At 39.1% G+C, this 128,346-nt stretch overlaps 5 protein-coding genes and 1 pseudogene across 6 annotated transcripts; 3 read left to right on the forward strand and 3 right to left on the reverse strand.

The window, feature by feature from the left end:
* Positions 1-365: 365 nt before the first annotated feature.
* On the forward strand, positions 366-9,617 carry LOC117381651 (putative gustatory receptor clone PTE01). Its single transcript, XM_033978644.2, has 2 exons — positions 366-1,290; positions 9,616-9,617. Coding segments are annotated over exons 1-2 (927 nt in total).
* Positions 6,111-7,188, reverse strand: LOC117381448 (cytochrome c oxidase assembly factor 4 homolog, mitochondrial). Its single transcript, XM_033978420.2, has 2 exons — positions 7,081-7,188; positions 6,111-6,659 (listed from the first exon to the last, which is right to left on the reverse strand). The coding sequence occupies exon 2, from the start codon at positions 6,639-6,641 to the stop codon at positions 6,387-6,389; it is 255 nt and encodes an 84-aa protein (XP_033834311.1). The 5' UTR covers positions 6,642-6,659; positions 7,081-7,188; the 3' UTR covers positions 6,111-6,386.
* Positions 9,618-26,726: 17,109 nt separating the features above from the next.
* waif2 (Wnt-activated inhibitory factor 2) lies at positions 26,727-27,957 on the reverse strand. The gene has a single exon (XM_033978930.2). It carries the CDS (start codon positions 27,801-27,803, stop codon positions 26,727-26,729), a length of 1,077 nt encoding a protein of 358 aa, XP_033834821.1. The 5' UTR covers positions 27,804-27,957.
* A 28,584-nt stretch (positions 27,958-56,541) lies between these two features.
* smyd4 (SET and MYND domain containing 4) lies at positions 56,542-66,354 on the reverse strand. The gene is made up of 10 exons (XM_033978782.2): positions 66,110-66,354; positions 65,868-66,009; positions 64,129-64,218; positions 60,771-61,767; positions 60,174-60,419; positions 59,381-59,565; positions 58,412-58,553; positions 58,225-58,341; positions 56,845-56,968; positions 56,542-56,718 (listed from the first exon to the last, which is right to left on the reverse strand). Exons 1-10 carry the CDS (start codon positions 66,241-66,243, stop codon positions 56,595-56,597), a joined length of 2,301 nt encoding a protein of 766 aa, XP_033834673.1. The 5' UTR covers positions 66,244-66,354; the 3' UTR covers positions 56,542-56,594.
* A 263-nt stretch (positions 66,355-66,617) lies between these two features.
* On the forward strand, positions 66,618-121,669 carry LOC117381811 (replication protein A 70 kDa DNA-binding subunit-like). 2 transcript variants are annotated; one of them, XM_033978839.2, is made up of 19 exons: positions 66,618-66,736; positions 67,079-67,126; positions 67,409-67,484; positions 67,563-67,671; positions 67,754-67,842; positions 67,933-68,022; positions 68,130-68,210; positions 68,321-68,395; positions 73,912-74,038; positions 78,134-78,236; positions 78,333-78,401; positions 83,001-83,193; positions 88,654-88,790; positions 89,800-89,948; positions 95,978-96,107; positions 110,129-110,305; positions 111,148-111,255; positions 112,710-112,796; positions 120,977-121,669. In XM_033978839.2, the coding sequence occupies exons 1-19, from the start codon at positions 66,704-66,706 to the stop codon at positions 121,082-121,084; spliced, it is 1,989 nt and encodes a 662-aa protein (XP_033834730.1). In that variant the 5' UTR covers positions 66,618-66,703; the 3' UTR covers positions 121,085-121,669. The 2 variants fall into 2 exon arrangements, with proteins under 2 accessions (XP_033834730.1, XP_055082739.1); XM_055226764.1 differs by lacking the exon at positions 68,130-68,210.
* On the forward strand, positions 101,265-101,383 carry LOC117382041 (5S ribosomal RNA; annotated as a pseudogene).
* Positions 121,670-128,346: the final 6,677 nt, after the last annotated feature.

Raw genomic sequence — 128,346 nt, forward strand, 5'->3', positions numbered from 1 at the left:
TATATTCAGGTGTCATCTGACCTCATTCTTTTAGCACAGACTGTTGCTGAACCTAGACCGGACCAACTGGAGGAGGCTCGTACCTATTTGCTTAGTTAAATCCAGGTGGTGACTTTTTTTTTGGCCAGGCAGAGTACCTTGTTAATTGCACTGAAGCCTAATTGGGTGTCACAAGAGACACCTATGAGTTAGCTCTGAACCTGCATGGGCCTTTTGTACACCCCTCACTGCATGAACGATCATGTGATCACATGATCAAATGCTCACATGTGTGTCGTCATTCTGAAGTGCAGAGTAGGCCTATATTAACATCCTCTGACTGTTCATGTCTTTTATAAACTGTGCTATCTGATTACTGACTGATTATGAACATAGAGGAGACTAACTCATCTTTTGTTCGCCCTGCACTATTTTACATCAGCGGCTTTTATAACTTTGCACATGGTAGATATTATTACATTTTCCTGTGTTTTGTTTATATAATGACTGTCTTTGGAAATGTGGTTCTTCTCCTGATTATTTTGCTGGTCAGATCTCTTCATACGCCCAAATACATGATTGTGTTCAACCTGGCTCTGACAGACCTGTGCGGCAGCACTGCTCTCATTCCCAAACTCTTGGACACTTTTCTGTTTGAAAACAGATACATCTCCTATGAGGCGTGTCTTAGTTACATGTTTTTTGTGTTGTTTTTTGGCAGCATGCAGTCCTGGACACTTGCTGTAATGGCTTTTGACAGGTTTATAGCTATATGCTTCCCCTTACACTACCACAATGTAGTGACTAAACCAGCGGTCTCAGGGATGCTGCTGTTTGTCTGGCTGCTGCCTTTCATTGTCATGGGAACTGTAGTGGGCCTCGTCAGCCAGCTCTCTTTTTGTAACTCTTTAGTGGTTCAGAGTTTTTATTGTGACCATGCTCCGGTGTACCGTCTCGCATGCAGTAGCACAGTCGTTAATCAGGGGCTTGCCCTCTTTGGTGGGGCCATTATTTTCTTGGTTCCTATGGCTCTGATCGGGTGCAGTTATTTGAGTATTGCTTTTGCACTAAAAAGAAATGCCAATGGAGGAGAGCGTTTTAAAGCTCTAAAAACCTGCACATCCCACTTAATGCTTGTGGCCATATTTTTTATACCTCTTACTACCACAAACATAGTTATCTATTTCCCAAACTTTCACCCAAACACTCGAATGATCAACTCTACTTTGACCCACACAGTGCCATCTCTACTGAACCCTTTTATCTACTCTCTTAAGACTGAGGAGGTGCTGACGGTCATTCAAAAGATCTGTAAGAAATTTAAACCTTGGAGAAAAAAGTAGTATCATTATAATGGTATTTACATTGTAACTGTAAAACTATAATAAATGTCCCCTAGTGCTTTATTGGATAGCCTATTTTGTTGTTTGGCAACCATACAAGTTAGCAATGTCATACATAAGCTACATTTATCATATTTGCTTATCTTATTTAAAAAAAAAAATTAACAATCACGTAGCTTAGTGTTCACATAAATTTCCATTTTATATAAGAGAAACCGTTTCTATATATTGTCATATAGTTGTAATGCTGGCCCATCTGCGTTTGAAACATGATACTTGCCAGTAATCACTAAAAATGAATAAAGAACATGTACATTTTTTGTTCCTCAAATCTTCTGTGGCTGTGTTTTTTCTTATCCCAAATTTTCGTTGCATAATTACACATCCTTACCTGCACTGTGCAGGCCGGGAGGGCTTCAGCGGGATCAAGTTATATTTGCAGCTCTCTGGTCCCCTCTAGTGGTCATTATCTGAAGTGTCCAAAACACGCATCTGCAAAACATCTTGTTATCTATTGTAATCCTGAGAGATTTCCATTGTAAAATGTCCTGTCTAATTTTATCGTTACAGTAATATTCTTTTAATATTTTTGTAAGCAACTTAGGCCAATTTCAAAACTACTTTCTGTTATTAGGCCTAGTTTATGAGTCGGCACCATATGCCCACTAGAGGGAGCTATGTCCACACTTTACATTATTGTTAAATGCAACTACAGAGATTGGACACTACTTATTTATTTGTAACACTTCTTAATTAAACCATTACTTTCCTAGTCACAGCTTTACTTAAAAAGGTAGAGTATGTAACTTTCTGGAGGCGGCACATGGAAATACAAAGTTAAAAACATAATTCAGATCATTCCCAACAACGATAGATATATTTTAATGACATACTGTGGAAGACTGTAGTCAAAGGAGCAACATTTGCATGGAAAGAAGTGCAAGGAGACCCTATCCAGTCCAAATAAGAATCAGTTTTGGGGAGGTGCAAGCACACTCATAGTAAGAACACGTTTTTCAGCGCAATGAATAGTAACATAATGAAAAACCAACCAAACAAAAAAACAACATGATTTAATTTTAGTCTATTGTGGCTAAAAATTTACATGTTGTGCTTTAGCATATGAAAGTCAAACATGAATGTTTGGTATAATCATGTAATTATGGTAATAATCAATTTAACATTAGTACATCTCAAAGCACTTTGGGTCTGTCAATCTTTTCTCCACACAATTATACATTATACTATTTATTCCGGGTGACCCCAGAGCTGTAAAGAGACTTTCACTGGAGCAAAGATGTAAGCACAGCAAAGACTTTTCATGAGCAAGAGGGACATGGGACTATGCTAAACAAATGTTATGATCTACAAAGTTTTTAATCACTATTTCATGATTAGATATTTACACCAAGAACCTAGACCTTTAAGGACTCATTTAGAAATATCAGTCCGAGACAATGCACACTGTACTGTGCCATGCACGAAGTAAAAATGTTAAAGGCAGGATGTAGAAGTTTTACTTCACATTTCATATATTACAACATTATTCATCTGTGTCCCCACACATTTTTAATTGAAATATTGCTGAACATATTGTATGTATAATATTGACATACTGACACAATATGGCATATTGTATTGTATGATACAATATCGATTTATTCATGATTGCATAAACACTCGATGCACACACACACATGATGTCCAAGGTTGATGAGATTTTAATTTGAAAACATAAAAGGACTCTCTTTGATCTAAATCCTCACTACCTAAACCCCAGCACCAATCATTAGTCAGTGCTAGTGCAGCCTCTGTAGCTCAGTGAGTGATTTCTGGAGGCATGGCCTGTCTATATACCGAAAATGACAAAAACTTTGTGTCCTCTCTCTCTCTCTCCCTATTTTTTTCATTCATCTTTATGTATACAGGGGGAGGCAAATGAGAGTAGCAGACTCTCTTTTTCAGCACCATTTAGACAATACAAATAAAACACACAAACTACACAGACATGTTAAAAACAGGTACAAGTGTAAATGTTTATCACCAGATTATTAAACCGCATTAGTGGCGCCAATGTGTCCAGTTTTGCATGTCCTTGAAATGTGTTCCATTTGTGGGAAGCAAATAATAAAGTGCAGCCAATTTTTATACATAAACAGAAGAGGCAGACTATAAAGTAAAAGCTCTAAAGATAATAGATTCAAATGCATTTCCCACCATAATAAGGCCCTGGTTTGGTTATGGGTCCAGATAGGGCTCATGTCTGTCATGTATATATGTGTGTGTGTGTGTGTGTATATATATATATATATATATATATATATATATATATATATATATATATATATATATATATATATATATATATATATATATATATATATATATATATATATATATATATATATATATATATATATATATATATATATATATACACACACACACACACATACATACAGACATAGTCCACCACCATTCTTTCACCCATAACATTGTACATTTACACTAAACTGATGCTCCTGTTGCCCATATCTTCTGTTTCCTCACAATTGCCTTAAACCTTACTTTGATCTCTTTAGTTTTCAGTGAGTAAACAATTGGATTCAAACAAGGTGGGACACAAGAAGCCATTGACAAACACAAAACCCGTTGGTCTGGGTCAATCCCTCCAAAATATAAACCATAGATATAAATAATGAAAACGGGAAGGTAAAATATAGCCACTAATATGACATGCTCCACACATGTACTTAAAGCTTTGATTCTTCTATCAACAGACTTCATATTTAACACTGTTATTAATATGGACATGTAAGTCATAAGGATGAAAAGAAATGGTATCACGAGCACAAGAACTGTAAAAATAGATGCTGTGTAAAAATGTACAGAATAATCGTTACAGGATAGCCTATACACAGGGCTATAATCACAAAAGTAGCTAAAAATGCTGAGCGATCTACAAAAAGACAGCCAAGTCATTATACCTACTGCAAAGGTGTTAACTCCTATAGTTATAGACCACGTTATTGCCAAAATACAGGACATAGACTTCAGTGAGTTCACAGAGTTTTGTTGCATAGGAAAGCATATGGCAACCAACCTGTCATAGGCGAGAATAGCAAGAGCACAGGACTCCAAAGACCCAAATGTGAAATAAGTGTGCATTTGGACCAAGCAAAGGTTAAATGGAATAAAATTGTCCTTTGCTAGGAATATTTTGATCATACTGGGGATAATGCATGTATTTAGGATTAAGTCAATGATGGCAAGGTTAACAACTGCTAAGAATTTTGGAGTGTGCAAAGCGTTGTTGAAGACTATGATATAAATCACCAGACAATTAAAAATTACAGTTACAGCATAAACAAAAGCTAAAAAGATAAAGTAGATGCTGATAAACGGTAAAGTCTGGAATCCAATTATGTAAAATCCTGGGGGGTGGAGAAGGACGGAGTTGTTCCAAATGGTTCGAAGATAAGGCATAGCTGGAGTCCACTGATCCCATGTGAGGCCTGAGGAACAGCAAATGTAGATTACTTAAATGTCACAACAAAATATTACATGTTACAAGAGGGTTGTAACCAATTATATCTATAGCACATCTAAAAACCCACGCAACAAGTACACACCCTAAACTAGTTTAAAATACTGAGATAGCGTCAATTGATAAAAAGGAAGTAGTAAAACTGCTTCTGTTGTTCTGCACAATGTACAGACTTTGAGTTAAACATCATAACTTGAAGTACAGCTACAAAAGTCTGCTAGAATACTTTAGTAGACACTTACGCCTGTTACAAATAAACAGTAAGTTTCACTTTTAAATTCAACAACTGAAATAATTTCACTATTCAACAAAATATTTTAGATGGATCCACTATACAGCACAACATACAAGCAGATATAAACACAATCTGTGTAATTCAAAGGGGCATAGTGGGTGTACTATACCTGATCAAGCGTAGAGCAGCGTCTGAACTGCTGCATGTCGAATGTGAATGCTGCAGTTATAATTTCTCTCCAGGGACAAAGATCTGAGCCCATTATATCCAAGTCTTTGTGAAACTCCTAATTACGGATTACAAGTCAAATAAACAACTGCCTTTAAATGATCAGTGAGTCTTATAATTACAGTTATAGGGATCTGGCAAACCTCACAGTAGACGGTGTGTGATTAATTAAATTATCATAAAATATTAAATTTCACATAATCTGTGCATTTCCATTTACAAAAGAAAGTGATGGATTCAAAATATATATTCAAGTTATATTATGTTATCTCACTGTTCATTTTAAAGGTAATGTTCACTCTTTATTATAATCATTATTTTCAACTATGTAAACTATGTAATCTGCACTAATGTTTGTTCTTGAGTCTTGCAGAAAATGTCTTTTGAAAGTGCAGGATCCCACGGGAAGAAGGTCACTGTGAAACCCTAAAACAGAAACATCATGGGAGGATGTTTGTGCGAAGGGGAAGAGTGACCTTCTGGAAATGCAAAAACAGAATATATTTCTCTGTGAATTTCGTCATATGTTTTTACACTGCTTGCAGAGTATATGTCCCCCCATCCCTTTAGAAGTAAGCAGTGTATGTGTTTGTAACTAGGGTTTCCTAACTTTAATAAAAGGAGGAGAAAAATGGTCGGGGCCTTGAGAAGGGGTGATTTGTAACTGAAGGTTTTTTGCCTCTCCGCTCTTTCTCCTCAATATTGAGACAAAATAATCTCTCTTGTCTTCTCTTCTCTTTTGAACTGTAATATAGGTTGTGAACCTATCAGAAAGAAGTCATGATACCTGTATCATTACATTAACAATTAGAACTATTTATTCGGAAAGACATTGTACTGCAGTGCAAAGTTCATAAATGTGGCCACAAACATTTGATGCCTTCCGTGTGGCACATCACAATATATTCCACAGCAATAGCTCAATAAGGCCACAATGAAGAATATCTAAGGCCATATATCCTCCAATTGTTGCAATTTAGGGTCAAAGTAGAAAGAAACACTTCCAGTGTATATGTTAGGTTGTTCATGTACATCCAAGTAGCATTTCTCTCTTTTAGCTGGCGGCAGTCTGTGTGTCTTTTGAAAGCTGTTTTCTCAGTTGTTCTTTCCGAGCCTGCTGGAAACTGGACATACAGTCTTTAAAGGTTTGGACCTGTTTCTGACACAGTCTCCAGTCCTGGTGCTCAGCCATACACTCTTGCACCGCGTAGTGCTGCTCTCCACAGCCGGTGCGAGTGATCATCCGGTCCACCGGGTCGTCCTCGTCCTCGTCCGGTCTGCGGCGGCTGTGAGCAGGAGGCGACGCCATCAGGAGCCACTCAGGAGTCTGAAAATCACAATGATGTTACGAATGTTATGAACGCTTTGCTGTAATGTTGTAAATATTTTATTAGATTAAAATTTTGGCACAGTTGTCACTGCATTGTGAAGGTTACTTGTTATTGACTCATTTGTGTAGTTAAACTGTTTATAGGACACTACTTATGTCGAAAGAAATGAATTACAGTAAAAACTATTGAGGCCCTTCCAACTTCCACCTATGTCTTCTATCCAGACTTATATTTTTATTGTATTTTTATTTATTTTTTTAAGAAAACAATAAATAAGGAACGGTATTTTTAAATTATTTAATTTTTATGGGACTAGTGAACGCTGCCAAGAAAACCTGGAACTAGTGTTAAAGAAGAGCACAGCGAGTCACTGTAAAATGAGACCGACAGTGGGTTTTCTGGAGACGTATCGATTACCTTTTACTTGTTTTAAGCGACAATGAAGCCAATGAAGCCAAAATAATATCCAAAATGTCTTCCAAACTTCACGTAACAAGGAGCAAAAACAGGACTACGGGGGACACATTTCGAAGCAGGACTGGAGTGCAACTGAGAAATAGTTCCGCCGACACAAAAGTCCGCCGCATGGTCCGCTCATATGAAAACTTGCTTCTTATGCACATCAAATTATATTGCACTTGCACACGGTGTTGCTGGGAAATGCACACGACTGGAATGAGGATACTAATAAGAGCTGGCTAATCTATTCTGGATATAAGGAGGTAGGCTGCTTAATATTAGGCTATATTGTAAGGTTTTGGCAACAATCACTTAGAAATGTAATAGGCAAAATCTTAAACCCAAGAAAATATTATTATTGCGGTGCAAAATTGAGCCAATAGATTCTTACAGGCCCATTCATTAATATAAAACAATTTTTGTAATGCATTTTTTCCTTCTTGACAGTAATGCAATTAAATACATCAATGACCCAGATCAAAATATACCCAGTCCATCCCTTCTGAAATACTTACTGGATACACTGGTAAATGACTTTGAACACAACAGACAACATTAACCTAATTGGGCTCCTTCAGTAAACAGCTGATTCAATTCATTCCACTTAGGTAAATACAGCTGGTTCTGACACATTTAGTATGTTTGACATGGCCCCTTAAAATAGGTGCGTCTGTATGTAGGATATTATTATTAAACTCTTTATTTCTTTTAAATTGGACTGTTGGGTTGCAGGTATAAGACAGAAATACATTTTTTAAACTGTCGTAAACATCACAGTACTCGATTTTATACATTTTTCTATAGCAGCTGTAGCCTCTCAGGGCATCACAAAAACTAACACAGAATAACTCCTTTCATTACATGTTTAAAGACACGCTTCTGCAAAATCAACAATCTCAACATTTTGATTGGATGAATATCAGCAAATTTATAACATTTTAATTCAACAGTAAAAAAAAATAAAAAATCTTTGGTGCATATGTTTTATTGCCCGTTCATTACTTTGGTTTACACAACTGAGTGGCCTCATGGAGCTCTTTACAAAGTGCAAGCTGTAGTACACCTTTTTAGGCTCATAACTAGTTTAACCTGAATTATAATCAATTCTGAAATTTGTATTTGTTATAGATCACCCACTAACTTTAAGTTTTCTAACCACTGCCAGCCATCTTGTCTTTATCTCTTTGGTTTTCAGAGAGTACACTATGGGATTGATGAAGGGTGGGAAGCAGGAAGCCATGGAGAGGGTCAAAACTCGTTTATCAACGTCAATCAACCTGATGTAGAGGCCAAATAAAAAAACTGTGACTATAGGAACAAAAAACACTGCAACTATCACTATGTGCTCGATACACGTTGCCAAGGCTTTTAATCGGCTTCCAATTGTTTTCATCTTAAACACTGTCACCAATATGACAACGTAGGTCAAAATAATTAAACAGAATGGGACTATCAAATTCACCATGCTGGACACTGATGCGATGGACCATTGTAGTGAGTTGTCATTACATGCAAGTCTAAACACCGGTGCGTAGTCACAAAAATAGCTAGAAACTTTAACAGAATCGCAAAAAGACAAACGTGTCATTATCGTAACACTATATATGAGTCTCCCTAAGTTCAAACCCCAAGTGCAAGCAGTTATACAAAACATGGATTTCACTGTATTGATGGATGCTTGACGTAAAGGAAAGCAAATTGCAATGAACCGGTCATAAGAAAGTATAACCAGTACATGGGATTCCATTGAAATGAATGCATAATAGACATACATTTGGACCATACAAAGGTTATATGAGATAAAGTTGTCCTTTAGTAAAAAGACTTTGATCATGCTTGGTATAAGGCTAGTGCTAAGGATCGTGTCAACTATAGCAAGGTTTACCACGACTAAAAACTTAGGAGTGTGTAAACATGGGTCAATGATTACTATAAAAATGAGAAAAGCATTAAATATTACTGTAAACAGGTACATAAAAGCTAAAACTATAAAGTAGATTTTAATATATGGAAACGTTTGGAAAGAGACAATATAAAAGCCAGGAGGATGAATGATGCTGGATGAGTTTAAAGGGGACATAGTGACAGCTGTCTTCACAAGATCTGAAAGGCAAATAAGGAACAGCATCACCAAACAATATTATATAATATCAACAAGCATATAAATAGTAGTGATAGTGTTGTTAATATTTTGTGTAACAGATTGTATAGTTGAAACATTGAGTCAAATGGAAATCTAGACACAAACAATACTAAGTGTTCACAATCAATATATCAGCCTGCTCAATCAAAGAAGCTAAGTTAAATTTAACATATAATTATAACATTAATAAGTAACATTTTTACACACTGATACAAATTAGGATTAAAATCAATGACTTCTTCATCTTTCATGCTTACCTGAATGCGTCCTGTGTTAGTGTTTGTGTCCATTTGCAGCCATAGTCTCATGGCCCCTGCTCTCAGAGATATACTCTCCACAATAATCCCAAGAGCAAAACACTCTAATTAATAACAATGAACTCAAAGTTTGTTTAATTTGAGAAACAAACTTTTAATTAAAGCTGCAAGCAGCAATGATGGCCTACACCACCGTACTCTCGTTCCTCCGATGCCTCTGATCCTCTCATTGTGACCGTCTCTGCATCGGGATTTTCAATAACTTTGCATAAAGTAATTTCTGTCTCTGTATGTAGATTATGTTCCCACAGTCCAAACGATAAAGAATATGATCTTGGTCCCATTGACTTTTTTGTAAGTTTTGGTGAATACAGTTAATCCCCCAGTCCAGATAATTCTGGACTTTTTATGTTTATTATAGGGAGCTCTATAACCAGCATGCATCAGCCTGAGGGGCTCATCAGGCTGATGCATGTGACGGTGAGCAGGTATCAAAGAAATAGAAAAAAAAAAAAATTTTTTGATAGTGTGTTACGCAAAAAACTTTAAAAATATCCCCAAAAAAGGATAACTATTGATTATCATCATCACTATTTGTGGCATGTGGAGTGTGAGCTCATTTGGATCAAAAATCTAGGACTAATTAGGTTTCATATAAACGCATGCCAAAGTGGTGGTAGAAATGCCATGCAATATGGGTGACTTCCTGTGTGATATAGTGTATTACTCCAGTTATGTTTTGGGGTTGTTTTCATGTGTCCTATCACTAAGACACTAAGACAAAGTACATGTGTCTCCCATCCCATAGGGGTCATTTAAACGGTGGTGCTGTAGAACTATTTTGTGTGGACCATGTAAAATGTTGTGAGAATACATCTGCAACATTGCCTCTGCCAATTATTGTGCTTTGGTTCATGTTTAATAGGTCTTTCCTTCTCCATTGCCTGATTTAACTCATAGCATCATTCACTTTGAATAGACGGTTTGGATGACCCTAGAGCCAAAACTGTAAAAATTAGAACATGGGTCTAATTCTGTTTTATGATCAAAGGAGCATAAAGGAATTTTCTGCAAAATTTCAACCATTCTTGTCCATGTAATTTTTTTTCTCCCCAGTCCTATTGGTGTGAATAAGTGTGAATTATGCATTTAATCAGTTTCAGCCAGTGTATAAGTGATGCAAATTTAAACCCCGACAGACTAAGCATGTGTGTAAAAGAATTTTTCAAAATGTCTTTTTTAGGCATCTTTGCGTCCCTGCTGTCCAACTGTGAAAAATGCCCAATGTTCATAATAGATCTTTTTTCTTCATCTCATGCACAGAATTTAATCTCCAAGTTTCCTACAAATCAGATAATGTTAATGCTTCATGTGTAGGGAAGGGGGCGCTATAGTGTATAGTATCATATGATTATTAGTCCATTATATTCAGGCTGAGGTCACAAAATGGTGTTTTAAATTTGAGCTCTCTAAGCCAATGACTGTGACCATGAGATGTCATCAAAGAAACAGGAAATTAAGGTGTTTTTCTTCAATGTGTCAACTATAAGGTGTGTAACCATAACCTTTGAAAATCTATGTCTCTAGATGTGGTATGTCAAATCTGAGCTCATTTGGACCAAAAACCAAGGACTAGGTACATTTTATAAACGCGCTGTCAAAGCGGTGAAGAATTTTTGATGCAATATGGCCGACTTCCTGTTCGGCATAGAGCAGTGCTTCAATTCATTTTAAGATTGTCTCATGGAGTTTTATCACTGTTCTGAATTTTGTGAGTTTATGCCAAAATTTGCTTGTCTCCTCTTTCATAGAGTCCACTTTTAGGTGGCGCTGTTGAGCCAGTGGGCTTTGGATATTGTTGCAATGCCCATTTTATACATTTTTTGTTGGACCGATTGTTTTTATACCCCCATGTGAGACTTTTTGTCGATGCTCAAGGAGTCAAAAATGGGGGAAAATTGGGAAAAAATAAATAAATCACAAAACGAAGAAGAATACCCCTCACAAAGTGCAACTGCCCAATGATGAAGATCATCTTTGGGCTTGTTTAAAGTACTTTTATAATGTGATAACACATGGCCGTAAGCATTTAAAACATGACTACCACACCATGCAATTCAGTCAACATTTCTTTGCAGAAGAACATTTTTATGTGCAACTGTCATTAGCTTTAGCCCTTGATCTGCTAATGCACAGTCATTTTGGCCCACCAAGAAAAACCTGGTTTAGGATTTAAGTTGGGCCTGGGTTAATAATTCACTGTATTCACTGCATTTTATAGGTTGGGCTGGAGCTGCAAGAAGTTATTTGATTAATCAAACTAATTGATTATTGAAATAGTTTCCACTATTACAGTAATTTAATAATTGTTAATTGATTAATACATAGTCTCCAAAACATGTCATGAGCTGGGAGAAGAGGTTGTACATTACATTACATACATTTGATTACATACAAATGACACAGAAGATGAATAGATCTAGTGTTTTTGAAGACTTAACTGTCAATATGTTCCACCATGATGTTCTCAAGTGGGTTCGCTTTAGCCTTATCTGAGTAAAATTTTGGAAAACTGTCATATTCATAATCACTAGACTAATCAGTTGGCAAAATATCATTAGTTGCGTACTGTCTGAATATGGTGACTGAATTGAAAAAGGTGTTGGATGGATTGCAGGCTGATTTGGTCCTGGGTTTGAATCTTGGGGCAGGTGAGGCCTTTATGAGGAGTTTGTCCTGTGCATCGATTAGTCTGGATTTCACATGGTATTCACTTCATGCTGTGGTCCATATAAATCCTTATCTTCCTCATAAAATAATTTGTCAACTCATCCACACTTTGGTCAACTGAAAACTACTGCCCACATCTGTCTACATACTATGAAGGTCAAGTTTTCCCTGACTTCCCTAACTAGTTTTGCCATCACTTTTTATTTAGATTTCCACTCATTCAATAATAAATACAGAAGAATATTACATTACATCAGTAGCTTGTTTTGTTGACTTGCTGCTCCTTCATTACGCTCAACTGCAGGCAGATTAGTCTCCCGGGCCTATCTCAAACCTTCATATGTGGAGCATGGGGGCAATTGAAGATTCAAAAACAATGACATTAGGAGTAAATAGTGTTACAGAGAGCAAGGTGACCCCCAGACAAAAGACCGGACTCCCGTGGGCCCCGCTAATGAGGCCTATTTGTGATGTCATTAGGTTCTGGGTAATGACCTTGGTCTTGGAATAAACAAAGAGTTGAGACTTGAGCTTAATTAATCTCATCTGCCTCCATCATCAGGACTTCGGCTGGGGCTAATGGGACGAGGGAGCGATGCTAACGAGCCATCAGTGTTTGTGCAGTAATACCATTTCACTTCATGTACCTCATAATGGCCGCCTGGTGATCTGCTCCCACAAGATATATTCTCTTAAGCAGGACAGGGTTGGGAAAAAGAAGTTAACTTTGATCCTTGAAAAGTTGACTATGTTTATAATATAAACACAAAATATGGCCACGTAGACATTTTTTATTTCATTATTAAGTTTTTGGTCAATTTGAAAATGCACATGAAAATGCTTTTCTTATGTTCATATCTATGAAAATTTCAAATGGATATCTGTAAAACACACTGTTGACAATGTTGACAATTGCTGATTAAGTAATTCAGTATCCTCTGTCCTGTATTTATATTATCAATTTGTATAAATATTGTTTTACTCTTTTGTATTGGTTGACTGAAACACTTACATTTAATTGAGCTATAAGGGTGCTTTTATTTAAAGGGCCCATATTAGGCTATTTTCCGATCTCTGTTGTGAAGTCTTTTTTCCATTCACATGTTTAACACACAAACCCTGCATATTTAGGCTGTGTTTTTCTCTCAAGCAGAAAACAACCTGTTCCACCTTGGATGGTTTCAACCCTGAAATTTCCAGTTCTGTGTTAAACTAAAGGTGGCTGATTTTGAAAAAGCTATACATGCTTTTGTCTCATCGCACCTGGATTATTGTAATGCTTTGTATGTAGGTCTGGACCAGGGCTCTATCCAACGTCTGCAGACGGTTCAGAATGCTGCAGCTTGGCTTCTGACCAAAACTAAGAGACAGGAGCACATTACGCCTCTTCTGTGCACTTTACATTGGCTCCCTATTGCTTTTCGGGTGAAACTCAAAGTGTTATTGATTGTTTTTAAATGTCTTAACTTTATGGGCCCAGCCTATCTTAGGGAGCTGCTGCAGACTTATACTCCTCCCAGAGCTCTGAGGTCAGCTGACCAGCTTCTGCTCGCTGTGCCTAAAGCTCGGCTCAAAACTAGGGGTGACAGGGCCTTTTCTGTGGCAGCGCCCAAACTGTGGAACAGTCTCCTTTTGTCTGTCCGATCATCTGAGTCTCTTACTCAATTTAAGTCTTGGCTCAAAACTTATTTTTTCTCCCTTGCTTTTAATACTGTCTAGATAGAATGTCTTGTATTTTATGCTCTTTTGTATAATGTTATTATACCTCATTGTGTTTTATGTGTTTAGTTATTTTATGTGAAGCACTTTGGTCAGCTGAGGTTGTTTTTAAATGTGCTATATAAATAAACTTGAATTGAATTGAAGGTAAAATGTAGCTGTCGGAACTAGTAAACTCCTGACATCACAAGGTGGAACAGCAGGAGTTCATTTTACATAATATAGGACCTTTAATTACTGTTATAAATCATTGCTGTAACTGCTTTATCTTGTATATGTACATTTGAATCTTTGTGAATGTTAATATTATGAGGTTTGTGTGACCTTCTAATACATGTACAGGAAGCGTATTAGAAGTGTATTTGACATGCATAACACGAGGGTGGGAATAGATAAGTATTACTTCATTTCACTCCATTTCAAACAAACAAATCAGTCTAAAGATATTTTGTGTAGGTTTATGATACATTCAAAGTGTATTCATGCATTTTTTTTCTTTTTCTGGAAAAGTATGAAAAATTTTCTTGGATCAATGCTCGAAATAAATCACATTTTTGTACAGTATTTTGTAATCCTAGTCTCCATCTGTACACTGTCTTTAGACAATGCCAATTTATCAGCTCCAAGGCATTAATTTGTTGTTTTAGGATGCATTAAACTTAGTCCACTTTTTGTCCTTCAATGAGTATTTTTTACTGACTTATTTCTAACCTATATCTGCATACTGGTTCAGGGCTATATTTGTGAGGACATTTATTTTATCTCAAAGCAAATTTATGAACTGATGTTGTAAATGTTGTCCGTTGCTGAAGGGGCAGAAAACATAAGTGTTTGCTGATTATATTGATCACAAGAAGAATCATATAACTTATTTTTCGATTACGTTACATTCGTGATTGGCATTTAACCAACGACACTGAGGTGTATTCTCTTAAACTTGTTTTCATAAACGACACCACAGATTAATTAGAGGAGTATTTCTGTGTCAAGTTTGTTTGTTTCCATATAAAGTCATTAAGTCTGCGTCTCCAGTGACTCTTCACACCATTATATGAACCACAGGGAGCCAGAACTGTCCGGGGAGGAACTGTCTTTTTCAATCAAGGAAATGAAGGTGAAACACTCAAAGAGATTTAGATCAACTTATATCATCTTGAAGTATATTAAACTGCACTTAAAACTATAAATATTCATTATAACATTGACGCCATCAAAGTTTATAGTAAAGTCTTCAAAAACAAAGTGCCCTTGTGCAGGACATTGGGAGGAAGTTATGGCTCTGGCCTAGACTCAGAATTTATAGTTTTAAAGGTTATTGCAAGACCCCCAGCCCCCAGCCTGAAACTGCATGCACATTATTTTCAGCAGCTAGAGGTTTATGGTGACAGCGTTTTAATTTCAGCCATAAGATTAGGCCCAATGTCAGTGTGGATTATCTTTCATAATTTATATTCACAGAGATGCGGTTGTAGGGAACAAGCGATTGTTGTTTTACTAAGGGAAGGTATTTAGCCTCCACTCTTACTGGCTTAAAAAATAACTAAAAATAATCACTAACACTGATTAAAAACTGGCTACAGGTGCTGGGGATTAGGTAGTGACAGGAATCCTAATGGGAGACTCATGTGAGGCTCATTCTGCTTTTTCTTTGGATAAAACGTCTTGAAAACCAAAACATCAACAACTTCCTGTATTATCGCATGACATCACAAGGTGGAATAAAGTGTTTTCTGTGTGAATGAAATGAAACATAACTCCAGATATGTTTGTGATGAGGAAACTTCAGCTCTTGTGGGTGAAGACCTGTGTCAGTTTGTAGCATTAAATGTGTTTGTAATGTTTTGTTTGGTGTAAAGTTTTAAGGCCCCTCATCTCTTTTCTGGTGAGCGGTCAGGATAAACTAACTGCTTCTCTCTGTGGAGATGTTATTGCTATGTCTACAGTGTTCCACATCCATCCATCCATCCATTTTCTTCCGCTTATCCGGGGCCGGGTCGCGGGGGCAGCAGTCTAAGCAGGGACTCCCAGACTTCCCTCACCCCGGACACGTCCTCCAGCTCCTCCGGTGGGACCCCAAGGCGTTCCCAGGCCAGCCGAGAGACATAGTCCCTCCAGCGTGTCCTGGGTCTTCCCCGGGGCCTCCTCCCGGTGGGACATGCCCAGAGAGGCGCCCTAGGGAGGCGTCCAGGAGGCATCCTGAGCAGATGCCCGAGCCACCTCAACTGGTTCCTCTCGACGTGTAGGAGCAGCGGCTCTACTCCGAGCTCCTCCCGTGTGACCGAGCTCCTCACCCTATTCCTAAGGGTGCGCCTGGCCACCCTACGGAGGAAGCCCATTTCGGCCGCTTGTATCTGCGACCTTGTTCTTTCGGTCATTACCCAGAGCTCATGACCATAGGTGAGGGTAGGAACGTAGATTGACTGGTAAATCGAGAGCTTTGCCTTTGGACTCAGCTCCTTCTTTACCACAATGGACCGATACAGCGACCGCATCACTACAGACGCTGCACCGATCCGCCTGTCAATCTCACGCTCCATCCTTCCCTCACTCGTGAACAAGACCCCAAGATACATGAACTCCTCCACTTGAGGCAGAGACTCACCACCCACCCGGAGAGAGCAAACCACCTTTTTCCGGTCGAGAACCATGGCCTCGGATTTGGAGGAGCTGATTCTCATCCCAGCTGCTTCACACTCGGCTGCAAACCGCCCCAGTGCTGCAGGTCCTGGCTCGATGAAGCCATCAGGACAACATCATCTGCAAACAGCAGAGATGAGATCCTGTGGTTCCCAAACCAGACTCTCTCCGGCCCCTGGCTGCGCCTAGAAATTCTGTCCATAAATATAATGAACAGAACCGGAGACAAAGGGCAGCCCTGGTGGAGTCCAACATGCACCGGTATACAATGTTCCACAACATGGCATTAAATCTTGCTTTTATTCAATCATAGATGTTTTTATTGCTACAAAAAATACCTTGAGAAACATGCAGACATGTGGGGAGAAACAGACATTCTTACTATGAGCGTTTCTCTCCATAGATGTGACCTGCTGTAACTTGACCTGGAGATGCCACCTCTCAATAACATCCATGGAGACGCAAAAGTGACATAGTGCACCTTTAAATCTATTACTGACTTCAAAACAATAAGCATACTTTTACAACAGTGATGTTTTTATTCCACACAACTAACGTGATCTACAATGCTAATTAACATGATGTGATTTATGACGCTGCTCTTTCAATTTTTCTCCCAGCTCTGCCTTTGATGAATTACTCCTTTCACTCTTAAGCAATGGGCAGATTACATCTGAAGCCCCCCACTGTAACGAAAATGGATTATCAATCACATACAATTAGATTTACTTTGTTACTTTCACTTGAGCTGGTGAAATTGACTGATTCAGCTATACATATTCTTTTTAAACATAAAACTTTTAAACCCCAGCTTTATATAGAATTGCTCTGTTCAACTCACCTGGGATCTATAATACACACTCCTTAAATACTTTACGAAGATGTGAGTTTGGTCACCGGTGAATCTGTCTGTTTTCAAATGGGTGTGATTGACAGGTGGATTAGCAGGTCTGTATTGAAAAAAAAATAAAGAAAAAAATGTCACAGAGGGCTGAAAAACGTAGCAGAGTCAATGAGCGAAGACTAAACTAAACTATTGATCTGAGGTTAGATGAATTTGATTTTTTTTGTAAATCGTAGGTGACCAATGAGCTCCTTCGTCACTAAAAAATCTGATCTGACTGCACGATCACGTTTGACCAGGTTTGAGACGCAACAGAGGACATGGGGACCAGACTGATATCTATCTGTATGGAAAAAAAACAACAACAAAAAAACAGAGAGGTATCATTCTTGATTTGCCAGGCAACTGTTCAACATTTAGTCATTTGATTTACTGTATTTGAGATCAACAACCACGTGGGGGCAGTATTTAGCAATTAAGAACATAATGATCTAAACATGCCTGCAAGTAAGACAAATATGAGGATTCTTCTGGCATTATAAAGGCTTGTTCAAATCATAGCTCCTAGGTCCTAGCTCCTAGGTCCTAGCTCCTAGCCCCTAACTCCTTTCTCTCTGGATCTATGTCCTGAGATCAACCATAAGAGTCCTATAGAAGGGAGAAGGAGCTAGAGCTGCTTTTGGAGAATCCAGCTGTCCCAACCAGCGACAGGAACAACAGAGCAGTCACATGACACTACAGCTGTTTAATCAAAACACTACAACATCTGTTACAATAAGCGCTTCTCGTTCCCCAATCTGATTTAAATGAAAATATCAGCATGACAGTGAACATAAGTGACCCCAGTGTTTGCACATGAGAGATGCTGCTCTCACCATCAGCTGCACAGCCTCTGCTCTGTCCTCTGTCCCAACAAATATTACACCAAATCCTGTCCTTTAGTCTGTCTGTAGGAGCATAGAGCGGTGCACAGGCTCCATCAGCAAGTTTATGCAAATTACCCATGTGGCTTTAAGTTTGGGTTCTATAAACATAAACAGTATGTGCAGGTCTTCCCTTATGTCATTATGTAGTCTACAGAGAAAGCGTGTGAAGCTGAGACGACCCTAAAAGCTTTTATTTTCAGTCATATATAAAGTTGAGATAGATGTATTGTACAATGTCTGAGGCAATAAAAGCTCCTGAGGTTCCTGTGCTAAAGGAGCTATGAAAAAAAGCATACAGGCTCCTTTTCCTAACTCCTTCCTAACTCAGCAGACTATTCGGTTTTGGTTTAAGGAGCTTGGAGCTATGTGGCCAATTTGACGAATTTCAAATGAGCCAAAAACTACGTAGTTGGATTCTACTACTGTTAAAATATCAGTTTTGTGTGAGACTTTGGATTGAGTAAATACCTGTGTTAGAGGCCAGAAAGAAGTAAGCCAAAACTGTATAATTTGACTTTTAATTGTCAAAACTGTCTTGTCCTTGTTTTTCGCTAATATCTCTGTAATTATTGGGTCTAAAACACAAAGTTAAACGTCTCTGTCAGCGCAAACAAACAATGAAAAATGGATATTATCACAACTGTTGATCTGGTGATATGTAAATGTAGAATAAGTATATTTCTCTATAATTACTGAGGACTACTACTGTATGAGGACTTTGAGCTTTAAGTTTATATGGTGGTTTGTAGACTCAATCTCTCACAAATAATAATCTAGTTCAACATTTGTGGACTTTCAAAAACACTGAATCCCCCATCAAATTCAAACTTCGAGGAGGATCTCTTGGGTAATCCACTATGTATCAATGAAAATATATTTGTCTTAATTACGTTTCATAGACTGAGCGAGTTGTTGAGAGGTGTTGCCGTGGTTACTGCAGTCTGTGATGGACAGGCTGTCAGGTCGGATGTGCTCTGTGCCTGGTGCTAGTGCAGGTGCTCTCTGCTCTTTGAAGGACACTATGAAATATTCAGAGTGCTGAGGCTGCACTTTTCACCCAGCCGTTCCAATGGGAGGCTGTCCATCACATCCTCACTCTACTGTGTTTCCTCATTAACACCAGCACAAGACAGAGAGAGACTGATGACAGGACGTACTGAAGGCTCGACTCCGCCGTGTACGACTTTACAGAGAGTTTAGTGCTAAGTGATAAGCAGACAGAAGAGGAGGGTGCTGGATACGCCTGCACAGTATGGCTGTGTTTCAGAGTGATAGATAATGAGAGGCAGCTAAAGTTAATACTGTTATAATTCACATGTTTGTTGTAATACGGTGAGTTCTTTGGTCCAGCCTTTTGGATATGTCATGGAAAAGTACAAGACAATCAATAGGAAATACTGTGTCTTGCCTCCCATTTGAGATTATGGGGCTCTCTGCTCCTGTATGTGTGTGTGTGTGTGTGTGTGCGTGTGGCTGTGTGTGCGTATGTGCCTTGTGTGTGTAAAAAATATTTGATTGCTTGTTTATTACATCGTCATGTTTTAGAATCTGAAAACCCCAAATATTCCATGTGAATCAAAATTGCCGTTTTAGTTGGCATTATCATCAAATTGGAAATAGTGCATAGAATGTCCTCTGAAAAGAACAAAATATCTTTTTTTTATAGACAAAATCTTAATAAGCTTTATTTTAGACCTCCACAAACATGTTCTGGAATGTATGTGATTAATTTGCAAATTGAACTTTACTTTTGCAAAACCTCTATTTGATGTTTCCCCTAATGGTGAATATTGTTGTTGTTGTTGTTGTTGTTTGTATTTGTTGGTCAGAACCTTAAAACAGGTTAAGGTTTAGATAAGCAAGTGAAGTAGTTAAAGTGCGATTTGGTCTCCAGGAAATGACTGTAGGTCTAATGTCCCCAGATAACATGAAAACCCAACATTGGCAACGACGTATCTACACGATTTGACTTCTACTCTTCTATATTTTATCCTCTATCCATCTGCCCTTGCTGCTCATTGGTTGTAATGCGGGGAATTAATTTGTCCTGTAGATCAAAGTATAAGGTCATGTTTTGTTTTGTTCTCACCCACATTCTCCTCCTCTGTCTCCTCTCACATCCACACAGCAGACAGATCTTAATTAGACTATAGATCCTGGAGACCTTAGGGCTGAAGACCAGGTCTGTGCTCGGGTCAGGGGTCCATCGACTTCACCAGAGTCGACCAGGGACTGCACTGTTCTCATTAACATACTGTATCCCTGATCCAAGAGCCGGGCACAACGGGATTGTGGGTAGTATTAACGCACTAGTTCTAATGGCCAGAACTATTAACTGTTAAGGAAGGAGGAGTTTAATATCCATGCATAATTAAAAATAAAAAACTCTGTGTGGCATTGGTGTACTGGGTGTGCAGATGGTGAGCTTCTGCAGGGCTGCACCAAAGTGGACCCATGGGATAGTTCCAATTTCAAAATGCCTCATGCACCCTAATGTTTACGTGTACAATACAACATTTGTACTTTTTTGTTCAGTCAAATATAGAAATGAATTAAATCAAATACATCTGTTGGCTTCACTTTTGTCTAAAGGGAAAGGAGATGTCTGACTTTGCTGTGAATGGATTTGACAAACCAGGCAAAGCTTTAAACAAAACAGTACAATAAACTCAAGTGTACCAGGTACCAGATATGTACCAGATTTCCACTTTGTTTCTCTGTTGGACAGCAGCAGTACAGTGACCTCAGGCAGATGACTTTCCTGCTCTGACGCCTGGGAGACTGGGGAGTCCCATTATTGACCTCTACTGTTATACAATAAACCAACTAATATAATATTTGGCTTTCCGCAGTATGACCATATAACCTGGACTATGTTAAGCCTAAATTAGGGACAAACATGATGTAAAATGAGACCGAACCATGGGTAAGGCAGTTCTATATAATGATGAACCCAAAAGAGGACACAAAAAATAATAGATTTGTCTTGAAATAACATAAACATTCAAAATAAAGAGAGCCCTGTGTATCAGAGGAAGTGTCACAGTTTGAGAAACACTGCGCTAAACCTTTACATCATCTCCCAGGCAGTCTCTCAGAGCTGTATGCGTTTTCCTGCTGATGATGAAACATTTTCTGTGATGCCTCCCTTAACTTGATTCTCCCTAAAGGACTTTCTGCGCTCCAGATTGGAAATACACCCAATACCATATTAGCACCTGCAAGAGGACTGCATCTCTCCTGAGGTCAGTATTTGTTGTGTTTCTGGCTGAGACCATTTCATTTGTACAGTCCAATATCTCAACAGTAGTCAGTTCACACGGCTTGAATCCCCTATTGGCCGCAGGAACCTTACCTGGCCTAAATATTACAAAATAACATTCGATTTACCTTGTTACAATGTGTGCATTCTGTGTAGTTTCTATTTTTGAGAGAGTTGTAAAGATAGAGGAGTGCAGGAGTGTCATTTTATTGCTGCTGACAAATCCTAATGAATGGACAATAAACTGTGAGTGACAGTGAGGCGCAGGGACAAGACTCTGCACAAACACCTGTCAATCAACGTCACATCGGACAGAACTGTGCAGATGCCTGTGCGGTTATAGTCTAACTAGAATGACCTCTTTGTAAGGTGAACAATGTCTTTATCACACGTGGTACATGGCTCATATAAATAGTAATACAGTTATAGATTTGCAAATGTACTGGCAGGTTTTGTTCAGGAGCAACATTCGGGCTAACACTCACAGCACTTCACAGCAAGAGCGTTCCGGGCCTTTCTGCGTGGGGTTTGCGTGTTCTCCCTGTGTCTGACTGGGTTCCTCCAACTCCAGTTTCCCCTATCAACCTAAAACATCCGCAAAAGGTAAAATCCTCCAGTGAAATTAGTCCTGAACAAGCCTAACAACACGATCACAGATGATAACGGGCATGGTAGGATGGGTCGAGTACAGAGGACAAATTTCCCTACGGGGGCAATAAAGTGTACCTCAACCTAGTAACAGATGTTTAAATTGTGCAGTCTCGCTTAAGGACACAACTGCAGCGTTTTAAAAGTTATAATAATAATAATAATATCCTAGACAAAGTGGGTGAAGTGTTTTTCATAAGGAGACAACAGCAGGACCTGGTTTGAGCAAGAATCAAACCTCCGACCTTCATGTTGATGGAAGTCGTTTAAGCAAAAAAACTACATAAACTGTATTTTGCTACGTTTTTTTAGACACCCTCACAATGGCAAAAGTTGTTATTTTTTGCTCTTGTGGTGATTGGTCTATGGCCCCAGACACGTACATACATTTGCAGAAAGATGAGTCATCCTTCTGCATAAAGCCAAGGACGTTTGGACCAAAGCACATTAACGACTCTTTGGTTTGTTCCTTTTTCTTTATCTTTCTTCTGCTGGGCTCAGCTCAAACCCTCACAGAGCCACTGGACTGGATCAAGTCATTTACCTGCGGAGGAGACAGACGGGGAAGGACAAGTCTGAGCGAGGAGACTTTGGCAAATAGTGTGTTTGGACAGATTGAGAAGTGGAGCGAGAAAATAGGCCAAGATTTGCAGCTCTTACAAAATGATGATTACTGGAAATATCCATCTCGGCATCGATAGACATTTAACTATTCAATATAAAACCTCATATTCTCCATTCTACTGTTTGAATCTGTCTGTAATATGCATAGTTTTCCTTTCACCTGTTCATTTTCTGGAGTCAGGCTTATTCAACCCCAAAGCGCAGAGGATTTCGTGTTGTCATCCACCAGTATAAGTTTGGATATTTCTTTTAAAAGCAATGAATCTCCTAAATAAACCTCACCTAACTATAGAAATGATGACATGTAGACTGTGAATGCAGCTTCTTCCTCTAGCCCAGTGGTTATGTGGCAGCACACATACAATAATAAGTAATGGGATTTCTCTCCACACTATGCAGCGAGTATAGAAGCCAGTGTAGCCTAAGGTTTAATGTAAAAATGCCCATGCAACATAACTACAGCGCTGTTGGTGTTGTCTCAAAGCAGCAGAGGGTCTGTACAAACAGGCAAAAAAATGCCAAGCACAGCAGGAGGCCCAGTGCTGCCCATCACGCCTGCTCAACCCAACCATTGTTTTGTGCACAGCATGTCTTTAAATACACCACGCCACAGTGCATTAGCAGCACATGTTTTCCTCCTTGCACCCTGCTGTCCTCATGATTAAATGTATATTCTCCCCGTCTACATATTCAACATGACAGCAAAAGGCACACTTAGGTCACCTGCCTCTGAGCCTGCCAGTGCCACGTAAACTCGTCATAGTTTATCGGATTGTAATACACCAACCATAGAGTCAATTGTGCTAAAAAAAGCCCATGTTACGCTGTTTTCTGACCGATGTTATAATGTTGTTTCCTCATCACAAACAGATCTGGAGCTGTGTTTTTTTTTTCAAGCACATGTTTAACACACAAACACCGCAAATTTAGGCTGAGTTCTTCTCTCAAACAGAAAACGCTCCACCTTGTGATGTCATGTGGTAATACAGGAAGTGCTCCATTGTGTTTTTAAACTCTACACACCTTCATTAGAATCATTTGGATGATTTCAGCTGTGGAATTGTTAATCTCTACTGAACTAAAGGCAAAAGGGAACTGTTAACATGGAAACTACCGCTTTGAGCTTTGGAGATGTAGATAGACTAATAATAAAAGGTTACTCAAACATGTGTGGATGAAAAAAACACAACTACAGGTTTGTTTTTGAGGAGGAAACAACATTGTAACATGACTTAAAACTCGTAGATGTTAAGTTTGAGTAATATACGACCTTTAAATCCTGTTTATAGTCCGTAGTGAGTCATTTTTGTCAGTTATTTGTAGACTTTCCTGGTCACAAGACTGAATCAAATGCATTGTAGATGAAATAATTGAATATCTTTAGTTACCTTGAGAAACTGTAAATACTGTTAGCTTATGTAATATATATTTAAAAAAAAAACAAAAACTTTAACATGTTGGAGACCCTAGATTTAAACCTAAAGATTATAGTTATGTTTATTGTTATTGATAGGTAAAGATTAAACATTTTTTTATACAGACATTGAGCTCTACCCTCACCCTTACGTCGATTTGATTTTTCACTTTTCTATTTCCAGTATAACTTTATCATGGTAATAGTGTGTTTGGACAGATTGAGAAGTTATTGAAAACAGACCAAGATTTGCAGCTCTTAGAAAATGATGCTTAGTGGAACGATCCTTGTTTAACTATTCATTGTAAAACTCCATATGCTCCGTTCATTCTTTTTTTTGAATCTGTCTGTAATATGCACAGTCTTTCTTTACCCTGTTCATTTTCTGGAATCGGTTTTATTCAACCCCAAAGACATAAACGTCGTGAGCTGACAGGATACTATAAGCAACCTGTAAATGAGAAATAACCTTGGTCACTGATTTCACAAAATGGATTGCAATCAGCTGCTAAATAAGAGAATCCTCCAGTCACAAGTGTTATATCCTTAAGTGGACACAACAATAGGATCATCGCCATTGGCCTCTGAATGAGCCATTAGTGGTGACTGTGGAGTTTAATGGAGCACTAGGCTGATGCTGTGTCTCATGTTATTACTGTAGCTCAGAAATACACTGACAAAGTGTTTCTCCCACACACAGCGCTGTGTGAAGGCGACGTCCACTGACGCTGATGCTAAAGTGTCCTGACGTCAAGAACACTGCCAACACTGCACCATTTTACCCTGACCTCCATTTACGTTTTTCTCTAAGCTTTTCAGTCACATGCATTTGTCTTCAGAATATTTCAATTTGAGCTGAGCGATGTCCCTGGTATGAGAACGTGATGATTTAACTGAAAATGTGCTATAGAAAATTGGACACTCCATTTCCCTGGCTGCACTTTGAGCCATGGAAGCCAAAGATGAATGTGCCAACACATCATGGTGATGTATGATCTATTTAAATAGTAGTTTTAATTACTTGTCTCTTTAGTGTTGGGTTAATATTGATGTATAATTTGAGGGCCCATATTACACTATTTTCTGATCTATGTTATAATGTTGTTTCCTCATCACAAACAGACCTGGAGCTGTGTTTTGTTTCATTCACACATGTTTAACACACAAACCCTGTTCTTCTCTTAAACAGAAAACACTCTTAAATGATCATTTGGATCATTTCAGCCCTGGATTAACCAATTTCTCCTGACTTAAAAGTAAAAGGTATCTGTTGAAAACTACCGCTTCATGACATCACACGGTGGAACAGAGCATTTTGAGCTCTGGAGATGTAGACACACTAATGATAAACGGTTAGTCAAACATGTGTGAATTAAACAAAACACAACTTCAGGTCTGTTTTTGAGGAAGTAACAACATTATAACATAGTTTAAACCTCGCAAGAGTCCATTTTCATAATACAGGACCTTTAATATAAATCTGTTTTAATATTAGACCTATGTCGCTTACATTCACAGAAATGCAATGGTTGTGACAATAGATGTTGATTTGAGAAAAAGTTCTTCAAAGTCTGAGATGTTTCTCAGGTTTAAATGGCAGAACAAACATATTATCTTTGTGGATAAAGCCACAGTCTGGTCTGAACGTTCTTATTTGTCACATCATGAATCTTACATAATACTTAGTCATACACTGCCAACAATTCAACATCAATGTAAAAAATACAGTAAAGAGTACTGTGTGTCATGAGTTTGGCTCATTTTGTGTTTCAGTTTATCTCCACAAACTCAAGGTCCATTTTAGGAGGAGTTGTTAAAGGGACAGTCCCATAGAGTAATAATATCATGCACAGGTTAGAGAAGCATGTGATTTTACATTTAACATTGCTTTTATTTGTTATGGATGATGAAAAAAAACAACATATTTTACAGCTGGGTATAACAAAAATACACTTCCTCCCTGACTTTCTAATGTAATAGATGTATCATCTCCAGGGCTTTCCCGAATGTACCACCACAATGGCTTTCAGAAGGCACCTGCTCCCGGTTTAATGTGTCCCCCAAGTCTTTTCCATGTTTAAACTGGCACCGTGTGTGGCAGAAGGAGCATTGGATATGATTTAGCTGTGCCATATTCGAAAGCTGTACTCAAGCAATTCCTCAGACGGACTGAAAACCAAACTTGATGCAATGTACCTCAATCCATGTCTGGTTTATAGATTGCTATATTTACAACATTAGAACTCTCCAAACTGGCCCAAACACTGACTATCATCTGCTCTTGTAACAGATAGCTCATAATTTGCTTTTGAAATATTCTTCTGGAGGTTTAGGCCGCAGTCAGAGTCTTGTTTGTTCTTCTGTTCTGTATTGCTCTGTGTGTTGGCCTCAGCGCTGCTCTCACACCGCCACATTGGCCAGTCTCGGGTCCGAGTCCTGCTCGTAGCGATAGTGGTAGATTTCCATCTGATCTCGACACGCCTCTCGGATGTTGTTGAGCCACCGCTTGATGCCTCCTCTGTTCAAGTACAACACCATCAGAAAAACGACTCCAATCAGCGCCAGCACGATGCCCAGAAACACATAGGACACTGCCTCCAGGTTTTCCAGGTTACAATCCACGTCCTCTGCGCGCAGCCGCTCCACCAGCGCCCCTCGCTTGTTCTCGGGCTCACTGCACACCAGCCGTCCCACATCGGGACACTGGGACGAGTTTTTGAGCCAGTAGTAAAAGGCCTCGAGGTCACAGTTACAGCGGAACGGGTTGAGCGCGAGGTAGACGCGCAGGTGTCGCTGCTGATACAAACCCGACACGTTCTCCCTCGCAATGTTTTCAAAAGAATTATTAACCAGGACTAACATGTGCAGGTTAAAACTGTCAAAGCTCGCGAGGGGAATAGATTTGAGTCTGTTTCCTGCTAGATCGAGTCTGTGCAGGTTTTCTAAAGTTTGTAAACTTAGCGCACTGTAAAGTTGCATCACTGCCTCCGGTAAAACGGAATAGTTTAGATAAAGCGACCGTAATTGAGGCAATCCGAAGAAAGCAAGGGCCGAAATAGACTCCAGTCTGTTATGACTCAAGTCCAGAAGGTGCAGACGGGACAGTCCGAGAAAGGCGTATGGTTCAATAGTTTGTATCCCGTTGTAGGACAGACATAAAGTAGTTATTTCCAACTCTGTGGCGTTGTCCATGAAAGCACCGCGGCGTAGAGCTGACATGTTTTTCCCCTGGACTATCAAACTGGACGTCCACTTCGGGAGGTCCACGGGCAGTTCCCCGGAGTCCTCTCCGTTCCTGCAGGTCACGGAACCAGACTCTCTCGCGCACACGCACGACACAGGACAGTCATCTTCCGCCAGCGCCAAAGCCAAAACTAAACACAGAAACGCTGCGTAACACACGCTCCAGCGGGTCACAACGGGGAACACATACTTTGGGAGACAAACTGCATGAAATATTCGCATCTTTTTCCTCATTGTAGTCCCAAAGGAGGAGAGAGCACGCGCAGGACGCGAGCTTTACGCACATGTGAGTTCAATTGGTCCTCTTACTCAGACGGTCCGGTTCAGATGATCCATGGGCAGACAAGAGTGTCCCTTCTCTGTGTCCCTTCTCTATGTCCCTTCTCTGTGTCCCACGGCCCGCAGCAGTGGAGCTTTTATTTGACTAAACTGTACACTGGCATGTACTGTAAGCGGTGAGACCACAAAACACTGAGTGCATGCGAGCCAGCCGGATCCGCGTGCACTTAGAGGGAGAAAGAGGGAGAGACAGAGAGAGGGAGAGAGAGAGAGAGAGAATGAAGGAGGGAGATGAGAGAGAAGTGAAACACTAGCCCAACACCGTTCATACGGTTTCACGGGTTACTTCAAGGCAGAGTGAAGAGCATATGCACTGGCGACACAGGGTTATACAATTGAAACCATAAGTTTACATACAGCATATAAAAGACACGTATTTTACTCACTGTCTGACATGAAATCAGACTAAACTTTCCCTGTTTTAGGTCAGTTAGGATAACCAAAATTATTTCCATTTGCAAAATGTCAGAATAATGTGAGAAGGTCCATTTTTCATGTTTTTTTTTTTTTTTTAACTTACATACATTTCATTAGTATTTGGTACCATTCCATTTAAACGGTATGACTTGGGTCAAACGTTTGGATATCCTTCCACAAGCTTCTCACAATAGTTGGTAGGAATTTTGGCCCATTCCTCCTGACAGAACTGGTGTAACTCAGCCCAGTTTGTAGACCTTCTAGCTCGCACATGCCTTTTCAGGTCTCCCCATAGATTTTCAATATGACTGAGATCAGGGCTTTGTAATGGCCACTCCAAAACACTGACTTTGTTATCCTTAAGCCACTTTGTAACCAGTTGGGCAGTATGCTTCGGGCCATTGTCTATTAGGAAAACACATTTGCGCCCAAGATTTTACTTCCTGGCTGATGTCTGGTGATGTTGCTTCAGTATTTTCTCATAATATTCTTTTGTCATGATGCCTATTTTGCGAAGTGCACCAGTCCCTCCTGCAGCAAAACAACCCCACAACATGATGCTGCCACCCCTGTATTTCATGGTTTGGATGGTGTTCTCAGGATTGCCCTTTTTCCTCCAAATGGCCAAACAGTTAAACTTTAGTTTCATCAGACCACAGGACATGTCTCCAAAACGAAGGTCTTTATCCCTGTGTGCATTTGCAAACTGTAATCCTGTTTTTTGATGTTTCTTTTGGAGTAATGTCTTCTTCCTGCAGAGTGGCCTTTCAGCAGTATCAGTCAGTACAGTATTTGTTTCACTGTGGATAATGACACACTCTTACCATCTTCAGCAGCATCTTCACAAGGTCTTTTGCTTTTGTTCTTGGGTTGATATGCACATTTAATACCAGGCTTAAAATGTTCCTCTTTGAATTAGCTTATGTCCAGGACAGTTGGGGGCAGAAATAAAACCTGCAGTTTGAGTTAAGCTGTCTAGGTGTAGCTATGTTGAGGGAAGTATGGTAACCTGAGCACTATCCTCTGTTTCCTCCTATTTTCCCTGTCAACATCATTCACTAGTCAGTTCACCTGGAGTTCGTTCATTGCTATTCACATGTTGTTCCCTGTCCCACTCCTCTCTGGGGAGTGTAGCTGTTTCAGATGCCTGGCCACTGACCGCCCAATGTTGACTGGACCCTCGATGCCCCTCCTGTGCCCTGATCCTGTTCTGTGGACCCAGAGCCTCCCTTCCCTCGCCTGGCTGGATGGCCGGGTGCCTGGCTGGGGTGGCACCTGTCCTGCTGTGGATGGCTTCCATCCTCCCTCTGTCCCTAAGTGGAGTGGGCTCTGGCCTTACAGTCTTGAATTCTATCTACAAATGGATGCACATTAGTCCAGGACACATCTGCAGCCTGTCTGTCCTGCAAGTGGATCTCACCCTCACTGTGGTTCTCCTCAAGGTTTCTCTTTTTCACAGTTTTTTTTTTTTTTTTTAGTTTTTCCTTGCAAGAATGAGGGTCTAAGGACAAGGCATGTTCAGGGACAGTTCTCCATTTGCCCCTTTTCTGATGATTCATTTGCTTGTCTGTTTCTCTTTCATTGTTGATTTTCTAACTTTCTGCTGATTTAATCAATTCTCATGTTCAGCCCCAAGAGCAACTGCTGTTGTGATTTTGGTCTTTACAAAAATAAATTGAATTAACATTTCAGACCAAAGCACATTCATCTCTGGGACACAGATGAACAGTGTGATGGCTGGACATTCCCATGTTGTTTATACTTACACAAGTCTGGTTCACTCTTGGGTGCAATTTTCAAATGCGCTGAAGGTGCCACATTCATCTGTTATCATCTGGGTTTTCCAAAACAGTTTAAAAGCACAGTAATTTTATTATATGTAAATCAGTAATCTTAGCAGTTAATAATTAACAAATTTCCATTTTTTTCTATTTGGAGAACTCATAAAGAATCTTCCAAGCAGATTTGCAGTAACAAGGTCCTCGCGTTCTTTAATATTGACAGACATTCAAAATATTTTTAGTTAGTGTCAAACAGTTATCAAGAAAAATGTCATCCTCCATATTCTTTCAGAGCCTAAAGGCAGTTACAGCATTTTTAGATTGTATTCAGTGTTGTGCAGAGAAACTAGTATTTATTTGACAATGAGAGTCATGTGTAGAAGCATTAATCCTGCTCATTTGTATTTATATTGCACAACATCACATCAACAACCGCGACTTGAGATGCATAGTTGTTTTTCTTGCAGCATTCATATTTCCAGTTGTGTTTGCTGTAAATTAGTGCTCATAATTAGGCGTGGGCACCGGAGCTCTTTAATGAGGCTCCTGTCAGTATTTCTTATTGATCCCTGCAGCTGAAAGAAAAGTGGTTTTGGAGGAATTGTTCACGCTTCTCATGTTTGCTTTATAGGACCACTAAACAAATCAATAAGCTCTGGTAAACAGGGCGCTCTCTACTGCTTCAGCCTATTCTATTTGCACTAGTTTAACTCTGTTTGATTTGGAACTTTTTCATCACTGAACTAAATGCTTCGTGCCACCGTAGAATTCAATATGTTACTTGTAGGTGGTGTGCTTTTTTCTATACGAGTGCAAAATATATGTTGAAATATTAAATCTATCTTCATTTACAAATTCAAAAAAATAAATTAAAATTGTAACATATTTTTGCATATTTTTTCTGCATTTTTTGGGCTGTTTCAATAGTCCATCCATGTTTTGTACGTTACATTTATTTTCCTGCTGTTCTTGAACTTTGCGTTAAAACTTTGCATTAATTCCTCCATTATGGGACAAATAAAGGTTTATCTTATCTTTCCTCAACCAAGATGTCTAGGATATTTAATGAAATGCCACGTTATCATCTAAATATCACAGAGATAATCCCCCCAAAATATAGATTTATACATTTTGACAATATAGCTATTTCCTATATTGATATATTAACACCAAGTAGTACCATATGTGCCTTGTTACTGGTTTCAAAAGTCCCTACGATGCACTGAAATCAGAAAAATGCAGTTTCAAGTTAGTTCATCTCAGTGTCCTTCCCTGCAACACTCCATAAACTGCACTTTTGCAACACTCCATAAACTGAAAGACTTTTGTAAATGCATAAATCCTGGCGTATTTGCACTCCCCTTGAGCACAAAATGTTATACTGTTACATGAAATATTATGAAGAGATGATTTGTGTCTCGTGTCTGCCAGTGACAAACTCTTCTCAAATTGGTTTATTCTTGATTGCTGAGTTGTGACAAAGGACCCTCTGTAATGTAATAATAACTACAGTCTTATCTGTCGTAAAGCACGGGCTTCATCTGTTCAGCACCACGGAGAGCTCTCACTTTGCATGGCAGCTGGAAAGAGGAGTGATAGCAACACAGAAACGAAGGAACTGCCTTTGAAGATAGCACAGACAGAGCACAGATTTTATCACTGGCAAACAGCAAGAGACAAGTGATACAATGCAAGCGAAATGACTTGTTTGAACAGATTTAAGCGAAGGGAAAGCTCCGCCGTAACAGCTAGGCGTACATCAATGGACAAGATAGAGTTTGATGTTCTCCTATTTGCATTTTTTTGTTGGAAATATTACTGTGAGTCCAAATAAGAACTTTGTTTTGTGAAACGTTGTCATACGGTAGACTTCCTCCTGAGTTTACTTGTTTACATTGGACTATTTTTAGTGTAAATTGCCATATCATGTCAAATAAAACTAAAATAGGGTGAGAACTGAACACAGAAACTTTTTGTTGTGAGGCCTTTCTTTATGAAGTTTGCATGTTTTCCCCAGGTCTGTCGCAATAAATACTAAATCAACTTATCGTTCAGTGTATGAAAGCTGGAACAATATATTTTGGGGCTCTTAGCAACAGTAGGAGGATTTTTTTTAGTTTTTTTGTAATACAAGTATATCTGAACTGTAAAAGGTTGAATAACTGACTTCTCTGGCTAATTATTGGTTCATTCTTTTATTTATTTGTTGCAGCTCAAGCCTCTTAATGATGCTGTCTATTTAAAATCATTCAATGGGATATTCTTGCATTATAGAACTTTATTTTTAGCAGTATGTCGTGCTTCAAAATGTGTTATCATGACAGGCTGAGTTCTCCCCGTGTCTGCGTAGCTTTCCTCTGGGTGCTCTATCACTAAAAACATGTACTTTAGACTTCCCTCTGGGGCTTCCCCTGAAAAAAACGTCCCAAATCCCAGCGGGACTATCCTGGTTAAATAAAGGTTAACCAATAAATACATAAATGTACTGTGGAACATTTCAGGCAAAGCAAAATGGCACATGACAAAACCTTACATATAGTGCGCCTTTAGATTTTTGTCCATTTTTTTTATTTTTTATTCCAGTATTGTTCTCAACTGCAGTTATACAGATTATAATCCAATTACATTTTTCCCGCTTTTCAACCCTCCCCTCGACAGACATATACACAGAATAGAAAAATTAGCTAATAACATGAATAATAATAGTAGTAATAATAATAAATACACAAATTCCCGTTCATTTTTTTCATTTAATGCATGTATGGTACTGCTTTGGCCTCTTCTGCATCTGCATGAGAACAGAGGTGTGTCATGAGTGGGTAAAGCTCTTAGTGACACACACACACACACACCACACACACACACACACGCACACACAATGAGGGCCATTCCTCAGTGTTTAGTGAGTGCAGACTGCTGCCATAGACAAAGACCATTAGAGCATGCTGTGTGTCTGATAACATGAGACACCAGCCACTCACCACTGCACTCTTTGTTTAGGGAGTTTAGTGCCAGTGGGAGTGTAGTCATCTATCACATGCATTGTATTGATCACACCTCGAATCAGGACTGGGCGATGTGACAAACAAAAAAAAACAGTATCCCCATATTTTTCCACATATTGATCCGTCACACTTTTATGCTGTGTTTTCAAATAGTAGTAACATGTATTTCATTATTTCCAGTGACCAAATCTCAGTTAACTTTCACAGACAAGTTGTGCAATGCATTTATTAAAACTCAATGTGCATTTGACGTAAATTGTTTAAGCCAGAAGCTCTTCCTAACCTTTTGTATTTTATTCAAACTTGAGTTCACACGAGGTCAATAGTAATGAACAGAACTGTCAGCACTGAAGAACTTACTTAGTGAAACAGTTCAATTTAAAAATGAGCTTTTCCAGTTGCCAGATTTCAATTTTCTTGCGTTAAAGTCTTGCCCTTTTAAGTATGGAAGTAATAGTATTTTTAAACTATCCATAAACATGCACCAGGAGTGTGTATGCATGTGTACGGTGATGGTAGGAGGACAGCGGACAGGACGAGGCTCACTGCAGGGACAGATAACACCTGATGGAGATTGGCTGGCTGCTGGCTCTCCTGATAAGCTCAGCGGATCAAATTATAAGTCAGCCCCTTCACACTGTTAAGACATATGGAGCTGCTTTTATTATCAGTAAACAAACCGGGGCATGTGCTGTGTCCTTGTTGTCCTTAGGGGAGTATTGCCTCTCCACAGGTCTCTGCTCCGTCAGTCTCTTCAGCCTCTGCACCTTAAGATGGCGCCCTCTGTGGCCTTAACATGACACTGGAGCTTGTAATTGATTTTACCACAGGCTACTTCACCATAGTGTCTGGCTGGTTAAGTCTGTTCACACTTGAAGAGTCCCAACTACACTTAAATTAGCCGTAATAAAGCAAAGACCTAATTCATAATGAAAAAACTAGCTTATTAAGTATGTTTCTTATTAAATACCCCTTACTGAAGTAGTTAGCCTATTTGTTAATTATGTTTTAAGTCTGTGTGCATGCTTCATCAAGGCTAACGCTAAAGATTTATTGTTTTTTTATTACTATCTTCTAATATAGTTGAGAGGAATAAAGCAAGGAAAAAGATTTGGCTTTTAAAAACACTGTTATACTGTACTACGGATGTTTCGCTGCTCATCCAAGTTACCATTCTGACAGTTTTTATGCATCGTGTGCCCAAACAAGAAAAAAAAAAAGCATATTGAAGTGAAAACCCATGAAACAAAAGTAGCAGATGGTCAATTATATAAATAACTACATAAAAGTAACAAGGAAAGAAAGGACTTCCAGAACAAAGTTAATCAGGAATAGAAGAGAAGCTAATTTGTCATACTATTTAGAACAATAGACGCCATATGTGCAAACCTATGAAGTGTCTTTCCTATCTTCTCACGTTTAAGAAAATATAAAACGTCCCTAAGCCACTTTGTAAATAATAGAGACTGTGAGGACTTCCATTTCAGTAAAACTACCCTCCCTGCAAGAAGATAATTTCAGACCTTTCTTTCAAAACTGTAAATCTTTCGAACGTGAATGCAGCCTAAAAATATAACCCTACCCAGCGTCTCTCCCTCCTCCTCCTTCTGCTGCAGTGGAGTCTAATACAGGACGTTAACGGTCAACGCCGACCATAAAGACCTAAACCAGACTCTAGTGGTGTCAGATACACAGCAGTTTGTCAAATAGCCTCGTCTTCCCAACATGAGCCCGCGCTGTACCTCAGACACTCTATCTGCAGCGCAATCATCTCCTCCACTCAGAGATAAGAGCAGGCAGCAGCTGAGAGAGGTTCACAATGTCAATAACGTAAAGGATAGTTATTTTCACGTATATTTGGAGGTATGTGAGGTCAACGGTTGCAGTTTAGGCTATTCAAATGTGTTGTTATTGGATTTAAGTAAGCTAGATATAAGGCATTGTCCAACTGTAATGACCAGAACTGAAGAGGATTACATATTTAAGTAAAACAAAACAAAAAACCCACATGATTCTGTATGTTTTCTAGTAAATGTGCGTTTTTTGACTATAAAAATGAACACAATACAATTATTCTATATAGTGAAAATGCTTTGAATAACAACGCATCAAAAAGTGTTCACTGGACCGTAAATATCGTATATATAACTCCACATTACAAGTTATTTAAACATGCATTTTCTTTAACAGCTCAAGCCACTGGCAGCGAACTCACTTTACTCTAATTCTTGTGTGTCATGTGTAGCTGTGTCTGTTATCAACACCGTTTACTGAAGGAAACACAACCCCACTGGACAAGTACCTCATGTACCACACCTAGACTAATCCCATGATTGGGGGGTATAAATGAACACACAACATTACATAATACATCTTATCGTACTCACATCTCTAAAAGTACTAAATATTTATTAAAAAACAACTTCTCATTGTGAAAGTGGACTAGTAGTAAAGCTGCATTGTAATTAATATGACAAGAACTTCCAACAGTTTTAATTATGAAGTTATTAAAGGCGTGCTATGTGACTTTTCTAGAGGGGATTTGCCTACATGTCTCCGTGGTGATGTTCTTGCTTTGCTTGCTTTTCATTAAACCTATTCGATTGCATTTTTTTTGCACAAAATATCCTCAAAAACATGAATTCTTCCTGTGAGCAGGGTCACCTTGCCACAGATCTGACCTGTAACTTGGCCTGACGTCATCAAAATGTTAATGCCACACTGTGAAACAAAGCACAAGAAATAACCAGCTTTAACACCTCCACTGAGACAAGCATGTGGTGGACTCTGTAGTTAAGCTATTTTAAAGAAGACAATGTGAAAATGGTATACAGTACATTCTTTAAAATACTTTAGTACACAAAATACTGCTGGGGCTGAAGTGCACAGTCAGTTAGTGCCAGTTTGAAGTTGAGCCTGGGACTCGTCTGAGTAATGTCTCTGTCTCTGAGTCTCCTTCATCTTCCCCTTGTGTTTGTGTTACTGTCCATCACTGCAGAAGAGAGAGGAGTGAAGGACAGTGTGAAGAATGTTGACAAATACACACTAAATATTCTACACACTCAGATGTTTGGGGCTGACTGCAGGTGGCGCTCTCAAAGAGATTGTGAACTACTGGGGCATTTTAATTATTCCTACGAGAATACAGCATTGATATTTCACTTTTCACACAATTATGGAAAACAATAAAAATGTAAAAGTCATTGAGTCCTGACTGCGTTAGTTAAGGCCATGAGAGCAGTGAAATGATTTGGCTGAGACAGGTGAAGGAGTAAGAGTTTGAAAACACTGAAACTGGATTACCACTTAATGATGTCATAAGGTGACATCATTAAGTGATGATGATCAGTTTCAGGATTTGCAGATTGTTTTTAGTGTGGATTTAGAAATTAATCAGGATGAAATATAAAATATGATTGAGTGAGTTATATTTGTCAATAAACATGACAGAGTTTCTTTTATGAAAGTGTAAACTTTTCAGTTTTATATATTTTTAGTTTCCCAAACCCCAAAGGGACATGTCCACCAGCTGCTCAACTCCTCACACTCATGTAACACAAAATAGACCTTATGTGGTGTCAAAGCTACTGTATCTGCACCGTCTATTATCCTGGAACTTTTATATACCTGTACTTTATATTTTTGGACTATAAATGTGTTATTTGACTTTTTATGCTATTTTTTACTTAAATTTGATTTATGCTAACACATAATATATTTAAATGACTTTGTTATTGTGTATTGTTTGAAAATGCTGTAGACTCTGAGCAGCCCACGTCACAGTGACGTTGCAGCTTTTTCTGGAGGCAAAAACAAAGAAAGTCACAAGCTCTAAAAGAATGAAGCTTTACAGCCTTGAAATGTTTTCTTGCTGTGTTTTTGGTGCCAGAACTGCTCTTATGACGTAAAACTAAAAGTTCCACTACATAATTACAGCACATTCCTTCACAGAAAAAAAAGAGTATTCAGATTGAATCATGTCCGACAGACAAAGGGCAAAGACCAGAGACTGTTTTTGGCAAAGACAAAACAATGCTCATGTTTGCAGAGCACACTTCATCAGGTCAAAGACATGATTTATACACACTGATGGGATGGTTTTATTCTCTTCAAATCAACAAGATTCTGCACATTAAGTAAAATGTTGTTAACCTTTGGTGCCCTAGCAAGAGTTACGTTAACTTGGTAAACAACACGATATCATGTGTTCCATAATTGTGCAGTTGTAAATCCCATTACATCGTTAGTTCTCAGTTCTTTCATACCATTAACCATATTTCTACTGGACTAAAAGAGAAACATAACCAGAGAGTAATCATGTGACCATTTCAAACAGTTATGGCTATTAGGCATCCAATGATTTATTCATGGTTATCACTTTACTCGGCTAAACACACAGTCGACAGCCCTGCCAGGTCTTCATGCCGCTCCTGTGTGACGCATGGGTCAACCTGCTTCCATCAACTGGACAGTTCATTTATCAAAGCAGCTGTAATGGCCCCACAAAGTCAGTGAAATTACAGACATTTCCAAGACCAACTCCAACCAAATCTGTCAGTCCCTCTTAAAACATTAGTTTATGCTTACGGATAATGCACGCAGTGTCTGTGTATTAACATGTTTTATAAGTTTCAGTTTCGTTTTTGACGCTCTCAGTCTCCCTTCCCTTTCCTCCCTGTGCTAAGCCACTCCTTCTTCAGAGCGCAACATAATCAATGTGCATCCTGTTAATGAAACTACTGCACATCCCACTGAGTTTCTGAAGTATAGTTTTGTATCATGTTTTTATGTATTTATGGAGAATTGCTGTGGGCTGAACTCTGCACAGAATCTTACCGCTAACAGTAAAGAGGGTTTGAATATGGCCCAGGAGAGATCGCTAAAATACTCAAACATGCATGCACTCAAACTTGTTTTTGATGAGGGAATGTCAATATAACATAGTAGAAAATGAATAAAGATTTTGCGTAATACCCTCTCTTTAAGAACTATCCTCATGTAGTAATTGTAAGCTATGTGGTTCTCTCGTGGATCACTAAAGCCTAGTAACAGCATGGCACTTCTCCAACTCCTCTTTAATTTCACCTGTCACATCTGAGTCAGTCTGCGGGGCACCTGTCTCTTTCTCCCTCTCCGCCCCTGTCTGCAGCCCTGCCCCTTAAACCTACTCCTCTGCCCCATCAATAACACATGAGGAGGTGTGAGGAGAAGAGAGAGGGGAGAGAGAGCAGGAGAAGAGCAGGAGAAGTGCTCCACTGGATGTAATGGGATCTGCAGCCTCTGGTGTCAGCTGTCCCAGGACCATTAATTAGTCATTTAGAGTTGTAATGGAGTGAACCGTAGCCAGACGGACACAGGCAGCCAAACAAGCTAAAGCAACGAGACTGACAAGTTCTCCTGCAACTGGTAGTGCCCTGGGTTTATCATGGAGATCTAATAACAGATTACTGCCCAAGAAGCTATTTAAAATGAGGTGGGAAGAAACTGGAAGACTTGTGGTTTTCTCACTTCACAATTACGTCCCATGTTGAACTCCAGTCTGATATCTGGCAATTATTCAGTAACAGGTGTTTATATGACTCAAAAATCGCTTGGAAAAACATGCAATTTTACAGTGAGTAGAGTCGCCTCTCCATAGATCTTAACTGTAACTTCGCCTGGTAGCATCGCCTGGTTGTGTCCATGAAACTAGGTACATTTAATACTGTGGAACATTCCAAGCAAAGCAATGGTACCTTTTTATATAAAGTGTTTTCACTCTGAGATACAATGAAAGAACATGAAGGGAGTGGCACTGGTGGAGGAGATGGAGATGGAGAGGCTGAGGCGGCTGATGCTGTGGAGGACGGTTGGAGCCTGTAACTGAAAGGAAATGATCACGAAGAGACATAGTGACGTAATATGAATGACTTAATAAGTGACAAATTCTGCATGATTACATTAGTTTGGATTATTCGATGACTAAACAAACACAATAATATGGAACAGGCCTGTGTATGTCATGGCTGAGGTTCAAACTGTCACCGTTTGCAGCTTTGCCTGTTTTATCTCTCTGGCTCCTCCCCCTCTCTATGTGTCTCCACCTACCTGGGCGTAGCAGCTCCTTCTGAACGCACAAAAGTATTGTTGGCTATTATCTATAATAAGCAGCAGAACAAGACCAGTTTGTTTGCTGCAACTATTGTCAGAAAAACCTTTTGACTCCAGACTTTCTCTATTTTGGATTTATTTTACTTTTTACACAGTTCTCCCCCACCAATAAAGACTTTGTCATTTTTATTCCATTTTCAAATTATACACAGTGACACAAATGGACCATAAAATTGCAGAAAAGCGCAGAAATATTACGCTGTATTTTGTTTGCTTTATTGTTATTTCTCTGAAGTTGTTTGTGGACATTATAATTCTCCAAAATAACAGCTGCGATCGTGTCCATTGTTTGATATATCTCTCACCTCTACTTGAGTCTCAGTCGTGCGTATTCTTCAGTAATGTTTTACGCACTTACGGATTAGTAATATTATTCTAGGATAAACATACCTGTGTGTCATGTCTAGACGGTATAAAGATAGGTATAAAGCTCATCGGGGCGAGCAGTTATGGGGCAAATTTGGAGACGAGTTACACATTTGGGATTCGGGATGCGAGTATCGTAGCAACCAAAGAGCCAATCAGGAGCGAGGGTGTTGAAGGTAACGTCCCTTCCCACCCGTATCACTGATTTAGCACAGAGTGGGCCCTTAGCAACACTGTCAATCAAACCTGTTGCTAACCTCAGATAAAGAAGACACCTGATTGGTCTGTTATTAATGGTCATAACTTGAATCATGGACAAAATAGCTAAATAAAAAAAACAGTATCATGTAGAGTTGGTTAATACAAACATTTTAAGACCAAAATGACAAGGCTCAATGTTACAGAGATAGAAGTGACAATTTTTCAATGTAAAATGAATTGGAGCCAGTGGAACCTGATATGCACCCCTCATTTCCTATTTTGAACTTGACGACTAGCATGTTACCTATGTCCATTTATATATACAGTTTACAGTTTCATGAGACATTCAACCTATATTTGAGATGGATTTTTACATACGTTTTTTTATATAATACAGAGAATTTGAATGTATATGTATAAAAATGTGATTCCTTTGAGGTGCTCAGAGGACACAGTGATGAATCGGCTCTTGTTATGCTAATCTGAGTCATCAGATTTAGAGTCTTGAAAGCAATTTGATCAGGAAATCAATAGTTCAGTACTGGAGCTCATATTCTCATAGTTTGTTCTGGAAATAGACTCTTAAATAGCTTTACGAAACTTTTGCCTGTTATTTAGCCGCCAAAAACTCCTGGACAAATCGAACATCTCAATTTTAATGTTTTGGGAGCCATGCGAGCTGGAAGAGCCGTGATTTGAGGCGATTGTGTAACGATTGATGTAGATACTTGACCTGAGGAGTGGATATTTAGATAGATAGGATTACAGGTGTATACTGTAGAGTGACTATAGGAGACTGCAGTCTGCCCTTCAGGGTTTTTCACTGCAGCTCACCTTTCAATCATCCACAGTAAGAGATGAGGATTAACCACTTACATTAAGAGGGGCATTTACATGTTATGGTCCATTTTGTCCACAGCTTTTATGAGAGTATAAAGTTTAATGTCGTTTTTATTTATGTTTCACTAAATTAAATATAAGATATAATTAAAGATACATATTGTGCTTCAGTCTGCTATGTAGTTATAATGTATGACAGGCATAGACATTTTAAATCGCAATATTGATCTAAAATGACTTAATAAACTAAACAAATTTGCTAACTTCTGCAGAAACTGTGGTGGGAGGGGACGTCGCCGTAAACGTCATCACAACAACGAGCCGCGAAATTGTTGGGATCTCTGATGGATAGCTGCACATCACATTAGCGAGTAGCAGATTTCTTTTTCATATGTGCATTATACAACGTGGCAGAATCCTATGTGTATCATCAATTAAGAAAATAAAATTGGAGAATAAAGTAAGTATGACACAACGGGCGTAATGACGGGCAATGACGTCTTGAATACAGGAGAATAAAGATGAATCAAATATGCATGAATCACACTAAATACAACTTCAGAGGGGAAGTGAGAAGGGGAAACAATTATCGCATTAACATTTCAAAAAGGTTGTTTTTGATTATAATAGGTCCACTAAATTTTATTGATAAAATTAGGCTAGTAGTTTTATTAATTTTTAAGTGTTATTACCTTGCAGATGTGTGTTCACTAAGAATCCATTTTATACAGTTTCCACTGTTGTGTTTGAGATTAAATATATCAGTAGATTAGAATAACTGGACCAATCACAGGGCAGCATTGTACACTTTGCCTTTGGGTAGAAATCCAAACTGTTTTTGCAAAAAGGAGCAGAAGTGTGTACTCCATTTGTGGATGAGTAAGATGTTGCTTTTCTCTCTATAAGATTTGGCAACAGTTTGATTTCCCTCCTCACTCTGCTGTTGTGACACTTCGACCAATCAGCTGGAAGTATTTATGCGAACATTCCATCTTCTCCCAGATTGATAATATATAATGTAAATTAATATATAACTCTACTTAGAGGGAGACAAATATCAATCTTGATATCAGCTTGTTCAGGCCTTTCTTTATTCAAACTAATTTGCTCTGACAAACTATTCAAACTAGTGTCTCACAAAGCCCCCCACTGACCTGGCTGACATTGTTACATTCCTCTAAACTCCTCTTCATACATAAATACATGCTGCGTTACATAATGCCCCATCATGCTCTCCTTCTTAGACATTAGATTTCTCACTATCACCTCGCCACGGCACGATACGGATACTTCTGCACTCTGCCTGTTTAGATTGAGTTACCAAACAGTTGATATCTGATGTTCAGGTGGCTGCAGCTGAGTGTCCTTGGTCTGCCTTTGGTCCTGTCCCGCTGGAGGAGGTGCAGATTCTCTGAAGGGTGAGGTGTATCGGTAACACCCCTGAAAAGTGAACCTCAGGCAGGGTAAGGCTGCGGGCACGCTGCCTGTCCCGTTCGGGAGGGGTTAAGTCTCACAGGTGTAGCTGATCTACTCGGCTCACTGTCAAAATGAGCCTTGATCTGTCTTCAATTTGTCCATAGCCTAATGACATGATGAAACATTTATGAAGATACCTGCAGAGATAAAAAGTAAATATAAACAGAATTTGCGAAACATCTAATGGGATTGTGAGTTCGTTTTGTGCATCTTTTCAGTGAGATTGGTGGAAAATCTTCAACGAGTAGATGGTAACACTTAATAAAGCATTAAAAAAAAGACTTAATCCATAATGAACAAGTAGTTTATTATGACTTATTCAGACTCAAACGTCTTAACATTGCCTGGATCATTCTTAAAAGAGCTCTCTCAGACCTAACACCAGAGCCTCTGTCAGTGGGGACTTTGTAGTTACCACGTTTGGACAGTCCAGTTTCTCTTCTAAATGGTCAAAGCTGTGAAACTCTCTTCCCTCCCTCTGGCCTGAAATTACAAACTGACCCTAACATGTTCAACAAGACTCTGAAACTGTGGTTGAAGTTGGGCCAGAGCTGCTCACATAATGTTTGAAATGTGCCTTGCCTTTGTCTTATGTAACTGTTTACTTCTGTGTACAAACTTTAGCATTTCTTTTTGGATTTTAAACCCCTATGGACAGGTGTGCTTCTGCGATAAACACTTAAAGCTGCACTATGCAACTTTTCTCCCAGTTTGTCTCCATGGAGATGTTATTGCTTTGCTTGGAATGTCCCGTGTTATGACATTAAACACATCCACCATATCCATCGTAAACATATCCAATGTAAAGTAGTGCTGTAACTTGCTCGTCTTCCTTATGATAGATAGGTTTAATCTATACTGTGGAACATTCTAGACAAATCCATAACATTTCCATGGAGTCAAGCAGGTGACGGACCCTCTACTAGAAATGTTACGCAATGTATGTTTGAATAGCAACCAGATAGGCCGCAGTCTTCTCTCCCCAAAGCGCAAACAAGGAAATATTAATTACTGAAACACATTTTGTAACTGTGCTCCCTTATTTTTTATGCAGCAGATGGAAAATGTGGATGAAAGGCAACTGGGAATATGGGAAAAAAATAATCCTCCAATTATGGATGAAAGTGGCACATTTGGAAAGTTTGGAAAGAGTCCACATAGCACCCACCCAAAACCTGCACCGTGGAGACTGCCTTTTCCTCACTGAACTGCAAACCCTGCACCAGTAAAGCAACATTCACTCACAGTTAAACGGTGAATGATTAAACGAGGACTTTTTTTGTTTTTGTGCAACTATTTTAGATTTAATTTCTGCTTTTGCGCTTGTTACGGCTTTTAGGGTGTTCGGGATAAGTGTCTAAGGCCATGACCCTCAACGTGTCAACACCGTCTGGATTGGAGTAACACGCGGGCGCTGGTGTTAAGTGGTGGAGATCAAGAGCAGGTCAGGATGAACAGGGACCCAGGGTGAGCCAGGTCATCCATCGAGAGTAGTTTAAAACGATTAACATTCGCAAAATTCAAAGGTTATAAAGTAAACAAAGGAAACTTAACTTATTAGAGGAGCCGTGATGCTACAGCACTTTGTATTTACCACTGATTTGGAGCAAGTACATTCGAGAGACTGGTGTACACAGGAGATAACTGTAAATATTTAAAGTATGCTGGGGTTGGAGCTGCCTGACCTCGGGGAACACCAAAGGGGATTTAAGGATTTTGTGAAAGAGGATGTGAGGTTATCAGAGTGTGGAGGACGTGGACTATATATGAGCTGGAGACATATTTGTATATCCTACTGCTCTGTTTGACTTAAGAAATCGCCTTAGATTTGTTTTGTCACAGATTTTGTAGATACGCTGCAGTACTGTGATTATTGCGTTATTGATGACTGCATTTGTTACATGAAGTAATTCTGCTGTTTTTTCTTATTGCGTCAAGGTAAAAAATCTGCTTTGGGTTAAAGTAAAAAATGTGGATTCGGTCAAAGTAAAAAATCCGCTTTGGTTTACAATAGAATCTGCTTTGGATTAAAATAAAAAATGTCTATTACAGCTATTCATAATGATCACATCAGGCAAAGTAAATATTTTCACTTTCTCTGTGTCTTAGAATAGAATAAAAATAAATTAAGTTATGTGTACTGTATACTAACCTGAAATATGAAATATGATTTGTCACCTTTCAGTTTAAAGATAAAATAAAGATTAAATTAAAGTATTTTGAATATAGCTTCTGAAAATCTAAATAATTTGCTTTGGATCAACAGAATTTATTTATTTATTTTTTTTTTAATACTTTATTTTTATAAGTATTTTAGAACAAAGAAAAACAGCAGACCATAAAAAACAATACAGAGCATCCAGGGAAGGGTACAGAAACAATGTAAAGTATAGTTATTATTCCTAGTTTTTCAATATAACAAAGAATTTCTCCCAATATCTTTTACATCTGTCAGCAGAAAGTCTCAGTGAAAAGGTCAGTCTCTCCATGTCATAGATCTCAACAGGAAATAATTTAATTAAAAAAACCCACACACACCCAAAAAACAAAAATAACGAAGCTTAATTCATTGATTTCATTTTTTGAGTGAAGAAAAAAAACATCCGGTTCTTATTTGATCCCTGCTCCTTTCATCTTGGCAGACTAAATGAACACTGAAGGACTTTCTAATCAAATATTTTTATAAACAAGTTCAGTTTTAACTACATAACCTAAGTAACCTTCATTGGATTTGCCGCAGACTTTGACAGTTCACCCGTCACCTGATGCAAACACAACTCCCCACTTGTAAAATAATAACACGCTGATTAATAACATATAGCTTAAACTCACTTAAAACTTTGTAAACTTTTGTCAGGTCATCAAGTCCTCAAAGTCCATTTTCATGCTCGGCTGGACAAACCAATCACAACAGTAAAACCCATCCATCATCAGCTGCTCATATGCCCGCGCTCAGGGTGAACTTTCCAGACTCACCACGGCTACGACTGCTGCTGCTGCTCTGTTTGAGACTGACAGGAGCGCCCTCCTCCTGCTTCCCTCCTCCTCCTCCTCCTCCTCCTCTCTACTCCTCCGGTCTCTTTCTCTCCCACTCCTCCTGCTCCTCAATTATACATGTGCGTTTGGAGGTGCTGACAGGAGTGTGACTGTCCAGGCCCTTAGGAAAATGAAGAACCTGATATAGGATAAGAGTAAGGATTTGCAAATGAAAAATACAGGATTGGAAAGCACATATAAAAAGCCAAAGTTGTTAATCGTGTTGTATTCATTCACTAATATCTTCTACACATTTTGTCTGATCCTTTTTGATTTGTCTTTCAAAAGCATTTCTTAGGAGTAACTATCTTTTCGCCCTGTTAAAATACAATACAAACAGAAGAAACAAACAAAACAAAGTATAAAAGCCCAAATGAAACATTAAAAACAGGTGTTACCAGGTTATTAAATTGCGTTTGTGTCACCAAAGTATCCAGTTTAGCTTTTCCTTGAAGTGTTTTCCATTTGTGAAGCAAAGCAGCTAAAAGCTCTTTGCTCAAATGCTGCAATGAACCCTGCACCTTTTTGTGTGTTAGTAAAATCCATTTGATTCTAGGACAGTGGACAAATTGTTGGGTTGATAGTTTCATACTTTTCCCGGTGCACTTATGTTCAGTTATAGTATGTGGTTGATGAGATGTGTGAAAGCATTTAAATCTTATATCTTTATATCTTATCTTATCTTAAAGGGGCAGACATATAAAGTACAGTGGTGGGCAGCAGCGGTTTTTCTTAATTTTTAACCTGTTGCCAACTTCCTGTGCCAGCGGAAGTACGATTTTTATACTCTCTCTTATTTTAATTTAGATTTGAGCTATTATTATATCAAACAGCTCTAACAGGTTTTTATTGTTGTTTTATAGCTAAGAGAACCAGTGACAACTATTTCCCTGTGTTTTTTTCGTAGTTTTAAAGTCGGACAGGTGTTTGCTTATTTTGTTTTTTTCTTTAATTTTAACGCTTGTCTTTCCTTTTATATTATAGGATTAGCTTGGTACTGTTTTGTTTATAGTTATTTTATTTTATTATTATTATTTTTTTTTTTTGTTATATTTGATTTTTAAAGTCATTCAATACATTATTTCTCACCTCAAATAAACACGTTTTTTAGTAGTTCCTGTCCTTGGGCTTTTAACTTGACTGTACTTTGTTTAAACATTTAGATTCCTGGGTCGTCCTTGGGAAGAGTTTAGCCCATATCCTTCAGTTTGCACTTTGGGTTTTTAAATTATATTGTTGTGTCTGTGTAGTGGCACTTCCAGTTGTATTTTGAGTGGGGCTACCTCATCTCAGCTTGTTCTTGTTGGTTTCTTCGTAGCATTTATCTCTTTTATGGAACCGTTTCATGTGTTTCCTCCGTCCAGGTGCAACAAGATTTTACTCATTGTATTTTAATAAACATTGGCCATTTTATAGTTTTAATTATAGCCTGTTTTAGAGTAATACATACTCTAATTACATCATTTTACTTACATATTATGTTATTTTAATGACATGTTACAATGTTAAAGTTACATCTCTGTGTCTTTTACTAACTTATCTGTGTCCTTGGTATTTCATCACTGTTTTTAGCATCACAACTATTTATCAAAAGCACCTCAGGTCACATAGATTTTAAGGCAGCGGGTATTTTGGCTGGAATAATCCATAGAGTAACATAAAAGTCAGTCTCCATGGAAACAAGCAGGTGACTCCACACTCCACATTGAATAAAAAAGATAGATACGTTTTTTTTAACTGTATTATGAAACATTCAAGGCGAAGCAATAGCATTTTCATGAAATAAGCTGATGACAGACCTTCCACCAGTAAAGTTCCATTGTGCACCTTTAACACAGCCCTGGAATGATTGCCAGCCTCAGAGAAATTCAGAAATAAACTGCAGCGGTTTCTATTTCTCCAACACTGACTGTATATTGGACAAGTCAAATGTCCTGAGGAGTATTTTATGATGACAGGGCAGGACACAGCAGGATTATAGACCACGGGATTGTAAGTTATATACGGGCTGTCCTTGAACCAGACACCAAATCCTGATCCCACTGCGCATCTGGGGAGGTAGAGCAGGAAGTGAAATTTCCCTACGGACGACAATAAAGGATCAGTTTCCATTTTGAGGTGGGTTAACTTTGATGAATGAGCAGCAAAAGCAGCCAGGGAAGCAAATGTGTTCTCTCTGAGCTGTCCGTGGTGCTGAAAATACCTCGGCCATTACTTTACACGGGAAATGACATAGATAGATGGGAAAGATGAAGAGAGAGATTATCTTACATTTATTATGACGGAGCAAATTAACCAGGAAGTCATTATTTTTATCTGGTGACGGGGGTGGAGGGCTATTCTGAGCTCGTACTTATAGAACCGGGCAGAAGTTAAGAGAGGTGTGAAAATTGATGTTAACTAAAAACTTTGCAGGATATAATTTATAAAAACCTGTTGTGAGGTTTTGGAAAAGTATTGCATTTATATTTGGAATTGATCGTTGTTTACTCACTGAAAGAAAAACGTAGAAATTTGTATCAAAGCTGCAGTTTATAACTTTTCTGAGGGGGGGATACGTCGCCCGCTTGTGTCCATGTAGATTAAGATACACTTTATTGCCATTAAACGTATCAATCATGCGTTCTTACTGTGAGTGAGGGCGGTTCTCCACTGATCTGACTTGTAACTTAGCCTGTGTGTGTTACCTGCTTGACTTCATGGAGATAGATGAGCGTAATACTATACTGTGGTACATTCCTGGCAAAGCGATGTCATCTCTAGGGAGTAATGTGCCATGTGCAGCGTTAAATGATTCCTGTTTTATGTGACCAACACAGTTCTCAGTTTTCATGCTGCTTTAACCATGACCCAGAACCTCAAAACACAATAGTAATATAAACAAATCACTATTCACTACTAGTTCTACCACTAGTTTGACATTTACGTCTAAATATACTGTTCACCCAGTGTTGTGCTGTTTTGACTTAGATATGTTTTTTTAATGTATCTGACTGAGCTATTTAAGGCCCAATATTAGCCTATTTTTATTATTTTTCTTAAGTATACATTCAAATATATATGATTGGAATGTTATTTAACCTTTTGAAGCTGAAAATACACTGCCTGGTCAAAAAAAAAGTCACCACACTTTAATATTTTGTTGGACCGCCTTTAGTTTTGGCATTTTTTCGATTTCGCTTCTGCAACGTTGCAAGATTTATTTCCATCCAGTGTTGCATTAATTTTCCACCAAGATGTTGCATTGATGCTGGTCGAGTCTGACGCTGCACAAAGCTTCTCCAGCACATCCCAAAGATTCTCAATGGGGTTAAAAAAGGTCTGGACTCTGTGGTGGACAATCCATGTGTGAAAATGATGTCTCATGCTCCTGAACCACTCTTTCACAATTTGAGCTCGATGAATCCTGGCATTGTCATCTTGGAATATGCCCGTGCCATCAGGGAAGAAAAAACCCATTGATGGAATAACCTGGTCATTCAGTATATTCAGGTGTCAGCTGACCTCATTCTTTGAGCACAGACTGTTGCTGAACCTAGACCGGACCAACTGCAGCAACCACAACATACTTGCTTAGTTAAATCCAGGTGGTGACTTTTTTTTTTTTTTTTTTTTTTGCCAGGCAGTGTATTTTCCATGTCAAAAATTTCTATCGTTGTCCTGTATACTCTGTTGCTCCTTTCCACTCACTATGACCCTAATAGAGGTCTGGTATAGTCCTGGTTTAGTCTCGCTTTAGTCCTGAATCAGATCTGGCAACGGTCAGTCCTCATTTAGTCCTTGTTTAGTCGGCATTGTTACTTCAAACCAGCTCTCTACTTACTAAACATGATGATATCTCCGTATAGTTTTCAAAGTAACCCCAATTGACACAAGAGCTGATCGCTAATCAGAGCACAGACACAGCGGACCTGCCTCGTAATGTGTGTGTATGTGCTGAGCGGGGAAAGAGGGAGGAAAAGGCAATTGCAGCGACTCTCAGACCAAACCGGGGACCGATACACGTGACCTGCATTAACACGCGTCAAAAATAATGAACAGTGATTAATTATTTCTGGCATTAACTGGATAAAACTCATTAACGTGCCCAGCCTTTTCCATTCCTACATAACTCGCTAAAAACCTGCGTACTGTACTCCAGACTGATCTTTGTTCAAAAATACCCCCAACATAACCTAAATATTTTTCACCTATTTTCTTATTTACTTCACTTCAGTTTTTTGGCAGCTATGAAAAACAAAGAAAAGAAAGAGTTTTATTTTGGCAGTTAACATATTTTGCACCTCAGGCAGCAGAGGAGAACGCTGACAACTCAGAATGTAAACCATCCAAATAAATAAGTTTTCCCCAGGGGCCGCTTTTCTTCCCAATATTTTTTTATTTGCTGCCAGAGTTTGCAGGCACTGTATGTCACCAGGGTTATTGTTCCCCCGAGTGGAGAGAATAATGCTTTCATATCTGAGAAAATAACAGCAATCGTGAGGAGGCAATAGCATTCGGGGTAAGTCAGCAACTATTTATCTCATTGTGAAGTCTACGGGATTGAATAGAGGACAAAAAGTGGCCAAGATCAATTCAACTGCAAGGTAAGGCGTGCTCCCTCAAAAAGCACAGGATACTACTATTGTCTAAGAACACAAAGAGCTAATTATTGTAACAGTTTTGCTAACACTGAAGTTCATTTTTTGTCAGAACATTTATGCGTACCACTTTATAATAGCTACAGTTTTAATAGCCCTAATAAAGCTTGAACAAAGACTACTTAATTAAAGCAGATGTATCATGCAAAATCGACTTTCTAGAGCTTTTAATCATGTTATAGCTGTTTCACGTGTCCTAAGAATGATGCTAGGTTTCAGATGACGTCACAAAATTAAATAAGTCAATGATATTAAAACGGATAGAGGCAGATTTCAATTGCAATAAAAGCAGTTATTTTTTAACGTATGGTGTTTATTTTATTTTATTTTTTGCGTTGTCCCTGATCACATAAAAAAATTAATCCTAAACGTTTTTGTAGGTTTCATATTCTAGTGTCAATGTCATAAAATCCCAAAGTATAAAAAAGCGGCAGTCGAAATGTATCCTTGTCCTTATGGGTGAAGTAGTGCTGCCCCGCTGACCCTCAAATGTACCCAAAGCTGCAGACCAAATTTCGTCAAACTTTCTGTCCCGATTCTGACGTTACATCAAACACACCACGTTCATTTGTTCACGTAGTCCAGTGTGACAAATGAGACGTTCTATTTCAAGCCCAGATAAAACATTTAAAGCAGAACTGGTCATTTGTTAGATTCATTTTGGAGCAAGATTCATGACTGTCCATTATCACAATGTTCTGTAATAGCTGTGCCCCTCTGATAAGACACTGAAGGGTTTTTCATTTTACATGAGCTCTCACTCTTTGGGGTGACAGCAGCTCAGTTGGAATTGGAGTGTTTTGATCCGAAGGTTGGCAGCTCGAATCCCATAAAGATCATTATTGGTAAAGCTGTCAGATCCAGATTAGCGGTGCAATTCTAGCTCCCGCAGATGAATACTGTCATTGTGTCCTTGCGGAAGACGCTTAACCCACCTCGCCCCAGTGTCTGCGTACACTAATGTATGAATATATGTGTGAATGGGTGAGTGGTTCCTTGATGTAAATAGTTTTGAGTACCTTAAAGGTGGAAAAGCTACACAAAATGTAACCGTTTACCATCAATCTTTTGACTTTTCCAGGGCATTACATACAGGGCATTAGAGGGCACATGGGTCACAGCATTAATTCACTAAAAGGTCAAACATGAAACGAAAATAAAATACGACATGCACTATAATGTTGTACCTGTTATTTAGGTAAAGACCCGTTTACGTTCATTCAGTTTCTGCTAGTTTAAATTGTTTCTTTGGGCAAGACGTTTAGTTTGGCCGTAGAATGGGATAATGCACCAATAGAAACAAAGATCTATAACACTAAAATGTCTTCAGAGACTCCAGCGTCCTGTCATACGCAACATTTTGAGGACTTTTCCCCTTCAAAAGATAATATTCCATTTGAAATTCTTAATCACTATGGTCATCACATCGTCCTTGGTTCTCATAATTTTAAAACTGATTGACAAAAGTAGTGTCTAAAGTCCTTTTTATGTTAAATTTTTGATGTAGCAATGCATTTCCTTAAGTACTGTCCTTTTATAACGTAACTAAGCTCAGCATTTCCCAGTCTTTCCCAGCCGTGAGGCCCATTTGCCCCCGTCTTTACCCTCCTCTCTTTCCTGTATCAGATGTCCTCTTTGCTGGAAAGAAGGTGTTAGAGGAAACTGCTTTGGGACAGAGCCACTTAAAGACCAGGAAGACACCTAAGCACCGGGGATGGGCGCGGGTGTGAAGGGAGCAAGCGGAGAGAGAGGGGCTCCAGTGTCCAGGACGTCCGAAAGCAGCTATTATCCATAAGGGCGAACACGAGACCTCTGCGGAGAGAGAGAGAGAAAGAGAGAGAGAGAGAGAGGGATTAGACTCATTGACTGGGTAATGACTTTGAGCTCCCAGCATGCCGAGGGGAGGCATTGCCATAAATGTTAATGGCTACTTGTATTATCAGTCGCATATAAAGATAAAACGGGAAATTTGCAGCAATTGTCTGTAATAGTCTGCGTAATGATTTGAGCTCATAAATGAACTTCTTATAGTTGTGCGCAATCGCTTCAAGTACGTTTTGTATTCCAGTGTTTTTGGTGGATTGACTTTTGAATAAGTACTGTCTAAATCAGTTTTACCTGTATTTAAACGAGAAATACTCATATAATAGTATTTAAGAGAGGATCTAGGTTTATAGACAACGAGAAATACTGTGCGCTTTTGAGGTACTAAACTTGTTATACTTATTGTTCTTATCTATCTCTGAACCATTACTGGACCTTGAAGACCAAATTTATGGTTTTTCACAATAAAGAACCTCAAATCTTTAACTTTAGTATATATTAGTTGGGGTTCAAGGCAGATTTAAATAAATAAAACCTACTATTTGACTGCATGTGACTGTATATACAAACTTTAGCGTATATCGACTTAATTATACACATCTTACTTCATCATAAGTTATAATTTTCTGCGTGCCTATTTTTACCTCCTCAGTCACACCTTCAGGCTAAAGTTCAGAGGTCATCGTTATGGTTACAGCTGTGTATAATTCATGCAGTGGAGCCTGTACTCTTCATAATCGTGAGCTCGAGGCGACTCCACACAGCTGCCAGTAACTCTGTCTGTCTGAGGAGGAAATCTGACACTTGACACACGCTGTGCTTTATTTGTGGTCTGAGCCATTTTGAGAGCTATACGGACAACAAACCAGAGATCAGAGCCGCTGCAAAGACCTGTGAATGGCAGCGGCAGCCCAAACAGGGAGGGCAGGGCTATAGTGTTACCCGTGCAATGCTTTGTCACTCTTTCTGTTGCCTGTAGGGGAATCCCGCTGCTCAGCAAGAGTCAAAATGGACTCTGGTGAGCTTTAGACGTCAAAAACAGACCTGGAGTTGTGTTATGTTTTATTCACACATGTTTGACTAACCTTTTATTATTAGTCTGTCTACATCTACAAAGGTCAAAATGCTCTGTTCCACCTTGTGATGTCATGAACTGGTAGTTTTCAAATTAACAGCAACCTTTTACCTTTAGTTCAGGGCTGTCCAAACTACGGCCCAGGGGCCAAATGCAGCCCTCAGATCAATTTTTGTTGGCCCTCATGCCAAGTATTTTTTACTACAAACTGAATAACATCACACTTTATTGTGACACAGACCTAAAAATAATCTTCCAAGTCTTATTAAAAGAACAATGGCTCCGTCAAACCTGTGTTAAATCCACCATTTGACTCCCTGTTGATAGATATAATAATAAAGATAAGCAATTTTAGGGCTGAAATCATCCAAATGATTCTAGTGAAGGTGTATGGAGTTTAAAAACACAGTGGAGCACTTCCTGTATTAACACATGATGACATCACAAGGTGGAAAAGAGTGTTTCCTGCAGGATTTGTGCGTTAAACATGTGTGAATGAAACAAAACATAACTCCAGGTACATTTGTGATGAGGAAACAACATCATAACATAGATCAGAAAATAATTACTCCTCACTGTAGTTTTATTATACCATATTTTGTACCTCAACTATTTTAATTAGTATTTTCTAAAGGCTCCCTATGTAACATTTCTGATGACGGCTTTTCCACCTGTGTGTGACCTCGAGGATTTTATTGCTTTTGCCCTAAAGGTTACGTACGGTCTATGGTATTAAACTTGTCTATCTCGCATTGATGCAATTACTGGTGTTTTTATTGGAAAATCCTTGAAATACTTGATTTCACCTGCCGCTGTCACCTGCTTGTCTCCATGGAGATAGATACGTTTGCTGTCATACTGAAGAACACTCTTGGCAAAGCAGTTTCACCTTCAAGGGAGGAAGGAGATGACAGATCCAGCACCGGAAATGTTACACCGTTAAGTAAATATGCGCTTATAGATTTGATTAAGTCCCACTGTGAGTAACTGTGTAGTAACCATCCTGATAATATGAAACCTTTTGAACATTGGTGTCTCTTGCACCTTATTTTGTCCTTGCAATCCTGAAATATAGTCAAATCTGTTTCATTTTACAGGCTGCAATGGGTGTCCTTGACTATCACAGACGCATTTTTGTCTTTCTCCAAAAAGCCCATTGACCTGAGAAAAACGTGATACAGCGCAGGAAGCCCAGAAAATATGGCATCTGTTTTTCGGGACTTGGACATGTCCCAGGTGACTGTCTATTTTCACTCACTTGTAAATAGGCTAATTTGATACACAGGGTAAAAAAAAGCTCCATTATAATAACATAAGCTAATTAGTTGTTAATATTCTGTATGCTAAATTACATAAAAATGCTTAAAATGACTTGAAAGTAAATCTGTATTTGACTAGTTTTGCTTATGTTATGTTAAACTCTATTTCTACTTATTGGTTTTTGCACTGCAGTTGTCCATTGGGTCTTCCTCTCAAACACGTCCTCTACAAACATCACACTTTACCAGCCTTTAACCTCTACCGTGTAGTTTTCCTCTGGTACTTCTTCAGATGACCTCTCCTCCGTCTGTCTCGCACCCCTCCAGACACGCACACACGTTGATAACCCCAGCACTCTTTTGGACGTCCCGCCGGGATCACAGTTTTTGTGACTTTACCTCAACAGGGACATCTCCGCGCCTTTGGAAATATTAGTAGACCTTCACAGTCAAACTCACACAGCACCAAAGTGTGATTTATAGCACACGTGGTAAAATAGTATCAAGTATAGTGGACACTTCAGAAATATAGCGCACCTGTCGTAATATTTTTTGTAGAAATACCATTACAGATATTATTTTGTGCTGTTTTATGATGTTGTTTCCTCATCACAAATCTGGAAAACCCTGCCTATTTAGACTGAGTTCTTCTCTTAAACAGAAAACACTCAGTTCCACCTTGTGATGTCATCATGTGGTAATACAGGAAGTGCTTCACAATGCTTTTAAACTCCATACACTGTCATTAGAATCATTTGGATAATTTCAGTCCTGGAATTGCCAATTTCTACTTAACTAAATATAAAATGTAGCTGTTAACTTGAAAATTACCACTTCATGACATCACAAGGTGGAACAGAGCGTTTTGAGGTTTGGAGATGTACACAGACTAACAATGCAGGATTATGAATGAACCAAAACTCAACTCCAGGTATGTTTTTGAAGAGGTAACAACATTATAACATGGCGTAAAGCTCACAAGAGTCAATTTTGCATCATATAGGACCTTAAAGTCGCAGTGTCTAATGTTTAAGTGGCCAGTAACAGCTAAGCTTAACTTATAGCAGCTTGTATCCAATATTGCCTCAAGAATCACATGTGCATTCACTTTCCTTTTACTGAGGCATGAAATTGAATTTGTATTGAATGACTGCTGCCACCTAAAGGCAAGAGCGCTCTTACACATGTACTGTAAAGAGAGCGATAAAACAAGGCCGTTAATTGGTGCCTTGTTAATATGTCAATTCCTGCGGGACGACAATACAAGCAACGGAACAGATTAGGAGAGTGGTGGCAAACAAACTCACGCTGCATTAAGTTTATTTCAAAGTACATGCAACCTGGAAGTACCTGCTGGGGAAGAGGGAGGGCATCGCTGGAGCATGAAATTGAAATTATTGATAGATACACTGTGATGCATAAAGGTCAGGGAGGTGCAATAGACTACTGTTAACATGCAACCACATGGCAGCAAAAAAAGAGTTAGCATGATGTGAAAAATGTATTGTAACGTTAAAAACAGTAGGAATGAATGCGCTTACACTTAAAAGAATATCTCAGTAATTAAAGTGTATGTGACAGGTTTTCATAGGATAGTATCTGTGGTAAATATTATCCAGTTTTATGTCAGTCAGATAAAATAAACAAAAAATACATTAAAAAATAAAATAAATAAATAAATAAATAAATAATGAATAAATAAATAAATAAATAAAATAATAAATGAAATAAATAAATAAATAAATAAATAAATAAATAAATACAGGAAATAGCTCAGTTGGGGCGACAGTAGCTCAACCGGCGGTTCAAATCCTGCTCTCAACATAAAAATCAATACTGTCATTATGTTGTTGGGCAAGACACTTAACCCTCCTCGCTCCCAGTGTCTGTGTATGAATGTGTACGTGAATGGGTGAGCGGTTCCTTGATGTAAAAACGCTTTGACAGCCTTGAAAATGAAAAAGCGCTATATAAAAATATGACCATTTGCCATTTGAAGTAGGCCACAAAAGGCTTTCCTCCATCTATGTTATCGATACACAAAATTCCATCCAAAATGTAAGGCCCATTTTTTCGAGCAGTTTAAATATGAATGTGTCATATATTATTTGTTAAATCATTTGTAAACTAGGTAGAGGTTATGAAATGACCTCTATATCTCACGTCTGATAATATTGAACACATATTAATGGCTATAGCAGTCTAACCTGTAGTTAGTTAGTTATTTGTAAGTAATAATAGTATAAATGTTTGCAAATCTGTAAAAAAAAAAAAAAGTACGTGTGAATGGGTGAGTGGTTCCGTGATGTAAAACACTTTGAGAGCCTTGACTATGGAAAATTTGACCATTTACCAAATATCATACTATGTGCTCTATACAAATTGATTGAAAGTGTCATTCTGAAATAATCACTTCTTCTACTTGAGTATCTTGAAGTAGCCAGTACTCTTATGCTTTTGTCTTATCCCTATCTCAGCGTTTACACCAAGTCGTAAGTTGACAAATGGTAAAAATAGTGCTGTTATCTCCAAATGGATAGATGAATCAAACCTGGGACAGCGTTGGCAGCGTGATATTTTATTCAGTACAAAACTCCCAAACAAACTTGTGACAGACTAGCGGCTCAGACAGCGCTCCATAGCCTGCAGCTCCTGTAATTCATCGCACTCAGGTCCACAGTGAAGCCTCAGCAGCTGCCTGACCTTGGGAATGACTGAGAGAGCTGCTTTTCTAGCACCACTGGAAGAAAAATAATGAAAAATCAAAATGACAACAAGACAAAGAGTAGGTTGTTTTTCTAGACTGGTGTAAAGATCCAGGAGATACTTGGGTGTACTGCTGGGGCTCAATGCAGTGCTTTCTTACCCATTGAAGTGTAGCTGGGTTAATTTGAAGAGCTGTCGTCCGAGTTCAATGCTATCTTCTCCAAACTGGGAACTGATAGCTGTTACGCTGCGCTCCAAATGGACAGCTGCTTTTGCCCAGTCACCTGCAGAAAACAAACAAAAAAAGTAAGTACACCAGTTTAGCTCAGATGCAACTTTCTAATCTAGTTTGGACTGGCACAGAGTACACTGGCATAATGAAGAATTGCAGTATTTCTAGAAAGTGCGATAAGGCCTAACTCAATCCACATGACATCAGAATATAATTGATTTAGGTAACCTCTGAATAAATTCTGTGTAAAAAATGTCCTCAAATATGAAGAAGTAATTTACTGTTGGTTTGGATTGATTTTGATTCTAAATAAACCCTAATACAGACCTTTGTTATTATTATTGTCCTTTGCAAATTACTTGTTATTTTGACGCACACCAAGAGAGCTCTGAGGTTCAATTTATTCACACGTAATTTTAGACTAATCCCTGAAACATTTTGTATTACGGATGTACCGATCTAGCTTTTATAGTTGCGATACTAATATTTACTGATGCCAGTGTAGGGACAGAAAATGACACTTATTTCCTTAAAACGCATTTAACTTATTACACAAGAGATCCAATTGTGCTATGCAACTGTTGTTTATCCTTCAAATCACTAATGAACAGCTTTGTATGATTAAAAATTCAAACATTATGAGACATTCTAGGCTAAAATCTGCTTGTAAATAGTCTGCTTACATCCAATTAAAAGCCCACCCAGAACATCAGCTTAACCGATATCATAGAACCGATACCCGATCCAGCTCATTTCCCAGTATCGGTATTGGTGTGTGCCTGATTTGTATGTTCTGTTTGTAAGTTCTGTTTATTTTCCTGGAGAAATGTCTATTTTCTACCACAAACAAAAGTTCAGTCACTTTGCACAAAATAGCTTGAGAACAACAATGCATCCCCACTGACATGGAAAACCTCATACACAGCCGGGCTTTCATAAAACCTTGAGTGCTGAAATTGCTGATAAACGATAAACAGACATTACTGAGCGGTTTTCCCAAAAGACTAAAATTATCTGCTGAGTGGATGCGTTCACTGGCCTAAATAACAATGTCCGCCATGACACAGCAATAAAACATGTTCATTAATTAGGCTTTCATCTCTTCACAGAATTCACTCACTCTGTTTTTCACTTCAGCAGTACAGTTTACTAAATAGATAGAGAATACCCATTTTATGTATTTTTTTTTTCTAATCAACTCACTACATCCATATTCTAAAGCATTATTTTAAAGGTGCACTATGTAACTTCCACTGTACAGCACTGAATGTATCTATTTACATGGAGACAAGCAGGTGCTGATTTTACCCATTGTAGCGAATGCTCTGGCTGTAGCGTCTTCCAGCTCTCCCTGCAGTGGATGAGTATCTGAGAGGATCCACCCACAATGCACCTGGGTTTGTTTTAACAGTCTGAGGGCTTCATCTGGAAATGGCAAAATAAATCAATTCAGTACATTTAAAACACTGGTTTTATATTTTGTTCTGCTTCACACCTGGTTTATCTCTCTCCATGAGTTGCACTGCCCTCTCCAGGTTCACTCTGATTTCTTGTAGTTTTTGGTCCACTTCAGAGCCTGACACAAAATGGCTGCACTTTGAACAGACAAATCCTGATTCTCTGTTCTTACTTATTTTCTGTACAGGTAACAAGGCAAAACAGACAAAATAGTTTTGTTAGAACCCCCCTAATAGAAAACATAACCATAAATGCCAACACAACAAAGATTGGCACCTCCAATAGATAGTTACCGTTCATGCTAGCGAGCAGCAATTTTTTTTCATTTGTACCAAAATGATTACGCAATCGCATCACCGACTAAGAAAATAAAATTGGAGGATGAAATAAGTACAGAGCAATGGGCGTATGCCGGTGGCAGTGAAGAACGGGAAGTGATCGACAATATGACGTCTTGAAAGTAAGTGATTAAGATTGCTCAAATGTGCACAAATCATTCCAAAAACAACTTTGGGTGAGTAAATGGCATAATGGGTCTGCCTTAAAAACTAAGCCTTAACTTTACCTCGGCCCAACTTCTCTTTTATCAGATTAAAGCAGGATTACGTAGCTTTTCTACTATAAATAAGCACATTTTGTTTTTTTGTAAAAGTTGCACATTGGCTTCAGCTAATTCTAAAACATTTTTATTACACACAAACTTATATGAAAGAGGCAGGTGTGTCAATATATGATGCCTTGAGAACTGATTGGCTGTACAAGGGTGGTCCACTTTGATTCACTTTTTTGTCTGAAAAAGCTAAAAGCTAAAGCTGAAAGCAAAAGATCTATGCAAGTGAATATTATCAATGTGCCAAAGAGTTTGTGAGAACTTAGAAGTTGTTAAATATACACTTCTTTCTTTCACGGTTTGAAAATCAGGTGCCCAGCTAACATACGTATGGGAAGGCATGGTGACGGATATTAAAGGCTGCTGGAAAAATGATTATAGGTCTATACCACCTACTTTAAAAGCAGTTTTGCACTTGGCACACTGTAGTTTAGCCTCATGTAGAATGGTATTTTCTTCATCTTCGACCCGCTCCTGTTCGTCTTGCTGCAAAGTACAGGCCTCACACTGACACTGAAAATTGTATTGTTCAAACAAGAGCCGTCTGCGCTCCTGGGTTTTCATCCGACTGCTGTGAGGACCTGAGGATCAAAGAAACCAACATATCACCATATAACTTCACAACATCACAAAAACAACTAGCACAGCAGTAGAGTTTGTAAAGACAGGCCAGGAACTTCAACAAAACTTGGGCTGCATCAAATACTGAAGGTATGCAAATCTCAAAGCTGCATCATTACTGACTTTACAACATGAGCTTGACTGGAACAGTTTTCTTGAGACAGGCCTCTACTCCGTCTGTTTAAATCCAAGCTCAAAACGATCTTGTTTAGCTCTGCATATGACTGAAAGGTTTATTATTCTGCACTCCTCTGCACTTTTAATGTTAAATTTTACGATAATTAGTTTTGTTTTGATCTATTTGTATTGTAATTTTTATGCCTTTATTTTGTAAATTACTTTGAATTGCTATGAATTGTCCGATATTCATTATATTCACCACTGCAAGATGAATCAATGTATTTTTAATTAATGTTATTTTGTTTGTTTCACAGGATTGAAGGCATATATATTCCGTATTCTGTATCCATAAGAATTGGCACAGACTGACAATGATTAAAAACAGTGTAATGTAAGTAAAGGTTAAATAAATATATATACGTATTGGTTTTATAAGCACATATTCTACCATAGCAGTGGAGGATCTCTTGTCCAGGAGCAATAACTTTAGCTGCTCTGATGGTTGCTGTTATTTCACGATTTGCATTTCCTGTGAAATCTGTAGCCAGATCTGAACCAGGACTGGCTGAGGCTCCAGTGGTGAACGCCAGGCTGGTGTTTGGACAGCACGAGTGGTTCAGGAAGCTCAGAGTTGGGAACAGAGCTGTAGCAATGCGCAGCTCATGACTGGACTGCACTGATGAGGTAGCTGGTCCTGAGAGACACGGAGAACACGTATATTAATGGAAAATAATCAGAATATACTTGTAGTAGAACATGTTCTAAAGCAATAAAAACCTAAAAAGACTAAAAGTGGATACTCAAACGAGGCATCAGTACATAACTTGTTTTGAGTAACTGTCCTAAACAGAGTAGCATAATGTGTTTGTAGCTAATATGGTATTTGTGGCATTACTTCTACTGTATGGTGTTGGTTCTAATAACTATTGCTCTAAGGGAGTGTTTCATTTCTGTAATAACTGTGTCTTAGTTGAAATTTTCATGAAAGTTTGTTCGTCACACCCCACTAACTTGTAATGAATGATATACCTAAAATAACCCAAACCTGTGTCCTGGAGCACTGTTATAGCCTGGGCGTTACACCTCAGCTGCAGCAAGTGCCTGAGGACTGCACTTCCCATGAGCCATTGCTCCGGGCCCCACTCCGAGTCCTCTGCTTCTTCCTGCTTTTCTCCTGATGTTTCCTCTGATTGGTTTGTCTCCCTCAAGGGTCTCCTAAGGTCTTGTGAACCTGGTGGCGGAGGTCCTGTCCTAGCACTAAGTTTTAGGTAGAGTGTTGCCACGGTAACAGCAGCCAGAAAGCGGAGCCCGGCGCTGTGGTGACTCAAGTGGTGCATTAAGTGGAAAACACTGAGGTATGAGTCATCGCCATGTGAACGATCTGCCACATTTGCATGACAGTAATTGCTGGCCCCGACACAATCACTGTCGGGCTCCTTACTTTCGCTCAGATGTCTTGCCATTTGGATGTTTTTAATCCCGGCTTTTAGTGTCACCCTCACTGCGAGCTGCGCCATCACACCCATCAAGACAAGATCTCCTCCGAGATGACACTCCCATTGGTGATGCTCTAACCAAGCCTCTTTCTGACAGGTCTGTGAGCAATATCGACTATAACTACAATATTCACATGGTAACACGCATAACGTCTTAGCCAGGCATCTATGACAAAATCTATGTTCTGTCCCAAATAACTCTCCCTTGTTCTCCTCTCCATTCATCCCTGGGATAAGAACCGAGCTGTAAGGCTGGTCTGTGAGCACGACCTCCCCCGGTGCAATTCTCTCTTTGGCCACCAGGTGTCGCCCTTTCTCTAGGCTGAAACTCACAGCCGCCCGAGGACAAATCCCTAAACTGAAATGCTCCCTTGCTTGTCTCCCAGCCCCGTCTGGCGCATTATGATTCTCTGAGGGATGACGGGCTTTTGCCTCCTGATCCGTGGAGAGGTGGCGCAGACACAGAGCGCGGCGGTCCTGTAGTTTGTGTGAGAGATGAGAGGGGTAGCCGCTTTTCAAGGCCATGTCAATGTCAAACAGACTTTCCTAAAACAAAGACAGAATCAGATGATGAAGAACACGTACTGAGCTGAGACAGGCAGTGAGGCATAGGCTGGAGTCAAAGATACACGCTGGTGCAAAGAAAGACTGCAGTTACAGCTTCAAGAAGTACAGAATTAAAACATAAAATAAGCCTTAAGAATTAACTGTTTGTTTGTCTGGCAGCATAAAAAGTAGATTATAATAGTGATATACAAAATCTTTAAGACAAAGTAAAGGCATATGTCAGTTTAATAAACATGTTGAAGAATAAGACATCTTCTATGGAGTGGTAGAAGGTAACAAAGTACAAGGAGTAAAGTACAGTACTGTAATGTATCTGTACTTTACTTCACAGCATTTGAAAGCAGGTACTACTTTCTACTCCACTACATTTTTTAACTGGACTGAAAATTAAAAAGTACTTTCCATATGATTTAAGGAGTTATTTTTACTATGTTCATGTCTGTGTAATCCCTTAGTCGTCCAGTCTGATCCATAGTAAAACTTACTTTTTGTCATAGTGTATTAAATATTGTAGGCAGAATGTAGCAAAAGATGAAGTTTAAATCTGTCAAATGGACAAAAGGTTGTAGCAGTGAAGACGTTTCGCTGCTCATCCAGGCCACTTCTTCAACGTCTTCACTCCTACAACTTTTTATCCAGTTGGCAAATTTTACTTTTTGGCTTTTACTATGTTCGTGGTAACATCCTGAAGTAAAGTTTTCAAGTTCAAGCTTCGGCTTTGATCAAAACAAAAATAAACAAAATTCATGGGAAAAATAAAAGAAATGTATTTGTATTGCTACTGTTGGCCAAAATATGTATCATTTTAATCAATATCACTAGATTTAATCATTTAACAAAGTGACCACACTTAAATACTTCCCTTTTACTCAGGTACTTTAATACTTTTACTTTAGTAGATTCATGTGATACTTTTACTTGAGTAACTTTTTCCCCTCTATCTGTACTTTTATTCAAATATTAAAATTGAGTACTTCATACACCGCTGCTTCTATGATGGCACTACTTCCATCTTGTAATATTTGATTTACATTTGTTAGGCCTGTACTAAATATCTTTTTGACCTCGTTAACCTAAACCTTCTGTCTATTATGCAGTCTTTACGTCTGTATAACGAAGGCATTATAATTAATTAGTCTGATATGCTTTGCCTTATATTGATAACGGTTGTTAGTTAGAGTCAGACAATACATTGAACAGTAGACACATAATAGCCTAAACACAAGTCTCCTAAGTGCAGTCTCAAAGCTGGATGTGAATCATTGAGGTAATTAGACCTTGAAACAAGACATAGACTTCCTATTTATCCCCTACAGCTTGGATTTCTTTTGCTGAAATCACTGCGGGCTGAACAAGTAGCGATGAATGCATACGAGTGAGACATAACGCTTGCTTTCTTGTAGAGTCAAAGAAAGTAATTGCACAGGCGAGGCTGGTAATAGGGCTCAAAACAAGAGCAAGATGAGCCCAGCCAACCAAGTGGTGATAAACAGTTCTGCAGTCTCTAAGGGCCATTGAGATTCTTCATTGTCAGGGATAATAGCTTGACAAGCATATTGTTGAGCTGAGGAAACAGATGAAACTAATTTGTCATTGTTGTTTCATCAGATTAACTGACGTTTAACTGAAGAAGGACTTGAACTAGCTCTGACCAAATCCTCCTAATGTATTCATGAATATTTTACAAACACATATATGTAAACAATATATTATTCATAAGCTAATGTGGTCTGCATGTGCACAAGCTCAAAGTCCAAAAATTAGTTTGAATTAGTCTGTTTACTAATTTTTTCTTCGTATAGGCCTTGCAAATAAGCAAAGCCAGCATCAAGAAAAGTAGAAAAAAGCACTATATTATAATTGTACAATAGATTTTCAATTTTATAATAAGCCATAAACAAACACGTTAAATTACGAAATGATCTTCATGTTTAACAGAACTAAGAACTCGATTTAGCCAAACCATTAAAAGCAAAACAACAGAAGGAATAAACTGCAATTTTTCTTGTCCTGGTTTAATCCTGGTCTAGTTCATGTTTAGTTATAGGTTTTAGCCATCATGTCTAATTATCTCACAGAAAAAGGGAATGTTATTTTACCTCACAATGGTGCTGAAATGAATGAATAACATAAGTGCATTTTCATAGTATTCATCTTTTTTTTAAATCCACAGCACAAAAGAGAGCCTGCGTACCACCTGCTGCACTCGCATCACAGTTTAGGAATCACAGTGTTACAGCTTTAAATTGCAAGGATTTAATTACCATAAAAAAGAGACTCACCACTAAGACAATTATATTTTTGTATCAATATTTAACATCTGAAATGGCATGAACTAACCTGATAGAGCTGCAGATGGCACAGGGCGGCGGAGCGGTTGGCATAGCACAGAGACAGCTGCTGCGAACTTCGGGGAGCGAGGCATAAGCCCTGTCATGAGAGGAGACACAGGGGCTCCATGTGTATGCACATTAATTAGGTCTGGGAGGAGTATGACATTTAGCACAAACTGTAAATACATCCCCAGATGCATTTGGAATCTGTGTGTGTTTAACCTTTGCAGAGGAGCTCATGAAATTTTAAGGAGACAGTTGATCTAACTGTGGTTCAATAAGAAGTTTTTGTGGAGACAGAGGAACAAAAAAGGGTATTCTCTTGTGTGGTTGTGGTCATATAGAGAGCCAAATGTAATTAGCCGTCTATTTTACACACTGAATAATATTAACCAAATCATTATAAGAGTAAAATAATCAGGGGGTTATTTTAGACTCTAAACTCAAATCTGATCATGTCTGATTTGATATCATATTGTGCCATTGTCTGGGGCCAGGTCTTGAAACCTTTAGAGTCATTGCATAAACAGACATTTAAGGTATTTAATCAAAAGACAAGTGGCGTCAGCGCAGTATTATTCAAAAATATAACATGACGACTTTTGATTATTTCATCCACAAGTTTTAACTTCTCCACAAAACTGAAAAAACTGGCTACGGTGTTAACACTAAACTGCCCTAGAATGCACAGTGAAATGATATGGCCTATTCTTTTTATGCATGTTTTCTTATCTATGCCTTTTACTAACTGTTTTCATTTTTCACTAACACATTTTAAAAGCCTCACCAGGAAAAAGGCTTAAGTACATACCCCAGCTACCTATTTGGTGGCCATGTTTAATTATACTTTCCCTGTCAATCAATCAACCATTCAATAGTCAATCAATCAAAACTGAATTCTGTTTAATTTACATCACAAAGAGTGTTTTAGTGATTCCTAAGAACTGTCAGCCAAGGAAATTATTAACCTAACAGCAGTGACACTGGAGACATTGTAATTACATGACTGCATTCTGTGCTTCCTTAGTAACAGAGTAATAGGCCTGCCTGACCACAGCACAGATAAAACTTGCTTTTTGTTATAGTGTATTAAATATTGTAGGCAATATGTAGCAAAAGATGAAGTTTAAATCTGTCAACTGGACAAATCGTTGTAAGAGTGAAGATGTTTCGCTGCTCATCCAAGCTGCTTCTTCAGTTCTGGTCTGACTGCCTTATATGTATCTGAAGGGAGGAGCTAACTACACTGAACCTGTAAACAGCTATTGTCTCCAGTTTCAGCCTTAATAGCCCTATTCAAGATGTAATAGCCCTCCTATTGTTCTCTTTGTTTCTTTTTGTTTGCTTTGGGTCTGTGGATGGAATCATAGATCTGTGAGAGATTATGTCTCAAGCCCCATTCCTGTTTAAGGAAGAGTTGTCTTTCCTAACAAAAATAGCTTATTTAACTCCCCTCTCAAACCATTTATTTTCTCTGGATAAGATTTGTACCTCACTATCTTCAAAGGAGTGGTTATTGCCTTGGAGATGGCAAGAGACTGGGGTCCAGAGGAGCTCTCATGCTGGTGTTGGTACGTTCTCTTATGGAGTGGCTGTTTAGCTTCTCCAATGTAACACTCACTGCACTCTTCACTACACTGAATGGAGTAGACTACATTACTTTATTCATGTCTTGGGGTTTTGTCCTTTGGGTGGAAGATACTCTATGTACTAATTACCAATCAAACTCAGTCATTCATGGCATACCTGTGAATAGTGCAGGGCAGCTGAGGTGTAGTCTCTGCTTTTAAAGCTTGAGTTGCCCCTCTCTCTACTTTTGGAAGCTTGATCTTCACTCTTAACATTTTTCTCTGTAGAAAGACTTTGAAGAAAGTCCAGATCATCTTGTCTGGAAAACAAAATGTGGAATTTTTTGTCAGTTCGAAACACAACAGGTGATTAGGCTACTGATAACAGAACAGTTATGGAAATACATGTGGGATACTCACGTAATCAGACTTAGGGCAAATTTGAAAACATCATCTATGTCCAGAAGTGATGCAAAGCTCTCCCTTTGGTCAGAATCGAGTGCAGCCCATTTAACTGCAACATGCTCCTGCCACTGAGGACACGGCAGGTCCATTTTAAAATCTACTTAAACCGAAAACCGATCAAATAAAGCAGTTTGCAGTTTGTTTTGGGTCTACTCAAACCACGAGTGTCAGTTTCATTCATACATCAAGCCAATAACCATACTGTACAGCTACTTCCGGCTACTACTAAGAATAAAAGCAATACACGGTTTCCGTTTTGAGATTTTGACCAATAACTTATTTTAAATGTACATAATTTGTCTATAATTATTATTTAGATTTTAATTTATGTATATTACAACGATAATTTGTGTTAAAACCGACTTAATTGTGGTGGTCGACTTTTACTTTGATAATAATTTTGTGTTATATCCGCTTCCTTTCAGTTTGTTTTGATATTACGGAAATCACATTTTTTTCTCGCGAGACTTTCAGTCCTTTTAACTTAAGACGTGGAAAGCTACAAACGGCACGTCTGATTTTCTTCTGAATAACTTTTGTCGGGACAGTATGAGTGTTAGACTCACAGAAGGGGCAATTGAGGTGAGCATGGCGTTGTTTATTTTAATCAATCGGCCTATTAAAATACAAAACGAAGCAATACAAGGGTAAACAAGCTAACTTTCCTAGCTCTCACTGCTAGCGTAGGCTGCATAGATTGATAATAACAGCTGCACAATGCACTGCCATTCTTTAATTATTTGACTTTTAAGCCTGATATTTAGACTTACTTATTAAATAAATGAGCCTATCGATTTACTGTGGTGCATGTGCAGATATTACCATTTTTATAATTTATAACATTAAGATTTGCATGAGCAGTTTGTTGTTGTTTTTATGTGACAGGACTAATCTAGAGTACTATCAATGATTTGTTTTCTTTAGGCCCTGTTCAAAGGCACTTCAATTTCTAATACAGTGCTCCAGTTGTTGGTAAGCAATTTTACTTTACTACAGAGAATGTTAATATACCACAACGCATCTGCAGATGTTTGAGTGCATTTAAAATAATTATACAGCAAATCACATTTACATTTTATTTAGATATACAGTACCATGTTATCTGACTGCAACAAGTCAGAGTCAAGACATAATTCTACCACAATAGCTGTGTGATTGTTCATATTAATCCACTTCTTCATTCTGAATGCTGAAAATCAAAACCATCCAGTGGTTACACACAATAACAGTGCCTTTTGTATATTTGTGTTTTAGAACTTCAAAAAGATTGGTGGGGATGACTTACCAAGGATTCGACTTATTTTGAGTGACGGGGTGCACAGTTCAGCATGTAAGTCACTTTTTCTCTGGTCTTAGCTGATCAGTTTTAAAAATATCTCCATATGTTTATGTTCTCTTGCTTTCACAGCCTTTCTGCTTGCGACACAACTAAACCATCTTTTTGACGAGAATCAATTGGAACCGTACTGTGTGTGTTTGTTAAAAAAAGTTATTGTCAATAATTTAAAAGATGGAAGGTACGTTTGTGTCCCTTAGTGTCCATATCCAGTTATGGAGTATATCAAGTGTTGTACTAACAGCATCTTTCCCTTTTTAAAGACCTGTGATTAGTGTACTTGATGTGGAAGTTCTCAAGTCAGCTGGTGAAATTGGAGAGAAGATTGGAAATCCTGTGCTGTACAATTCAAGTACTATTTTTTTTTGTTCAAACTCCCAGTAACAGAGAAATATATTGTTTTCTTAGACTAATATTTTTTATTTTTTTTTATGTCACACAGATCTGCCCTCATCTCAAGAGGGGGCATATTCTGGTACCCCTCCCACAACACCTCAAGTTGAACAAGGAAACTCCTTCAGCCCAAAGAGCAGTGAGTGAACCACCATCATTTTTCACTTACTAAATAATTAAAGTGGAGTAAATAGAGTTGAATTGATTTACAACATGTAATTGGAACTGTATTCATTTCAATTGTAGATAAAACATCACCACAGAAGCCTCTCCCAAGTACCCCTCCCTCCACATCTACTTCAGAGTATAGAAAATTCAACTTCAAGAGTAAATGTCAAGCAAAATTATTATTATATGAAATTGGAACTACAATCATCTTCATCCAAAGATATTTACAGTTATGAAAATGACATTAATATTCAGGTTTTATTTTGCAGATAAAACCCCATCACCACAGAAGGCTTTCCCAAGTAGCCCTCCTTCGACATCCAAAGCAAGACCTGGACCCTACAGTAAGTGTCGGCTAAATCTAATCTAAGTCTAATCTTAATCATATATTTCATAGTCATTATTTCATAATCATTATTTCATTCATTTCAGTCAGAGGTTTCACAGCAGAACCATCTAAGGCTGGTCATTTGATTAAAAAAAAAAGTCAAATATTTACCACCTCATATTTATCAATCAGTTTTCAATTTTATTTCATTTTTTATATTATTATTGGCTTTAAATATTACTTTCCTGAACATAAACAAAACTAAGTTTTAATAGTTGCCATTTAAAATTATCAACAAAAGGGTTAAATTTCTTCTTCCAATGTCTGAACTCTGCTCCAAACTACATGCTTTTTTGACAGAAAATTTGCTGTAAATCTCTTGATTATGCACCTCAAAATGTATTACTCGATTTGGCTTTTCACCTAAAACATATTTATTTGTAGATGTATCAGGCAGTGTGCCTTTTAATTGTTCTTACTAATTAACATTTAATACAATTCGCATTTAATACCGATTAATGCAGCTTATTTACATACAGGAACAAAATGTTAAACAGACTAATTTTAAACTCTTCAAACCCCCATTCAGGCCAAATTAGCTTGCTGATAAAATATGATTTAATGTTACGTAAGTGTGTGTAAATCTATTAAAATATTCATAGATGCAGTAGTGGATGTTTTATCAAAGTATCAAATGATAAGGTTTAGGTCTATTCATGTTAATTGTTCAGTTTGTTTTTCAAACTGTGCAAGAATTCCAGCTTTTTTGTGCTTCCCAAACTCATATCACTTTACTTTATTATTATTATTATTATTTTTTATAACAGGTGCAATTCTGTTATGAATCAGCTCAGATTTAATATGGGACCTGAGTTGGTTGCTTTCTTCCACCAATAGAGGGTGCCATGGGTCCTTGTAGGAAAGCAGCCTTGTTTAAACATTGCCAGTCATTTTATACTGGATTTCTTTTCTAATGTAGCAGATTATGAAGTAATTGTTGTTCACTTTTAAGTCTAATTTCCTCCACTGCAGCGCGGACTCGGTTAAATCCTGGTGAGCTTTGATATTGGTCGCACTTATTCAAAGCCTGGAGAGTTGGCAAAAAACTGGATGAAACTTGAGGATAGAGGCACTGGTTGGTTTTCTGAGCAGATGAAGGTAGCCACAGGAAATTTTAAATGAATGGACCAGACTTGTCCTCCTGCCTTGTTTCATATCACATTGTGCACTTTTATCATATTTACTGTGGAGGAGCTGGGCTGGTGCCTACTGGCTACAGCCGCTACCAGAGTCTATAACTCTCTCTCCCCAATGTTTCAGCACATTTTTATTTTTTTTAAAGTAGACACGCTCTGGCAGATGTTGGCTTGGTGCCGAGCGGTGTATCATGACTAAAGTAGCTCTCCTTTTGGCTCTTCTTTTATTAGCAGTATGTTTGTTTCACAGTAGTTTCATACCAGATACTGCCCCCAGCACTGACATTGATTTTGCTGTGTGGCAGAAACATACCCAGCAGTGCATTAAGTGGAGGTTGTCTGCGTGTGGGTGGATAATGAGCGCTGGCTTTATATTGTGTGTTTGTGTGGGTGTGCGTCAAAAATGAGTGAAAGAGTGCACGTAGGCTGTGGGGGTCTGTAGTTCACGGCCTCATGAATATTGCGGACCAAATCCCCTCGTAGCAATGAGGGGACTTGGGAGACTTGACTAATTTGACTCAGCACATCTTGCTGTGTGTGTTAAGTAGTTGGGACTCTGTGCTCGTTATATTCTTGATCCATGTTACCTCCGAGATTCCAGCGAGACACAAAACCCGCTGCTTCACTTAATTGTGCTGTTGATGAAATAGGCCTATGCATTCACATGTGGAGTAGTCTTTTTGTTACTTTGTGCAGTGAAGAAGTGCCTGATTACATCCCAGTACTTAATTGCTTTTTTTTAGGTTAGTCGATAAATCTCTGTGTGCTTGTGAGATGGCTAAACGCTACAAATGGAGGGTTTCCAATGAGAGGAGGGTGATGCAATGACTAGAAAGGGAGCTCTCGTTCACCAGGGGCAGTGTATCGGAGGTGCAGTGAAAGCAGGCATCTGTCCTGCTGATGAGTAAGACACTGATTCTCCATCGGCTCCAGGCCACGTCTGTGAGAACACGTTTCTTCTGAGCAAAGACACGGCTATAAAACACTCCAGCCCAGTGTCAGCAGAAAAGTAGTACAACTCCAGCTGCATGTTAAACCACAGTAATATGCTTGATCAGGAGGACTTCAGTGTCCTTAAAGGTCAAGGAAGATTTATTTCTTTAAAAATCTGTGACTGAATGAATTAATAATAATGATAACAAGGCTCTATATCCAATGTTTGCCGTTTTCAAACAGTAAAAGCAGATCTAGCATTTTAAACTGTTATCAGAGGTATTAACTCCTTCCTTACTTCTTAGAAATACTTGACTTCACCACAGTCAAATAAAATACTTCATTATTAGATCATTTTGACAGTGCTTTTATTTTACTGTGAAAAACAAACAAACATCTAATACACTGCATTTATAGTTTTATTGATTTCAACGATAACTTATGCTTTCCTGTTGGAAAAAAATAAATAATACACTGGTGGCAGTCAAAACGGTCTGAGGACAGGCTGAAATGCATCTTGCCCATGGGTACAAATCCACTGATTGCAAATCAAAGAGGTTGGAAGTTTGAGTTCTGCAAACAGAACTTAATACTCCCAGAACAGGTTATACTGAGTTCATTGTCTTGTAAATATAGCTACATACAAAATGAATAATTTGCATAGCTTCCCTATACAAATGATGTAAAACTAGAAAATGCTGGAAATGCAGATGACTGGTCTCATAGTAGTCAAAAAGAAACCACATTTGTCTCCATGTTTAGCTGGAGGAATATGATTTGAGGGGTGGAAAAGTGGCGATCTTGTATCTGTTAATGTGTTATTAAATTAGCACAACAGTTGGCATGGTTTTCATAGAGGCATTATGGTAGAGAAAGAACATGAGTAAAAGCCGATTGAGGACTTTTGAAATGCTGTTGTCTACATCATCCTTGAGCCTATTATTCTTTCTATCCATAGCACATATTCGGCCAAAGGTCAGGACACAGGAGTAAAACCGCATTGCCTTTTAAATATTCATTGAAAGCTGCAGTCCTGGAAATAGACTCCCTTCAAACAGCTTTGTAGAAGATATTCAAATTGCTAAACCAGATGTGCACTCGCCGAAGAGCAGTTAAAAAATTCATTATTCATCACTAACCATTCTTTGCAGGTTTCTTTGGGGCTCACAAGTCTCCCCAACTTTGTTCTCTTCAGTCTCTCTTGCCCATCATAAACACATACACACTTTTACACGTTTTTCTCAGTAATCTCCTCTATGTAGGTTAAGCTACAATTTCTTAAATACGTACTACAGTCTATTTGAACTTTTTGATTTTAATTCTTTTAATTCTGACTCGAAGCACTGACTAAGATGCCTTCCAAATCCAGCCTACTCTTACCTAATTATTTTTGTTTCTTACTATTTTGAGTAATGTGTGTATTTTTTTTACATTTTGCAGTGAATTTTAATCTCTCCAAAAGTCTAAATCCTTAAAGAACCTTCTTATGTTAAAGAAGGGTGCATTTTGAAACTATTATGTAGATGGTAAAAGAAAAACTTTGTGGGCTGCTGTCCAAACTCTTTCTTGTCAAATAAATGAAATCATTTGCACTGATCTGCTTTTACTTTAGTCACTTTACTCACTCTCTATCGCCCTCTTTGAGCGTATATATACCTGATTTTGCTGATGTACACACATTGCTTCGCTCTTCCCTGCTTTTCGACTCCTGGCAGATCCTGGTCTGATCCTAATCACATAAAATGAGGGTCTTTGATGAAGCCCCCTCCCAGATCTGCTCCCCACCCCCCACATGCCATCATCAACACTTCGTAGCTCCCCTCTTCTTCAATTTAACACTCCATCCGGATTGTGTGGGTATGAATATTGATGTTAATTACCACTCGCCTGAAAATGGTTGTTCAGACTATGATTTCCCAAAGGGTTTTCCACTTTTCCTACACAGACAGATTATGAGCACAGTTCTAAAACCATGTATAGAAGTGGTGTTTTTGGTGGGCTGAACATGCAGACGATTGGTTCCTAAAGAGTCCAATGTTAAAGTATTGCTGTTCCTCATGTTGTAGCCTGTCCATGGCATTATACTGCAGGAGTGAGTTGGCATACCCTGTGGGCTGGGCAAACATTGGCAGTCACAATGGTAAAATCATTAGCTCATAGGGAAAGGGAAGAGACAAAATATTTTTCTAGTTTTTATGTTGAATAACAAGGGACTTGTTGTAACCTAGTGGGTAACTAGGAGATTAGGTTAATACCTGCTTGACATGATCAGTTGTTATGAAGGATAATTATTTCAAGTTTTTCAAACCATCTTTGTTGTAAATCCTGCTACACAGGGTTTGCACTGTTTGTGCCTGGAGTAATATAGGGGGAATGTCAGGTGGGACATCTAGTATCAGTTGTGTCAAATCAATTATCCTCTGCAGGGGAAATATAGTTTGTCATGGCAACCTCAGAAATTAAATACTAAATGTAAACAAATGACCATCTCATCAGGAAGACATCTGTGACATCTGTCTTCTCTAAAGGAAGTAGGTGAACAATTGAAAGTTGAAGCACTGATCCAATTTGAGATTGAAGGAGTGTATGGCTCAAAGAGCCGGGTTTATTTCATGCATCGGACCATTCTTCACAGTAGGATTCAATACAAAATATTGTCTCTACCCATGTATAAGATGAAGGATGAGGAGGAAAGGGAGCTGTAATCTTGCATACTTACATATTAACAACATGTACATGCATTTATTGTATATATTTCTTTAAATGCATTGAGACCTTTAACAAATACAGAAACCAATAATTCACATACAATTTTGATGTACACATGATTCTAGTGACAGTGTGTGTCCACCAAATTGACCAAGTTATCACAAATTAGATTTAGAAAAAAAAAATCCTTGAAGTTTCCTTCTGGACGTAATGCATGATACTGATTGTGACTTAAAATGCTAAGACCTTCATTTTTTATTTCAAATTTTATTTAGTGATAACTAATCCTAATTGTTTGTTCTCCCATGACTAAAAAGCCTAAACACAGTAATTATGAAATTAATTCTGATTGGCAGTTTTACCACAGAACAAATTGCTTTTATTCATTGGCACAAACTGATGTTAACGGAGCACTGAAACTCCAGAGAGATCAGGGAGAAGAATTGAAGTTTAGCAGGGTTTTATCAAGTTGGCAGCTCTTCTGAATCAGATAATGGAACAGCTCCTAATGCGCTTTTCCCATTGTGTTTGATTAAGTTTGTAGCTTTAGCGGTAGTGCAATCTTTTGTGGTTCTTAGATGGCTCTCACTCCATTGTCAGGTTATTTACTGCAGGAATGAATCCTCATCATCTGGTTGGTTTTTGGCCACAGTCTGAGGTAATGGATGTTTTAAGTGTCTTTACTTTTGTGCAGCTCCATCTCCCTCCAAAGGAAGAGGCCGAGGTTTCACAGGGAAGTCCCCCATGAAGAGTGCAGACTCCTCGCCAGGTTCTCCTGCTAAAGTCATTCCCATTTCAGCGCTGAACCCATATCAGAGCAAGTAAGTCAACACAAACTGGACACACAAACATTTACTGTAGGTCTCAGATAAACCTTTACTAGGATGATGCACTAGCACAAATGGGATTTCTTTGATAGCTCTGATTTGAGTTTACTTCTGTTTGCAAATGACGTGTTGCTTATTCAAGCAGATGTAAGTCTTAGATAGTGTTAGGAGTGTGGGCAAATCCATGACAATTAAATAGACATTAGCAGAAGTATTTATCTCAAATCTTTTGAGATGAAAATGAAGATGTGTCTGCTTTAATTCAAAGTAAATCATACATTACATTAAAAGTAACTTAATCATACAATATTTCTGTGTTGTATAAGTTGTGTGATTGAGTCTACATTCTACATTTAAAATATTAAGGTTAAGGTACGTATGGTGCATGTTTGGGTTGATGGGGGAAATGCCTGGAGGAAAACTATCCAGACATGGGAAGAACAAGCAAACTCCACACAGAAAAGCCTGAATGACCCTGGAATTAGACCCGGAAACTCAGCCACTGTCAAGCACATGGTATATTGTAAGAAAGTATTGGTCTTCACAAAATAATAAGTATCTCATAGCAGGCTTTAAAATCAGGTAAATGTGTCAAATCATCTCTCAAAGAATCATAAACAAAAGGACCACTTGCATAGCTTCCACATGTGGACTTCACAGTACATATAATACTGCCCCCACACAATCATCACATTTTCAGCAAAATAATTACCCTCCTCCTGTTCAGTTCCTCTCATGCTGCTCTGCATTTGTGCAGTTTGTGTGAAGCACTTTGGGCCCAGTATGGGAATGCTGCTGTGTACTCGCCTGCACTGACTTCTCTCTATATCGAAACATGTGGGTGTGTGGGAGAAAGATGGAGAGAGAGGGGGAGAGAGGGGTAGAGAGAGACAGAGCGTTAGTCAGGCTATTTGCATGGAAATGAACTGAGCGATCTCGCCTCAGAAACGGACACTGTAATGGCAGGTACTGCTGGGTTTTTATGGTCCGCTGCTGAGGTTTTGATTCTGTTATTTGGCCCGGTGGGGATTTGGTCTGACTTGTATTTTTCTGATTCCTTTTCCTCTCACACTTTTTACCCCAGGGTCCATTTTAGCACAGTTTTTTTCTTTCTTTTACCTTATGATGACTTTAGGTTCCCATCAGACCTCCATGTTTGGGGCTAAGATAATGACAAAAGCCTGTTGAAATTGCGCGCTGTAAAGATAACTATCCCTCTAGGTGTTGTTATAGACTAATGACTACTGTAACTTTTCATGGATAACCTACAGTGTGTAAAACAAATGTCTTTAGCTGCTGTGCTAAAGCTGTCCCTTACACAACTGTAGTAGGAACTAACTAAACCACAGTATAACACAGTATGAAGTCATTTATGTAGTTTTGCCTGGCTCTCTCATTCCTTCTGCCCAAGTAATGACATCTAGACCGTGTTGTAAATGGCTTCTGGCGTCCATAAACTTGATAGTAGCGGTCTTATCCATAACACACAGAGAAAGGGTTCACCCAGGGCTAGCAGCTGCTCCTGTGATAGAGGATTTAATTGTCAGTGAAGTTATGGTGCGACTATCCACTGCTACTGCGCAATTAGTAGTGCAGTCAAAAAGTGCGGGGTGCCTGGCTGTTGTTCAAGACCAGAAAGAGAGTTATATTATATTTTATTAAGAGTCATGTTAAATGTGATCCAGGAACTTGGCACATGTACTTTTGTCTTTAAACTAAGTTGTTTTTATACATGCTACTCCAGTCTTCTGTGGAGTAGTATATTTTTGTGAAGTGATGTCTGCTGTGAGAGTCCTGACTCTGACTAAGAAGTATCTAGTTTCATCACCACTTCATATATTATTGGCATCAAGTTGTCATGTATAAGATAAGATAAGATATGCCTTTATTAGTCCCACAGTGGGGAAATTCCAGTATTGCACCGCACAGTTCAAGAACAGAATTAAAATGGTACATGCAATAAAACAAGATAATAGATAAATAGCTTATAATAATTAAAAAAATAGACTTAAAATAAACTAAAAAGAGACTCTAATATAACATCTCCGTAAAGTGACTTGAGTATTGCACATAGGTGTGGTTGAATGACACATGTTCAGTGTTAACAGTGTTCATTGTACAGTCTGACAGCAGCAGGAAGGAAAAACCTGCGAAACCTCTCCTTCACACAGCGAGGGTGAATCAGTCTGTCACTGAAGCTGCTCTCCAGGGCAGACAGAGCGTCCTGCAGGGGGTGAGACTCATGGCCCAGCATAGAAATGACCTTAGCCAGGACCCTCCTGTCCCCCACCTCCTGCACTGAGTCCAGAGGACAGCCCAGGACCGAACTGGACTTCTTGATGACCTTGTCCAGCTTCTTCCTCTCCCTCTCTGTGACGCTGCTGTTCCAGCAGACCACACCGTACAGGATGGTTGATGCCACCACAGAGCCATAGAAGGTTTTCAGGAGTGGCCCTCTCACTCCAAAAGACCTGAGTCTCCTCAGGAGTTAGAGCCTGCTCTGGCCCTTCCTGTACAGTGCGTCTGTGTTGTGAGTCCAGTCCAGTTTGTTGTTCAGATGAACACCCAGGTACTTGTATGAGTCCATTCTCTCAAAGTCCCTTCCCTGGACGTTCACTGAGCGGGCAGTAGAGTGACGTCTGCGGAAGTCCACCACTATCTCCTTGGTCTTCTCTGCATTGACGATGAGGTGGTTCTGCTGACACCAGTCCACAAAGTCCTGTGTTAGTCCTCTGTACTCCACATTGTCATCATCCTTGATGAGGACGCAGCTGTCCGTGTTGTGTCTGAAGTCTGCAGTATAGAGGGTGAAAAGAAAGGGCGCGAGGACAGTACCCTGGGGCGCCCCCACACTGCAGGTCATGAGATCAGACACGCAGTTCTTGGCTCTCACAAACTGGGGCCGGTTTGTGAGATAGTCCAGGATCCAGTCTGCCTGGTCACAGTCCACCCCGGCGGACTCCAGCTTGTCCCTCAGGAGCAGTGGCTAGATGGTGTTGAAAGCACAGGAGAAGCCAAAGAAGAGAATCCTCACAGTGCTGCCGGGGTTCTCCAGGTGCGACAGTGAGTGGTGGAGCAGGTAGATGACGGCGTCCTCCACTCCGATGCCAGGCCGGTACGTGAACTGCAGTGGGTCCATCGTTGAGCTCACGGTGGAGCGGAGGTGGCCAAGGACCAGTCTCTCCAGTGTCTTCTTCAGATGAGATGTTAGAGCCACTGGCCTGAAGCTGCTGAGCTCCTTGGCCTGTGGTGTCTTGGGCACCGGTACCACGCAGGAGGTCTTCCAGAGTTGTGGTACCACCCTCAGCTTTAGGCTCATGTTGAAGATATGCTCCATAACTCCGCACAGTCCATCTGCACAGGACTTAGGGAGCCTGGAGCTGATGCCGTCTGGTCCTGCTGCCTTCCTGGGTCTGATCTTCTTGAGCTCCATTCTCACCTGGGCTGTAGAAAATGACAGTGGCAGGCTGGGGGGGATGGGTGAGTCCATGTGTATTGGTGGGCTGAAGAGCAGAGACAGAGGTGTAAAGAGGTGCAGGAGTTCCCCCTTGTCCAGCCGGGGAGGGGAGAGCAGGCAGCTGGGTGGGGGGAGGGGTGGGTGATTGATCAAATCTCAGGAAGTGAGAATTGAGGTCGTTCACCCACAGCAGGTCCCCCTCCATCTGGGCAGGAGATGCTTTGAAGCCTGAGATAGTCTTTAGACTTCTCCACACCCCCTGCATGTTCTTCTCCTGTAGCTGTTGCTCCATCCTTCTTTTATGGCTGGCTTGGCTTGTCCTGATTTTCCTCCTCAGCTTCTTCTGTACAGCCTTCAGCTCCTCCTTGGTCCCTGACCTAAAAGCTCTCTTCTTCTCCTTCAGCAGAGCTTTTATGTCAGGGTTAATCCACGGCTTGTTGTTCGGAAAACACCTTACCGTCTGGGAGGGGACGATGTTTTCAAAACAGAAGTTTATGTAGTCCGTGATACAATCAGTCATAATTGTGAATGGAATGGAATTGAAAAAATATTTATTTAAAAGGTGTAAGAGAAATGCAAGCCAAGTAATGAAATGTATATGTTTATGCTAATGCACTGTTTTGCTGTTTTAGGTGGACGGTCAGAGCCCGAGTCACTAATAAGTCTAAAATTCGGACTTGGAGTAACTCAAAAGGAGAGGGGAAGCTGTTCTCATTTGAAATAGTGGACCAGAGTGTGGGTACATAACCTGTTATAAATGCCACATACGGAGGATTTTAGTTTAATCCTGAAACTGTTAAAGTTGCTTGATGGACATGTGTTGATCAACAGGGAGAAATCAAGGTCACTGCTTTCAACAAAGAAGTGGACAAGTTTTACACTCTACTGGAGCAAGGCAAGGTGAGCAGCTCCACACGGGGATACGGGGACTTCTGCAAAAGTCCTACATTAGTTTTGTTAATCTTCTACATAGAACACTTTTAATTTATGTTTATTTAAAGGTGCACTATGCAACCTGCTGTATCCATTCGTTGAATCTGAATTAACAGAATGCATTTATTTGATCAGGGACAATGCACTAAAACATTAACCTCAATATGTGCCAGGATTTGACAAATATGATAGTTTCCACTAGTCCATACAGTTTCATGTCACAATGGAGGTGTTTGTTTGCATAGAATGTTCCACAGTATGGGATTAAACATATTTCCAAGTTACAAGTTACAGGTCAGATCTTTGCAGAGGTGACCCCTCTCACAATAGGCAAGGAAAGTTTCTTTGTATAGCACAATTCGTACACAAAGTAATTCAAAGTGCTTTACAGAATAAGAAAAACATTAAAATCACACAAATTAAAACATAATCATAAAATGAACATTAAAACAGAAAAACAATAGAGACATTCAAACAATAGATATTTTTTACACACTGTAGGTTACCCTACAGAATGTATGTTTTTTCAAAGATAATTTTGAGCAGTAAAAATGCATGCTGTTCAATAAATGTGAAATATCTAAGTTTAATGCCATGCTGTGGAACATTGCAGGCAGGAAATTGGAATTCACAGAGTCAACACAAACGAAAAATTCAATTATGTCAACTGAGCAAAAGTTTTAGAGTGAAGACGTTTGGCCGTGCATCCAAGCAGCTTTAGCTCTGAACTGAACAGTGAGCGGCAAAACGTCTTCACTCTTGTCCAGTTCACAGAGTTGAATTTTTCGTTTGCTACTGATGACACAGACATTCACAGAGACAGTGAACCCCCAACCATAAAAGTTGCATGTTACACTAGTAATGGCTGCATATAAAATCCCATACTACTTGCAATTCAAACCACCTTCTCTCGGCTGGTGTGAATGCACAATGCATAGTAGCACAAATATGTATTATTGGACAAATTCAGACTAATTAAACTCTTTCAAATTCCCACATGGCACAGAAGCTGTGGTCAGACAAAGAGCCAGAGGCAAGTATTAGGAGACTGTATTACAGTGTATTCAGTTATATCTGTGTTTGTGGAGATGTGGTGGAGCTGTGGAAAGAGAACAGGCTCTGGAGTGGTGTTGATGGAAAGGTACTGGAAGAGGCAAAGTCAAGGGTGTCATTCTCTTCAAATGTCACTGAAGGACCAATCACAATTTTGTATCCAAAATAACAGTGGTATTGTTGTATAAAAGGGGAGGTATAGTGTACAAAATCGACTTTTAAGGGATTTTAAGCATGTTATAATTGTTTTCACTACTCAGTATTGTATTTCGAGTTATTCATACATGTTTGTGGCATCTTAATTCTGTTGTATTCAAGACCCCATTGCTCCTGTTTCCTCCTTCCTCCGTTCGCCCGTACACGCCCACTGCACTGTCCTTAGGTTTCAGTTTTTCTTGCCATCTTTTTGGTAAATAACAGTTTAACACCAGTCTCTTGAAATGTAAGAGCAGTCATCTCTGGGGTAATATTACTGCCTGAAGTGCTAAGTGCTGTCGCTGATGTGCCTGCTGAGAAGGCATACAGTATGTTCTGGTAAGATACATACACAGCAATCGTGGTGTTATTGATAAATGTAAATATTTGTAGACCACAGGAACACAAGTGCTCTGTAATACTGTCTTTTAAATGTAAATATTTACATGAAAGTAATTGAATTATACCACTGCCAAGGACACACATACTTAAATAAAGTTTTACTTTTTAGAAATCCCAGCTGTAGCCAGGAAGCATATTCTGTATGGCTCATAATAATCTTGTGTTAATCCAGTTGAAATAATAGTGATTCTGTGTAATGTTAAAAAATATCCGCCCCACTGTAGAAGCCCTGCTGTGACATATTAAAGTACTGTGTATAATAGTGAAATTATCAGTATCTTTTTGAAGAAATGGTTAGTTTGAAAAGCAGCAAAATCTGTTTTAATGGGATCATCTTTCATCTTGGGTTCAATCCCCAGTGTCACCACTCTGCCCTTTAGAGAGAGTTATGAACTGACCTTTGACCCCAGCACAGAAGCCACACACCATCGCTGCACATGGGAACTTGATACAGAAGTTGTTTTTATTTTGTGGTATTTTTATTTTTGGCCAAAACGTATCATTGTTGCTCCTTTAGTCCAATCATTCATCAGTATTGTTTTGTGTGACCATGCATGAGGCAAATCTGCAGGTATAAATGTTTCTTTGATTGCTGGTGGTGGTTGGTTGAAGAAGTCGTTAGCAGAGCCACAGTTCTGTGCGAGAGAATTGACATAAATTTGTGTCTAATAAATTTGTATCTTTATCTAAATTAAGTTTTAAGTTTAAGATGAAGTTTATTTGCACAAACAAACAAAAAAACAGAACACTTTGTTTTAAAGATGATTATTTTTTATTGCAGCTAATTAGATTTTACTGTTGAAAACAAAGCTATGGATAAATTACAAGCCTTGTTCATTTATAAATTGCACTTCTCTGTTTTTTTACTGTTAGAATTAGCTGAAGTTATAGAGAATAAAATGCCATGACTGTGGGCAGCCATATGGTCCTCATAATTGATGGGAAATCCTGCATGTTCTATTTTGAGACAGGTGCCACTGTAACCCATAAAAGATGCCCTCATCCTGCCCATTTATGCGCAGGCAATTACATGCCGCAGAAACACATGTTGAATCTGCTGCTCAACAGTGTCTGCTCCACCGCAAGCTTAATAACTCCATTAACCCGGGCCATCACTCAGCTAGTCACAGCAGCCCAGGTATCAGCCACCAGCTCTACACATCCAATTTGTGCCCCCTGCCCTCCCAAGATAAATAAGACCACCGATCTGTCCCTCCCTGTGTGATCTGAGTATCGACAGAGTGCTGAGTGGGTGGGATTGGCCGCAATACTTGCCACGCTTTGTTTTATGGATCTGTTCAAGCATCGCAGGGGAAGCTGCATTAGAATACAAATGAGAAATGAATGTCATGTGGGAGAGTTGGAGGAGTAAATTAAGAGTGGTGTCAGGTAGATTATTGGAAATTGTTATTATTAGTGGTTTATTCATGCGATCCTGGGTCCTTATCCAAGATGTACTTTTTTTTTTTTGGCAAAGACAACTCATAGTAAAAATGTAATTGTAACAACACAGCCCTTGTAGGCCTCTAGTCGTTTATTTGATTAACTGGTCGATGGAGTCTTAGTCAGCCAAAGTTTGTATTGGTAAACTAATCTTTTTATGTAGATTACAAAGGACGTATATGGGACAACAGCAGAAAGTTAGAGTTAGTGCATGAGTGAGCTGAAGATTTGGTATTTATGTGGAAAAAGACAGATTCAACTCTTTTATTCTGCATAAAAGAGTGCAAGTGTAGTCTGGTGAGTGCAGTTTGGGTAAGATACAGATATGGAATAGTTTTGAGAGGTTTTGCCACGCCCCCTTTTTGGCCGACTAGGTGACCGACAGTCTTTAGTCGACTGAAGCTCTAAGATAGTGCTTTCTATGTGCTTTTTCTCTGCATTTATCTGGGTTTGGGACTGGTAGAAATGCAACAAGCACAGCACAGGATTACAACATTATTACATCCTGGCATTGTTGGTTTCCCCTAAAAGATGTTACTCTGACTTGAATTTCTCATCTTTCTACATCATTTACCACATATATGACCACCTCATTGTGTGAGATGTGAATGGTTAAGCCCGAGTCACAGTCAACTTGTGAAGGCCTCCAAGACAAATCTTTGCTTAAGGTCCACTGAAAGCCTGAAACATAAATGTCAAATGCAAATAAATAATCCAAATAGATGAGGTTCATCTGGTCTTTCATTAATGTATTTTAACAGATTATTTTCCAGACCTAAGTTTTGTTTGTTTTCATACCAGAGAGACCAGCAGTCTTCCTCAGAGTGGTCACGTGATGTTCCTGTGACGTGTTCGAGGTCGAGGGGGCCTTTTTATTCTCACACATTTGGGATACTGTCCTGAAGAAGTCGGACTACAGATCAGCTGACACGTCACAGCAACATCATGTGACCGCACTGAGGAAGAAGAATAGATAAATTCCAAATAGATAAATTATCATTGAATTTTGTAATTTGCTGTATACTGTAGGTTTAGTTCTAGGCTTTGTTATTTGCTGCATGTTTAGAACAGGACAAAAGGTCTCTGCATAAATTGGGGAGGTGGAGGAGAGCTGCAGCAGAAACAAATGATGGCGAGAGAGAGAGAGAGAGTGTTGCAGTGAGGAGTTGGGCGAGTAAATTAAGAAGTGCGTCTGGCAGATTGAGTTTAAATTGTGCTGTTTAGCCCAAGCGCTCTCAGCAGCTCCTTATTTTCTGGTGAATTAGAGAAGTGATAGGGCTGATATGACACTGCATCTTACTTAGACCTGGAGGATTCTACCATCCTATTATGAGGTTTGCATAGAGCAGCGGTGATAATTTCCTTTTCTCCACGATCAATAGCTGGTGCTCCAATTTGAAGACATTGGCAGGAAGTAACCGTTTTCATGGGGTCTAATTTAATAAAGTTAATTCTCCGCGCTCTCCATTTCAGGTGTACTACATTTCCAAGGCGACGCTAAAGGTGGCCAATAAACAGTTCAACACGCTGAGCCATGAGTACGAAATGACGCTGCACGCAAACTCCTCCATTGTGCTGTGTGATGACAGCCATGATGTCCCCGATGTCCACTGCCACTTTGTGCCCATCTCCGAACTGGAGCAAAGGGAAAAAGATACAATACTCGGTAAGTCTTTGTTAGATAGTTACATGCTATTATACTTGCTTGTCTCCATGGAAATGTTATGGTTTTGCATAAAATGGCATTAAACTTATCAATCTTGCATTTATTCACTTACTTGTATTTAAAAAAAAAAAAAAAAAAAAAAAGTCTATATATTCGTTTAATGCCATACTGTGGTATATTTCAGGCAAAACGTCTCTAGGGAGACAAGCAGATGATGGACCGTCTACCAAAAAAGTTACATAGTTATGTGCACAGTATTATGACCAGGAAAAGTCTCTAACTTGAAAAGGCTGGTTTATTTTATTTTCTATATTATTTACAATTATTAAATAAGATTTCCCAAATTCCAATCCCACCACTTGAAATATAATTGGTTGATTTTACTTGGTTGATTTTTACTTTGAACAAATTGCAAGGATACACCAAGAATGAACAAAATTCTAGTTCAAAGTTATGTGTCATCTTCAGAAACAGAAACAGGAAGGTAGACATATTCTCATAGCAGAAGCTTTATCTCGTGAGTTCAGTTAGCGCTGTAAGTCTGTGAAACACAGTCACAGCCTTCGAAGGCCTGACACATATTCTGTTAGACCAATTAGCAAATTGCATTCAGTGTTCTCCAGACAATTACATGTCTCATTGCCTTTCACAAAGACTGAATAGAGACTGTTGCTCTGTTCAGCCGTATGGTTTTTCGTGATTAATTTAAATACTTTGCTGAATCAAGGACTCTGGCAGATAGAGCCTTTTCCATTTACCTTCTCTTATTTCCATAAAAGGCCTTTGTAGATTTAGGTAGATTGTCTTTATGGCATGTTGTCTGCCAACTTATTTGGACCAGTTATGTAAATACAATTCTGGTCCAAAATCCTAAAATGTCATGCAGGCTGTTGGCAGGACAGGAACATGTGCAGTTACAGGACTCTCTGTCCACGTCTGTTAATGTCGAGCAGGTTTAGATGCATCATAAGAAAACATGGTCAGTTTAACATCTTAGATGGTAAAATTTATTAAGAAGAATAATTTTTATTTTCATTTATTTGATTAATTATTGCAGTTTTATAGTGCTTTTTATGGAGCTAGTGAGGTTAAATTGGGGATTTATATATTGTTTCTTCGTTGTTAGTAATATTGTTTTTACTTGTCTCTGTGCAGCACTTTGGAAGCTGTCTGTTTATGAAATATGCAAATAAAGTGGAATGGATTGGTTAGGCTGTTGAAGGCCATATTTATGCTGATGTCAATCTCAGTCTATTTGCTAAACCTGAATCTCCTTCAGAATAATTGAATTTAAATGTAATATAATCTCAAATATCCAATAGTGGCTTGTGAAATGGTGGGTTGCTAGTAGAATAAATATGTAGTGTTAATATATCTTTTTAGTAGTGAGCGTTTGTCCACTGATCCGAAAGTGGTTCGAATCTCGCTCTCACCATAGACATCATTGGTTGAGCTGCTTGGGCATAGGATTTAAGATATATAGTATAGAGCTGTAGGCCTGTACTCGTTTAGTTCATTAATAGGTCGATGGATAGTTGACTAATTATTTTATTTAAGTTACAGGGATTTCTATGGGACAACAGCAGAAAGAAGAAGTTAGTGAGTGATGGAGTTAGCTGAAAATTTGGTATTTGTGGTATTTACGTGTGAAAATACAGATTTAACTCTTTATATAAACAAATTTTTTCCTAGAACGTTTTTCTGAATAAATAGTTATTTTTGCCTGAACTCCCCTGCAGGTGTAGTCTTGTGAGTGCAGTTTGGGTCATCTTTCTACATACACCCGGTTTCTTTTGCCCCATACATGAGTCCCAGAACCTCTGCCCTGTCGCTTCGCCTCGCTCTTTTGCAGCTCTGCACGCTCCCACAAAATCCAACCAAGAACAGGTTTAATTATCACTTGCTCCGCGACACAACGCTTCAATGTTTCCATGCTCTGATTTTAGGCAGGGATGTGTCTCTTGTGGCTTCTGTGCTAAAAGTACTTCCAGTTTAGACGCAGCTCTAATAACTGTAATAGACACCCAAAGCCCAGTGCGGTATTTGGGAGATAATTGAATGAATCCATAAATAATAACAATGCATTTTTCCTCTGAGTTCGATTCGGCGAGTTTTGATATTCGAGAGGTTTCTAGTAAAAGTTGCCGCCTTTTACCAAGTGCTGCAGTTATTTCTGATAGATTTGATAGAGGTCAAAGTCAAGGTCAGTGTAATTGAATGGAAGGGAATCTTCAAAGCTTGTTCACACAAATCTCTCACTTCCCATGAAGATTCAGGGCCAGATTGTGTTTCCTCTCCTTTTTGTATGTGAAAATAAAAATAACACTGGATAGCATGTCACAGCCCAAGTCAATAACACTGCAGATACCGAAGCTTGACTGCACCACGGGATCAAATCTTCGGTGTTTACTAATATACGAAGGTGTTTTTTCCTGTTGACGAATGGGTTTCGGCTTTCGGCTGGGTTTCAGGCTTATCCCTGAATGACTCTCCTAAGTAACACAATATGAGAAAATGCAGAATTCCACAATCTATTGATTAATTAGATCAATAATGGCTTTACACATTCTCTTGTTGCTCTCTTAATTAGATTCCTTATAGTAAAGTATGAAGTACGCTGCATACATTGTCAAGATGGACGGCAGTAGCTCAGTTGGTAGAGTGAGCTGAAGGTTGCCGGTTTATTCACGCTCTCGACATAAACGTCACTGAGCCAATTCCCACAGATGAATCCTGTCATTGTGTCCTTGGGCAAAGCACTTAACCCAACTCGCTCCCAGTGTCTGCGTACACTGGTGTATGGATGTGTGTGAGAATGGGTGAGTGCTTCCTTGATGTAAAGTGCTTGACTGCTTTGAAGGTGGAAAAGCGCTATAAATGTGACCATTTACAGTGACCATTTACCATGGAGATTTTGATTTCTTTTTTACTTTCTCCCTTTCTCCCTAAAGTACCATCATTTGTCATTTTACCGACCCATGATAGCTTGAATTGGCTCTTTTGTTTGCGCTCTTGTAGTAATTCAAAAATTGCAAGAAAACAACCAAAATTTGACCAAACTAATCATTGAGCACATTACAACAGCACATTCAATTTTCCTTTTATCGAGTTGACCTTTTACAGAGTTTTTTAATTGCTTTATGCATAAAACGTAATATTGCGTATAGTTATCTCATTTCAAGAGTTCAAGCTAATGACCTTTTAATATGGCAACTTTTATAGCTTTGCAAGTGTAGTAATATGAAGGGAGCCATAACTTTACAAAATACAAGATTATATTTGCTTTTTTATTGGCTCTTGCTTAAACTATTTGATGAGAAATACAACATTTACTTGTGTCACTTATAGGGTGACCAGATTTTCCAAATAAACTGTGACACACAAGTTGGGATGGTTGGTATAATTAAAACTCTGGAAAGAATCGATTCTTGACTCACCTGTGAGCCAGTCATAATCTGATGGACTTCTGTCGGTACATTTTTCTGCTTTATGCTCATTTCCAGGCATGCTTTTCTGGATTTTAGCTAAACAAATGACAATATATTCAAATTTTTACTGTTGGCAGGGATCAAACTGGTCAAAAAACGGACACCTGCAGCATGTCTTGTACTAAACTAGTACAAATCAGTAGTTTTGGACAAATTTGCTTTGACATGGGACACAAAGCTCAAAACTGGGACTGTCCCGGGTAAATAGAAACGTCTGGTCAACGCAGTTCTACCAAGAGTTGTTAGCATACCTGTCTCAAACCTGATAGTGAAGGAACATATCATCAGCCTCCAATACAAAGCAGTTTGGCATAACCGGGTTGCGGGGTTTACAGTCATCCATTAGAGCATGTCACTGTTGTCAGATGTGAGTGGATTATGGAGCTCTGAGAGTGTTTAACATGTACAATATACATAAGCCGCAGTGGATTAGCCTCGTCACTGCTCTATAGGTCAGCCACATTGGACCATTAAAGTGAAGTGCAAAACTATAGCACCGCATTCGCAACTGGAGCGCTGTGTGTTTAAAGCTGTGGTTTTACTGAGTTTCATTTGAGTTGGGCTGGTAGAGTGGCATAATTGATACTCAGAATAATTCTCAAAGTGCTATGCTTGGTTTGTCTTTCCTTTAGTTTGAACTGTATGCAATATATAAAATGGTATATATTGATGGAAAAAGTGCTTTTCAGCCCCTGTCTTTTACACAGTTAGATTTAGCAGCAACAGCCACAACAGAAAATTAACAGTGTTGAAATTGCTAATGCGACTTTTTGGCATGGTGTGTTCAAACGTTTATTTATTTACAGTACTGGACTCACTGTTATTGGACGCATTCCTGCCTTTGAACTCAACTGAATGCCTCTGTCCACTCTTGACCCCATTTTAAACCGCTCATGGTCCTGTCACGTACTGTAAAAACGTTGATTGTGCGGCAAGGTATTATCCAAGTTTTAAAGAGTTTACCTGTATAAGTTTGTCCCAGCTGTTGTAGCATCTCTGTTGACTTGTACATTGCTGTGCTGCCTCCCCGTGCTCCCCTTTTGTTAAACAGGGGATTATAACATGGTAATGAGAGCTGTCAGCCTGTTCCAGCCGTGATAATGGAGTTCAGAGGTGGATGACATCGTCTCAATCATAATGGAATTAAGGAGAGCACTGACAGGGAGGAGGGGGGCGACGGGAGGGGGGCAGAGAGTTTAGAGAAAGGTTAGCAGACAGCAGGAGCAAAATGTATATTTAAAAAGTTCATGCGGTGAATTCATTTTATGCATTTCAATTTGATCCACATATCACTACTTTAACCTAACTGAGACGATAAGTGATGGATAGAATTTAAAAGCAGGTTTCAACTTTTAGGGGGAGCTAAATTAAGCCATTTTTATTCTATAGCCTTTCTGAAACTCCCATTTTGTTTTTTATAATCATTTCTGACACAATATTAAGCATAACCCCACACCACACATTACTTGTTTTCTTTATATTGACCGAAACTCACAATCTGACAACCACAACAGTGCGTTTTTGTTTGATTTTTGAATGAAATTACTATTTTTTTATTTTGTTTTTCAATCTCTCATAGTTATGGAGAGTTGTGAATGTTTGCATGTTGGTTAGATATGTTACATTGATCGTAGTTGACAATATTTTAACGTCTCTTCATATTTATAATGTAGATATCTTAATGTTTCTTGGCAGTTAACAAATGAATAACCTGTTCAATAATGGAATGTGCTGCGGTTGCGGTCGATTTTAAACGTGAGGTGCTCTTTGTGGGTTAAGTCTGCTGTGAATTGGCAGTGTCAGAGGTGTCAGATCTCGTATACAGGATCCTGGTGCCTGTAATGTCATTCCATTCACATTATGTAGTGTTATGAATGCACACTTGACACCATGTGAGGACATTTTTAGGAAGGGATTATATGAATACTGTTGTTTGTTGCGTTAACGTGGTCTGTCACTGTCTCCTGCCTAGATGTCATCGGCGTGTGTAAGAGCGCGGAGGAAGTGTCGAGGGTCACCACTAAAAGCAGCAGAGAGGTCTCCAAAAGGGCCCTCAGCCTCATGGACTCCAGCGGGAAGGTGGTGACTGCAACGCTCTGGGGAGAGGAGGTAATCTGACCTGTTCTGTCTGTTCTAATGTGCGAGTGTATGCAGCGTTGTGAGTGCATGAACCCATCAAGTCATGTATGTCAACAGGGGACGGTTGCTTGTGATTGTGGAGTTGTTGTAGCTTTGCGTAGAAAGAAAAAAACAACAGGTTTATTTCCAGGGAGAAAAGTAGGAGACACCACAAAACCAAGTTAAAGGTCAGATCTGTGGAGTGATTTATATGCATTTTTCCAGCAATAAAAACACTTGATCAAATAATTGTAAGATAGATATGTTTATTGTGGAACATTTCAGTCAAAACGGTAACATCCCCATTGTTTTTGTCATGGTACCTCCAGCTAAAATGCAATGGTCAGTCATATAATTAGAAAATGCTGATAGAGATGAGAAGAGAATTGAGAGAGTGTTATTGGTGACACAGATCAGGAGATGTTTAAAAGAAAACTACATTCAACCCGGGGCCCTTCCAAAAATCTACATTATTTTATTATGTATTATGTGTGGCCTTCATGGCTGCGGTCCTGTCATGTTTAAGAATTATTGCAACAGACAAAACACACTCCTATATTTGAAATTACGAATGCCAGTCCTGGTCAGATAGTATGGACTCAGAAAGGAAAATGACCTAGTTGAGGCTCCCATTCTTATTCGTGAGGTTGTCATCATAATACAGTCGTTGGCTATATAATAATAAAAGTGTACTTAACTGCATAAATGTTTGGATTATTGTTTTTTGGGTTTTTTTGTAGCAAACTGACCTTCGGAATCATTTTGTGGTGTCGTTCGTGGAATCTTGCAAATGTGCATGAAACAGCCGTATTCTCTAAGCTCATCCGATCTGCAAGAGCTAATCCCCACTTCTTACTCAAAATCCAAAAGTCACTTTCAAATGAACATTTTAGATGTCCAATTATGAAAACAGTAGAACACATTACATTTCATTGAACAAAATACCGCTGTGTGTGTGTTTTTTTTCTCTCTGTAAGCTCATATTCCTCTCTCTCTTCAGGCTGAGAAGTTTGATGGCTCTGGGCACCCAGTTGTTGCCATCAAAGGAGCGCGCTTGTCTGATTTCGGGGGCAGATCTCTTTCTGCTTTGTTCAGCTCCACAATCTTGGTCAATCCAGACATTCCTGAGGCGTTTAGATTAAGGGCCTGGTGAGTCATGCACTGACACACGCTTCATGAAAACAAACCAGGATGAGAGACAAGTCAGATTACAACAAATCAGATTACAAAGATGGTGTCATGAATCCTAAAAGATGATGTACTAATTACTATAATTAGAGAAATTAAGAAAAATATCTTACATTTTTGAAATTTAAACAATGTTGTCTGTTGTAGCTAGTTTTATGATGTCAGGCCTGACCCTCGATTTGACACGTATTGTTTTTTATTATGTCTTTTAAAGCTGCTCTTTTATCTTTCTCCTACCAAAAAAATTACAGCGTCTCCATGGAGATATTATTGTTATTCCAGAGTATGACATTAAGCGTCAGTATTAAGCATTCATTTACAAGAATTATGAATTATTGCTCAAAAATAAGTTGAATAATATGTATTCTTACTGTGAATGGGGTCACTTTTTGAAATATTTGGCCTGTGACTTGGCCTGGTGGTGTCACCTGCTTCACTGCATGGATGAAGTAGGTAACAAAAATACATGGGTCCAAACCGTAGCCTTGACAACTATAGCTCTCTCTTTCAGCTCTTGTTCTACCTCACTGATAGGTAAACAAAGAGCTTGGTGAATATAGGGCAGGCTCACACATGGAGATGCATAAGCTCCTAGCCGCACTGCTCACATGTCTGGAGATGGGTGGCATGTGCCTCCTGGATCCCACTGGGAATGCAGACAGGATGTAGGCAGGAGGGGATGAAGGGAATAAGGGAAAAGCAGGATATTTCTGGATTTGAGCTTCTCAGTGCTGCTACTGTAAGAGCAAAAATGTGAGGATGTGGTGATACACCGTGTCAAACCGCTCCTGACTCTTAGCAGAAAATCTTCACCAACTTTAATTCATGACTCATTCTCTCATTACGGATGCTCTAAGTCCGGACACACATGTGGAGATGTAGTCCAGGGGTTTCTGCGTGTACATTATTATGCCTTGTGAGACCTTTTTACCGTGAATTCGTCTTAGCTTGAGAACTGTCAATATTGTCATTATGCTCACACCAAAAATCAAATCATTAATTTCTATTCATTTAATTTCATTCAAAGTTGTAAAGTAAACCTGTCGATCTCCATGCAAATTAAAAAGTAGACTCCAAGTTACATGTCAGATTTGTGGAGAAACAGCCCTGCGCACAGTAGAATCGCATTTTTAAAGGCATTTTCGAGAAATTAATACCAACATGGTGAAATAAATGCTAGATAGACGTGTTTAATACCGCACTACGAACAATCCAGGCAAAGGAATAACCTCTCCATGGAGCATAGAAGGTGTCGGACCTTCCACCGGAAAGTTGAATGAGAACTGTGTTTGTTGAAAGACTTTGTCAAATGTGTTAGCCCCATTTGCAGGGATATTTTGTTCGTACAGATAAAATAGACCACGCATGGTTCATCATAATTTCAATTGTTGTTTTCTTTGTGTTATGTTCTGTTCTTACGGTTTCTAATGCAGTGGTAAAAAGCTCCGTTATTCTTAGCCCTCATCCAGAACATGTGAACATCCAGAACATGTGAACATCCAGAACATGTGAACATCCAGTACGTGGGGTGAAATGGGAATTTGTGCCTTTGGACAAATAGGACTTTTGGAAATGGCTGATGGCTGTGTATCTTATGGGACTTGTATGTACATGTTTTTCTGTCATGAATGTTTCATATGTTCTTACCATTATGTTCAACTGCCATTCTGGTTTTGAATATTGGACTGTATATGAGCACATTTGGGCTAATCTATTTATCAGGTGTTATCCACTATAACCGTTTAGAGTAATATTACCCCTCTTGTGAGACTAAATGCCTTCAACTCCATTCATACCTCAACATTTTTGGAAGGCATATTTTGGAAAAGCTAAAACATGTGTTAGAGGTTTATGTATCAGACAGCACTGTGAAATTTGTTGTAAACACAGTAAATGGTCACATTTTTATATAGCACTTTTCCACCCTTCAAGGCACTCAAACTCTTTACATCAAGGAACCCCTCACCTATTTACGCAGACATTCATAAAGCAATGCACATAGACACTGGGGGCGAGATAGGTTAAATGTCTTGCCCAAGGACACAACCAACAGCATTCATCTGTGGAAGCTGGACTTGTACTGCCAACCTAAACACTTTATGAGTACTTTACTACTTTAGTTTTAAGTTATTTTTAATTAGGTCTTTTTGCAGCTTTTTATATTTTTTTAAATCATAAACAATATTCACAATATTCACATTTTGTTTGTCTCAAAACAACTTCTGATTATAACTCTATAACTGAAATTCAGAAGTCTTCACGTAAAGCTTTGGATGGATAACTAAATTTTTAATTTAATATACTGTATGTCTGCGTAGTCCCTCAGTATAGCCCCAAAAAAAACAACAACTTTGTGTACCTTTTGTTTACTTTTTTGTATTTTCAATGTTTTTATCTGACAGCCACTCAAAATGTTTCAAAAAGTAGTCAACTCATCTTTATTATAACAGACATCATGCTACAATTTGACTTGTGTGCTTAGTGGACATAGTAAAATTGCATTATTTTGCTGTTATGTTGCCCAAACTGAGCTCCATGTTTTTTCCACTGCACCTCTGCCCCATGACTTCCACTGAGAGAGAGTGGGAGGAGCACGCCTCATCACTCCAGCTTTAATCTTAGTCTTTTTAGTCCGTGGTCAATACAGCACCATCTCACCCTGACATTCAAAGGAGCAAATAACTACAAAACACTCTTTCCCCCTGCCCTTCTCTCATCCCACTATGCTTCTTCTCAATCCTCTTTCGCTCCAAATGAATGTTACCAAAGGACATTTAGGTTTGTGCTTCACCAAGATTAAAGACTTTGCCATTGGTCTATTTTTAGAAGCGAAAGAAGTACTAAAAGTGTTGTAACTTCAAAATCCCATTACTCATGCAGGAGGAATGAGTCCCCAAAATGCTAAGGAAGAAAGTCTCTATATGGGTAATTGATGTGATGCCCATTTTTGGTGTTATCACTAAAAAACAATTTCTAAATAAAAATAGTCTTCCTCCAAAAATTGAACTGAACTCTGTACAGATATGTATTCTGTAAATTACATATTGTTTTAGAATGAAGTAGTGTTTAATTTTTGGGTATTTTATCAAAATACGGTAAAATGTCCTGTGGTATGACTGTAACACTTCTAAATCAAATCTAAAAAAGATGTATGAAGTTTAATGCTGTAATCCAAAGGATGCCCTGCAGTGTGACATGAAAAATCACTCTTAAAAAGACAGTTATACAAAAACTAGAAGGAGCTCAGCTGACATTTATGCATCAGAAGAGCTCTTGGGCTAAAGGTTTAAGCTACAGGTCAAAAGAAATAATGATCATATTCTTATTTCTGTAAAATTCAACTGTTCTGAAAAAATTTGAACATGCCAGTTTGATGTCCTGCAGTGTGACAGCTGTTTTTCCTGAGAAAAATACAACTGTTAAAAATATATTCAACTAGTACTATAGGCACATCAAGTCATTTATTTGAATTTTTTAACATGGAAAATTTGAAGTGAATGTTCTGTGGGGCGACAGGAGAGGTCACAGCATAAGACATGTTAAAATGTCTCAAATTAAAAGGGTTGCACAAAAACATTACAATGCTTGTGTCATTTTTTTGATTTTGCAACAAAGACGTGTCACACTTCAGGACAGAAAAAAAGGTGTTCCACCCCCAAACGTCAAGTACCCATATATTTATTCAAGCAATAATGTCTTACTGGTACAGCTTTCCCGCTGGTAGTGGCGGCCATTATATTGAATCATAGGGGAGTCTTATTTTGTTATCTTGATTTTGTTTCTATACAAATACTAAAAAAAATTGATCGCAAAAAAGTAATACTGTGAATATTGTTTTGAAGTTATGATTTATTATTGAGTATATTGTTGTATTTTTTGCAATATTTTGGAGATTTGACATTAAACAAGTATACAGTCATATTTTTGCTCTTATTGAGGTAATTTTAAAGTCTGATACCTCAAAGAACACAATCAAATTCACGTTTTATCTTATTTCTGGATTGCCAAAATATCTTGAGCACTACTACAGCCACTACTACTACTGCTGCCACTACTGCTACTACCACTGCCACTACTACTTTTGCCCCTGGTAATACTACACTTGCTATAATCTTACTTTACTAACAAGATGAACAGTGGGCAGAGAGGGGGGACCTATCAAACCTCACTTCAGGATGATGTAAGATAACTCAAATATGGATGAATCAATCTAAACACACTAAAACCTTGCGCAAAATCTCACTCAAACTACTACCTGGATATTAGCATGTTTTGGGTTGATGGTGAAACTGTGATACCAGAGCAAACACACAGGTTAAGTAGGTGGGAATCTTGAATCAGCCACACCGAGCTCTGTTTGAATGTATATTTGATGAAAACCATGACTGCTATAAACTCCAAAATTACAACACGTATTCTAAAAATAGTGTAATTTTTAACATTTCAATTTGCATTTTAGCAGGACAAAACACATCTATATACCCCGTCACCACAACCAGAAGCTTTCTCATATTGTTTTGACCGGACATGCTTGCATTATTTAAATATGAATTCAGATGATGCCTTGATTAGATTGCTATTCACGCGCAGAATACAGAGCAGACTGATGCATTAAGTTGTTAAAGGGAATATTAAACAGGCCGATAAATGAATAGATATGAGCAGGTCAGACAGAATGAGGAGGGAGGAGAGTTTCATCATCTTTTTTGAGGGACGAAGCGGAGGGAAAAGTAAAGGGTTGATTGACAAGTGGTCACATCTTCGCGTGATGGACAACGCAGTGGCAGATCAAAAAGATTAGTGACTACAAACGCTCGGCGGCTAATCAGAACTGGGATTAAGGGAGTCATTTGTCGAGGCCAGAGATGGTTTCTGTTGATAATAAAAGATACAGCTCAGAGTTACCATCTCAGAATAAAGGTCTCATATCATAGACATCACGGGTTTTGTGATATCCGTTATTTTATCTCATTACATGGTGCAATAGTTCTTGCAAATTTAATCAAGGGATTGTTCAAAAATACAGCCCCGCATTGCATAATTTTCTTTCTTTTAATGGAAAGTCGTCTTGGGAGATTTGGAAAAGAAAGACGGAGGTGTTGCAGATTTTGGAAGTTTATGCATATATAAGTTTTGGTTTTATAGCAGTATTGTTTTTGTTACTTTCAACCAATGGCTTTCTTTGTAAAGTAATATTTAAGTTTGTCTTGGTTTGAGTATGACTTTTAGGCTCAATGATCTTCTTATGTAACACAGTTTTTGTCATATGTCATACGCAGAACTCTTGTGTAGCTTTAATGAAGAAAATGACAACTGTTTTTTACAACAATTTCGATTTTACTCCATGCACATACTCTTTAAAGAGGGGGTATTATCAAAATCTCTTATCTAAAATCATCAGACTCGGACTATCAAAAATGGAAATGAAACTTAGAAAACATGTTAATATGTTGTTTTGGCAAATATAGCATTTTCAAAACAATAAAGGGTAACATGATCTAAAAGTTATGTTATGTGTTTATACCCCATAGAAGTAAAAGAACCCTTCTTTAAAGTCCTACCTGTTAACAATTACTGACTTCAAACATGTGAATCATTTTTGTTTTCCTATTTGTGTGCCATATTTTTAATGTTTTTTGTTTTTTTTGACACATCTACTTTCTTGTTTTCAACTGGAGTATTGCAACTGACAGAAGCATTTCCTCGCACCTTTCCACTCCGGTGCACGTGTTCACACATGACTGAAGCCGATTGTTTCTTTTAGTTTAATCGTCTCCGTATCCAGGGATCATTAGTTACACATTGAAGCACAGCCTGTGTCTTTCTCATCCCACTGATCAAAACATCCTTTCCTTCCCCTCTCTCTGTATCCCTCCTCTGTTATAAATAATGTATCTTTCACATGTATGTCTTTTTGTCAGACGTGTGTGTTGAAGCATATATTTATGTGCAGCTTTACGTGACGGGTTTGTTAATGCCGCCCCCTCTAGGTTCGACCAAGAAGGCCATGCGGTCGACAGCCAATCCTTGACAGAGATGCGGTCGATGGGCAGCGGCGCAAAGATGAACTGGAAAACACTGAGCGATGTTAAGACTGAGCATATGGGACACGGAGAGAAGGTACAGCATTCACAAAGACCACATGAACCAGTACATGCACTATGCACAAACTATATACAACCTTATGTCGGGGAAATACAGGGGAAATATGGGCCGAATCAGCTGTGACATTTCAAGAGAAGAGTGTGTTTGGACATTTATAGCGGGTGGGGTCATAGAATTTAATCAAAATGTCAGAGATAAAAAATTCTAATTCCAGCCAAGCAATATTTGTCAAATACTGCAGGTAAAATGAGTGTTTGCTGTCGAAAATACTTACTATTATTACTACTACGTCTTACTACCACAACTAAAGCTCACACAGTTCGTTTACATGTATAACAGGAAAACTGGAAGTCCAATTTAAACCATCCATCCATTTTCTTTCACTTATCCGTGGCCAGATCTCAGGGGCAGCAGTCTAAGCAGGGCTCTCGGACATTCAGACTTCTCTCACCCTGGACACTTCCTCCAGCTCCACCGGTGGGACGCCAAGGCATTCCCAGGTCAGCTGAGAAACCTCGGAAACACCTTGTGGTCCCATCAGAGAAGCTGGAGGAAGTGTCTGCATAGACTGTGGTCCCTGTTTTTTCTAAATGCATGTAAACCTGGGAATTACAATTGAGGTCTTGTCAATCGAATTTCACAGATCCCAATTACACATGTGGAGAAGCGGATACGCACTAATATGTCACTTCAATCTGGAACATTCCCAAGTGCTTTGAAAACTGCGGTTATCAAGCCTCTCCTAAAGAAGAGCAGTCTTGGTGCCACAATATTGAACAGAAACAGATCTCAAGTCTGCCGTTTTTAGGCAAAGTCCTCGGAAAAAGTTGTTTACCAACAGCTTATTAACTTCCTCGAAATGAACAACTCCTTTGATGTCTTCCAATCAGGTTTTAGACCCCACCACAGCACTGAGACTGTTCTTACCAAGGTCACAAATGACATACGCCTGAACACTGATGCAGGCAAAGTCTCAGTCTTGATCCTGTTAGATCTGAGTGCTGCCTTTGACACTGTGGATCATGGGATCCTCTTACAGAGACTAGGGGACCGGGTGGGCATCTCTGGTACGGCACTAAACTGGTTCAAGTCCTATTTAGAAAACAGGGAGTACTTTGTTGAAATTGGAAAATGTATATCAGATAAAATGTCCCTGACCTGTGGGGTGCCCCAGGGTTCAATCCTGGGACCCCTGCTGTTCAATCTCTACATGCTGCCATTAGGCCAGTTAATACAGCAATAATGTGTCTTACCACAACTATGCAGATGACACTCAGATCTATATCTCACTAGCAGCAGGTGACTATGGACCAGTGGATTCACTCTGCCACTGCATCCAACAGATCAGTGTGTGGATGCAAAACAACTTTCTTCTGCTAAATTCAGACAAGACTGAAGTCATCATCTTTGGCCCACAGAAACATAGAGAAAGTGTCAGCAGTCACCTCCAGTCTCTCTCTCTAAAACCTTCAATCATGCTAGAAATCTAGGGGTAACAACGGACTCAGACTTGAACTTTAACAGCCACATCAAATCAGTAACATCTGCAGCTTTTTACCACCTAAAAACATTGCAAAAATCAAAGGTATACTGTCAAAGCCAGACTTGGAGAGACTTATCCATGCATTTGTCTCCAGTAGGTTAGACTACTGTAACGGCCTCTCACTGGCCTCTCCAAACAAGCCTTAACACAGCTGCAGTACATCCAGAACGCTGCTGCTCGGGTCCTGACTAGAACCAGGAAGTATGAGCACATAAGTCCTGTGCTCAGGTCTCTGCACTGGCTTCCTGTAGCTCAAAGAATAGACTTTAAAGCAGCTCTGCTTGTGTATAAGTCTCTCCATGACCTAGGTCCAAAGTATATCTCCGACATGTTAGTGCCATATGAACCATCTCGCAATTTGAGGACTTCAGGGATCGGCCTCCTGCTGGTGCCCAGAGTCAGGACTAAACATGGGGAATCAGCGTTTACGTTTTATGCAGCTAAAACTTGGAACAGTCTTCCTGAAGATGTGAGACAGGCCTCTACTTTGACAATGTTTAAATCCAGGCTCAAAAATATTTTAATCCAGGCTCCTCGGTTCTGTTTAGCTGTTTATATGACTGAAAGGCTTTTATTCTGCACTCTTCTCTTTTAATGTTAATTTTATGATGATTATTTGTGATTATTTATGTTTTGATTTGTGTGATTTTAATGTTTCTTATTCTGTAAAGCACTTTGAATTACCTTGTGTATGAATTGTGCTATACAAATAAACTTGCCTTGCCTTGCCACTCGGAATCCTGCTGCATGTAACTGCACAGTCCAATTTACATTAGACTGGGACGGGGTAACAAACAGCCAGGATATTAGACATGTTTGGACGTGTATTCACTCATTTCAGATCAGCAGCGATGATAAACTACGCCCTCTCCACCAAGCACATGTTGCTTGTTTTTGTCTGCTACGTTAAAGTGAGAATGAAATGTACCGGAGCTTCACTGTGTTCATTTGTGCAGCAGAAAGCAAATAACTTGTGAGTAATGCAGTTCCTAACATGCACATAAAATGCTTATTGTAAATGAATGTTGCTTATCTGTTTCAGCCAAAACTTTTATTATATGTATGATAGGCATTTTTATTAGCAATTATAGCCACAAACATTTAAGTACAATTATCTACCAATGACTTATGACAAAAACAGTGTTATATAAGAAGAAGAACTCTTGTGTAGCTTGAGTTAAGAAAACGACAAGTCATTTTTAAAACTATTTCGATACTTTTACTTTTTCTGGTTAACTCCCTGCACATGCTCTTTAAAGAGGGGGTATTATGCCAAATCATTTTAGCTTTAGCTTTCTACCATGCTGAAGTTGTTCTCTCATCAAAAATATGCTTGAAGTAGATGTTATGTGGCATCCATACATGTTTGAGTAATTTAGTAATCTCTCCTGGGCTCTATTTGGACTCTCGTTACATGTTGCTGTTAGATTGTTTTGTGATAGCACTCTGAAGGGGGAAGTGATTTAGCACGGAGAGCAAATAGAGGGGAAGCGTGTCAAAGATGGCAGTGACACTTATAAAACGTGTTACTAATTAATAAGTTTTAGTGCTATGCTAACTACTGCAAGCACCTGAAAACTTTCCTAGCTCATTATTAAGTTCTTCGGCCTGCATGTAGACAAGAGTAGTCTGGCAGGTTTTGGTGCAAAGATGATTTGAATTTGGTTGTTTAGCTCTGTACCACTGCCACCAAGGCAACTTAATGTGCTACCTTTAGACTAGAATAACTGCTACTACTGCGGCTTTTATCACAGTTATTACCATAACTCCATCCACCCAAGATTAAAAAAAAAAAAAAAAAAAAAAAAAGTCCCCAAAACTTTATCTTCTTTTAAATACTTTGAGGTATTATACTCTCCAATATTTCATTGTTCTAATCTGTCAAATATGCTATTATATTGTTTCGTAATGCTTATATTCCCAGGATCAAACGTTCATTAGTTAACATGCAAAATATAGTTTATCTTTGCAAAGAACAAGGTGTAATCTTTACCAAAACGATATCAGAAAACCTCCAAATTTGCCTGTGAAGTTACTTTGTGACTTTTCAATGCTCTTTAAAAGGGATTGGCTCAGTTTCCCGACAACAGAGGGATGTGCTACAGATAAGGAGAAACCGAAAGGAGAGAAAAGCTTCTAATTTGTGTTGCAATTTTCAGTGGATCTGTGAGCTGCGGCTTTGTGAAAACTTTAGGTGCAGTCAGACTGATACGTGACTCATGAGTCTGCCTTTCCTTGTCTCTGTGGGGCAGTTGGGTGCTTTGTGAAGAAGAATGAAAGGGAGCCTCCAGAGAGTGCACAACAGAAGCCTATCGCAGTGTGATGCAAGAAAATGTTTTGAGACAACCACAGTAAACATCAGCTTTTATTGCCAGCTGCACAAATTTAAACCATGTCCAACAACTGCTTGTCTCCATGGAATTGTTTTTGCTTTGCCTGGAATGTTCCACAGTGCGGCATCAAACATGTCTGTTTTGCATTTATTCAATTAGAATAATTGAATAATTAAATAAATTGGTTTAATGCCATGGAACATTTCAGGCAAAGCTATAACATTTCCATGGAGAAAAGCAGACAGTGGGCCGTTAACCTAAAAGTTACATAATAAGCCTTTAATTTGCCTTTTCTATTACGTTGATTGCAGTGTTGATTCCCTCTTTACACTGCCCTGGGTCTTGCAGAAGCCTAGCTGCCAATCTGGGCCAACGTCCTTCTCAACCACATTTATGCTTATTAAATAATTTTCACTTATAATAATTTTTTTTTCTAAAACGAAAACTGCTTACGTCAATTCCTTCCCAATCACAGGAGCGGTTGTCGGGAGAAATTACCACAGTTTATGTAAATTGAATGTGTGCTGGTCTTTTCTTTGTGAAGCTACACAGAGATTAGACTGAAGAGGATTTTCTGTAAGACTATAAAAGCCAAATTTCTGTGAACAAGCAAGGATTTGGTCATGTTTAAAGTGACTGGTTCTTAGTGCCGTTTGAATATAAGAATTCAGACAAACAATTCCAGTCTCCCATTCAATGTAAATAGACCAGGCCCGGGGCTATGTTGTCCTATGACTTCATGGATTAGTTGTTCTTCTTGTGTTCTCGCTGTGCAATGCAGATAGTGAAGCTCATGTTGGCAGAACAACATTACAAACTATGCACAACAAGTCTTATAGCAGAGAAACAAGTGACTTTTTAACTGAAAGTGGGATAAACGTCATCTGTGTGTGTCAGTCACCATCGTCTAATTAATTAGCTCTATCTTTGCAGAGTCTCCCTCATCCCTCACGCTTAATTATAAACCACTTACAGCTTGCCGCAAGATCAATGTCGTTATTAAATAAAATAATCAAATCATGTGTCAGAGTTGGAGGAAACCACAGGGCATAATACCAGAAGGAGGAGTTAACTTGAACACAGGAAGTGGGAGGGTGAGAGACAGACTCCTAAAGTTCATGCCACTTACAGACTGCAGACTGAGGCTGGACCAAAGCAAGGCCAAATGCAATACAAGGCTACTGCGGGAGAGAGAATGACTACAGGGATTTGAGAAAGTGATCTGGGAATGAATGAAGACACAAACACCAACTCACAAACTTTTCAAACCAAGGACAGGCTCAGAATATATTGGACTCTCGTGGCTAAAACCTCCTTGTCAAAGCCTGATCTCATCAGATCTCAGAAGCTAAGCGGGGCTGGGCCTGGTTAGTACTTGGATTGGAGACTGATGGGAATATCAGGTGCCACAGTGTGGAGCCAGTGGCAAAAACTGTTTTTGTGGCCTTAGGCAAGGCACTTCACCCACTTTGCCTAGTACGAATGTGGTGTGTGAGCGTTAGTGTTTGGAGGAGATGATGCCACAGGTTGGCAGCCTTCCCCAGGCTTCCTTTCCATCACTTTGCCCCAGGGCAGCTGTGACTACAGTAGTAGTTTACCATCACTGAGTATGGGGTGACTTTGAGCATCTGGAAAAGTGCTGTATAAGACTGAGTTATTATTATTATTAATACTCTCAAAAAACAATGGCCCCTCTGACTTTCTGTTTGAACGCAGGAGGATCTGGTTCCAGACTATAGAGCATGTTAGACAGTTTTATGATTGTCCAATCACATCCATGCATTTGTAGCATGTCTCTCAAATGAAGAAGACCCCTCCTCTTAACAGTCACAACGAAATATAGAATTAGTTTTATTTCGGATTTACAGAATAGACTGGATATGATACCAGATATAGCCTAGTCTAGTATCATATTGTGAAGTCTGGTCTCGGCTGGCCAGGCAAATGAAAATGATAATACATATGAAATCACAATATGTACCCATTTTGATTGATACCTACTTTGCCATGACAGGACCATTCATTTATATTATATATAATATAGTAATTTCTCAGAAGCACCAATTCCTCTGAAGTAAGATTACTTTGAGCAGTTGTGATGGATTTGATCATTAATCCAGACAGGCTGTATAGTCTATACACTGGAGCTGGTGAATAATATTTTGCAACATAAAGTCCCTTAAGTCATTTAGTCCCGTATCATTACACATATCATTGCTCCTCTCCATTAACCTCTTAAAGTGATATTTTAGACTTGACTAGAGTTTACCTTTCGATAAAAAGCACACAGTGTCTGAAGGGACCCCGCATGTTTATACTTTAGTGTGACTTGGACTGAGCAGATGGAAGCACAGTTTGTGTGATGGATAATTCTCCATCTGTAACTGTCCACTTATTTTAATATTTTGAGCTCTGTGCATCTGCAGACATCCGCCCAGTGCATTTGAACTCAAACTACTATTTTTTTATTTGCTAGAATACATAGCCACCACTGATCCATGAGCACAATAAATCAAAGTAATTTCTTCATTCATATTTTTTCTTTTCCAAAAGTACATCTACCTGTGTGTTAGATATTCACCAGGCAACCTGAATAATGCATCGTATACTGGACGTGCTTGCCACGGGCGTAGTTGCCTACTGTTTTGTTTTTTTCCACATAAATTTTAGTTTTAAGTTTTAGCTTGTATTCATTATTACTGCAGTTCCAAACTTTAAAGTAACATTTACCATCTGTCTTTGCAGAAAACAAAAGAAATGAAAATGCACATTCATTGTTGTATATGTAAATAATGAAGTCATTTTTCCAGCTTTGTCTTTCTGTCGGCTCTGTGTTGTACCCCCGACTGTTTGTTTAATTGAACAAGTTTAAAGCTGTTGTCAGTCACAGCCCAGGAACATTACAGAACCCTGCCACTATAGGTTACAATTGAACAACGCATTCTCATTTTATACATAAATATATCGTATATCATATGTACCTATACCTGTCTTCCTCATAGTGAGAGAGTGAATAGGTGTTAACGAATAAGCCAGTTGTAATTAAGGGAGTTGTTTGTGTGACGTTTAGAGACCTGCATTAAATTTGACATGTGAAACCACGTCAATTATGGGAGGTCGATTTTCACTTGGTTGCCCTTCCACATACAAAATTTAATTGCGTTTAGATGCCAGAAGGTGACACTGGGATTTGGTGTGATAAGAGTGCAAAACTATTTTAAAACGTGCTGTATTTTTTACGAGCGCGCACGAGTCTGTATCCGGGGTTCTGTATGTATTTCTTTTTGTGCACAATGTTAGTCATGCCCCTTTTTCAGGTCCTTCTCACTGCGCTTAAGGTGAAGACTTTGGCCCAAGGCTGTGCTGCCTCACACTAGAATACAAGAGGAGAGAAGGCAGAGGCAGAGATGATGACAAATGCACAGGGATTTATGGAGAGAATGTAGTTGTTATGGTAGCGCCCTGGTCCACATTCGGAATGACCTCTTTGTAACAGTCTCCACAGCAGCTGCCAATTCACCTCCCCGATCAACAGAGGTGGAAGTAGTACTGCAATGTGCACTTTAGTGTCAAAAATACTTAATTAGCTTTAATAGGAGCCTATTGTGTGTACCATTATTACCAGTCAGATTTTACAAATATAAATTCGAATTTTTATGGAAAGCTCTACATTCACAGGTCAGTGTCCACACCTGTGATCTTGAACTTCCATGGTAAAGGGCCTGAAGGGGGACTACAATGCCTTGAGATGTCCCGAGATAAACAGGGACTGTGAGGGAATGGGATGGCTGCCTCCTCGTCTTGGCCTTTGATCATCTATTATATTTTCTACCACTACACAGAGATTTAAATTTCACATGGCTTAAATTTCACTCAGTTACAATCAAAATTTAAAGAAAAAATACAAATTATTATGAATAGACAGTAAATTGTTGCTAATATTGTGATGTTGAGGATTTTTATTTTGAAATATTGTCATCTGTCAGATATTTAGCACCATTATTTTCTCAAAACTATCCCATGCAATCTGTGTGCCACTCATTTGTCTTTCCCAGTTTGTTCTCAGTGTATCAGACGTGTCCTTTTAAACAGATTAGTATGACTAATAGACAACTTATATTTGATTCAAGATAAATACTTTCAAAGGTTGCATCTGGATGTGTTCTTGAAATTGAAAGTCAGATCTGGCAGTCAGACCATCCCTTCAAATGACCCCAAAAAAATAATCTAAATAAGTCTGTGGACTTCTGCACCTCCACATTTCGTTTTTCACTACACTATGAACCTTCTCCTTATTTGTGTGTCCTTCAAGCTGTCTCCAGACCTACACAAGTTTATAAAATTTGACGTGGCAGTGCGGGCGTAAATAGAGGAGTTGTGGGGGTGGGTGCAGCTGTAGCTAACGGGTGATGCTCTGCTAATTATAAAAGGCTTCTTAGTGAGCGTCTGGGAGGGGGTACTGGCTGCAGCGTATGTCCTGGCTATAGACGGATGGGCGGACAGATTATGAAGATGTGAGTCAGCACTGGGCTTTGGGGAAGAGGGACATAGGCACAACAGTCACTGGAGGCAAGCGGACATCTGCATTTATAAGAGGCACCAGGGCAGATTAGTTACCCCTCGGAGAAAAACTTTTAGGTTCAGGATTCTTATCTTAAGATGCAGGTAATAATAATAAATTGTAGTAATAATAATACAATATATAGTGATGATGATAATATCGATAATATGGTAATAATCAGTCTTATATAACGCTTTGCCAGATGCTCAAAGTCACTTTACAATTTGGTGCATTACTCTTTCACTCCATACTCGGTGGTGATAAGTTGATACTATAATCACAGCTGGGGCAGACTGACGGACGTGAGGCTGTCAGTCTGCGCCATTGCCCCTCCAACCACCACTAACACATTCAAGTACTAACCAGGCCCTGCATTGCTTAGCTTCTGAGATCTGACGAGATCAGGCTTTGACAAGGAGATTTGGTGGCGGGTTACTTGAAAATGCTCCAGTGAAACTATGTGTCATTGTTTGACCCTGTCCTCTGTTTCCTCAATTTAAGACTTAGAGTTACAAGTTGAGCTTAACATCAAGGACTACTTTGTTATCATTTATAATAGAGAAAGACATATCGCCTCTTCTATTAGCTTGAAGGATCTGGTAAATGAGCTAATATTTTGAGCTGATTGTATTGACTTGTGACCCCTAGTGTTTCGGCATAAACAGCACAGAGGTGTATGTGGGGTGCGGTTACATGGTGTGAACACAGCTCCTATTTGTAAGCTTAGCAGTAGTATAAGAGAGAGAGAGTGCTTGGCCCTGGTCCCGGACCGTGGCTTTGATGGACTCATTTAGGCCAACGTTAGTCTCACCCAGCACTGGCTTGTGTTGTTTAGATTTCATTTTAAAGCATTTCATTTTGACTCCTGGCTCTAATCCTAACATCTTGTTTAAGGCCTGGTCCCTTGGTGGGTGAAACAGCCGCAGGGGATTGTGGGTAAGGATTTTTCTGCTTACTTACATGTGCTGTGTTTGTTTACCACCCTGTGTGGTGCATGTGCACACACATGTGAGTCCTCGCAGCATTCTGCGGTTCATGTGCATTCTTCATATTTATGTTTATGGAAATGTGGCGCTGTGCCTCTCCACAGGATGAGAGAATAGCCTTTCCCCTGAAAATTAGCATTTCTTTCCTTTTTAGCTGTTGATTTTAGCAGTGTGAGTTCTGCCGCCTAAGGTGTTAATATCTGTTTAAATTACTGCAACATCTCGGCATTTTAATTAGATTCAGTTTGCCTGTGTACACGTTCATTTCAATTCATAATGCAGAGAAGTTTAGTGCATTGTGTCCATATTACAAATGTGTATGTTTCTTTGCATATAACCTTGTTGGGAGTGGGTCCAGACTGGCCTGTTTGTGAGTGTACATTAGTTTACGTATCAGAGGAAGAGAGAGCAGCGTCTCCCAAATCCATCTATTATTCACGGAGCTCTCACTCTCTCCCTCTGCTCCTTTTAAATTGTTCCAAGATTGTTTGGAAGTCAAATAGAGATATGTAAACAGCATGCGTCCACCAGCTGGATGGGCTTGTTGGCAACTGTTCTACATACCATGCCAACTTTTTCTCCAAGTTAGTTTTTTATAGTGTGTTGTATTTTATTCAAATCTACTTCTCAACTTTACATCTGCAAAATTATGCTGTCTATAAAAATGTAGTGGACATGTTGAATAATTATAACCCAAAAAGACCTTTCAGAAAGAGTTTAGATGTTTTGGTGATTTTTTTTTTATGATAATGCCAATGCCCATCTTAATTTCAGCTATTTCTTCCTTTACATAAAGCATAATTTTGAGCATAAGTGGCAGCCTGGTGGCTGCATGGCTGGCACTCTCTCCTCATCAGAAGAATGTGTTGCTATAGGGCAGGAGAAGCGTTAAGAGTGCTTTCCCACTGTGCTTTCTGACATTGTGTCCTTGGGCAAGACACTTCACCCACCTTGCCTCCAGTGTCCTTGTACGTTGGTGTATGAATCAGTGTGTGTTTGTGAGAGCAAATGTTGGACAACAGATTGCCCGTAGTTGCAATCTGGCAGCTTTACAGCATGTTTATCATATGTTTAATGATGACATAAAAGAGAAAAACAAAACTACTATCCAGATGTTTCTTAAACAGTTTTGTAGGTCTGCCCATATCTGTTACAGTCTCAAAATCCTTTCTTAAAAGTTTATAGCCTCTTATACAATCTTGTGTCATCTTATTGCACAAAGAAAAGTTCAAAAGCAGTGCGTGGTCCCAAATATTTCAGTGTTAACTGTTACACAAGCCATTGCTCATTGTGTTCCTGCCACCTGTCGTCTTGTTGCACTCGCAGGGCAGCCGCCCACATGAACACCACTTTGATGAAATGTCCCGTGTTTGCATTGTACTCTTTTATGGTCTTTTGTAAAACTTCAGTGACTCAGCTTTTAACAAAATAAATAGTGAAGACAAACAGCATTGTGATAATCATGAAAAAAGAAATAAAAGACAGGTTGAGTTTGAAAAACGGCAAGATTTTTGGGCCAAGATTTAACACCCATGAGTGAGAGATGAGTGACCCCCAGCTCAGCAGGGGCTCCCCTCAGCAGGGGACATGAGATACAGCGCGCCATTACCCTGATGCTCTGTCAGCCAGGCACAGGCTGAGTAATGGGCTGATCTTTGCAGGGAATGATTCATGTGATACAAATACAAAATAAATGGAATGTCTTAATTAGAATGTAATGATGCACTCAAGTTGCAATTCAACACAATTCAACTTTTTTCATCAGCCAATTCTTACATAATTTGCTTCCCATTAACAAAGGGAAATTATCTTAAAAAAAAATATGAACTGTAATCACAATGATTGATTCATTGGGATATTAAAATTAATAAATGCATAATAATAAATAAAACATCCATCCATCCATCTGTTTTCTCCCGCTTTTCTGGGGCTGGGACGTTAGGGGAAGCAGTCTAAGCGGGGTCTCCCAGACTTCCCTCACCGTAAACACGTCCTCCAGCTCCTCCGGTGGGACCCCAAGGTGTTCCCAGGCCAGCCGAGAGACATAGTCCCTCCAGTGTGTCCTGGGTTGTCCCCAGGGCCTCCCTCCAGTGAAACATGCTCAGAACATCTCAGAACACCTCATCTGTTCATGATGCCTCCTGGACGCCTGTCCAGGAGGCATCATGAACAGATGCCTGAGCCAACTCTGCTGGCTTCTCTCAACATGTAGGAGCAGCGACTCTACTCCAGGCTCCTCCCATGTGATCGAGTTCCTCACCCTAACCCTAAGGATCCGCCCGGGCACCCTGCAGAGGAAACCCATTTCCATTTCCACCTACCCAAAAAGGGCAAGCCACCTTTTTCTGGTCAAGAACCTGGCCTTGGATTTGGAGGAGCCAATTCTCATCCCAGCTGTTTCACACTCGGAGTCCTGCCTCAGGAGTCCCACAAGACAACAAAGCTCGATAGGACTCCTTCTTCAGCCTGACGGCATCCCTTACTTCCATTGTCCATCACCGGGTTCAGGAAAACCTCAAACTCTTTCCCCCCCAGCGAGGTGACATTCCATGTCCCCAGAGCCAGTCTCCATGTCCAGAGATCCGGTCGTTGAGGTCCCCACCTTTGACTGCCACTCAGATCTCTATGCACCAGCCCCTTACGGATCCTCCCATAGGTGATGGGTCCACGGGAGGACGGCCCACGTCGCTCCTTTTGGTCCGAGCCCGGCCGTGCCCCGTGGGTAAAAGCCCAGCCGGGCCACATGGGGAAATGCCCGGCCACCAGGTGCACCCACCCAAGGCCCGGTTCGGGTGACTTAGATGACCTTGTTCTTTTACTCATCATAAGTGGCTTCTGAACCACTCTTAGTCTGACCCGTCCCCTTGGAACTGTTTGCCATGGGTGACCCTTCCAAAGCCCCTGACAACATAGTTCCCAGGATCATTTGGATGCTCAAACTTCTCCACCACATTAAGGTGGCAGTTCAGGGAGGGGATAAATAAAACGTCAATACCAAAACTGAAAGACACATATGCAAAATGTACTTTTTTGACCTTTTTAACAATGTTATAAAATTGTTTGCTCATTAAAAAACATATCTGGATTTGTTATTTAGCTTCAGTCATGCTGGTTTCAGGAATCCTTGTTTAAAAAAAAAAAAAAAAAGCTCTGAACCTCAGAAAAATCAGTGGTTTGAATTTTACCAGGGTTGTTGTGTCACAGGTATAAACTCTGCACTGTTTTTAAGTTCATATATCATCACTAGACTCGTTCTAAGCATTTCTTCCATTGAATCGCTTTTATTACAACTGCATGCTTACAGTAATATGTCTGGGAGTGTTAGTTATCTGCTAGTGTAAAGTCTTTAACAATAATGAACGATACATATCCTTAAATACAAATGATTATCAGAGAATAAAACTTTAACAGCCTTGCTAGTTGTCTTAAAATTGTATTTTTTTTCTTTCCTCGAGGCAAACATTTACATTGATGCATTATTATATTGCTATATACATATTAATCATGTTGCAAGATTTACAGAAATGTTGGAGACTTGTCCTTGAGCCTGTGTCATTGTGCCTCCGAATGCAATCTAAAACCCAGGAACAAACCCCATGCTTATTACAATGCTGCTGAAATATGGTGAAGGTAACAAAGGTTGCCTGGGACAAAAATATACGGGCATAAAAAATTAATGAACGAAAACAACAGTGAGGTAACCACAAGGACAGCCAGCTCGAATGGCTACAGACAAGGACAATGCTACTTTATGAAATATTTTTTTATGAAGTTTTTTGAATGAACAGTAATTTTACTTGAGCCCAATTTTGGAGCCTCTCATGTTCATGCTAATTATTTTTTCAGTTTTTATTTAAATTAGATTGAATTCACTCCGTGGTTAGAGCACGTGCTCACCTACTCATCGGGTGGCGCTTGGATACCTGCTCGGACTACTACAAATGTGTACATGGGCAAGACACTTCACCCAACTTGTCAGTGTGTGAATGTGGTGTGTGAGTGATTGTTGGTGGAGGGATCAATGGCACAAATGGGCAGCGTTGCTTCCGTCAGTCTACCCCAGGGCAGGTGTGGCTACAATAGTTTACCACCGCCAAGGATGGAGTGAATGAATAATGCACAAATTTGTAAAACCACTTTGAATGCCTAGAGAAGTTTGTTATAAGATAAACACATTATAATTAAATCGATTCATACCAAATGTCAAAGAGCTCCACTACATGACCACAAGGTAAAACAGTGTCAGTGTGTGTGCATGTGTGAATGAAACAAAATGCAAGCCCAGTTATTCAGCTTTATAACATGACTAAAACATCTCAAGAATCCATTTTGTGTAATATCATACCTTTAAATCCAGTGTATATCAGTTTTGTTTTCACTTTTTTTCCCTACTCTGTACATCTACAATGGGATTATCATTAGTTACAATAATCTACATGTTAAATGCTTAGCTACTACTACAGCCAAATGTGTCACAGCATGTGTATATGTAATGGGACGATTTGTGTCTAAACAGTTTAAGAGCAGAGACACGTGTTCCAGCTGTGAAGAGAGAGATTTGGATGCAGAAGGCTCATGTTTTCACTGCTCTTTCCTTTTGATGTCTCTTCCAGGCGGATTACTTCAGCTGCGTGGCTACAGTGGTGTACATCCGGAAGGAGAACTGTCTGTACCCGGCCTGTCCCTCCTCAGACTGCAACAAAAAGGTCCTAGATCAACACAACGGGCTTTACCGCTGCGAGAAATGTGACCGCGACTACCCCAACTTTGAATACAGACTCTTGCTTTCAGTAAGGACACACTACTGTTACAAATGAACTATGCTGTTTTTGGTGGGTTTTCCCTAGATTTTCAGGTCATGTAGACTGTATTCTACACTACATTACACTACTACTATATATCTACTATGTGTGTGTATATGTGTGTGTGGGGGGGGGGGGCATTTTTTTCTATCTTACTGGGCGACAGTAGCTCAGTTGGTAGAGTGTTTCTCAACTGATCCTAAGGTTGCCAGTTTGAATCTCGCTCTTGACATAAACATCATTGGTTGAGCAGTCAGATCCACTGACCCACAGGTTGGTGGTCCTCCCACAGATTAATGCTGTCGTTGTGTCCTTGGGAAAGACACTTAACCCACCTCACCCCCATTGTCTGCGTACACTGGTCTCTGAATGGGTGAGTGGTTCCTTGATGTAAAGCGCTTGGAGTGTCTTGAAGGTGGAAAAGAGCTACATAAAAATGTGACCAATTACCCTTTACTATTGTTATGGTAAGGCTAAACATACTAACTGCACTTTATTGTGGTAATAGAAATTACTTAAATTTGATCATGTTATGTTTTTGATTGTATGGATAAAGTATTTATGCTGTTTTGAGTCTAAGGCACAGTATTATTTACCATTACAAGAGAGTCAATAAATGCTTACTGGTGTCACAGTATTCTGAACTGCAATACCAACTTATGTATGCTCAGTTTTAATTGTTTAGATGGATGTTGTAATCAGTCTGTAGAAACCAGTCTGTGCTTGGCTGGTGCCTGTGGTTTGCCCCTGGATTAATGTAATTTATGTAAGCAGTCGTCATTCATTAGACAGTCATCATTAAGCCTCTTCATGTGGCGTGTCCCTCTCAGGCGAACTTGGCCGACTTCGGGGATAACCAGTGGGTGACGTGTTTCCAGGAGACAGCCGAGGTCCTGTTGGGGCACAGTGCACAGCGTCTGGGCCGGCTCAGAGACACAGTGAGTCTAAATACACAACACTAGTTTTACATCTATACACAAAGAAATATGTCAGAAAATGAACAGTGCCACCTGCTTGTCTCCATGGAGATGGTATGGCCTTGTCCTGGAATGTTCAAAATGTCATTAAACCAGGGCCTAAGATTTTGTCCGATGCAACTAAAAATTTTCCTTGGATGCACTGGTGCACCTGCCACATCCTCATCACGTCCCTTCTCATGTGTCCTTTCTCCTCATAATAAACACAGATTAAATTATATTAAACACCCTTAAATTATTGTTTTAATTGGAAACTAAAAGAAAAAAAACATTAATTCACTGATTCTCGCCTCACCTCTGCACAGTCCGAGCGCCTGAAGCCAATGCGCTCAGGTCATGTTCTGGTGCACAGAGCTAAATACATCACATTTCTTATAAGTTTGGCTTTTTTCTTTTACTTGTGAATGAGACACAGTGTTTACCTTTAAAGAGCAGATCTTCTGCTGCGTGTTTAGTTACTTATATCCTTTGTGGTTGTTGATGTGCGAAATGAAAAAGAAAGTAAAACTACACAGCAAAAGACATCAAAGATCAATTATTGAAAGTAAGAAGGCTGATGACATGTGCTATAGCGAACTATAAAGATCCTTAAAAGCACAGACCCTCACAACAGTTAATAAAAAGGTATAATATTGGCTTAAAAATAAGTCAAAATCAAATAACATACTAACCAATTCAGTTTTAACTTGAAAGGCTAAAACTAGTCAAAATAAATTGTAGTAAAGTAAAGTGTAGTATAGAGAATAAATTGTGCATTTGAGTAAAAGTATCCATTGAGTTATTTATTCAGCCCTGATTGTTTAAGGATAACATATTAAGATGGCTTAAATAAGCGAGGGGCTTTGGTGCATCCAAATCATCTTCTGGTGCACACAAATGAAAATTTTAGGCGCATCAGTGCACCCAACCCAAATTATTAGTCTGGGCCCTGCATTAAACACATCTGGCTTTCATTCATTTAAATAGGTGCTTTATTTGTTAAATACTATCTTGAAAAACTGTGAGCGGGGTTTCCTTTCCGCAGATTTCACCTGTAACTTGGTCCTGTCACCTGCTCATTTGCTTGGAGATGGATGTATTTAATATGACACTGTGGAACATTTCTGGTATATCTTTAACATCACCATGAGGAAGAGCAGAAGGCGGTTTCTCTACCAGAAAGTTTAAGTGAAACTTAAAAAAGGAAAAACTTCACTCTATTAGTACTACTTGAGCTCCAAGAAGTTCACATTCTGCTCTCACGCTCTATATATAGCCCTGTAAAGCATCTCACATATAGAGAGTTCAAGTTCCGATGCAACAGGAAAATTGCGTTTCCGTCGGCAACAGCAGGTCTGACTGTAGCAGACTGCTGCCTGTAAAGCGTGACTTTGCATTTACCTCACATTTACCTTGTTCTGCTGTGTCTCCCCCAGGACGAGGAAGCGTTTAACCAAGTCTTCCAGAAAGCCAACTTCACAACGCACATCTTTAAAAACAGAGTGAAGCTGGAGACGTACAACGTGAGTACTTTTAATAATAAAAACATCCAACACAATGCGACTGTTTAGATTCCTGAAAGCCAAAGAGTCTAAATAATAATGGCTTACTGTGGGAACATGATTGTCCCCTGGCTATACAAAATTTGTGCTAGCCATAACAGTGCGATTGGTTTGTGCTTGTCGCAAAAAGACAGCGATTGTGGCGGCTCTGAATGAAAACACTATGATAATTTCCTCCATACACTAATAATAGTTGGGTTTGAATGGCCTTCAAAATAAGCAGACAAACAAGCAGCCATTGTCGTAAAAAGCCCAAATATTCTCATTTACTGTGGGTATCTCGCAGCATTGCAGGGAGTAAAAGGTAAAGAGGCACAGAGGGGTTGTGTTTTTCATACTGGGCTGTTTGGGGAAGAGGGACTGCTTTCGTGACAAAAGAGTCGTCAATAGTGGTTCATTAGAAGTTCAGGGCTTTGCTGCAGTAGATGATAATAAACAAATGTTGCAACATCCGGCATAGTCTAAAAGTCCAGTTTAAGTTAAAAAGATATTCAATTTTTGTGTGACAAACTTAACAGCTCCATCTGTCGTTTCATCCACCTGTTACCCATGATGTATTACTATTGGACTGTTTTCTAACTTGAAACTAAATGTTGCAAAGAAAACATATTTTCAGCCTGTGATCTTTATTGACAACCTGACAGAGTAGTATAGTGTGAAAGGTGGATGAAGAGCGCAGGGGCAGAGGCAGATCTAACCTTCAGGGGGCCCTAAGATATATTTATCTTGGAGGCCCTCACTGTTTCAGTGCCACGCAAGCTATTGATTATTAACATTCTACAACATGATGCACACAGCTGTCATCATCTGCACGAAATGTGTCTGTTATACACACATCACATAGTGATGGACAAAGGCGTGTATAGAGGCTGAGAACACCGATTGCCACTACAAATACTTCTAATTATCGAGAGGGAGATTCTCAGAAAATCTGGAATATTATTATTTTCTAGTGCATTTTAATGTATTCCAATTGGCTAAAGTGTGATTACATTTATGGATTGTGTATTATAAATTATGTGGTAGTGCCACACTCGGCTCCCACATGCTCTAGGATGGTCTACAAATGAAAACTTCAACTAACACTTATTATAACACTTACTATTATAGGCTCACCATCTCGTTATCATAATGTTTAGGACCCACTGCCATGGAAACTTTCACTTCAGTTTTACTTCATAATCACATTTTTTGTGTTCAATAAATGCGTAAATAATTAGTGGGTGATGCACATTAATATGTGTATAATATCAACACAGATTTACAAATAAATTAGTGAAACTCATTAACGCACGAAAACTCCAGCGTGTTCACCGGCCCAGCAGGAGCAAGGAAGCTTCTGTCATTATCTATAGTAACCTGCTGCACTGTGAAGTTTTTGAATTGTTGTGAGGCAAAGACAAGAGACATGTGTAGTAAGTAAACTTACATCATGCTGTCTCTGTGCTGTTGCTGAGATGTGTTTATGAGTGAGGGAGGAGGCAGGGGTCGAAGCACAGCAGTGTGTCGTATTGTACAAACCCATTTAACCAATCAGAAAGTCATATTTATGTTGAGGAGCAGATTGGGGCCCCATTTTGTCATAAGTACATGTAGATTGACAGACACTTGAGTTATGGGACCCTATGCAGCTGTGCGGCCCTACGCAACTGGCATAGTCTGTGTATATGAAGATTCAGCTCTGCACGGGGGACCTTCAGCATATTACCACAGCTGGGATTTGAGCTTATGATGTTGAGGGCAGCACAACGCACAATATCGTATGTACACTTGACCATAAGGCTGTACAAACATAATGGGTTTAAAACAGAAATGACCACAACGCTGTAACGATTTGTGTGGTAGATCAATCGGGTAAACAGCTTTAAAACTGTTTTTTAACACCAGGTAGAGTAAAAATCTTGAAATACCCATGTCACTAATTGTGTGTATCTGATTAGACGTATCCACAGTGAAGCCTTCAGCCTCTCCAGGTTGGAGATGGATAAATGAATGTGTTCCCTGATGTAAATGATTATGCACTGTCTTTTAATTATGAAGTCTGTTGTAAGGGAGCCAGGCATTTGTAAGGAGCATGCATAACGTTATTAGCTCTGCTGTACTGCAGGCTCACAAAACACTAGAAGGTCCCCACGCGCTACAGTCACACAACACGGATCAGTTAGCCTTATAGTGACAAGGGAGCTGTGATGTAGCCACTGCACTTTGGATAGAAAACAAATACAGCTGCGGATTCATTTCTCTTAATTAGCCGATAATTAGCATTTAGCTATTGTCTGTCTAAGCCTAATTAGCTTAATTATTTAGTGGCTAATTTGTTACCCGGGACACATACCAAGGCTGAGGGTGCCGTGATTGAGCTGTAGGATGAGCTCACATCATGTCCTGGAGAAAAGCCTCAGCAGACTCTCTCACTCCACTGCACATTTGTGTCACTCAGGTCCAAATGAGCCGTTCTCAACATGTGGGGAGAGGACTGGCTGCTCAGATGTCAACCCCAATAGCCACTCATCCTCCAGGAAAATAACGTATACACTACACATCCCAATAATATCCTGATCAAGATTTCTGACTTTTTTTTTTTTTTTTTTTAAAGGAGGCACCATCTTTGTACAGATCACTCATTACACTTCAATCAGTGAAAAATGTGTTTGTGGTGTTTACAATCGGTGATGTGTTTTTACCGAAAAATCCATTAGTTTGATCATTATTTTGCACTCACTTTGTATGTACATTTATTTCATCTACAGATAAGTAAAGTTTCATTTTAGGTTGAACTGCTGAAATTATTTAAATCAGTTTGAGGCCTTATTAAAAAACCTGTACGCTCCAAACATCACTAATAAGAATATCACTCAGTTTATTTACAGCTCAGTTTTCCAGATTAAATTTGTAACAGTACGGATGCATAAACAACTTATTTTAGAAAGATTTAAAATAAACTCTTATTTCGGCAAATGAATAGAACAGGTTGTGAGAGGGATACAGAGGCGGCCAAGGCAAATGCTTAATGATGTGTGAGACACTTTCACAGTTTGTACCAATTTAGATGAAAATGTTTATGCAATGGAAACTTTATCTTGTTTGTTTGGCTTGTCTCCTCTCATTTACATCTCAATGCTTTGCCATAAGTGTACAATTGTATACTTTCTATTGTCCTTGTATACCGATATTTCTGTAATGAACCTACCAAGAAGTAGAGGATGCACCACTTACGATTAATGGGGTGGCATATGGCCCAATAATGGCTTGAAGTTCCCTGAAAAGTTTCATCTGTTTAGCAAATCTATATGGAGTGATTCTTAGTCAAAGTTTTTATTTCAAAGTATGTGATTGAAGAGGATGACGTTGTGAACATCTAAGACCCTGTGTTTCCAGCGTTGCAGTGTTTTTTGTTTTTACAGCTTTGAACAAAAAGAGGAAAAACATCACACATTTAGCACAGCGTCTGAGTGGAAATAGAGCAATATAGTGAAATGCCAGTGCTTACTTAACAAGATTAATGAAGTAACAACAGTCGGGTATTAGTCATTTTTCATAAAGATGGGAAGCAGCCGCGCAGTTAGAACATTTCTGCATAAACAATACACTTTATGCGTTATTAATAAAAAAACAATGACAAACAGCTTTTACAGGTAAAACTTGCTTGTATTAAAGGCCTTTATTCTGAGTCATTTCTGAAGCTGAAAGACTGTACTGAACATGCATTTTTGTCAGTAAATTCTCTTTTTTCTGGTAGCACAAATGTGATAAGTGGTGATAAGTGTAGTTATTGTGGCTTATCATTTCACTTTTGTGGTGAAGGCTTTGCTACTTGCTTGTCTCTGTGGAAATGTTTTACTGATAATGTTCCGTACCATGACATTTAAGTTATCTTACATGTTCAATTCTGTGTTTCTTAGCCTTAGCAGGGCGTTACTGAATGTGAATGAGACGTGCACATGCATAAAATCACGCACGAGCAGAGAAAGTTACATAGTGTCTTTAACTGGTTTGTTGTGGGAGTCGAAAAAAATATGTCGCACATCAGTTTTTTAAAAAGCTAAATTTAATTCTCTCAAAACATCGTGTTGCCAAATATATTCTTTTATGAGAAGTTATTGACACATGCGGTTTATTAGAGGACATCTTTAAAATGACTCTGTGTACACAATCGGAGCAATCTTTGATGTAGCATTGTGTAATTATCATGCCAGCTGGAGTTAGTTTAAAAACAACACACCACTAGAACTAGTCTCTCTGTTCAATTTATTATAGATGAGCTGAGGCAGGGTTACTCCAGGACTTGCTGCATCACCATTGTGCTCGCTGCATTTGTCTCTGAAGAGTGCATAAGTCTTTGGCACCAACTTAAACTAGACACAGATGAGTGAAATCTCATATACACAGCTCATTTGCATTTGTTTGTAACACAATCAAATGTTAATTCAAAGTTTGGGAGTGATTTGGTGCCACTTTATAATAACTACACCTTAATCAGCCATAGCAACTACTTAATTAAAGGCTTATGGTTTGGAGTTGAGGTATTAAGTTGTTACTAATCTGAACCTGAATCGTTCTTAATAAACTATTTGTTCATCAGGGGGTGACAGTAGCTCAGTTGGTAGCGTGTTTGTGGTTCGAATCGTGCTCTTGACAGAAACATCATTGGTTGAGAGGACAGGCTGTTGTTGTATCCTTGGGCCTGACACTTAACCCACCCCTCCCCCAGTGTCTGCGTGCTCTGGTGTATGAACGTGTGAGTGAATTGGTTCGTTGACGTAAATCGATTTAAGCCTTGAAGATGGAAAAGAACTATATAAATATGTGACCATTTACTAAGACTTTGTTCATGGTTTATTAAGGCTAATTCAAGTGTAGTTATTATAAAGACTAAAAGAGAACATTCCAGTCCAGCAGTAGCAGACTCTGTTTCTGCTGGATATAAAGCTCATCACGATTCAGCCTTTTGAATTGTTTTTATCCACGTGTGTCTTAGGTGATTCCTTATTGTACTCGTCCTTATGAACAGTTTGCATATAAGTGTGTGTATCCAAACTGTGTGTATGCTGCTCATATTACACAATCACCACAACTCTCAGAAACCTCGTTACATCAGGTTGTTTTATCTTGTTCTTTCTGCAAAGGAGATTCTCTTGAGTTGAGCACTTGAGCGGATGAGCCGTGTTATAGCTTCAACAACAAAAGCACAATTTCTAAGAAACCTTTATTTGTTCAGAGAAATTGTGTTTTATCTTAGTTTTTTTTTTTTTTTTTTTTTTTTCAAATAAATTAAATACAAAATTGTGTTTCAGTGGTTTAAGGCCAGGTTTTCAAAGGTTGTGAAGGTTCTTTGAGTGGGGTTTGTGGTCATCTCACCTGGACATTTGAAAGTAGTCGTAGTCAGGCTTATTTATCAAAGTCTGTATTTTATATTTCAATGAATTTAATTTTCCTATGTCTGTAACACAGCAATGGCATCACAAGGGGTTGGCAAAGATGGTTTCTTCTAGCGGTGATTTACATATTTGGGGTGATGCATTTAGGGGTTTTAAGAATAGTCAGGGTCTTGCTGACCTACAGTTACATAACTGTAAACCCCATAAATCTTTACTGATCATTTCCTAAGGGCCTCTGTGTATGTATCTCCTCTCACTGTCAATAGTGACATGTCGTTATCAGAGGATTTATTGTTTACAAAGAAAGAAGGTTTTACAAATTGTTTAGGAAGCAGTCTTTAGAATTTTGTCCCTGCACTGCACTACAAGTTATTGGGTTTTATCCAAGGTCATCAGGTTCGAACTACCAGCTGCCCACTATATCCTTCTTGATGTGGTGATGGTTTACTTTTGGCTAAATCTGTCCATTATAGAGCCTATAACAAACACAAGTTCAGCACGAAGAGGCTTTACCCTGTGGTTATATGGCATATAAGTAAACATCAGGTTGTTATCCAACATATATGCAAACATTTGCTTATTTCCAGCATGTACTTGAGGCTTTGCAGCATTACTTAATGAAACACATAGCCACGAGTACATACACTTCTCAAACGTACATGTCTGATCACATAGGAGTATAATATATGAGCAGTCAATACTAGAGTATGAAAGTAGAAAATAACACATTCTAACAGCACCCTGAAGTCCCCCAGGAGAGACGGCCTTCATGACAAGTCAAAGTAGTGATTTTTACTTTTCATTTGTCCGGCCTCGGGACTGCAATGACTTCAATGTCCTGTTCAGTTGGACCAGAGGGCAATAAAGACTTAATGTTTTTAACCAATCTTTGTACAAACTCAAATGAATCCCTAATCTTTCTTTACTTACTTTACTACGTACTTTTGGTTTGATTAATCCCAAATGAATTTATTTTCCAGTTAATAATGTATGCCCCACTAAACTTTGAAGATATCTTTAAGAGTGCAATAAAGTAAACTATAAATACACTTTTCTTGCCAGCTGACAAACCATTTAGCAGTGATAATCTTTGTTTATGAGTTGCAGCTTCCTGTCATGGTGCTATTTTGAGGAGAGATACTGTTTTGTTAACTGCTGTGGCTACGGTCCCAACGTCCATCATTGTGAACCCCGTGGATACCAGGTTCTGCCACTGAGGGGAGGGAGTCCGGGTCAACAGCTTGTAAATCTTAAATGAGAATTAATTTTTGCCTTACCTGCCTGACCCTTTTATTTTGTATTGATCTAAACTACTTTTCTTCCTGTCTCTATCACCCAGCGCGCAGTTGCACCAAACCAGCGGGTGTCGTAGCATTTCTTCTGCTTCTCTTGGTCTCCTCAGCGGGATTCCCCATCTTTTACCTTCTCCGTTGAATACGTAATCAACTAATTTACTTGTTGTGAACCGGTGCCTCATTCCAGGTGCGCTGTGCAACACCGAACATCTTTTTTAGTCACTCTATGGCATCTGGAAATTTTGTGGAAAAGTCTAGTCTCCCGCTCTGTCAGCCATAATTGCTTCCTATGAATAGGGGTGAATTTTGGGACACCCTTTTAAACTAAATGTGATTGGACCTATCTGAGCACATAAATGAATTAGGCCTCCTTCTCACAGCTCATTGTTCTTGGGAATGAGTTGTCACCTTTTGTCAAGTGAAGCCCACGTCCCGACAACCACATGTAAAGTTTAATTTGCCCGCGATCCCGAGGTAGATCTCAAATTGAAAATACTAATGAAGTAGTCGAATCACATATGGGATGATAGAGAAGGGAAGGTGTTTGTTGCTGTTTGAAATGCTAATTGATTAACTCCACTTTGGTGTGATTATGGTGGAAATTAATTCTTGCTTCTCCGCCAGTGAAAAGGTGGTGTCATGCAGTATAATGCCACCAGAAGATCCAAGGGTGGAAACTCGAGTATCCAAAGATTAGATTAGCTTGAAAGTATAATTCAGTTCACATGTTTACTATGGTATTCACAAGTACATACTTTCTATATAATTAAATGCGCACTATCTAACCTTTCTGATGAAGTTGCCAGCCTGTCTTGGAGATCGGTGAGATTATTTTTGGCTTGTCTTGTCTTCATAGTCTGGCATTAAAGTGGGAAAATTATACAAAATCAACTTTTTGGCGCTTTCTACATGTTCTTCTACTACTTCTATGTTATAGCATTTTTTTCCTCATTAAAAACATGCCTGAAGTGGCTTTAAATGTCATCTGTGCATGTCTGAGTAATCTAGTGATCTCTCCCAGGCCCAATTTGAACCCTCCTTAAAGTTACCGGAACGATTCTGTCCAGTATTCAGCCCTCAAGCCTACGTCACCCATGCTCCCACACAACAATGTTCCATAAATATTGAAAAGCATGATGCAAAACGACATACTACAACTTCACAAACCTGATGCCATCTCAAAAAAAGATCAGTTTAATGCAATTATATGAAATATTCAAGGCAAAGCGTCAACATCTCCAGGGAGACAAGCAGGTGGCAGACTCTTTACACGAAAAGTAGGAGTGCAGCTTCTGAGATCAAACAATTTTTGGCATTCTTAAGGTAATATAGACGTAACCAGAAAGAATTCATTATTTATCCAAGTGCTATTTTGTGCGTCATGTTTATACACGAACATTGCAGCTTTGTTCTGTGAGTGCCAGCGATTGTGACCACCCTTGTTTATGTGTGCACTTTTTGTTTCTAGGACGAGACTCGGGTGAAGGTAACCGTGTTGGAAATCCTCCCCGTGGACCACAAAGAGTACAGCCGCAGACTCATGAGAAACATCCACAAAATGTCCGCCTCGACTTGACCCCCCTCAGTGAAACGGGGGTGAATCAGAGCTGGTCATGTGACTCTGGTCCAGTTTTTTTTCTATCTGAGAACGCAACAGCAGCTAGAGGCTGAGAGTGTGATTCATCAAAGAAAATGACAGCCAAACAAGAGACTGGTATTTACTGTTCATTTGTGTTCACCGACCATCTGTGGTACACGGTGGAAACGACTTATTTGAAGTTTAAAGTGGGTCAGTGCCAAGGCATAGTCGTACATAACAGAAGTTGCACTAGTATCATTTAATAGATTTGAATCTTTTACCACTGTTGTTTTAAGCAATTTCTCGTCTTAAGTTAAGGAACAGCAAATGACAAAAAAACGGTTAAAGGACTTACATCATTCTCAACACTTAAATAGAGATATTCAGAATACAAGCATGTGTTCAAAGGGATGATGTGTCACTTTTTTATTTGTAATCGTGTTAGAGTTGCTTATTTTTGTGGATTTTTATAAGTATGTTTGAAGAATGTTACAATAATTATTTAACAGTGTGATCATATTTGAAGTGTTCTGGGCCCCTTAAATACTGAACAAATGTGTGATTAAAGGAGGCTTTCTCTTATCCTGTTTTTATTTTTACTTATTACTTTCTAAGACATAAAAAACACACTTTACTAGACTCATAATAGACTTAGTAAAGCATGAAGATAGACTTGATTCACAATGAGCATGTTTATTAAGAATGATTGAGGTTTAGCTACGACCCCGCCCTAATCCTAACTCCTAAACCTAATCCCATAATTGCGTAGGTAGTTATTAGTTATGACGTCACCCGTAGCGTTCGGCTCCAGTCAAATGAAGCTCATGGAGGCTAGCAACTTGATTTAAGGACACAAAAGAGAAGTAAAAACACCAGGATCACGTAAAGCGGGTTAATATGAACATTTTAAGACCAAAGTGACTCTCCTGACAGCAGCAGTTACAGAGAAAGAGGTGACAGTTTTTCAATGTTTTTCAATCTGAACTGCATCCAAACGCACACTTTTTCTCACTTTTGCAACACGTAGTTATACTCAAGTGGTAAATGTATAAAACTCCTTCCTTTCATTGGCGAACTGGACTCACAAAAGTTGGTTGTCGCTGTCCGTGGTTCTGAAAACCTGAGCTCCTTATTTTTAGACAGTTTGATATACCAAGAAATGAATACTGTCCTCAAATTATCCTTAAAAGTTTTGTGCAAATGCTGATGGATGTGGCTAAGTTTGACACCAATTTGTGATAATTGTGAAGACTTGGATGTTTAATTGGGGTGTTCTTAGGCTGCAGTGGCCAAAATCTTAACAAAAGTTTTTTAAAGGACACGGTGAACTGGACACGCAGAAAGTTTGTGGCTTACTGCAGGATAAATACATGAATTTAGATTGATGAGATAAACAGAACAGAAGCTCTTGATCAATGCATTTAAAGCCACTGTACCTACGTTTTTATGGCCCTAAAAAGTGAAAAACAAGTCATTCATTTCAAACAGTTTTCCATGATCTTAACGTATCCCTCATTTCCTTTACACATTCCTAGCGTCCTCATTATTCACGGTGACGAGTGGTTTCACCGCTTTCACAACTTTCGCACGGCAGAGCGGAGAATTGCTGTCACGCCGCTGTTAGCATGCTAATCGCACACCAGCGTTACTTCCTGTTTCATGGCTGTTAAAATTGCTTTATAATTAGCATCTCTTTTTCATGGGGGTCCTTGAGAAAGAGATGCTAATTATAAAGCATTTTTTTACGGTCTATACAAAATAAATCAATAAATTAGATGCATTTTGATCGCAGGAGTTGCTTTTTGTATTGCGGGGAAAACAAATGTTACTTTATTAAAAACTGTTACCGCCATTTAAGCGACTCGCAAAGTGGTATATTCCGGATTTGGCTCAGATGCTGGTGTTTGGCTGAAGGGCATGACTCTGTTCCCGTTGGCAGCTGCTCCTCTCAGCACCCACACCTATTCCAGAGCCACAGGACGTCCCGACACACGCAGCACCTTTGGGAGATTAACGCAAACGCACTGCTCCGCTCAAGTCACCGTCACCTTTCTCTCAACTTTTTTAATATCTTGCTCAAAAGGTCGTGTCTCATCTCTCACTTAAAATGAGCACACATTTGACACATGTTTTAATACTGGTTTTATGAAGTCAAATAGCAGAGGTAGCTGATAAACGTAAGTCATTTTAGCTAATTCCATGGCCTTTAATTTCTAAGTTTATTAACAATGCGTCGCGTAACTTTCCTTTAACTTTCAACTGGATGAATCAATGGAAATGTTACTGTCCCTCACCTGAAAAGTGACATAGAACAGCAATTTTTACAGTTTGTTTGTCATTAATTGCTTTGTGTACACATTTTCTCTCGTTTCTAACGTTACTTTTGAAGTAACCTTACCTTTTAGCGATACTATTGTGGTAATTCTGTCACCCTTGTTTCTCAGTCAAGGACATTCAATAAAAGAATGTAAAAGTGAATTGCCACATACTGCTTTAAATCTCTCTGTTAGATGAACTATTTGCCAAAGAAAATTGCTTCATCTTCCTCCAAGGTCGTCTATTTTAAACCACGTCAATTTAAAAATCAAACTCCATGATAAGAAGATTAAACCGTTTCTACATGATGACTGTTTTAATTCAGACATGACCAGGTGCAGCTGGTTCATAAAACGCAAAAAGAACAGGGACATCCCAAAGTCGTATTAGTTTAAAACGCCTTTGATTGAGAGGTGTCAGTCCACAGCCCCGGGCCACTGCGAGACATTCGAGGACAGTGGGAAAGATTATAAGAAACACATTTTTAATAATATCCGCTGAGAACTTTATCAGAGCCGCCGCTAAAGCCGTCGTATCTTCTTTGAGGGAACAGGGGAGCTTTTGCGTTGGTATCTGTTGAAAAGCGTGCGCGCTACAAGGACGACAAATGGAGATGAGCGGTGTTAAGGCTGAGGTCGCAGCCCCGATCGCAGCCAATCTGAGGCGCTCTTATCTCGCAGCAAAAGGCCTGCGCTGGACGTGTGTGTGTAGGCTCGTGTGTAGGTGTGTGCGGGTAGAAGTCAGGACCCGGTTGCATAATCCACATCAAAGAATAAATACATTTCTAGACAATAAAACAGTAAATAAAAGATGACTATTGTGCATAACATGTCGCTTTTTCATTAGTAATTTTGACTTTGTGACTTAATCGTGTGTTTTTTGGTGTTTCGTAAATTGTACAAATACGGTCATTTATTTTTAACTTGGCCGTACTTGGTAAATCGTAAAATTTTTATGTAGCACTTTTGCACCTTCAAACATTCATACACCAGTTTACGCAGACACTTTCACATATTTCACTGGTTTTGATTGTCCATTTTTGTGTTCTGTGGCTGAACATCTTAGTATTTGGGTCACAATGTTAAAACCAAATGTCGTTGACCTAAAGAAAAGAAAAGTTTGTCACACTCACACATAAAAATCATTAAATTATCCTTTCGTAGTGGTGAAAACTGTTAATAAACTGTGCTGTATAAATAAGATGGGCCTGGATTGGTCTGTAAAAGCTCGAGAAGCCTTTGTTGGGGTCTGAAACTATTCCCACATGCCAATACGCCACAGCAGCATCAGTCCAGGGTGCACTTTTCCTCATTACACCAAACACACGACTGCAATTAGTTTTCTGTCAGTTCTGAGACACAACTACACTGTTGTTTTTACTCCGCGTGGTGTAACAATCCACACAGGAGACTGAAACCACTCCAAAAATCAAACTCGATTTAAAAATGAATAGTAAAGCTTAAAACTCATATAGTTGCGGTACTTAGGAACTTTTGTTGACCTTTACCAACATCAAACTTGTGTGTACTTTGAAGATATCAGATCAGTTAAAGCGAAACCTTCATATACTTGTGTTTTTTTTAGGGTTAACAGTTCACTTTATAATCATATCTCCAGCGTTTAAGATAATAAATGAATAAAGCCATATAAATATTGCAATAAATAATCAAAACAACATACAGAAATGAAATATAAAACGATAAAACAAGACAGTACAATAAAATAAATAAAAGTAATTAGAGAGATTGGTCAGGGCAAGGTGGGTTAAGTGTCTTACCCAAGGACATAACAACACACGCACACACAATACAATCTTAAAAATCTTTTCTACAATAAAAACGAGCCAAAGTTAGTTCCTGCTTTATAAACTTGCTTATGTTCATGATTGTACATTTAGAACGTCATGATATAGTGATAAATACCATCTTAATAACTGATAAATATAGTAAATAGTCGCTGTCCATGGTGCTGAAACACAAAACCCAGCGCAAAACCCAAAGGAGGACCAAAAAAGCAGAGCAAAAATGTATCAAATTGACTCGAGGACCTTGCATAAGACTTCAGTGAGTCCGTGTACCACAATTTGGGAAACACTGGCATAAGCTTTTTTTTGTTTTTCCTATAAGCAGTAGATTCAGTGTTTATCCCTCCATACAGTACACAAATGTATGGTTGATCTTTGAGAGCTGATGACCTCTGACCCCAAAGCTCTCTGCCTTACTAGTGAAGATGGTTGTTACAGTGTGTTTGTGGGCGGGACCGCTCCCCCATAGAGGTTATATGTAAACTTTTATATGGCTCATTTAACATTCACAAACACACTGCCATCTAAGGCTTTAAGCAGTAATAATCATAGGGTCTTAACCTGATAAAAGTTACACATATATTTGCCTTTTCCATTTAAAACAAGTCATTTTCATTTTAGTTTTCGGACAGTAAAATGAATAGTGAAAATTGGGGTGAAGTGTCCAGCAGGTTTTTCACGGCTGGTAACATGACCAAGCCCCTTGGCCGTCCTGCTGCACAAATGATTAGTATTTTTTACCTGATGAAGAACACAGTCATGCACCAGATGAAGATGTGGTGCTTTCAGTGTCTAGTTAAGAATGATCTGTTAGAACTAAAGAACTAAAGTGTTTGGATCTAAAGTGCTCCTACAGAGAGCATAAGAGTGATCTATAAGATGTTCTCTGGTTGTATTAGGTTCAAACACATCTTTAGTCATGTGCAGAGAGACTGTGCTGTTAAAGTGGCACTTTTCACACTCTGATTTTCTGCATCTCCAACTCAGAACCTGACAACATGTTCAGTATATAAAATACTGTACCTTACTCCTATAGCAACGTTTTACAGTGTTGAAAGAGTTATTTGGATATTTTGTTAAATATTTAAAATAATTAACACAAGTTATTGTCAAAACAATGACACATTATCCAAGGCAAATGTTTATGGTCCTTTACTTCACACTGGATAATGGTCAGGATTATTCAGATAACCATGAAATAGAGGAAAATTACATACATGTCTTAGTCACATTCACACAGACACACACACACACACACACACACACACACACACACTCACACACACACACTCATACACTGGGGATGAGGTGGGTTAAGTGTCTTGCCCAAGGGCACATTGACAGTATGCATCTGTGGGAGCTGGAATCGCATCGGCAGCTTATGTTTCAATGGGTCTGACTGCTTTACCAATGAAACACTGAGGTGAACTTGTTTCTCTGTACAAATGCTACACATGCTTATTTTTAGATGTCTTCACTGACACCTGTTGCTTCTGTGTCAAGAGGTTTTGAAATCCATCTTTTCAGTGACTGCAAACATTCTTTTCAGTGAAGTATTTTACCTTCTGGCAACAGTTAACAGTGTATCCATTTATGACCTTGTACAGACAGTATGTAAATTTAGTTAAGTCTGTATAGGACTCAAACACTCACTTATAGGCCGCTCTTTGTACCTTCACTCGTCTCATGAGATAAAACCTCTTTCAGCTCTCTATCTGGTCTGCAATCGCTTCTGTCACAATTACAATGTTTTTTATATATATGTTATGCTGTTGTATATATTTTCTGCCTCTAAGTATTTTATTTTTAAGCATATCTTTTTTTTTTTTTTTTTTACTTTGTGCATGTCTTTATTTCTATTTATTCAGTGTGTTTTTATGTTCCACTTTATCACCAAAGTAACTTCCTAGTCTGTGAGCTGTGTTCACTGACAATGGCAATGAAAGTCTTCTGATTCTGATTCTGATATTGATATTGACAGCAGGATTCAAACCTCCAACCTTTGGATCAGTGGATTCTATCAACTGAGCTACTGTTGTCTCATCCTTAATGCGTTCTTTATCATAATTACACTTTTAGCTCTCTTGTATACCACCTGCTCTTACTGTGCTCTGGTTCTGATTCTGGTCGGTTAATCAGCAAACCCCAAATGGATCCCACTGATGAGAGCCACTGCTGCTCCACTGTGGCCCCTGTATTCCCAGTGATCTCCCGTCCACGTACTCACCAGGCTCGGCTTTGTTTAGCTTCTGAGCTCAAGATGGCGGCTGCTGTGCTGTAAAGACGTGCTGTAAGGTGCTACTAAAATAACTATGATTTAATTGTGAATGTCTGAGGTGCTGTATACGATACACATTATTGTACATATGGTGTTTTTGTGCACAGCCTGAAAAAAAGTGGAGAAGCCTTTGTCATGGAAGGGCATCTGAAACAAAAAATGTATTATTACCACAGCAGATCCTTCCATCGTTCAACAGGATCATACCACATAGATCTGAGCTTGAGTCTGCAGAAGTCTTTCAGCATAAGTTTTGTTTTTAGCTGCCAAGCATTAAACTCTTCTCTGGTCCACTGCTCTCTCCCTTCCTACCTCTCTCACTCATCCCTCCCTCCCTCTCTCATCTCTCCCTCCCTCACCTGTCTGCTGTAGCTGGAGATGTTCTCTTTGAAGTGAGCTCTCTTGTACTCCACATGTGTCTGCAGACAGCTCTGACAGTTTGTGGAGACTTATGGACTCATGAAGAGTCTCAGAGGGGTGTTTAGACGTGCACGTGGTCCTCTGCTGGGGTATATGTTGTGTACGAGCGCATTCCCACACACGTCCACCGGGAGCAGCGCAGGTGTTCTGGCTCGTCGTCACGCAGCGGGGGGGCTACACTCTGGGGCAGTAGCATTTGTTACACCTTATAAATAATGCGTAAGCAACAAAACGCAACAAGCAAGTAACCAACTGTAACCAAATGTGTTTTCTTTTTCTCAAATGGTAAATCTGTGTAGAGTCCAGAACAATGTGAGCTGGAGTTCAAGACGGATTCAAGTGCTATGAGTAAACTGTCCAAATGTGTTTAATAATTACGTTTAAAAAAAAAAGTTCAAATTGACACAAAATTCGATTCAATTTTATTTCTATAGCACATTT

Source organism: Periophthalmus magnuspinnatus, chromosome 14, assembly GCF_009829125.3.
Source record: "Periophthalmus magnuspinnatus isolate fPerMag1 chromosome 14, fPerMag1.2.pri, whole genome shotgun sequence".
In the NCBI taxonomy this organism is placed as follows: domain Eukaryota; kingdom Metazoa; phylum Chordata; class Actinopteri; order Gobiiformes; family Gobiidae; genus Periophthalmus; species Periophthalmus magnuspinnatus.

Excerpts from the sequence above, each read along its gene's own strand:
- smyd4 (XM_033978782.2), bottom strand. The coding sequence starts at position 66,243 with ATGGACCTGCCGTGTCCTCAGTGGCAGGAGCATGTTGCAGTTAAATGG. Across the intron at positions 58,342-58,411 it reads CATGGAGAGAGATAAACCAG|ATGAAGCCCTCAGACTGTTA; the intron begins GTGTGAAGCAGA and ends TGCCATTTCCAG. Across the intron at positions 56,969-58,224 it reads CAGAGCATTCGCTACAATGG|GTGACTGGGCAAAAGCAGCT; the intron begins GTAAAATCAGCA and ends TGTTTTCTGCAG.
- waif2 (XM_033978930.2), bottom strand. The coding sequence starts at position 27,803 with ATGAGGAAAAAGATGCGAATATTTCATGCAGTTTGTCTCCCAAAGTAT.
- LOC117381811 (XM_033978839.2), top strand. The coding sequence starts at position 66,704 with ATGAGTGTTAGACTCACAGAAGGGGCAATTGAG. Across the intron at positions 67,127-67,408 it reads ATACAGTGCTCCAGTTGTTG|AACTTCAAAAAGATTGGTGG; the intron begins GTAAGCAATTTT and ends TTTGTGTTTTAG. Across the intron at positions 96,108-110,128 it reads ATATGGGACACGGAGAGAAG|GCGGATTACTTCAGCTGCGT; the intron begins GTACAGCATTCA and ends TGTCTCTTCCAG.
- LOC117381448 (XM_033978420.2), bottom strand. The coding sequence starts at position 6,641 with ATGGCGTCGCCTCCTGCTCACAGCCGCCGCAGACCGGACGAGGACGAG.
- LOC117381651 (XM_033978644.2), top strand. The coding sequence starts at position 366 with ATGAACATAGAGGAGACTAACTCATCTTTTGTTCGCCCTGCACTATTT.